This window comes from Elephas maximus, chromosome 23 (genome assembly GCF_024166365.1).
Source record: "Elephas maximus indicus isolate mEleMax1 chromosome 23, mEleMax1 primary haplotype, whole genome shotgun sequence".
Classification (NCBI taxonomy): domain Eukaryota; kingdom Metazoa; phylum Chordata; class Mammalia; order Proboscidea; family Elephantidae; genus Elephas; species Elephas maximus.
In genome coordinates this window covers 67,701,006-67,822,901 of record NC_064841.1, presented here as the reverse complement: position 1 = coordinate 67,822,901, position 121,896 = coordinate 67,701,006, and the positions used below count along the sequence as shown (strand labels likewise).

The window sequence follows — 121,896 nt, the reverse complement described above, 5'->3', positions numbered from 1 at the left end:
ATTCAGTGATCATATATATCAAGACTTATAAAATTTGAGCATGGTCAATACGCAGTCTGCATAAACTCATCCTCCTTTCCTCGGTGTTACCCTATTTTTTTTACTTTGAATTACACTTGTTTCCTTTCCTCTTGGCTCTTCCTGCTTACTTCTCTGAAATACTCAGTTGAACTATATGAGATTGCTGATATCCGACCATATGTCTGACCTACAAAAATGGCATCTTCATTTGATTCGAGCTAATACAAGAATTACATGTTCTATTTCCTATTGTAAAGTATTAGAGAAATCTAAAATTATAATCATCATTTCGTTGACTATTGTTTCACTGATATAAAAGAGGTAACAGGGTGGTTTCTTATAACACATTACTCAAGCAGAATTTGCAAATTACTATGCACTTCAAACAAAATCTTAAGGGTACTCTCTGCCCAAAACAAAGGTTCAAAAACATTCACATGAATAAAAGTAGAAAACAAAACTTTATTTGGTGAAAACTTTTTAAAAGTCCCAGTATGAAGTAACAAAATCAACAACCTACAAATCTCTTTCAATCCTTTGCATTTCAAGCAAAATATTCTCTTCAGAAAAATGACCACTTCATAGTACGTGACCCTTTCTGTAGGCTCAGCACATGTGAGTGGATAAATGGATACAAAATTCAAAAGACAAAAAACTGAAAATATTTTAAAAATAAGATCTGGACCCTTTCTTTGAGGTGTATTGCAATATGGTTACCAACATATTCAGCACCTTGTAGCAATCAAGTTACCGATTGGAGTCCTGGAACAAGACATCCTGGTCTTTTGTGAGTCACAGGTTAGCATTGGAAGAAAAATCTACAGCAGGTAGAGAGAACTCAAATACAGGAAATTCACACCTTCTTAAAATGTAACACTCACTTTTAACAGCTCATCGTCTATATGGTTTAAAGAAACAAACAGCTCAGAGTTTGGAAATGGAATATGGACAGCTGTCTTATGAGTGGCTTGAGCATCCCCAGTGCAGCTGTAATGCTTTTGTCACCAAACGACCCCATATCGAAGGGCCAATCAAATACAGCATCTCATTTTGCATGTGACCTTGGGTATAAAAACTTCACATTCCCTTGCTCTTTTACTCTACCCCCTCCACCCCCCCCAAAAAAGTTTTTATTCTGAATTTACAGAAGTCTTCCGAGACCTAAAGCTCTTGTCAATATTTGATGGTAACATACCAAGTCAAGAAAGTCAAGAATATCCTGAATCAATGCGCTAAGTCATTCTCTTGCACCACTAGAAAAGATCAGTTTCTTGAGTCTCTTCTCTTTTGCCTTTTAATTGAGAATCCTGAGAAAGTTAACCAGCAAATCAAATGAGTCAGGCAAGATACTGCTACAAGCAAAAGAACTACCAGACTCACTAAATAATTTTAAATGAGCGTTTACTGTAAGAGAAAAAACTAGAAATTGACGGCCCCAACTTTTTTTTAAAAGGGCAGATGGTCCCTTAACTTCTTGATCTTAGGATAAAACTGTCTAAGGAATGAAATCATTTCATGCTTGAGTATTTCATGTCTCGATACTACTATGTGAATTTGTGTTTGACTTTTTTTAGATAGCAGTCATAATTTAATTGGATTTTGTGAAACTTTTTATTCTGGTTGTCCATATTACTCTTAACTTTAAAAGGACAATAATCTAGGTTTATCTGCTCATATATCTGAGGTTATCCATCGTAATCATATACAAGCTTATTTACTGGAGAACTACAAGATTATGTTTGTACCACAAAATCTATTCATATGTACTGCAGATTAATAAAATCTCCTACTGTCTTAACACAGCTGTAGATACCAGTTGGATACACCAACTAGTTGGATACACCAGTTGTTCAGAAGCCAGCACAGTCAATCATTCCCTTCATAATCACTGTAACCCTGGTAGCCACTGTTCCTTCTCTCATGGACACTAGACACCTTTTTCCACGAGGAGTCCTGATGGAAACTGGCACTGAAAGACCGGCCCAGCCGCCCATGCTGCTTCTTGGAGATGTTGTCTTCACTCTCGGATTTGGCGATTCCCTGGGCATGCGGTGGAGGTTGTGATTCTTGTCTAATGGTCCCGAATGGAAAGCTCCAAAGGCCAAATCTTTGCCAGTGAAGTCTCTGGAATGCTATGATGCAATGCAGATTTCCCCCAACCTGAGAGGAAAAAAGAGTCGGGTGAAGAAAATGAAGGGGAATTACTTGTACTAACGCTTCACCTGCCTCAGAATAGTACTTTACCCTTCAGACATCATCAGTGTGCATTCTCCTGCATTGTTCCTGACCAGCTGCCTTCATGAAATATAACAATGCCCACAGGAGCCCTGGTGGCGCAGTGGTTAAGCCTTAAGCTGCTAACCAAAGGTCAGCAGTTCAAATCCACCAGCCGCTCCTTGGAAACACTATGGGGCAGTTCTACTCTGTCCTACAGGGTTGCCAGGAGTCAGAATCGACTTGACAGCAACAGGTACAGGAGCCAAAGCAGCTTCCCCCACATGCCTTTACCCTTCACACACATCTCCCCACCTGCCTAATTTAAATACCAAGACAGTTCCTCATAATCTTTTATATATTCTCTATATATTAGTAGGGTTATATCCATGGAATGTCTACTCAACTCACAGTATCTACCTTTCTCTGACAACTGCCCCCAGCAGCCTTATTTGTACCACATGACTCTGTCTCATGGCCATAGTTAATATGGATCAGAAGTAAACACTCAACCCAAGCTAAGCGAATCTTTTCATTCCTTCTCAGGACTATAAAATTAGCCTTGAGGCAGGCCAGTCCCAGTATGGACTGTTCACCTGAAAAGGAGACATAAATTGAAAGAGGATGATCTTCAGAAAGTAAACAATCAGACAAAAAGAGACAGGAATAACATATACCCCAAAAACGAGTGAGGCTGACTAGCTGCTTGGTCCATCGTTCCAATATCTGGTAACAACCTGTTAATGGATTATGTCCCCCAAAATGCCTCTTATCTTGGCTAGGCCATGATTCCCTGTACTGTGTGGCTGTCCATCATTTTGTGACCTAATGTGATTATCCTATATGTTGTAAATCCTAACTTCTCTGATGTTCATGAGGCAGGATTAGAGGCAATTATGTTTATGAGGCAGGATTCAATCTATAGGATTAGGTTGTATCTTGAGTCAATCTCTTACAAGAGACAAAAGGAGAAGCAAGATAAGGACATCATGCCACCAAGAAAGAAGCACTGGGAGTGGGTGGCAACCTTTGGACCTGGGGCCCCTGTGCTAAGAAGCTCCTAGACCCAGGGAAGACTGATGATGAGACCTTTCCCCAGAACTGAAAGAGAGAGAAAACATTCCCAAGGCATTGGCATCCTTAATTCAGACTCCTAGCCTTTGAGACTGTGAGAGAATAAATTTCTGTTTGTTAAAGCCATCCACTTGCGGTATTTCTGTTATAACAGCACTAGATAACTAAGACAACCCCTTATGAGTCCAGGCTATACTCCTTACCCTTGGGATTTAAAGATACACCTCTGCCCTTAATTTTCCCGTTTGTATTTAAGATGGTCTGAACTCGGTTTGTGTTGCTTACAGCCTAAAGAGCACTGAGCAAAATAATTTATTTTCGGTCAACTGGGAAATAAGCTCAGGTGCAATGGTGTTCTTACCTTCTTTGTTTTTCGATACTGCAGTCCTCTCTCTAAGTGCCGGATATCTAGATATTCTGGATTTTGAGTGTTTAGATCAGTAACAATATCTGCCCATCTAGAGTTAAAAGGAAAGGATAAAGCACAGGTTTAAGTCCAAAATACCACTGTAACGGAACTTTTCACATGAGCTAATCCCTACAATATTATCATGGAAATAATTGACAATAATTTTCTTATCTCGGGATTGTTCCATCTAATAAATTTTAGTAAATTCTTGTTTTTAAGACAAATCTGTTTTTTTCGACTAATGCTAAGGTTTTCAGTTTTAAAATGGTAGATTTCCTATGAAATAAATATATATCAACATGTTACAGGGCATTCTGCAGGCTAAAGGAGAAATATTCCATATTTCCTTTTTAACCAGAGTCAAGTAAATTTTTAAAAGATTTAAGGTTAACATATCTTTATTCACAGACATCATGATTGTGTAGAAAATCTAAAGGAATTACAAAACAATTACTATGATTAATATGTGAATTTGGTAAAGATGCAAGATTCAAAGTCAATATAGAAAAATTAACTGTAATTTTTGCACTATCGGCAAAATGAATAAGGGCAATGAATAAGGAACACCAAAGAAGAGTTGACGCCTTTGAATTATGTGTTGACGAAGAATATTGAATATACCGTGAACTGCCAAAAGAACGAACAAATCTGTGTCGGAAGAAGTACAGCTGGAATGCTCCTCGGAAGCAAGGGTAATGAGACTTGTCTCACAGACTTTGGACATGTTGTCAGGAAGGACCAGTCCCTGGTGAAGGACATCATGCTTGGAAAAGTAGAGGGTCAGCAAAAAAGAGGAAGACCCTTAAGGCGATGGAGTGACACAGTGGCTGCAATAATGGGCTCATGCATAGCAACAACTGTGAAGATGGTACAGAACTGGGCAGTGTTTTGTTCTGTTGTACAGGGGGTCATTATGAGTTGGAAGCAACTTGACGGCACCTAACAACAACATCAGCAAATATTTTTTTTTTCAAATCCATTTACAATAGCCTCAAAAAAAAAAATACTGAGGAAAAGTTTTAACAAAAGACATACACGACTCTATACTTGTGTGTCTTTTGTTAAAAATATAAAACCTTGCTAAGAGAAACCAAAGACCCAAACAAATGGAACTATATACATAATGAAAGATTGGAAGACTTAAGATGTTAACGTTCCTTGAACTAACCTATGAATTCTATGGATTATACCCTAATCAAAATCCCAACAGGCTTTTTAACAGAAATTGACAAGTTGATTCTAAAATTTACATGGAAAAGCAGAAGTCCTAGGATAGCCAAAACAATCTTGAAGAAACAGCAGCAAAATTCATAGGCCTCATACTACCTAATTTCAGGACTTAGTATAAGCTATAGCAATTGAAACTATGGTATTGGTGAAAAGATGGACAAAAAGATCAGTGGAACAGAGAGAATTCAGAAATAGACCATAGATACAGTCAATTTTCAGCAAAGGCACCCACAAATTAAACAGGAGAAAAAAAATCTTATAAATAAATGATGCTGGAATAACTGGATAAAAACTGGGGAAAAAAGTGAAAGTTGATGTTTACGCCTCATACCACAAATAAAAATTAACTAAAATGGCCCATAAATCTAAACATAAAAGTGAAAATTACAAAGCTTCTAAAAGACAGAAGATTATCCTTGTGACGATGGGATAGGCAAAAATTTCTAAAAGAGGCCCAAAAATGCACTAAACGTAAAAGAGCAAAATAACTAAAATGGCCTTAGTAAAAATTAAGAACTTCTGTTCATCAGAAGACATCACTAAAGGAAAAAGCAAGTCACAGACTGGCAAAAAATACTGACAAAACATATGTCGAATAAATACTAACAAAAAGACAACCCAGTTACAAATAAAATAGGCCAAACACTTGAACAAACACTTCACAAAAGAAGATGTAGAAATGACCAGTAAGAGCATGAAAAGATGTTCACAGTCATTAGAGAAATGCAAATTAAGAGCACAGTGAGATTCGATTTTACACCCACTTTGTTGTTAGCTGCCACAGAGTTGGTTCTGACTTAGAGGAACCATATATACACTAACCCACTGCTGTCAAGTCGATTCTGACTCATAGCGACCCTATGAGACAGAGTAGAACTGCCCCAAAGGGTTTCCAAGGAGCAGCTGATGGATTCGAACTGCAATCTTTTGGTTAGCAGCAAAGCTCTTAACCACTGTGCCACCAGGGCTCCCTAGGTACACTAGAACAGATTTTCACCAGTATTAAATGTCATTCTTTTTGAATTTAGCCCTATGGACACTCCCACCCAGAAACCTGCTAATCTCAAAAAGAATGACATCAAATATTGGTGAAAATCTGAAGAGCACCTGGAACTCTCACATATCGCTCGTGGGAGTATAAAAGAGTACAATCACTTTGGAGAACTCTCTTCATCACTCCTATAAATCAGCAATTCCACTCCTAGGTGCTTAAAAAAGAGAAACAAAACATACATCCTCTGAAAGGCCTGTGCAACAAAATGCGATATATTCGTGTAATACAACGGAAAATTACTCGGGAGTATAACGGAATGAAACTCTGAGACAGGCTACAATACAGATGAACCCTGAAAATACGGTAAGTGAAAGAAGCCAGTCCCCGAGGACCACATATTGTATGATTCCATATATATGAAATGTCTAGAACAGGCAAATCCATAAAGATAGAAACTAGATTTAGTGGCTGCCAGGCCCTGGGGAGGCTGGGAATGACTACTGCTGGGCGTGGAGTTTCTTCTGAGGGTGCTGAAAATGTTCTGGAGTTAGACAGTGGTGACTGACGCACAATTCTGTGAGGAAATAAAAACTATTGAAGTGTACATTTTGAAACGGTGAACGTTATGGTATGTGAATTATCTCTTGATAAAGTTGTTATTAAGTTTTAATAAAAGCCTTGTACATGAATGTTCCCAACAGTTTTATTCATAATAACCCCAAACTGAAAAGAGTTTAAAGGTCCATCAACAGCAGAATGGATAAACAAACTGTGCCGTATTCATACAACAGGATGCTACTCAGCAATAAAAAGAGAATAAACTACTGATATGCATGACAAAATGAATGAATCTCAAAAGCATCATTTAAGTGAAAAAAGCCAGACACAAAAAAGTAATATATGATTTTATTTACATGAAATTCAAGAACAGGCAAAGGTAAAGTGATGGAAATCAGAACAAAGGCTGTCCATGGGTATTGATAGGGATGGATAAGGAGGGAACTTTCTACAGTAATGACAACAACAACAACGTTCCATATCTCAACTGGAGTGGTGATTACACAGGTGTATATGTTTATCAAAACTCACCTAATTATATAATTAAGATCTGTGCATTTAACCATACGTAAATCTTTACCTCAATTAAAGAAAAAAAAGGAAGTTTACATACTTTTTACAGTGAATGGCAGGATGTTTTCTACTTGATTCTCCAATTAAGATCCAATACTCTACTTCATGTGTTGAAAGGGGGCCCCTGCTAAATATAAAATACATTCACAGTATACTTAATGAAGGTCACTGGCTCCCTCGAGAATACTGCTTCAGCTATATTTCAATAAAAGATACATTAAAGTTTATTCAAAGATGGCATTCATTAAAGCTAGAATAGATATTAGAGTTTAGGTTTGGGCAAACTTCTGAAGACCATGAAAGAGAAAAATTAAATTTAGGTCTTAGTCCCCTATTACAAAATCTAGAGCAAAAAAGTTGAAATAGTCTACATCTCAGATCCTAGGAGGGGGAAAAAAAAAAAACTTCTAGCACAATTAGCTAAATGCAATTCTGCAAAAAAAAAAAAAAAAAACACTAAAATGTTTAAAGAATGTATGGTTTCAGCAGTCTGACCTGATGTAAGGAAATCAAATCATCAAGTCTCCTCAATTTTAAGGACTAAATATTTCTTAAAAGCAGTCAATAATACACTTCCTGGTGAACTATCGACAAACAATACTCAAGGGCTTACCTGAATGCTTTATTAGCTTTGACAGGCGTTGCTTCAAAGCCAATTGGACAAAAATAATGGTTTTGGCAATGATAGATGTAAGCCAGTGACTCATCTTTCAATCCATGGGTTAACTTTGACAAGGCCCCTGAAGCTAAAAACAAAAATGAACAAAATTGAGGAACCTAAAGCAATATCTATGCTTTACACGAAGGCCTAGTTAAGGATTTAAAGATATTACTTGGAATACGCTGACATTATACGTTGCCGTCGACTTGATTACGATTCATAGCGACCCTACTGGACAAAGTAGAACTGCACGTAGGATTTCCAAGGCTGTAAATCTTTACGGAAGCAAACTGCCACATCTTTCTCCCGGAGAGTGGCTGGTAACCACTGTGCCACCAGGGCTCCTTCACATTGACATTACTGGGGCAAAAATGAGAAGCTATTGAAAGGTAATAAAATATTTTAATAAGTTGATTTTCAGTTTTACTGTTTAGACAAGTTCAGATAGACTAAACAGCAAACTAAGGAACTGATATACTTGCTTACCAAGACCTTCAAGTAACACACATACTTGTCTATAAAATTTAATTATCGTATAAAACCTAGTACCTATTTTCTGGTGTACATAATGGTCCCTAAAAGTTTTTGAATAAGTACCCCAATATATTTATTTGTTTATAAATGATATACACATACTATTATACAAACGGAAACCCTGGTGGCATAGTGGTTAAGTGCTATGGCTGCTAACCAAAAGGTCAGCAGTTCGAATCCACCAGGCGCTTCTTGGAAACCCTATGGGGCAGTTCTACTCTGTCCTATAGGGTTGCTATGAGTCAGAATTGGTTGTTTGTTTGTTTGTTTTTTATATACGAATACGTCCTTATAAAAGACATTTTAAAAGCAGGAATTTTTTTAATTAGATTAAAATAAAGACAATATTTTCTTCTCATGCACAGTGATTATCTTGCACAGCCTCTGTGGTGCACACACCCCAATCTGAAGACCATGGATGTATATGGATAAATATAAACTCCAAATAAGAGACAAGTTCCAAAAATGCAAACCTTTGCACTAATACTTTAACCTTTCTACAGAAGGTCCACAAACTAGAGGGGCAGCTTTCATGAACCAAGCAATGAGAACATCTCTACAGAAATACACTGGAGTGCCACAACAACCCCTTAGAAGCTCTCCTTGTATATAGTTCTCATGACCATATTCACTGTCAGGAGCCCTGGTGGTGCAGTGGTTAAGAGCTCGGCCGCTCCGATGGTTAAGATTATGTGTCAACTTGGCTGGGCCATGATTCTAAGTGTTTATATGTAATCACTCCCAGGATGGAACCTGCCCTGAGTAGACAATCAGTTGAAAGGGAGTTTCCTTGGGGGTGTGGCCTGCATCCAAATACAAGCAGATCTTCTGGCTTTTCTGCTCACTCTGGATCCTGCCCTGCCTCCTGCTCATCTGACCTCTGGCTCTTGGGACTTGAGCAGTCAACTAATCTGCAGAACTTGAAATTTTTAGATCTTCATAGCCAGAGAGCAGGAGCCCAGCTCCTGCCAATCTTGAGTCCACCAGCCCCTGTGGCTACAGGAATTGAGAGAAGCCTCTATCCTGATACACGAACTCAGGATGTTTCAGCCTCTACAATCACGTGAGCCATTTCCTTGATATAAATCTCTCTCTGTATATATATTTATATGCTTGACTGGTTTTGCTTCTCTAGAGAACCCAGCCTAAGGCAGCCACTAACCAAAAGGTTTGCAGTTCAAGTCCACCAGCCAGTCCCTGGAAACCCTATGGGGCAGTCCTACTGTGTCCTCTAGGGTCACTATGAGTCAGAATCCACTGAATGGCAATGAGTTTTTATATTAGTTGTAAAGTAATTCAGAAGTATTACCATAAGACACAAGTTTTACCAGCTCTCAGTACTTAAAGCCATTAACTGAGGTTTCATTAACTTGCATCTGCTGGAAGAAAGTAAATTATTCATTAACGAATAGCCCATTAAAGCTGGAAATTCTAATAATAGGTGAAGTAGATAAAAGCTTGCAAATCACACTTCTAATAATTGACTCTCTGGACACTGAAATAGCTGAAGACCTAAGAACAGCATGCTTAATAGATGTAGCAGCGAGCCAAGGAGACAAAAGTCCCCATAATCCCGCCACACACACCTCCAATACACACACAGGCACAGCTTGTGATCCGCATCGAGAAAGTAACTGGCCTAAACTCTTTCTTCAAGGTTTCCACTACACTGTTCCCATGGACTTTTACTCTATGACCTACCACCAGGGCTTCACTGTACCGCAAGGGGATCTTTTCTGCTACAATCTCCCTTTCATAATGACAAAAGAAAAATAAGTCTTTCTGCATTTTGTGGTTGAATTCCCAAGTTAATTTAAACTCAGACACCCAAAACCAAAAAAAAAAAATTGACTTCGAGTCAATTCTGCCTCATAGTGACCCTATAAGACAGAATAGACTTGCCCCCATAGGGTTTCCACAGAGCAGCTGGTGGATTCAAACCGCCAACCATTTGGTTAGCAGCCAAACTCTTAACCACTGTGCCACCAGGGCCCCTGACACCCAAGGGCAGCTCTAAATGAAGAATTCTAAGAACTAAAATTTAAGAGTTGCTATTTCATTTTCCATACTGAGAGTGATTGCTAATAGGTTCTAGGAGCACGAACAAATATAAATGTATGGATTTAAACTCCTTATAAATTCAATCATTACAAAAAGATGTTTATACAAATAATTGGCTTAGACAAATTCTTGAAATCATTTCAAAATGGTGAAAATGTCAAATGGAGATTTTTCTCAAGTAACTTAAGCTTTTAATAAAAGAACTTTTACTGTAATTTTCTAATGGAAATCTTTAGTTATTTCACACTTTCTTCCTTTCTTAAGTCAAATGTAATACAACAGCTGACTTCTTGATTGTGACTATGAATAGTTGTAATTACTTTAACGTCCTGGAATAATTCAGGATTTCAGAGACAAATGAGATAGGGAAGAAAGTTTGCCCCCATTAAATATCCGCATCATTTTGTCTGTTGCGAATACTCTTCACCACATCCTGGTCTTCTAGAAGGCATGAAGGAGGTTTTTCTTCTACGGAGGAAAATTTATGGGCTTAATAGAGTTAAAGCCCATTGCCTTGGAGTTGATTCCAACCTATAGCGACCCTAGAGGACAGGGCAGAACTGCCCCATGGGGTTTCCAAAGAGCAGCTGGTGGATCTGAACTGCCAACCTTTTGGTTAGCAGCTGTATCACTTAACGACTGCACCACCAGGGTTAGCTGCTGCTGAGAGATGTTTTGCTCTAACTTCAAGGCATAAAATAACAACCTGACTGATTTAGATAGAGATCAGCAAACTTTTTCTTAAAGGGTCAGATAGTAAACATTTTAGGTTTGTAGGTCACAGGCACTATTCAACTCTGCCATTGTAGCACAAAAGTAGCCACCAAAAACCAAAACCCACTGCTGCTGAGTTGATTCTGACTCATAGCGACCCTATAGGACAGAGTAGAACTGCCCCATAGGATTTCCAAGGAGTGCCTGGTGGATTCAAGCTGCTGACATTTTGGGTTAGCAGCTGTAACTCTTAACCACTATTCCAGCAGCTGTAACTCTTAACCACTATTCCACCAAAGTTTCCTAAAAGTAGCCACAGATCCTGCTAACTCAGAACTGAAGCCACTCCTGAAGTCCACGTATCAGCCAAAGATTGGACAGGCCTTTATAAAGCAAACAACACACGTAAGGAACATGCGTCTTAGTTCAGTCAAGTATACGAGAGCAAATGGGCAACACCTGCCCAAGAGCAAAGCCAAGAAGGCAAGAAGGGACAGGAAAACTGGACGAATGGACACAGCGAACCCTGGGTGGAAAGGGGGAGAGTGCTGACACATTGTGGGGATTGCAACCAATGTCACAAAAGAATCTGTTCATAAATTTTTGAATGAGAAGTTAATTTGAACTGTAAGCTTTCACTTGAAGCACACACACACAAAAGTAGCCATAGAGAAAAGCAGCAACAGGCAATAGGTAAGCTAATGGGTCTGGTGGTATTCCAATAAAATTTTATTTAAAACAGGAGGCTAGTCCATGGGCTGTAGTTTGCCAACCTCTAATTTAAATCAATACTCTTCAAGCTTTTTTTTTTTTTTAACATGAAACTCCTTCTGCAATGAAAACATACAAGGCAGGCTAGTCCATAAAAAGGAGCAAAGCAGAGCTGCTGTGGTCAAAAAGGAGGTAGAGAATCTTGGTGTTCAACCTTCTCCCTGACCGGCCCCTGTGGTACCTCCACAGGATTCCTAGGGCTCAGCTGAGCAAATTTGAAAAATCACTGAATTTCCCATCACCAGAAGAACAAACTCTTGATAAGTAAGATGAGAATAGTTCTCAAACTTGACCATGGAGGGCTTGTTAAGACAACAGACTGCTGGTACCCACCCTGAGAGTGTCCGATCCAGGAGATCTGGGGGGAGGAGGGGGAACCAAGAATTTGTATTTCAAACAAGTTACAAGATGATGCTGATGCTGGTCCACGGACCATACTTTGAGAGCTACTGGTCTGAGGTAACAGGAAATTTTAATTTAAATCAATAAGTGATTTTTGAGCATCTACGAACTATATGGTGCCCTGGTGATACAGCGGTTAAGAGCCACAGCAAGCTTCGGCTGCTAACCAAAAGGTCGGCAATTCGAATCCACCAGCTGCTCCTTGGAAACCCTATGAGGTAGTTCTACTCTGTCCTATAGGGTCGCTATGAGTCAGCATCGACTCGATGGCAACGAGTTTACTAACTATATAGGTACTACAGTCAGAAGACAAGTAATACACAGTACCTCAAGCTACTCTAGTAAATAATTTTAATATAAGGTGGAATAAGATGGTGGCATAAAAGAGGTACAGAATTCAAAGGAGAAAGAGCACATCTGGTTTGAGGAATCAAGAAGGGGCGACATTCAAGATGGAACTTGAAGTAGTAGTAGGATTTCAACAATCCAGACAGGGGAAAGAGCAGGAGAAGAGAACAAACCCACCGGGGGCGGGGGGGCGGGGGGCAGGATATAATTAGGGAAGAGCAAGCAGTCTAGTTGCGAACAGAGTAGGGGGAATGACAGTATAGAGAAGCCTACCGTAGGGCACCCCCAGAATTTCAGGACAAGGTCAGAAAAGGTCACCCTCTGAAATAAAAAACAGTAAATACAAAATTTACTACAGTAAGGTGGTTATCCAAGACGTAATTCTGTATATGTTTATTCAGTCCAAAAGCAGGTATATCTAAAAAATCTGAAACTTAAGTCACAAGGCAACCACTACCAAATGCGGAGCTATGATCTCATTGGTGTAAAGAAAGGGGAAGAAAATAATGAGAAATTAGGTGGTCTACTAATGGTATAAAATCTTAAAGTTGGAAGGAACATTTGGATGAAAATCTTTTAAAATTCCAGAATACCCGTTGCCTTCGAGTCGGCTCCAATTCATAAAAAAAACTAAACCTGTTGCCTCTGAGGCAATTCCGACAGACAGGGACCCTCTAGGACAGAGTAGAAATGTGCCATATGGTTTCCAAGGAGCGCCTGGTGGATTCGAACTGCTGACATTTTGGTTAACAGCCATAGCTCTTAATCGCTATACCACCAGGGTTTCCCTCCGATTCACAGCAACCCTAAGTTTCAGAATTTAAAAAAAAAAAGCTCTCTCCAGGGTTCTTGTAGTATTTTATTATATTCCATTAACAAATAAATTTTATTACTTTTGGAATTTGAGTGAATTTGTATATCTGATGTTTCTTCTATACTCAGAGTTTCCTTGATATCAGCTTTTCTTTCATATCGTAATTTCTCCAGGATTTATTGCTTCCCCTGATTTAATTTTACTGATCCTTCTCTTCATAGATCCTCCCACTCCATCTAGACACCCGTGATGCCAACACAACAAAAGCCAGAAACTACTCCAATGAAATCCTTCATGATCAGAAGGCAATAAGGTGAGCAAGTAAAAGGAATTATGAGTGTTGCACTGTCTAGGATGTAGTCTCCCAGGGTCCTACTCATAACGCAGTCTCAGGACACGAACGTCAAAACGGTATAGCAGTCTTCCGTTGCAATGCGTGGTTAATCACCTCCATTGATTCTCTACCTCCAGGCATATAATTTGGTCTAAAAATCCACACTCCATTAAAATTGATAAAAAGAAATTCCTACAAATCAGTAAAAAATTATCCTGAAAAGTTCTTAATCATTTGCTGAACACTTATAATGTAGAGGAAACCCTGGTGGCGTAGTGGTTAAGTGCTACAGCTATTAACCAAAAGGTCAGCAGTATGAATCCACCAGGTGCTCCCTGGAAACTCTATGGGGCAGTTCTACCCTGTCCTATAGGGTTGCTATGAGTCGGAATTGACTCAATGGCAAGAGGCATAATGTAGAAGACAATGTTCAAGGTGCTAATAACATAGAGACAACGATTCACTTCCTATCCTTAGGAACAAGTTAAAGCAAAACCAAACCCGTGGCCGTCGAGTTGATTCCAACTCATAGTGACCCTATAGGACTGGGTAGAACTGCCCCATAGGGTTTCCAAGGAGTGGCCAGCGGATTCCAGCCGCTGACCTTTTGGCTAGCAGCCAAGCTCTTAACCACTATGCCACCAGGGCTCCAATTAACATCTAGAACAAGTTGACATCTAGAAATTTGAAAAATGGCTCAAAGACTCCAGGAGATGGCCCAGGACACCACGCACTGTGATGAAAAGCGGTGACTGGGCTAATTAATACACAAGCGACAATGATATATTTTTAGGGTATGGGTAAGGAGAGAGCAGGCACTAGCCAGATGAAAAGACAAGCTAAAGAAAGGGGGATTTTTCTATATCTTTAGAAAGGGCACTCCAAAAGAAGACAGCCAATTTGGGGATGGAGAAAACAAAATTCTCTTTTAGAAGTTTCCTAATCTGAATTTCCTAAATTCCTGTCTCATTCCTCAAACAAGGATTCATTAAATTAATTTTTGAACACCTAAATACCAGGCACTGTGATGCATAAATGAATAAGAACTTGGGCCCAGTCCTCAAGGACGGGAGCTTGGGTTTTTCTGGAAGAAATCATCAGGTATACAAAGAATTACCTAGCAATGAAATAAAAGCTCTACTAGACACACACAAAGTGCTGTGAGAAACCAGAGGAGGGAGGGACTTAATTCTGCCTGGCAAGCAGAAGAAAAATTCTGCCTTCCATTTAAGTTCAAGACTGACAGATGAATAGGAATTCACCATGGTTAAGAAAGACGAAATACATTCTACAGCATTAGCAGGGCATAAAGGCCTGAAGATGAGCTGCTGTATGTTGTAAAGAAGAGGGTAACACAAAGGAGCCTAATGTGGCTAGACTAGAGACTGGGAAGAAGGCTGGAAAGGTATTCCGAAGCCAGAGACTGGCTTGGACTTCAACCCCAGGCCAGGGGTTGGTGAACAACTGCCTACATGCCATCTGGCTTGCAACCTGTATCTCAATGGCCAGTGAGCTAAGAATGATTTTTACATTTTCAAATATCTAAAGAAGAAGATCTTGTGACACGTGAAACTTACATGAAATGCAAACTTTGTGTCCTTAAATCAAGTTCTACTGGAATACAGCCATGTCCACGCACTTACATACTGTCTGGCTGCTTTCAGGATCCAAGAGCAGGACATCCTCTGGTCCGTGAAACCAAAAATATTTACTGTCAGGCCCACTGCTCTAGGTTAATGATTTTCAATGTGGACACACCCAAGTGGTTGCACAAGATGATCCCTTAGGGGCTAGGAACAAAATATTAGAACACTTAATTATATTTATTATCATATTTTAAAAAATCAGGCTTTACTAATGTTTATTATGTGGATTGGCCCTGGCATTCACATTCAACACCAAAAGGTCAGTGCCGTGTCACACACAGAGTATCCTGAAGGAAATTGCAGGAGTACCACAATGATGGTGCTAGCTTAAATTACCAATTACTATAACAATCTTGGATGCACAATTCACGCCCATGGAAGCAGCAATCAAGAAATCAAATGACACGTTGCACTGGGCAAAACTGCTGCAAAAGACCTCTTTCAAGAGTTAAAAAGCAAAGACGTCACTTTGAGGACTAAGGTGCGCCTGACCCAAGCCGTGGTATTTTTACAGTCACCTTATATGTATTCAAAAGCTGGACAATGAATAAGGAAGATCCAAGAAGAATGGATGGCCTTTGAATTATGGTGTTGCAGAGCCCTGGTGGCACAGTGGTTAAAAGTTAAAAGCTCAGCTGCTAGCCAAAATGCTGGCAGTTCGAATCTACCAGCTGCTCTTTGGACACCCAATTGGGCAGTTCTACTCTGTCCTATAAGGTAGCTATGAGTATGAATCAACTTGACAGCAAAGGGCTTGGTTTTTTTTTTTGAAGCATACTGAATATACCATGGACTGCCAGAAGAACGAACAAATTTGTCTTCAAAGAAATATTGCCAGAATGCTCCTTGGAAGCAAGGATGGCGAGACTTCATCTCACGTCTTCAGTCCCTGGAGAAGGACATCATGCTTGGTAAAGTAGATGGTCAGGGAAAAGAGGAAGACCCTCAATGAGATGGGCTGACACAGTGGCTGCAACAATGGGCTCAAGCATAATAAAGGCTGTAAGGATGGCACAGGACTGGCCAGTGTTTTGTTCCATTGTACACAAGGTTCACTATGAGTTAGAACTGACTCGACGACACCTAACAACAACAACGTGACAACCTTGCTTTCAGTGAACTTCTTGGTAGTCAATTTACAGAATACAAACTGTCATAGGTGTATATTTTATAATATCTTTAATAAATATAATCATTATAATAATTGGAGAATGACCAGAAAAGAGGTTGCAAAGATAGAGATGAATCATGCATTCTTCTTGAACTTGACTTTTTGAGCTTAAAAAAAGTCATGTATCCCGGACATGCCAACTGGATGATAGTGGCTGCCAGTAACATTCATCCTAGCAGACACTTAAAAAAAGTAAACTAAAAATAAAACAACCACAATAAAATTTATGCTAAGGAGAGACAGAGCATTTTGGGTAAAAAAAAAATGTTTAGAAATGATGTTTCTATTAGTACATAATTTTTTTGTTGAAAATGATGTGCGTTAAGTCTACAAAAAAAAAAAAAAAAAAGCTCTAAAATGCACTGAGTAACACTGCCAGGGAAATAACAAGATACTGGATAAAATGTAAAAAGACCTGTTAAGATACATATGGAAGAGGCCCCAGAGATTAACAAAGGAATGAAACTAGAGATCCTTGGAGCTAAGTGAGCTTTAAAGCTGGTTTTTGTTCTGAAAGTCTCTGCCAAACCCCAGAAAATATAGCTTTACTTTAATAACTCCATAAAGTATGCAATACAGAAACTAACGTCTAGGGATTATCCGAGATGGAGTCTAACAGAGAATGTCATGAAAAGCTGGGACGCCATAAAGCAACATACCTTCAGTGTAAAAGTAAAGGAGAAATAAGCTGACCGCACAGAAGAGAGAGTAAAGAAATCTTCCCCCTTTGAGTTTTGGTATGGAAGAGGCAGAAAAGCTTTCCCTGAGAATTCATAACCATAAGCCAGTAAAACTCATGCTACTTATGTGGTACAAAAAAGTCCTCGAGAAGAGAAACAAAAACACTTCCGGATTGATAGTAAGTATTCCAGGAAACAGGCAAAATTAAATGGAAATCTCTGGAGACTTTTATGACTCTTAAATTCAATCCAGGCCTCAAAGACGTCTTACAGAAAAAGACCCAGTAAAATAGATTACAGTTTAAAACAATTAAACAGGGAAGGGGAAAAGGCACCTCAAGTGAGATCCAACAGACTCGAGACAGCAGAATCAGATACATAAAAATTTCAGATATTAGATCAAACAGAAAAAAAATAAAAAAGGCATGAAAACAGGAGTAAGGAACATGAGACTATTTTTAAAAAAGAAGTAGAGATTTCTAAAAATGAAAAATATTCAATTTTTTTTTTTTAACTCAAACTCAAGGAACAATTTAAAAAGCAAACTAGACAGGGCTGAAGAGAAAAATTAGCAACCTGGAAAACATATCCTTTCTCAGTTTTTAACTGCCTGATCAGTTACGAGAGGTGTGTCAGCAGTCTCACCAGAAACAGAAAAAAATACTAATATGTCATTTAAAGCTGCCCTTTCCACAGGGACAGGCCCAGTGCAAATGTACAGAATTCAGTCAGTAAGAATATCGAACATTTGTTGTTGAGTCCTTACTGTGTGTCAAACATGGCGCTAACTACATTACAAATATATATCCTTTTACCATCACAGCAACCCTATGGAATGGCTGCAAATATGGAAACCCAAGGTCCACACTGGGGCTCAGCAAGTGAGGGGCTAAGTGACTTGTTCAAGGTCACAAAACTAGTACATGTAGGAACCAAGATGTAAATTTCAAGTTTGCCTAGCTCTTAATCAATGTAATACACCAGCTATAAAAACCTGTTGCCACTGAGTTGATTCCAACTCATAGTGACCCTACAGGACAGAGGAGAATTGCCCCACAGGGTTTCCAAGGACTGGTTGGCCAGCTATAAAAAACCCAGAACCAAACCCAATGCCATCGAGTCGATTCCAACTCCTAGAGACCCTATAGGACAGAGTAGAACTGCCCCATAGAGTTTCCAAGGAGCACGTGGCAGATTCAAACTGCCAACCCTTTGGTTAGCAGCCATAGCACTTAACCACTATGCCACCAGGGTTTCCTGGGCAGGTATAGGTTATCAAAAATACATCCTACTCTATGTTCAATCCTAAACCTTAGTAAACATATACCCTCTCTGTAGTACAATTTTCAGATTTATAAAATCAAAAGATTGTGCCAGTTTAAAAAATGGAAATTTTCAAATAAATATGCTAATGAAATAAAACAATCCTTAGAAACCCTTGTGGTGTAGTGGCTAAGAGCTACGGCTGCCAAGTATAAGGTCGGCAGTTCGAATCCACAGGCACTCCTTGGAAAGCATATGGGGCAGTTCTACTCTGTCCTATAAGTTCACTATAAGCCAGAATCGACTTGACAGCAACGGGTAAGTAAAACAATCCTTAAAATCAACTCCATAAATCTCTGTTATTATATAACAGATCATTATAAACCTGTTTCCATAAAGCTCAGATTATTATATAGCAGAACTCGGTCACTTTCACAGTCCATTATCCTGTTTGTATGTTATTACACGAGAACTTGGCTGCTAACCCAAAGGTCTGCAGTTCGAGTCCACCAGCCACTCCTTGGAAACCCTATGGGGCAGTTCTACTCGGTCCTGTAGGGTCCCTATGAGATGGAATTCACTTGATGGCAATGGGTTTGGTTTTTGGTTTACCAACAAATATTCTAAAATCCTTCCATTCCTTTACAGGGAATTCCATGCTGCTTCCTGAACATTCTACACATGCACACACATGTGTTAAAACGAAACAACACTGTGTTAGAGTAGTGCTTATGACATGTCTTAAAGTCCTAAAAGTTCTGCATGCAAAGATGAGAAGAGGTAAAATTGTTAAACTATACATTGAAAAGTTCCCTGCAGATTACAGATTTCTCCCTTACATAAAGTGAGAGAAAAGTAACAGACTATGTTTAGGGGTTACATATTATCCCTTGACGGCCAATCTTTGAGATATATCCTAAAGCATATATGTATGTACATATTTTTTTTTATGGATGGGGGGACTTGAGTATGGGTATTAAATCTTCCCTATGTTTACCTACCGGTTTCTCCAGCTGTCTTATTCTTCCCATGAGGTTTATACAGAACATAAGAACATCCTTTTACATGGAAGTGGTCATTAATTTGTCGAAACCATCTGAAAATAAGAAGAAGATTTGCTTATAGCAACAGTTCTATAACGAAGATGGCACTATTCTAATTCTAGAGAAATTTAGGCATAGTCCAAGTTTGGCATGTCTACTAGAGGTTGGGGCCCCAGTAGCTAGATACATGGTGTATTATGTAACATATATCTAGAGTATTACTTCTTTATAGACCCAGAAATAAGGTATTGCCTCTAAGTCGGGGCTTCCTACCTCATAAGTGTTGTATTTCCAGTGAAGGGGCCAAACCTAATATCTTCAAATGGGGGTTGAAAGCCCAAAATGTGTAAAGCCTCTTCTTGGGTAATAGGTGGAAGACTACAAAAGAAACATTGCCTTTCATTTTACAATTCCAACCACACACAACTTGAATGTCTGTCTGATATGCAAACAACTTCAGTAATATTTTTAATTAAATTTTATTTCATCAAAAATAATACATGCATGTATTTTAGGATAAAAGGCTTATTAAAAAGTACAGCAGTTGTTTCTTAATTTATAAAAATCTATTCTTAAAAATCTTGCATTATAAAAAAGCAACACCAAATTACTTCTGAATTTGAAATTGGGGGATACCAGTAAATGGACATACTTACTTTCCAGCTCCCATTGTGCTATATAAGAAATTCCAACAAGAAATTAATGAGGAGATACCACAAGAAGTCTTATATTGTGGCCGGCTTATGCAGTACCTGAGAAAATAAAAGGCTGTTTTCTTCACTTGAATGATTATAAGTTACACATAATCGAAATATCTAAACCTCATGATAATGAAAAGTGTTAGCATAATTACAACTTTGATCATGTTAACCAATGTACAATCTTTATTCAGTTAAAATACTTTCATATTTATTAAATACCAGTCATACATGCATAACAATAAATAATGCATTTTAATAACAATGGCTGTTTGACCAAATCCTAGTTAAAGTTGATGTTATAATTAAAAACTACAGTTTAAAAAATTAATTCTATGCAACTTTAGACACCAACTATTTAAATTTTTATGTAAACTCCTAGTTGAGCTACATGCACAACTATCTGAAACACCAACAATATTAGAGAAAACAAAACTCACTCCCCCCATGTACCAGCTTTTCAGAGAGATTAAACTCAAAAAATTCATTTATTATCTACTTTTATGTCCATTTTGCTATGAGTTGGAATAGACTCGACAGCAATGGGTTTGTGTGTGTGTGTGTGTGTGTGTGTGTGTGTGTGTGTGTGTCCATTTAGGGGCCCTGGTGGCTCAGGGGTTAAATGCTGGGCTGCTAACCAAAAGGTCAGCAGTTCGAATCCACCAGACGCTCCTTGGAAACCCTGTGAGGCAGTTCTACTCTGTCCTATAGGGTCACTATGAGTTGAAAAATTATATATTTATAAAATATATGCATATATATTTATGTATATGCATATATAACATTCATATTGATATATACACAAATCAACAATGACATATCTTATCCATACACTGATCATTAAGAACCTGAGATACAAAAGATAATAATCGCCATTTAACATAAGATACAAATAACCACGTAGTAAAGAGTACAAACTGGTTTATAGCCACGGAAGAAAAAAGACAACGTTGCAAAGAATGGGAATTCCAGAACACTTAATTGTGTTCATGAGGAACCTGTACATAGATCAAGAGGCAGTTATTTGGACAGAACAAAGGGATACTGAGTGCTTTAAAATCAGGAAAGGTGTGTGTCAGGGCTGTATCCTTGCACCATACCTATTCAATCTGTATGCTGAGAAGCTGGACTATATGAAGCACAGGGCATCAAGATTGGAGGAAGACTCAATAACAACTTGCGTTATGCAGATGACACAACCTTGCTTGCTGAAAGTGAAGAGGACTTGAAGCACTTACTAAAGAAGATCAAAGACCACAGCCTTCAGTATGGATTACACCTCAACATAAAGAAAACAAAAATCCTCACAATGGACCAATAAGCAACATGATGATAAACAGAGAAAAGATGAAAGTTAAGGATTTCATTTTCCTTGGATCCACAACACCCATGGAAGCAGCAGTCAAGAAATCAAAAGACACGTTGCACTGGGTGAATCTGCTGCAAAGGACCTCTTTAAATGTTCAAAAGCAAAGATGTCACCCTGAAGACTAAGGTGTGCCTGACCCAAGCCATGGTATTTTCAATCATATCATATGCATGTGAAAGCTGGAAAATAAATAAGGAAGACGGAAGAATTCACGTCTTTGAATTGTGGTGTTGGTGAAGAATGTTGAATATACATACCATGGACCGCAAAAGAACAAACAAGTCTGTCTTGGAGGAAGTACAACCAGAAAGCTCCTTGGAAGCAAGAATGGCGAGGCTGTATCTTACATACTTTGGACACATTGTCAGGAGGGATCAGGCCCTGAAGAAGGGTATCATGCTTGGTAAAGTACAGGGTCAGCAGAAAAGAGGGAGTCTCTCAATGAGATGGATTGACACAGTGCCTGCGACAACGGGCTCAAGCATAAGAACAATTGTTAAGGATGCCACGGGACCACACAGTTTCGTTGTTGTACATAGGGTGGCTATGAGTCAGAACCGACTCGATGGCACCTAACAACAACAGTAGCACACTTTTGAGTAATTTTGTTTATATCTATTTGCAAGGCTCTTTAAATAAGAATTCTTACTCACAGAAATGACCCTGGCTTTAAAGTGTTTGATTATGTAGTTCTCATATTTCAGACTGAGAAGCTAACTTCTGTAAGTGCTCATATATTCACCGTTCTAACAAACATTCTGTTGTATAACCAAAATTCCTACACATGGATTTGGTGCTCATCATCGAATGTTTTCCATGGCTTTTCCATTCTTGATATTTTTTTATTTTCCAATATCTGGGTTGGTTTAGATTCCTTGTTGAGTAATTAAGAGCTTGTAAGCGGTGCATTCCCTGAATTCTTGTATGATTACAAGTCTGTAACTTTAACACTCTAATAATAATCTGAAAATAAAACTATTGAATAACTGTTTCTCTCCCTGAGAAATTTAACTCCACTGTAGCCAGGCAGCTTGTGCTGCCATGGTCAAGACGGAGGCCAAAGGGGTATTTTCTTTCTGCGTGATTTATTTTTCTACCTGGATATCCGTAACTATTTATGGTTGAAGTTCAGTAACTCCACCAGAATACGCCTTAGTGAAGAGTCTGTATCAATTTTCCTTTCCTTGACACAAGCTGCCCTTTCAATTTGTAGACCTGCCTTACTTCAGGAATATTTTTTCAGTGTGTCTTTTACGTATTTTCTTCTATTTGTTCTGATCTCCTCCTCAGGGATACCAGTTATTCATACTTGGATCTTTCGTCTGTTATCCATATTTATCTATTCTAGAATCATTTTTATATCTTTATTTTATACCATTTGGTGATTTCATCACACCTGCCCACCACAGACTTATGTTTTTCACTTTTGCTTTTTTTCTTTTTGTTTCTAATGTGGCTTTCATCATTGTAATGTCTTTCTTTTGCTTCTGACATGATTTTCTTATCTGTAATACTTTTCTTTTTCTCGCCTACATTTCTTTCCAAGATGTATGAGTGAGTCGTTTTTGTTTATAATTTTTATACACAGGTATGAAGTGGCTTCCTGAGTATCACTCATCCTTACACAGAACTAATTATTATGGAAGAATGTTTGGAGAACAGACCTGAAAATGGGATCTGAGACAGCCTGAACTTTATTTCAGGTTTGTTGTCTTCAACACCAATGCTGTCACGTCCTTTCTTAGTTTTAACTCTGAAGAGGGTAGAGGTGTTCTCACACCAAAAATACAGGCAGCCTGTTTCGCTGTCAACACCTTCCACCCAATTCACGAGAGGCAGTATCCTCAGCTGGGAAGGTAGGTGGTAAGAATAAAGTGGCCATGAGCACGGTGCCTTCTTCTGCAATTTGTCCCTGCATTTCTGCTGTGCTGAACTAGATGCGTACAGAAAACTCCCCTGCTTCTGCCTGGATGTGACTGCTCACACCCTAAATGTAGTCACTCTATCCTACGGGTCACTGAATGGGCCTTTCAGGACCCTGAAAGGTACTTCTAAGGAACCCTGCATCGTTGGAGGCTGTGGCAGTCTGTGCACTCTTAGCAAGTTCTCTTAGTCCAGGGTGCCCAGATGGGATAAACATGTTTTGGAGCCTATGGTTTGGAGACATTGCTCTTCGTTTCAACGAGGATGGAATTCTCCCTGTTTTTCATTTTGTTGGTAGCGTTCTTTTCATGGGTTTGAGAGAAGGAATAACAAATACTCTTATCCTGCCATATTTAAATTCCCTCCTTACATTTTAAACACCTCACATATCCTTGGGATCAACCCTAGATACCCTATTAAAGCTAGTTTTTCCCCCAATTATGTTTTATCCTTTTAAGATTCAAGGTGGTGACTAATCCATCAGGATACTCCTCAGTGTTTTAGTGAGAACAAAAAGGCCACCAGGAAACTGATGGGCAATTTACTTGTGACCTTATTCAAGTAACCTCCTGCTTTAGTTGTTTAAATATAAGTGTGACGTACCTAAGAGATTTTCGTGACAGGTAGTTAGTTATTACATGCTGTATGGTCTCGGCTGCTAACCAAAAGGTCGGCAATACAAATTCACCAACTGCTCCTTGGAAACCCTATGGGGCAGTTCCACTCTGTCCTACAGGGTCGCTAGGAGTCAGAATCGACTCAGTCGCAATGGGTTTTGATGGTCCACCCTAATGAAGGACAATTAATTCATTTACTTACTCTTTTTTTCTGCTGTGAACATATTTGCCAGAGTTCAATCTTTAGGACTGTTTTACAAGTCCATTACTATATAGTATTTTATGTGTTACAAAAATAACAGTATTATGTGCACACATATATTCTTTCTTATAACATTAAATCTGGTCTTAAAGTTAAAAAAAAGAGGAGGCTTCCTTCAAGAATTTTTATACTTCTTCATCAAACCAGACTTGTTTACTGATATTATTCATACCAGCTTTAAACTTTTACTGACATTCTACTACCTTCTATGGCTCTTTCCATTCCCATCCTAATCCTATATTCTAATTCTCAATGGGGAATAAGCTTGTTATCTTGGTGATCTTCCCCTCACGTTATTTTTCCCATCTGTCCTTCCTAGTCTAAACTCTTACTATGTTACATGTTACACTATTAAAATATAATTATTCATATGTGTTGTCAAAACAAATCTTAAATCCAAGAGACAAGAAGCAAAAATGGGCAAAGTTTTTCTCAAAAGAAATTAACATTTATGTTGCTGACTCTGGTGTCTCTTCTCCAATATCCCCTACATACTACTACCAATTTACCCTTATAAAATACCCTTTTGCTAAGAAATCTTCCATGGTTGCCATCTACCTCAGAAAAAAATCTAAATCCTTAGCCTAATAGCCAAGAAATAGATCATGATGTGTTACCAAAAAAAAAAAAAAAAAAGAGAGAGAAAGAAGGAAAAGACTTGCGAGTTTGACTCTCTTTAGTTTCAATATCTGCCATGGGATGTTGGGCAAGTTTCTTAGCTTCTTCTCTGAGCCTCATTTCAGATAAGCTGGTCTACTCACTATTATCAGCTTGCCATATAATTTCCTACCATCTGTTCATAGACCTTTTGATTCTCCCTCCCCTCACAGGAGTTCTATTTGATCCCTTAAGACCCAGCTCCTTAGTAAAGCCTTCTGGCAATCATTAACTCCTGTTATGATTGAATTGCATCCCCCAAAAATGTGTATCAACTTGGGTAGGCTATGATTCCCAGTATTGTATGGTTGTCCTCCATTTTGTGATCTGATGTGATTATCCTATGTATTATAAATCCTAACCTCTATGATGTTAATAAGGCAGGATTAAGGGCAGTTATATTCACGAGGCAGGACTCAACCTGTAGGATTAGGCTGTATCTTGCATCGATCTCTTTTGAGATATAAAAGAGAGGAGCAGGACCTCATGCCACCAAGAAAGAAAAGTTGGGAGCAGAGCACGTCCTTTGGACCTGGGGTCCCTGCACTGAGAAGTTCCTAGACTGGGAAAAGATTGAGGACAATGACCTTCCCCCAGAACCAACAGACAGAGAAAGCCTTCCCCTGAAGCTGGTGCACTGAATTCAGACTTCTAGCCTCCCAGACTGTAAGAGGACAAATTGCTGCTCGTTAAAACCACCCACTTGTGGTATTTCTGCTATGGCAACACCAGATGACTAAGACAACTCCTCTCATGCTGATTATTTATTCATACCAATCAACTGGGAAATGATCAAAAATATTTTTCTCTCCTTGGTCCCATCTTCTCAACTAGATTTTAAACCTTGGGAGAACAAAGGCCATACTTTGTGTATCTCTGTATTCTCTGCCCACAAAAAAGGGTTCAAGCTAATATTTCTAAAACCTCATACAAAAGAGTTAAAGAAAAAAAAAAAAAACTCAGATCAAGAGGTTACTAATATTTACAAGCTATCATGAACAAAGCATTTACTCTCTAGAATAAAAGCTATATCCAGTTGACAAGCTCTTCTTATCAGAAGAATGCTAACTAATAAAGGTAGAAGGAAAGACAAAATTCTGAAAGATCACCATTTTGTAGTAAAGATTCAAGCAAGGATCATCGCTGAATTTTGCTAAAAAAAAATTAGGCAAAAAGTTGATGGGGAAGAGATAATTAGCACAATGCCACTCTATCACCCCACTGATTACATGATGGTAGAAAAAGGAAAAAAAAATATACGGGATAATGTAGGAAATATGGGATAGGCTATCTGTCACCATGTTAATCTCATAATCACTCTAAGAATCTCTAATGCTGAATGACAAGACATGAAGTGCCTCCTGCTGCAATACTATATGAGGTACACAGCATCACCCAGGCAGTGTTCTTGCCTTAAGCAGAATCTAATCAAGCCTTTGTATCTACTTTCCTGTTTATAGGAGGCTGGATGAATAATTTAGAAAACTAAACGGAAAAAAATCAGACGAATCCCAAAGGTAGGACATTCTACAAGACATCAGCCCAAATCTCTTCAACAAGTCAATCTCCTGAAAACAAAACAAAATAGTGGGGGGTTGGGAAGTAATGGGAGCTGTTCTAGACTAAGAGACTTGTGGATTACAACAAGCAATATAATGTATGGCTCATGGCTGAGTCCCACTTTGAACAACCAAGTGTGAAGACATTTTTAGTACAATCTGGGAAATCTGAATATAGCCTGGAAATGAGATATGAAGTGAATAGTGTTCATTTTATTAGGTATGACAATAGCATTGTGGCTAACTGTTTTAAAAATTCATGTTTTAGAGATGCATTCTTAGGTAATTTCAGGTAAATGTGTTATCTGTACCTTACTTTAAAATTCTTCAGCCAAAAAAAAAAAAAAGACACATAACTATAAAAATTTTTACAAATATTAAGTGCAGAAAACAGATACGTGGAATAAACATACGATTCTTATGATTAGGAAAGTCTGGACAACAACAGCATAGCTCAATATATTTATCTACTTTAGTCATCTGTGGTACGCTTTGAATACTTAGAAATCCTAGAAACAATGTTAGAACTAAAAACATTTATTATGTATTACTGTTACACAGCAAAATTATTGCCAAAATATATACTTTATCCATATTTTAAAAATAAAAAACTGTCATAACAACACTACCATCGTCTGAGGTCTAATACTTTCCGCTGTTTAATATCTTCAAGAGGAAAATGCTGAGGACATTCTCTCTGATGTCTTCCTTTTTTATCTGAAGTCTTTTTCTTAGAAATTTGTTTCTTTACATTGCCTAGAAAACAACAGCATAAGATAAGCAAAATGTTTAAAACAAAGTAAACTGCCATAACAAAATCAGTTATGTACCAGAATTTACAACTATCACTAGTTTCAAAATATTTGCCAACACATTTGACACATGTACCTTCAAGAATACTCCCCCTAAAAGATGAGTCCAAAGGACTAATGGACCACATCTACCATGGCCTCCACCAGACAGAGTCCAGTATAACTAGATGGTGCCAGCGACCACCACTAACTGTTCTGACAGGGATCACAATAGAGGGTCCCAGACAGAGCTGGAGAAAAATGGAGAACAAAATTCTAACTCAAAAAGAAAGACCAGACTTGCTGGCCTGACAGAGACTAGACAAACCCCAAGAGTATGGCCCCTGGACACTCTTTCAGCTCAGTGATGAGGTCATTCCTAAGGTTCACCTTTCAGCCAAAAGACTGAACAGGCCCATGGAACAAAACAAGACTAAAGGGGCACTCCAGCTTTGGGCAGGGACTGGAAGGTAGGAGGGAACAGGAAAGCTGGTAATAGAGAACCCAGGGTTCAGAAGGGAGAGTGCTGACATGTCGTGGGGTTGTTAACCAATGTCTTAAAACAGTGTGTGTACTGTTTGATGAGAAACTAGTGTGTTCTGTAAACCTTAATCTAAAGTTCGATTAAAAAAAAAAAGATACTCCCCCTACCTAAAAGAGAGAGAACAAAAATAAATTTAAACAACCATCAATATTATTTCCTATGGAATGCATATATTCCCATTCCAGAGCTAGTCACTAAGCCGGTAAAGGAATCCATAACAAAATCGTTTAAGTTATATCTAGAAAATCGAGTTGCCAACAGTAAAATAGTTAACTAGAGCAATTTCCAGCAAATGAATGCTTTCTGTAAAACAATAAAACCACATTAGTGCAACTCGGTTAAGGAAGTAAAAGCACTGGATCCAATAATTAGATGATGTCATGCTTTAAAAATATGTCCAGGCCCACAGAGACCACAAAATGGATGACGAATGATGCTCCCGTGTACACTGTTAAAATGCAACTTCAGCTCCAGGAACTAGAAAGGAAAAAAGTCCACCTCCTTTGTGTGTGTCTGTGTGTGTGTCTCCAAAAGAAAAAACACACAAGACAAACGACAGTTGTTACCTATGGGTGAGGGTTGGGGTGGGAGCTGGACAGAAGGGAGACAGGAGTGAAGGTGAGACTTTACACTGTTTGGTGTTTGTGCTTTTTATTTTTGAACCATACTAATGGATTACCCAGTCAAAAATTATATAAATTTTTTAAAAAATGAATAAAAATCCAAGCTTCATTTCACTAAAATATTATTAACATTTCAGGTAGTTATTATGATCCAGTGGCATCACCAAGGGGTGTTTGGGACACCGGGTGAACCTGTCAAAGTCAGAGGGGGCGACACCAAAATGACTGTCTATAAAATTCTTGTGCAGTGTTTCCGCAGAAAGTTATTATTTTTTATAAAAACATCCCTGTAGTTAGTTATAACAAAAAAAAATTTCGGAAGCCCAGCTTACATATATCAATATACCCACAAGGCGAAACTCACTGCTGTCGAGTCAATTCCAACTCACAGCAACCCTGTAAGACAGAGTCTAACTGCCCCACAGGGTTTCCAAGGCTGAAATCTTTATGGGGAAACCCTGGTGGCATAGTGGTTAAGTGCTACGGCTGCTAACCAAAGGATCAGCAGTTCAAATCTGCCAGGCGCTCCTTGGAAACTCTGTGGGGCAGTTCTACCCTGTCCTATAGGGTCACTGTGAGTCAGAATTGATTCGACGCCACTGGGTTTGGAATCTTTACGGAAGCAGGCTACCCCAACTTTCTCCCACGGAGTTGCTGGTGGGTTCGAACCACTGACCCTTTGGTTAGCAGCCAAGCACTTAAACACCGTACCACCAAGGCTCCTAATATACTTTCTGAACCTTCTAATGCACTCCGGTCAGAGCTGTAATTATTACCCAATTAACAATGATGCTTCGAATTGTGTGGTTTCGTCTTCATGTGCTATAAGCATGCACTGTTGTTTTCACTATTTTTATAGTCCCTGATTTTGTCAAATTTTCTGGTGTTTTAGCTACAGTATTAAGGTTATTGGCATTATTAGCATGGGGGAGTAATACCATGAGTTACCGCACTGGGTGTCACCAACCTTAGTGATACCACTGCTGTGCTCAAATGTTTTAATCTTCTGTACATATTCTACTTTAAATAATATAACCGAGTTTGTCATAAAAATTAACAAAATTTTTGTAAAATTTTATTTTTACAAGTCATTTTTAAATTTTAAAATACAGATATTATAGACAGACCCCTAGAAAATAAAAGTGGGAAACTGTCCATTTTATATTTTATTCACTCAAGAATAGATGCTCCATCATGAAACCATTTGGCAGCCCAAAACTAGCTGGAACTCAAGAACTATCATTACACAAGGGTTTGCCATAGTTTTTGTAAAATGTCATAATAATAAAAACTATAAAATCAAGAAACGAGGGTTTTTTGGTTTATTTTTCCTTCACTTTATTCTTTCTAAGACTTTTACAAAGGGTACATGTTCCCAGAGCTGAACAACCCCTGGTCAACATTAGCAAAACCTCATTCTGCCAAATTTCCTTCATTGATGAAATAAATCCTAGGGTCAGAAGACAGAAAAACTACTTTTGACCATTTCTTAAGATGGTCTCACTGCCCAATCACAACTTAATTCCCTAAGTAGTTTTCCCAGCTATTTAAAATTTTAGAGGCAAATAAAGCATCCTTTGCCCCAACCGATATCTGCTACTTCAAGTGAGGCCACAACGGTCTGTACTCATACTTTATGGTTTATGTCAGCTTTCCCTGTATTCTCTTCTAGTTTACCCCTATGATTCCCCTGAGATAAATGGGCTTACATGTTCCAAATGAACATACTTCTTCATGAAATCTGAACACTCCACAGAGAACTGATCCCATAGGCAAAGTTCCATTCAGTGTGAGGGAAGGAAGCTAGGTCAAAGTGGAACCTAAGTTTGAGATAGGAATATAAAAGAACAAGGCCTAAACATTTCTGTCCCCTCATCATATTAATTTCCAGTACCCTTTGTCCTTTGCTCCTTATCATTGTTATACTCCTTCCTCCATTCCTCACCCTACCCACGACACCAAAAATACATATACACCTCTACCCACCACACTGGCTTTTAGAGAAAGGTATGAAGATAATGGACAAGAAGTAGAAAACCTACAGTCTTACTGATGAAGAACCACAGGAAAGAGTTCGGGGCAACCGCAGTCACTGGAAAGTGTGGTGAGGGGTCCCAGTAAAGAGAGTGAAAAGAACGGGGAGCCTTGAATTGTGTGTATAAATTTGGTCCAAATCTCAGGTTGAACCCCGGACCAGGCATGTACAGAATAGACCCCAGGCAGCACAACTAAGGCTAAAAGAATGGAAATGAGATCTGAGCTGCTACCCAAGAAACAATTTACAGTTTTAAGTCAAAACCTATTCAGTCTGTATGCTGAGCAGATAACCCAGGAAGCTGGACTATATGAAGAAGAAAAGGACAACAGGATTGGAGGAAGACTCATTAACAACGTGCGTTATGCAGATGACACAACCTTGCTTGCTTAAAGTGAAGAGGACTTGAGGCACTTACCGATAAAGATCAAAGACCACAGCCTTCAGTATGGATTACACCTCAACATAAAGAAATCAAAAATCCTCACAATTGGACCAATAAGCAACATCATGATGAGCTGAAAAAAGACTGAAGTTGTCAAGGATTTCATTTTACTTGGATCCACAACACCCATGGAAGCAGCAGTCAAGAAATCAAAAGATGCATTGTATTGGGTAAATCTGCCAGAAAGGACCTCTTTAAAGTGTTGAAAGCAAAGATGTCACCTTGAAGGCTAAGGTGTGCCCAACCCAAGCCATGGTATTTTCAATCATATCATATGCATGTGAAAGCTGGACAATGAATAAGGAAGACAGAAAAAGAATTGACACCTTTGAATTGTGGTGTTGGCAAAGAATACTGAATATACCACGGACTGCCAAAAGAACGAACAAATCTGTCTCGGAAGAAGTACAACCAGAATGCTCCTTAGAAGCAAGGATGGTGAAACTCCGTCTCACATACTTTGGACATGTTGTCAGGAGGGATCAGTCCCTGGAGAAGGACATCATGCTTGGTAAAGTAGAGGGTCAGCGGAAAAGAGGAAGACCCTCAAGGAGATGGATTGACACGGTGGCTGCAACAATGGGCTCAAGCATAACAATGATTGTAAGGATGGTGCAGGACCAGGCAGTGTTTCGTTCTGTGGTACATGGGGTCACTATGAGTCAGAACTGACTCGACAGCACCTAACAACAACAACAAAACCAAAAAATAATAAAACCAACATTCTCTGGTGGAATATATCAGAATCTAGAGTCTCCACACCAATATCTAGGACACAACCCAAAATTATTGAACGTGTAAGAAAACAGAAAAATGTGACACATTCTCAAGAGAAAGGATAATAAAGACCAATTTTGAAATGACCACGCTGCTGAAATTTGCTGATAAGAATTTTCACGTAGGTAACACACGGGGTCACCATGAGTTGAGGCTGACTCCACGGCAGCTAAGGACATTAGAACTCTCTGTATGAATTAGATCAATTACTCTTGTAATAAATGAAAAGATGGCAAATATCAGAAGAGAAACAGAAACTATAAAAAAGAACCAAATGAAAATTCTAAAACTACAATAAACAATATCTGAAATAAGCAATTCACTGGAGAGATTTAACAGCTGTGTCCAAGAAATGCACTTTAAATATAAAGTCACAGATAGGTTGAAAATAAATGGATGGAAAAAGTTACACCATGCAGACACTAATCAAAAACGAAGTTGGAATGGCTTTATTAATATCAAATAAAGCAGATTTCTGAACAACAAATAATGCCAGGGCTAAAGAGGGGCATTTCATAATTATAAAAGGGCCAATTTATGAAGAAGACATAAAAATGATAAATATACCCACTAATAACAAAGCTTCAAACTACATGAAAACAAAAAGTGACAGAATTAAATGGAGAACAGACAACTCCACAATCATGGTTGGAGATTTTTAAAACCCCTCTTTTGGCAATTGATAGAACTAGACAACACTCGGTAAAGACTCAGAAGAGCTGAAAACACTACCAACTACCTTGGCCTAATGAATGTTAATAGAACACTACACCTAAGGTTTTTTTTTTTTTTTTTTTACACCTAAGGCCTACAGAAAGCACATTCTTTTCAAGTGCACGGGGCACCTTCACCAACGCAGACCATATGCTGGGCCAGAAAACAAGGCACAAAAGGACTGAAATCATGTGGTCGGTTTACGATGGAGTTAAATTAGAAATCAAGAACAATCTTTAGAAAAATCCCCCAAATCTGAAAATTAACAGCACACTTCCAAATAACACATATGTCGAAGGAGAAATCACCAGGAAAAATGGAAAATACTTTAACTTAGATAAGATTATGCATTGTAACCAAATTTGTGGGCTCCCACTAAAGCAATACTCAGAAAATAATATGGAGCATTAAGCGTTTATATCAGAAAAGTCTCAAACCAATGATCTAAGTGTCCATCTTAAGAAGCTAGAAAATGAAGAACAAAGTAAACTCAAAGGAAGGAAATAACAAAGAGCAAAAACCAATGAAACAGAAAACAAGTGAGAAAATTAGCAAAGCTAAACATTGGTAATTTGAAACCAGGAAGAAAACTGATAAACCCTAGCAAGACTAATCAAGAATTTTTAAAAAAGGGACAGAGAGAACATAAATTCCAGTATCAGGAATGAAAGTGGCATTATCACTAAAAACCCTACAGATAGTAAGAGAAATAAAAAGGAAATACTGCAAACAACTTTATGCCAACAAATCTGACAACTTAGATGAAATGGAAAAACTAAAATTTGCCAGAATTAACAGGATACAGACCATTTCATAATCACAGTCAGATTTTAATACCCCTCACTCACCATTTGAGAGAACAATTCAACAGATTTTTGCAAACTGACACATGATGGGATGGAAAATCAAACTAGTTCTATAACTACTTTAAAAATTTTGAATTCATTATCAAAAACCTTTCTACAAAGAAAACTCCAGACCTTGACAGTTATACTGATGAAATCTATTATACACTTCAGAAAAATCACACCCATCTTACACAAACTCTTTCCAAAAACAAGAGAGAACAATTCCCAACTTGTTTTAGGAGAGCTAATTCCAAAACCTGAAAAGGACATGACAAGAAAAGAAAATTACAGACCAATATCCCTCAAACAGACACAAAGTGAAATCCCCTCACACTCCTAAAAATTACAAATTTACATAACATTCTGTGAAACAAGTTGTTTTGAAAATGAGTAAGTAGAGGTATGGAGGTTTTACAAAATGATCTGAGATGCCTAAAAGTAAAATACAAATCCTAGTTCTACACCCTCCTAACTGTACAGTTTTGGGCAATTTACATAACCCCTCTAAGTCTTAATTTCTTCACCTATAAAATGGGGATAACAGTACCTGCCTCATAAAATTCTTCTATACTGTGAGTTCAAAAGATAAAGAATGCAAAGCGTCAGTATCTGCCACAGGCCCATCGCACTGCAACTGTGACGGCTGCACTGCACCGTAGGTGAACAGCATTCTCTTAAATTGTGCAGTACACAACCTACTCAGCCATACATGGAGGCCTTGCTAATTGCTGAAAAAAATAAAAAACCAGTGTCATATGGTAAAAAACAAAACTTGATTTTTAATCATGAAATATGAATTCTTTTTCCTACAAAACTGTAAAATAGTAGTATGCTGTTCTAGCCATGTCATTAACTTCTTCTAAGCTACAGCACACTTCTGTATTTTACAGCATTCTTAGATTTTCAAAGCTCTCAAAATGCAAATGTTATGCTTGACGACATTTCCAGGGGCAACACGTTAACAAGCTAAATGCCAAATGTTCAAGTTTTTTTTTTTTTTTTTTCCTAACTGTAATGATAAGACAAGATGACAACAATGTTCCTGGCTCAGTATTAGAAAAGGAAAACACATTTAATGAAACATTTAAAAAAATAAACTGTTTGCTATATTATTTTCACATGTGAACATCACCACTCCTTCCTCACCTGATTTGTGTTTCAAATTCGTAGTCATCCCATCAAATTCAGATTTATCAATTTCCCACGCAAGAGGCAGCTTGCCCAGGCTGCTGGATACGTTTTCCAAGCTATTTTCTTCACTATAGATTCTTTCCGATGCACTAGTCGGGATGCCAGTATACCTTGAAGAATTATTTCCAGCAGCTAAAGAGCTGTTATCAGGGAGGCAAGAAGAGCGGGCTGGATTCGGAGTTGTGTAGATTGAGGCTGCCTGGTTGAGAAAAGCAAAGTCTGAGCAGATGGCATAAATTTTTTCCCGAGTATGAGTCACCGGACAACTCCATGGATAATGACCATCTCCTTTAGGACCCAAGGGTGCTGGTGAGGCACTTGTGCAGAAAGATTTTATAGCACCTGGTAGGTTCTCTTCCGGAGACTTTCTCTCAGGTTTGTGCTCATCATTTCCGGAATCACTTGACCTTTCTGTTTCCGCAACGTTAGGCATTGAATGAAAGTACAGAAGTTCTGCTATTAGAAAGAAGTTGCAACTCTTCGTTTCTCGAAGAATAACTTTGACAACTGTTTACAGCATTCTACAAAAATGGGAAAGCTGCAAAGTGGGCTCCTAAGAAGAGAGGGAGGAGAAAGAAAGATCAACAATCTACTGGACACACGAACAGCACTAAAAAGCATATCAAATGTTACTAACATGCCTTCATCCAATAAATATTTTACAAGTACTATACCCACATGGGGAGCCCTGGTGGCACAGTGGTTAAGAGCACAGGTTGCTAACCAAAAGGTCAGCAGTTCAAAACCACCAGCTGCTCTGCAGGAGAAGGACGTAGCAGTCTGCTTCCATAAAGATTTACAGCCTTGAAAACCGTATGGGGCAGTTCTCCTCTGTCCTATGCAGTCGTCCTGAGTCGAAATCGACTTGATGGCAACCACTTTATACCCATATGGGGTCACCGTGAGTCGGAATCTACTCAACAGCAGCCAACAACAACGTACCTACGGTGGTCCCTGGGTGGTACAAACCATCTGTGCTCACCTGGAAACCCTTGTGGCGTAGGGGTTAAGACCTAAAGCTGCTAACCAAAAGGTAAGCAGTTTGAATCCACCAGGTGCTTCATGGAAACCCTGTGGGGCAGTTCTACTCTGCCCTATACGGTTGCTATGAGTCAGAATCGACTGGACGGCAATGGGTTCGGTTTTTTTTTGGTTTGGCTAACCTTTGGTTGGCAGGTCAAACCCACCCGGCAGTGCTGCAGAAGAAAGACCTGGCAATCAGCTTCTGTAAAGATTACAACCAAGAAAACCGTATGGAGCAGTTCTGCTCTGTAACACACAGGGTCGCCATAAGTTGGAATCGGCTGGACAAGCAACACGTTTTTTGGTTTATACCTTCAGCCATATTCCTGACCATCTGTCTTATTAAGAAAAAAAAAAAGGTCTTTATTATGAAATAAAATAAGACATATTATTTTTAAAATGTATAAAGGATACATAATGAATGATGACCATATGCTTAAATCATCAAATAATATAGAATTTAAAATTTTCAAATATCCATCACCTGACAAAAAACAGGTAGGCTTCAATCTAGGTAGTCACTAACTTCTGAAGAGTCTCAGAGGAAAAATCGCTTTTCAAGTCTAAGCCGATTTTTTCTTTTATTATTAAAACAGAGAAAAGTTTAAATAGCAACTGAGGGCATTCAAGGAAGCCAAAGACTGATATAAAAGGAAGTTCCTGGTCAATGAAATCATTACAGGTAATCTGGGAGGCAACCTGACGCAGGTGTCAGGGCAGAGTGTGCCCCTGGGAAAGAAGCTCCATCTCACAGGCTCTAGGCCCAGAGCAGCACTTCTAGAAATTAAACCCACTCTGGGGGCACAGTGGTTACCCACTCGGCTGCTAACCGAAAGGTCAGCAGTTCAAACCCACCAGCCACTCCTCACAATAAAGATGGGGCAGTTTGCCTCCATAAAGATTGCAGCCTCAGGAGCACTCTAGGGCAGCTCTACTCTGTGCTATAGGGTCATTACGAGTCGGAATCGACTCCTAGGCAAAGGGGTTTTTTTTGGTTTATATGATCAGGTATTTTTATTAATAAAGATCTCTGCCCATTTGCTTACTTAAAAATCATAAATAAAAATCACTTTCATAGGTTATAGATACATGATTATATAAAAATCATCACATACATACTGAATAACAAAAACCTATGACTACCAAGGAGCCCTGGTGGTGCAGTGGTTAAGAGCTCAGCTGCTAACCAAAAAGTCAGAAATTCAAACCCTCCTTGGAAACCCTTTGGGGCAGTTCTACTCTGTCCTACAGGGTCACTATGAGTTGGAATCGACTCAACATCAAAGGATATAGGACTACCAAAAAAGGTTACGTTGGCAGGGTTTTTTTTTTTTTTTTTTGGTAGTCATAGGTTTTTGTTATTCAGTACGTATATATGGTTTTTATATAATCATATTTCTATAACCTATGAAGTGATTTTTATTTATGATTTTTAAGTAAGCAAATGGGCAGAGCTATTTACTGATAAAAAAATACCTGATCATATAAGCCAAAAAACCAAACCCATTGCCATGGAATCGATGCCAACTCCTAGTGACCCTATAGGACAGAGTAGAACCGCCCCATAGGGCTCCTAAGGCTAAATCTTTACAGAAGCAGACTGCCCATCTTTCTGTAAGAAATAATGGACAGAAAGAATTCACTCAAAAGCCTCTTGGTTATCCTGAGTCTGTGAGGAGAAAAGTCACAAGGTTCTGTAACTGAAATAAACATAGCTCCATACAAGAAGGGTTCTACATAGCATAAAAAAAAAACCTGCATAGCATAAACAAGGTTCAATTTCCCTTATTTTTACAGGATGTTTTCTCTCCATTTAAAGCCGTCAGGAAGCGGTTTGGTTGTTGCTGTTTCTTTAAGAATCTGTGCACACTGGACTAATTCAAAAGCTAAGAAGTTTCCTGAATACAACCAAACACTTCGAGGGACAGAGTAGCAGGGGCAGGGGTCTGGGGACCACGGTTTCAGCGGACATCTAGGTCAACTGGCATAACAAAGTTGACTAAGAAAACATTCTGATTCTCACTTTGGTGAGTGGTGTCTGGGGTCTTAAAAGCTAGCAAGTGGCCATCTATGATGCATCAATTGGTCCCAGCCCACCTGGAAGAAAGGAGAATGAGGAACACCAAAGACACAAGGAAAAGATTAACCCAAGAGACAGAAAGGACCACATAAACCAGAGACTCCATCAGCCTGAGACCAGAAGAATTAGATGGTGCCCAGCTACCACCACCAACTGCCCTGACAGAGAACACAACAGAGTCCCTGATGGAGCAGGAGAAAAGTGGGGTACAGAACTCAAATTCTAGTAAAAAGATCAGATGTAATGGTCTGACTGAGGCTGGAGGACCCCCGGAAGACATGGCCCCCAGACTCTCTGTTAATCCAGAACTAAAATCATTCCCGAAGCCAACTCCAGACAAGGATTAGACAGGACTATAAGATATAAAATGATACCCGTGAAGAGGTACTTCTTAGCTCAAGTAGATACACGAGACTGAATGGGCAGCTCCTGTCCAGAGGTGAGATGAGAAGGCAGAGGGGGATTGGAGCTGGCTGAATGAACACAGAAAATCCGGGAAGGAAAGGGGAGAGTGCGCTGTCACATTATACAGAGAGCAACTAGGGTCACGTAACAATGTGTGTATAAATTTTTGTATGAGAAACTAACTTAAGCTGTAAACTTTCACTTAAAGCACAATTCAAAAAAAAAAAAAGAATCATCTGTGCAGAGATCACAGTTATCTGCAGGAGAGACGTTTCTCAGTCACCACCAGAGACGGAACCTCCAATAGTTTCAGTTTAGAAACTTCTTTTTTTGATAAAGGAATTCTAGGAGCAGGTATAGTGGCACAGTGGTTAAGAGCTCGGCTGCTAACCAAAAGGTTGGCAGTTCAAATCCACCTTGGAAACCCTATGGGGGCAGTTCTACTCTGTCCTATAGGATCACTAGGAGGCAGGATCGACTCAATGGCAACGAGCTTGGGTTTGGTGTTTTACAGCACGGCTCTAGACTAGTAGCTTTTATGTTTTCTCCTTCTTACTCAACTCATGGTACAACTGTGATATGTAGAAAAGGCAAAGGGAAACTCAGCACCTAAGGTGGTACAGACCAAAGTCTGGTCTTTTTTTTTTGAGGATTCGGTTTCTCTGCTTCTTAGCAGATGTCCTAGAGTAGCATTTCCTGCTTCTTAGCTGTTATCCTCCTACCTTGCTTCTTAGCAGATGTCCTGGAGTAGCATTTCCTGCTTCTTAGCTGTTATCCTCCTACCTTTCTTTCTCTAAAAGCCAGCTGGTGGATAGAGGTATTTGTGGTGTTGGGGCTGTGTGGGTGGGTTGTGGGTAGGATGAGGAATGAAAGACAGCATACAGCAATAATGAAGGGCAATGGGCAAAGGCTAGTGGGACTTAGATTCGGGGGCTGGGGGAGGGAGGAAACAAATGTTCCAGGCACTGCCTTTTTATGTTTTAAATTCCCATCTCAATTTAACTTTCACACTGACATAGCTTCCTTCCTCAAACTAAATGGAAATCTGTCTGTGGGACCAGCTCTCTGTGTGGCAGTGTGGGGATTTTATGACTTATGCTCACTTTGGAACATACATAGGGGAAGAGTCTTATCAAAAGCATAGACTATGGAAAATTACTGCATTTGAGCACAAAAGTCGGGGCTGAGCTTCCTGAAAGCTAAAGACAAAAGAAAACACAGCATTTGTTTAACAAAAAGTATAACCATCTAGTTTTGTTTATGTTTAGGTTTGTCTTAACAGTCACTGAACAAAATAATCTCGTTTGCAATTTTACCAAAAAAACGTGCTCATCAACATAAGGACCTATTTCCTATTGACTGTCAATGAAAACCAACAGTAAACTTACAGTGATAGGTAGCTTAACTTTCTCATTTGAACCTTTTTTTTTTTTGTTCTTTAAGTGAAAGTTGACAAATCATCAATCTCTCATACAAAACTGTATATACACCTTACTTTATATTCCTGGTTGCTCTCCCCCTAATGAGACAGCACATTCCTTCTCTCCACCCTGTATTCCCATGTCCATTCAGCCAGCTTCTGACCCCCTCTACCCTCTCATCTCCCCTCTAGACAGGAGCTCCCCACATAGTCTCGTGTGTCCACTTGATCCAAGAAGCCCACTCCTTACCAGTATCATTTTCTGTTTTATAGTCCAGTCCAATCCCCATCTGAAGTGTTGGTTTCAGGAATAGTCTGGTCTTGGGCTAACAGAAGGTCTGGGGGCCATGCCCTCCGAGGTCCCTCCAGTCTCAGTCTGGTCTTTTTACAAGAATTTGGGGTCTGCATCCCACTGCTCTCCTGCTCCTTCAGGGATTCTCTGTTATGTTCCCTGTCATGGCAGCCATCGGTTGTAGCCAGGCACCATCTAGTTCTTCTGGTCTCAGGCTGTTGTAGTCTCTGGTTTATGTGGCCCTGTCTCTTGGGGTCATATTTACCTTGTGACTTTGGTGGTCTTCATCCTCCTTTGCTCCAGGTGAGTTGAGACCAATTGTTGCACCTTAGATGGCCGCTTGCTAGCTTTTAAGACCCCAGACATGACTCTCCAAAATGGGATGCAGAATGTTTTAATAGATTTTATTATGCCAATTGACCTAGATGTCCCCTGAAACCATGGTCCCTAAACCCCCGCCCCTGCTACGCTGGCCTCCGAAGCGTCATTTGAACTATTTTTGATGGAGAGTTGTCTTTGAAGATTTGTGTAATATTTATAGATCTTATAATTAAAATATACTAGAGAAAAACTGTCAAGTACTAAAAGATATTAGGCAGAAAATAAAAATTACCCAAAATCCCATTACCCAAACACTGCTACTGTTATTTTCTTTCTATGTTGAGTGTCTGATTTGTGTCTATCCTTCCCACTACAATTTAAGGTCCATGAGGTCAGGGACCAAGTACGCTTTGCTCAGATTCCGGATTTCTTGAAGTGAACTAAGCATAATTTATTATTAATAACAAAATCATGAGATACTATTACACTGTAATTATAGGCTCAGGAAATAAGGAGGTAAAGAGGGGCAGTTTACCCCTCCAATAAACAGCCTGCAGCTTGCAGTTTTGTCACATTTTGTATCTCCTTCTGTCCCTATTTTTATAAACCATTTACAAGTCCATTCCCACTCCAAACTCTCCCCTTCCACCCTCATGGTCTGCCATTTCTAATCTGCCTTCTGCATACACATTAGAAAACAATACTACATTTTTTGATCAGGTAACTCGCCTGCCTACAACCCTAGCTGGTCCCCCTTCTACTTTGAGAACAAAATTCTGATACCTTGTCTAGCCCCATGATCTATCATTTCAGTTCCACCTCACTGTCTCCCCTTCCTCTGGATTCAGCCACACTGACCTCCTTCAGGTTCTTTGAATGCTCCCTCTGCCTCCCCCCACCCACTCACTCACCTTTACTTGGTTAATTCCCACTCGTCCTTCAGATCTCAGGTCACATGTCCCCTTAGAGGGAGAGGGGGAGCCGTTGCTCTTCAAGCAAGGCAAGGTCTCCCTGTATATACTCAGGTATCTTTCCTTCACAAGTCTTAACCCAGTGCCGTAAGTCAATTCTAGCTCATAGCCACACTATAGGACAGTACAGAACTGCCCCCATAGGGTTTCCAAGGCTGTAAATCTATACTGGAGCAGACTGCCACATCTTCCTCCCTTGGAGCAGCTGCTGAGTTCGAACTCCTGACCTTCAGATTAGCAGCCAACTGCTTAACCACTGCACCACCAGGGCTCCTCTCCCAAGTCTTACCAGGGTGCAGTTTTACATTTATGCTGATTATATGATGAACAGCTACCTCCTGCAAGTCTGGTTTTGGTGACTATTGTGCGCCAGGAGAAACTCTGGTGGTGCAGTGGTTAAGCACTTCGCTGCTAATGGAAAGGTCAGTGGTTCGAACCCACTGGCTGCTCTGCAGGGAGAGAGATAGGGCAATCTGCCTCCATTTAAAGATTACAGCCTTGGAAACCCTAATGCTCTGTCCGACAGGGTCACTATGAGTCAGAATCAATCAAGGACAGTGGGTTTGGTTTTGGTTTGGCTGTATCTCCAAGACCTAGTATCTGAACACGTTTCAGTCAACGAGTATTTTTTAAGTGCCTACACCATGCCAGGCACTACTGTAAACAATGATTAGGAGTCTAAATTTTGGTTACTCAGGAATCCTTCCTGATTTTCATCTGTGAGAACTGAGATTCCCCAATCCAGGTTAATGAGGTGTTTCTATATTAAAATTTATCGATAAGAATTATTTAAGGACTTAAGTCTCAACTCGATTTATTCATAAAATGTCACTAGCAACAGAAATATTTTTTAATCAAGTTTGTGTGTAAAGCAAAGTTTTATAAAATGGCAAGCTTTAATTGCCCCACAGGAGTAACCATCTTCTAAAGAAGCCCTTGGAATGAATTATTCTGTAAAATAAATGTCCCATTTTTAAAGTCAACAAGCATCACTTAGGCTGTATTTTAAGTCCATATTTCTAAGTATCTTGGAGAGGTAAACATTTTTAAAAATCTGCCTTCCACCTATGACAACTATGATGAGCTATATTCTTGTACAGAAAACCCCTCGGGCACACGGGCAGTTAAGTGACTAAGGGCGAACACCCACCAAGGACAGGACTAGAAGAACCGATGGGATCCCCCCCCCACGCCCCGGTCTTTCCTCCATTCTTTCCGACCAACCCCCACCCTCGCCCTCAAGACCCCTGTTTCTTCACGGACAGACCAAAGCCTCCCTCCCGAGAGCAGAGGCCGCCGGCCTAGAAAGGATACCGAGGTGGCTCTTGCACGCGACGCCAGGATCGAGCCCAGCTTTCTGGAGAGGCGAGGAGAACTCTGCGCCTCGGAGATGCTCCGGCACGGACGCGGCGGGGCCGGGCTCCGAGGCCGCCGGGGCACGGAGGCGAGAGGCGGCGCAGGCCCGGGCTGCCGAGCCGGGGTGTGCGGAGGCGGCGCAGCGCAGAGAGGCGGGAGCCGGCGGCGCCCCCGCCGCGCGCCCCTCCCCGGGGCGGCGCAGCGCTGGGAGACGCGGTGCCGAGGAGCCCAAGTGTGGGCGCCCTCGCTGCGCCGCGCCCGTTCCTCTCTTCCTGAGAGGCGGCCGCTGAGGCCTCCTTCCTTGCTGGGCCAGAAGATGGAGCTCGCGGCGACAGCGAGGAGACGGAGGCCCGAGTGGGGAGGCTGGAGGCAGGACTGCCTCGAACCTGCCCCGGCTCCGCTCCCTGGTACCAAAGGAGCCTGGGCGGGAGTGAAGAGGGCAGAGTCATTGCACCAGGGTGCAGAGGGACGCCCCCGATTCAGGCTTTTTAATAAACGATTTGCTATCATTAATAAGGATGACTGCAACAATTACAAAATTAAAGCTCTGCCTCGGTTTCCGGTCAGGCCCGCTTTGGATCACGGAGCCGGCTGCACAGCCCGTCGAGGTTTTCAGGCAGCTGACCCGGTCGACAGAGGGCGAGGGAGACGGCGGCTCCGGGTCCGACTCCAGAGCTGACCGGGAGGGCTCTGGCGGCCGCCCGCTCCGCAACCCTTGCTAGCGACTCCCCTGGCCCGAAGCGGGCGTGCGGGGGCGAGGGGACGGCCACCGTGCGCTTGCTCGGTGCCAGAGCCCCTGTCGGGTCTGGGCTGAAGACGAGCGCGTGGACAGGAGCCCCCACTATTTACGAGATTGATCCGGGCTCCTCCAAGTCGAGCTGTGTTCACAAGCGGACTCGTCCTTTCTCTTCCTACCAGTTCTCCACCTTGCGGCCCAGGCTCTGGAGATCTAAACTCGGCGTTTCGCCTCCTTCCCGGGGAGAAAAGACACAGATGCAATGGCCCTCCATTCGGACGGACACAGGGCACGGTACAAGAAGTGACCCCTGGACAGCCCAGGCGGGGTTGGAGGCGCCTAACAAGGAAGGCGGCACCCGGCACGGCCAGCATGCGCCCGGGGTTGCCCTGCGCGTCGGGGACGCAGAGTGCGCTCCAGCTGGCCGCGGCCTCGGACCCTGCCCACAGCCCAGGGGTACCTCTGCTGCCTGTCCGGCGGGGTGGGTCGCTGCGGCCGCGGCCGAGCCGAGCACGGTCCCGGCACTGCAGCCTCCAGCGTGCTGACAGCCCGCCCGCGACGCGCCCTGCGGTTACCCAAACGAGCCAGGGACGCGCCGGGGCTGGCCGTGCCCCACGATCAGTCGACGGAGCACATTCTACAAAACCTTTTTTTTCCCATCATGTTTTCTACCTGCCCTCTGCACGTGCGGAAGCTATGATGACCAAAAATAAAATCTTAGCAGTGCCTTCAGACCTGCGTGCCTCTCTTTCCGGCATCTGTAGTATTTATCCGTTCCCCGAAACCGGTGAGCGAAAAGTAAACAAATCAGTGAGAGCTGGGTAAAAGCCGGCAGGATTTCCGCCAGCCCAGCCGCGAACTACAAATCCCAAGAAGCGCGCGGCGCCCCGGACGCGTGTCCACTCCGCCATCCACTTGGAGAAGGCCTTACTAAGCCTGGCCGCGACAGTCAGGCCAATCGCCTTGGCTTTCACCTTGGTCTGGATCCTGGGAGGGATTCGTCCCCAAAAGATGCTCCAGTTGCAGAACTAACAGAAGTTTATCTTTGTCCCACGAAAGAGGAATAGCGTGGTTCTTGTCCGTTTCAGCAGAACGACTGCCATCCTTAACCTGAACATGCCAACCCTCCGGTTGTGATTTTCGGGGAGGTCTGCACGCCTGCTTTGCGCATTAAGCCGACACCTTTTTGAGCCGTGTTTGCTGCGGTGATTGACAAGGGTGACCCTGTCGAAGCCGCGGTTGGGTCCTGCCTACATCTTACTTTTCTTTCTTTATCCGTGAATCATCTCGACAGTCCGTGTTGTAAATGTTTAACATTTTGCTGCTTTACTGCTTCTTTCTGGGAACAGTTCCAGCACTTGCCGAAACCGGCGGAGAGAGGCGACTGAGCCCCGAGAAGAGCGAAATATGGGGACCCGGACTAAAAGCAGATGTCGTTCTTCCTGCCCGCTATTTCTATATTCAGGCGGTGGATACATCAGGGAATAAGTAAGTGGAGAAACGGCGCCCTAATCATTTTGGATTGCAGTAAAAAGTGGCTATTTTTTTCTTCTCAGAAACTCCTTTCTACACAGTAGTTTAATTATGGAATATTCGGGTGCTGTCCCCTTCTGGTTGTGTCAGTGTCCCGCATCCGGATCAAATTTTCAAGATAGCTTTAGACATAATTCCGAGATGGCTCTTCTCTTAGCTATTTTGATAGAGATTCTCACATTACCGGGGGAAGACAGAGCCCCTCGTCTTTGCTGAAAGTACCATTTCTAATTACTGTTTGCATACACTGTTAGAAGAAATTTAAATGCAATGATTAGAGACACGGTTGGTCACCTGACTCAGGTGCTACCCACTCTTTTCAGGTAGACATCTGCAGGTAAGCGTGTTTTGAAACTCAGAAAGAAAAATGAAACTTTAGAACTTAGAGGGAAACTAACAAAGTGTGAATCCCCTACTTATTTATAACGGAGGTTTCTTTCATCCTAATAAGTTCGATATGTTAAAATTATACTTAAAACTCATTTTTTTAAGTCACATACTTCTGAAATGGTTGCCCTTTTATTGGTGAATATTGACCATGTATATTTGGTATGAAAGGAATCTTAGGAATGTTAAGTTTCTAAAGCAAAGGCAGTTTATAAATTTTGTCACTTGGCTATAAATAGAATACACTCGGGGAAACTAAATACCACATTAACAGGAAGGGTACTCACACTAGCAAAACATTTATGCAGGGTCACTAGGGTAACAATCTACCTAAGCTGCCCTTTTCCAAAGCTGAGCATGATTGATGATGTTTTTAAGATTCATTGAGCTAAATTTTTCAAAAGAAGGTCATTTTCTTTGGAGACACTATTTGGTCACAGACTTTTAAATCTGATGGGCAGGAAATAAAAAGTAGGTTGATAAGAATATTTTAATATATGGAAAGCATAAATATGTTTTATGTGTATATAGATTAGTAGGCTCACATATTCCCTCGTGATATTCTAATAAAACTTTATGTCATGTTGACAATTGTCATCCTTTTTTTTTTTTAAATCTTCTACGATCCATCATATGCATTCTGATATTGAAAGCATAAGAGAGAAGACACAAGCATATGGTCGGAGGAGAGTAAAAAGGTTCTCAGACTGGAGAGCATAATTTTTGTGAATTTGGTTCTTGATATAACATTTGTATTTTATCACTTCCCATCACAGGTTCACATCTTCTCCAGGTGAAAAGGTGTTCCACGTGAAAATATCAGCACCAGATGAGCAGTTCACTAGAGTTGGAGTCCAGGTTTTAGACCGAAAGGATGGATCCTTCATAGTAAGATACAGAATGTATGCAAGCTACAAAAATATGAAGGTGGAAGTTAAATTTCAAGGTCAACATGTGGCCAAATCTCCATATATTTTAAAAGGTAAATTGGAACATAATTTTAAAACAACAATATTTGAATATAATAACAGATACTATTCCATCAACAAAAATACCTTAGGTTTTTTTTTTTTTTTTCTCTCTCATTGAAAGAAAAACATAGAAGTTGTTTATTTGAAAGCTAAATTAAGAGTCCTGGTAAAAGAGAGGAATTCAAGATTTGAACAGAAAGTGTAATTGTCTAAAGAGGAAACAAAACCCAGGCCAAACCGTTTGCCTGATTCTGACTCATATTGACCCTTTAGGACAGAGTAGAACTGCCCCATAGGGTTTCCAAGGAGCAGCTTGTGGATTTGAACGGCCAACCTTTTGGTTAGCAATCAAGCTCTTAAGCACCGCATCACCCGGGCTCCCAAAAGAGGAAAGAACGTATCGATAGAGAATTTTTTCCCTTTAGGAAAAACATTAGTGAGAATTATCAAGCTATGTATATGGCCATGTGTGCAAATGTGCGCCTTGAGTAACCAGTGTTGTTGGAATTTGGTCGATCACTGGAGGAAGGGAGAGGGCTTGAAGCAGAGTGGGTGAAAAGTTGCCTGTTGTTTTCATCTCCGTTACAATGTCATCTTTCCAGAGAATTCTCTCTTATGTAGCGTGAGAGTATAGCTTTATTACCTAGAACCATATCCTCCCCTGTAACAGGAAACCAAACACCAAACCAAACCTGTTGCTTTCGATTCAATTCCAACTCATAGCGACCCTATAGGACAGAGTAGAACTACCCCATAGGATTTCCAGGGATCAACTGGTGGATTCCAATTGCTGACCCTTTGGTTAGCAGGGAAGCTCTTAACCACTGCACCACCAGGGCCCCCTAAGAGGAAACAATACCCCAAAAGAGTGGAGACATAGTGTTTATAGAGAGGCACAAACCTTCCTCATCTGCTCGAGAAAAGTAAATATTTTTTAAAGTGTCTGGATTCCTTTTTCCTACATCCCACCAGGATCACATGGTACAGTGTAACCTGCTAAACCTTAAAAAGATGCCATTTTCAACTGCTGCCTAGGTCAGGTGGATATCTGAGACTTCTAGAACGTAATGACAGTAAAATCTCAATCCAGATTGTCCTGTTATATATTACTGTTATTACTATAAACATAGAATGAATTCATTAGAATAATAATGAAATGGACTGTTCTGAGGGTTACCTGTCTTCTTTATAACTCTTTTAAAAAAAAAAACAGTACCAAGCAAGTATTTGTTACGTATTTCAAAGTAATGGATTTACCCTCTTGAGAAAAGCACCTTAGACACCTTTGAAGGCTCTTTGTATAATAGACCATTCAAATACTAATTTCCTATCATTTTTGTCTTTTCATTAAAACAGGTCTACTCCTCTGACATCCTTTTACCAATGCTTGGTTATTCCTAAGTACTTAAAATATTTGAATTAATAATATAATATCCACTGAAGAACAAAAATGAATACCTATTGGCTTACTTTTTTTTTTTCTCTCCTTTACCTTTTTTTTTTTTTTGTGGTGAAAATATGCATAACGAAACATATGCCATCTCAGCAATTTCTACTTGACAATTCAGTGGCATTGATTACATTCTCCAACTATTCTATCCTTTTCTGTATCATTCTGCCGCCATTGACATAAACTCAATGCCCCCACCCAAGCAAAACCTCCGTTCCTTTATCTTTAGGGTTTTGTTTTTTTTTCTGAAACATTTTCTTGTCCTTTAGGTGAAAATTTACAGATCCTATTAGTTTCCGATTCAAAAAATTTACACAAATTGTTTTGTGATATTGGTTGCAATCCCTGCAATGTGTCCCTATTGGCTTTCTTTAAAGTTCATGCCAAGTGGGCCCAGTGATGAAAATATTGTAAGACTTCACTGTGAGGATCTATTAGAATAGAGAGCTGACTTATTAGCAAAGCCTGAGTGTAATAGAATTTTTTTTTTTTTTAGTATTTTCTCAATCAAAATACTCTTCCTATCTGATTGGGCAAAATCTGTGAATCTCTATTACAGAGATTTGTTATGTGTTTCAATTGCTTGGCGAAATTCTTACTGTTACACTTCATTACTTGTGTGTGATTAGGGCCGGTTTACCATGAGAATTGCGACTGCCCTTTAGAAGACAGTGCAGCCTGGCTACAGGAGATGAACTGCCCAGAAACCATTACTCAGATTCAGAGAGATCTGGCCCATTTTCCTACCGTTGATCTGGAGAAGATTGCAGCAGAAATCCCCAAAAGATTTGGGCAAAGACAGAGCTTGTGTCACTACACTTTGAAGGATAACAAGGTACAGTACATGGCTGAGGTTACTTGTTTGTCTCAGGTGGTTTTTGAACCATTTGGATCCAACCAGCTAAATAGTTCTGTTAAAAACCCTTCTAATGGTGATCATTATGACGAGCTTTTCTTCAGCAAGGCCTGGCAGTACTTTTAGACTAAATATAAATGTAAATCCTCTCTTAGGTTTACATCAAGACTCATGGTGAACATGTAGGTTTTCGAATTTTCATGGATGCCATACTGCTTTCTTTGACTAGAAAGGTAAGTATATATATTTTCTTTTACGTATAATGTACAGTTTCAGCCCGTTTTACGATACAATTTGTCAAAATAACAATAACAACAGTATAAATGGTTTTCTATTCTGGAAGCTTATTGTATTACTATTTTGAAGTTTTGTGTCATGTAGGATACCTTATAAAGGAAAATAATTAATAGTAAAATTATTTTGGTACCAAACTTATTTTGAGTCCAAAGAAGACTTACACTGAACCTTGTTTCTTGGTAAAATGTACTTTAGCAGTTCTGATGGAATACTTATACAGTAATTTTAAAATGATATGAAAAACTATACCAGTATTCTTACCAATTATCCGATAGCTATTTATTGAATAATCGGTGTACACATCTTGATTGAATTACCCGTAGAAAATAATAGTTTCTTCCCAAGCTTGCAAGGCATTTCAGTCAGTGAATTCGGAATGTAGGCAGCTATAGAGCATCAGTTATTATATCTCCTTGAAGCTGAAATACCAAAGTGCTGGCAATTTTTCTTGCTCATCTGTGTCTATGAAAAACAAAAATGATCTTCAAGACTCTGGTTTCTCAAGAGGCTCCAAAGACTGACCAATATAGTTCTTGGCCTAAAACATAAATCTCTCGTTTAACGAATACTCCAAGCATTTTTCATGGCTAAATAAAACAAGTTCTTTCAACATACTCATGTCATTTGTCAGTAGAGACAGCATACCTTGGAAATTAATAGCGCTGGCTTTGGTGTTGAGCTTCCTGCGGTCAAACCCTGGCCCCACCATCTACCAGGTGCACATTTTTGAAATGGAGGCATCATTAGCAAAACACTAGGATTAGAGTCCCAAGTGTTATTTTTTGTAATTATTTCCTTTCTCTCTTTGCCTGACCATTTTAGCGTCTCTTGGCAGTATTAGAATAGAGATTACCTTTGCCATTTCATCTCTTTGGCAGCAAATATACTGGCCACTTGGGTACTGTATTCTGAAAAGTTGCCCACTAGTCAAACTGAGGCAATTATCATTACCTGAAGCTTGTAAGGTTGGCCTGCCATTTGGTGCTAATTTCTAATTTTAATTGATCAATCCAAAGTAGTCTGCATTGAAAAAAATGTGAATGAACTCTTCTTTTTCCTAGGTGAAGATGCCAGATGTTGAGTTTTTTGTTAATTTGGGAGACTGGCCTTTGGAAAAAAAGAAGTCCAATTCAAACATCCATCCCATCTTTTCCTGGTGTGGCTCCACAGATTCCAGAGATATCGTGATGCCTACCTACGACTTGACTGACTCTGTTCTAGAAACCATGGGCCGGTGAGAGACAGGTTACAGTTGACCCAGAGCATTGGTTTTCTTTCCTTGGTGAGTTCTTTTCTAACAACATTTGTGATGTGAAGGTTTGGGAGGCAAATCTGTTGGACTTTCTGTCTTGTAGAGTAAGCCTGGATATGATGTCTGTGCAAGCTAACACGGGTCCTCCTTGGGAAAGCAAAAACTCCACAGCTGTCTGGAGAGGACGGGATAGCCGCAAAGAGAGACTTGAGCTGGTGAAGCTCAGTAGGAAACACCCAGAACTCATAGACGCTGCATTCACCAACTTTTTCTTCTTTAAGCACGATGAGAGCCTGTATGGTCCCATTGTGAAACACATTTCATTTTTTGATTTCTTCAAGGTATGACATCACCGGTGGCCAGTCGTTTTTTGTATATCCGGATACCTTCGTTTATGTATAAATAGCATTTTTCAGGGAGGGAAATCGAAGCCTATAAACTCTAGGGAGTGCATAAGGGAAGCACAAAACTTGATGAATATCAAGGCATGGGGATCCCTGGGATTGTTTGGCAACCTGGCACTATCATCTGTCCCCAGCGCTGATGTTAAATACACATGGAGGGCACCTAGGACCTGGGTAGCGCAATAATTTTTTTCCAACTAATTCTCAAGATAAACAAATTTCAGTTCCTAATACTCTTCAATTAACAAGTACCTGTAAGGTATTTTACAACCACGTTTCCAACACAACAGATTAAAGAAGATATAAACCAAGTATCTCTTAGCAGGCCTTCTGGTGGAGGAATAAATTGAAACCCAACCACATGTTTTGCCTGGGGATTCTGGAGATAAGGGATAGCTTTCTGTGTCTAGAATGTGGATTGCTCGTGTTCTAGGGAGCACTCTTTTTCTAACAACTCCCTTTTTCAAGCAGCGAGACATTGCCCTGCTCACTAGACCACTGAGTGGTGGAGAGAAAGACGGGCAAAAGGTAGTTCTCTGCCCTCAGTATGTTAGAATCCAGTGTTCAGTGACCTCTGTCTGCTCTGCAGATGCTCAGGTTTTCTTTTGATGGATTATATGGCAATAAACCCATTGCCATCGAGTCAATTCCGATGCATAAGATCCTATAGGACAAAGTAGAACTGCCCCTGTAGGGCTTCCAAGATGCAGCTGGTGGATTCGAACTGCCCATCTTTTGGTTAGCACCCAAAGCTCTTAATCCATGGGCTCCTGTATGGCAATGTATGGACCTAAATAATGCCATAAATTGTCAGTATTTTTTCTGCGTGCATTATTTCAAAGATTTTTGAAAGAAATGATTACAACCAAAGAGAGCTGATGTTGACCACACCTTCTCTGAGGTGTGTTGCACTACATGCTTTCTTTGCTTTTGTCCAACCTGTTGAATTTTCTACAACTAAAAAAAAAAAAAAAAACTTTTTTTTTTTAAAGGTTACTGTGTATCACAGTTCTGTGAATGTTTATATTCACAGATGTTCTGGCCCCAGAGCTTGCTAATTTCCTTAAGACATATGTGTAGCCATCTGGTGTTGAAAAGATATGGTTATCATGGCAGAGAATATGACATCATTAGGTTCACAAGTGCATTCCATAGAGTAGTAGAGGAATTACAAACTCAGGAGTAAATACATCTTTCCATATGTTGTAGCCTTAGGAGAACAGTTTATTATTTTATTGCCTACTTCAATGTTTGAGGAAACCCTGGTGGCGTAGTGGTTAAGAGCTACGACGCTAATCAAAAGGTCAGCAGTTCAAATCCACTAGGCGCTCCTTGAAAATCCTATGGGGCAATTCTGCTCTGTCCTATAGGGTCACTATGAGTCGGAATTGACTCAATGGCAACGGGTTTTTGGTCAGTGTTAGAACCGTTGCCTCCTTTGTGGTATTTAGGGAGCATCGAAACGAGTATTTAGCTTTTGGATCGCATGTTATACAATCGCATTTATAAACACAAAGGCAGAGAGCAAAATCTGGCCAGTTTGTATCTAGGGATGGTGAGGGTTCATGCATGGTAAGGGGAGGAGGAAGAGAGTGGAATAAAGGAAATTTAACTGAAGTTCTTGTACCTTACTGCTTGTCTTGCAGCATAAGTATCAAATCAATGTTGATGGCACCGTGGCAGCATATCGCCTGCCGTATCTACTGGTCGGCGACAGTGTTGTGCTGAAGCAGGACTCCATCTACTATGAACATTTTTACAATGAGCTGCAGCCCTGGAAACACTATATTCCAGTTAAAAGCAACCTGAGTGATCTCCTAGAAAAACTTCAGTGGGCAAAAGATCACGATGAGGAGGTAAGATCAGTCTCCCTGGTTCATTACACTCACACCCATTGCCATTAAGTAGATTCCGACTCAAAGCAACCCTTTAGTACAGAGTAGAACTGCTCCATAGGGTTTCCAAGGCTGTATGGAAGCAGACTCCTACATCCTTCCCCCACAGAGCAGCTGGTGGGTTTGAACCGCTGACTTTTCAGTTAGCAGCGGAGAACTTAACCACTGCACTACCAGGGTTCCTTCTATATTCCACTAGTACCCTAATATCAGGGGTTCATTTTAAAAGTCTTGCACTGGGAAGCTTTCACCATCCTCAAATATAGAATCTTACCTGTAAATGGGAAGCCGCCCTTCCGTGGAATAAAAATCACATCAGCTCTCTTCAGAGTGAACACAGGGCAATTGGTCTTAATTAACTGTCCACTCTGCGTGTGAAACAAAAGCTAAAGCTTGACCTTGATATGTTGTTTCTCTTTCAGTCAGGTTGCTCTGAGCCTCAAGCACCACCTTTAATTGCAAATATGAAAATTACGATGACCAGTCTGTCAGGAAAAGTATTTCTTATGCTAGAGGTTGTAATAAGGGATTGTGTGAAACTAATCCTCAAGCTAGGCATCTGTGGGAAATTGTCAGGGCAGAGAATTAAGCATCATCCTGCATTTATGTTACTTCACTTAGTGTGTACCTTCTCTCTCCAAGCCAGGCTTAGTTCTACAGGGTTTTTGATTCACTTCTGTTCTACTGTCCACTATGACTTTCTAAACTTGCCAGCCTTAAAAACCTCCCTTTGGTTGGGACAAATATACTGTATTCAGTGTTCCCTTGACTCCATAAGACTGCCCCCAAAGATATCTTTTCCATTCTTGTCCCATTTATATTTATATATATATATACACATATATATACGCTTACGTTTGTATATAAAATAAAGATGTAGAGTTATTAAATTGTAAAAGTGTATTTTGTATATGGTGTTTATTTACTCAGGGGATCAGTTTGCATATGTCTGTATGTTATGTCCTAGTGCCGCCAAATTACCACAAACTGGGTAGCTTAAAACAACAGAAATTTATTCTCTCACAGTTCTGGAGACTAGAAGTCCAAATTCAGGGTGTCGTCAGGGCCGTGCTCTCTTTGAAGACTCTAGGTGAAGATTCTTCCTTGTTTCTACCAGCTTCTAGTAGTCCCAGGCATTCCTTGGTTTATGACAACATCACTCCAGCCTCTGCCTCCATGGTCCTGGCATCCTTCCCTGTGTGTCTTTTCTCCTCTTCTTATAAAGCCACCTGTTAAACCCATTGCTGTCGACTTGCTTCTGACTCCTAGCGACACTATAAGACAGTAGAACTGCCCATAGGGTTTCCAAGGAGTGTCTGATGGATTCAAACTGCCGACGTTTTTGGTTAGCAGCCTGAGCTCTTAATCACAGCGCCACACCACCAGTCATATTGAATTAGAACCACCCCCCCCCCACACACACTCCAGTATGACCTCACGTTAACAGTAATTATTTGCAACTGTAAAGACCCTAGTTCCAAATAAGGTCACATGGAAACATATTAGGGTTAGGACTTCAGTGGGTCTTTTTGGCGGGTACAATTCAACCTTGGTCTCCATGGGAAAAATTATGTTTCATTAAAGAATTTTTTTTTCCCCTGTAGGCAAAGAATATAGCAAAAGCCGGACAAGAATTTGCAAGAAATAATCTCATGGGTGATGACATATTCTGTTATTATTTTAAACTTTTTGAGGTGAGTATTTTCCCAGAAAATAACATCTAACTTGTAATTGGACATGTCCTTAGGAGCAAATAATATTTCACTTAATTTCTAAAAGTATATTAATTTGAGGAGATATATATGCATCTCTGTGAATGAAAATCAGAGACAAATATTGAATAGTAATAAATTATTGTAAAGCAAAGATTAGCTAATGGAGAAAGCTACAACATCAAGTGAAAAGTATTATTATTAGAACTATGGGGTATATAGGAGCCCTGGTGGTGCAGTGGTTAAGCGCTTAGCTGTTAACCAAAAGTTCAGTGATTTGAACCTACCTGCCACTCCGTGGGAGAAAGACATGGCAGTTCGCTTCCAAAAAGGTGTACAGCCTTGGAAAGTATATGGGGCAGGCAGTCCTACCCTGTTGATATGAGTCGGAATCGACTCAACAGAAACAGGTTTGGTCCTTGGTTTATGTGGTATATGGTTAGAAAATTGATATCTGATCCGCAGAGTTACTGTGCACAGGTTCATATTTTTTCTCTTAACAGTATTGTTCCTGTCCTACCATTTGTTTGTCTGAACAGAGCAGATATGTTTGGACCTGTCGTGCTGACCCCATATGAACCATGATTTATCCTGGATATTGCTTTCCTGGACCTAACCATGTCGGGATTGTAATCGAAGCATATCTGACAGTTTAAAAGACTTTAAGATAGAATTCAGTAGTTAAAAAAGTAATTTGCTAATAACAGTACCAGATCTAGATTAAGATTTTTATCTCGGAATTGCAGGTATTGAACCTCATAGCTTAGGCTCTGCTATAGAACAAAATTGGTTTATTTATAATTTACATTGGGCTCCCAATTTTTTAACCTTCCCTAAGGGTTTTTTTTTTAAGGGATGATAAGGAGCCCTGTTCATGCAGTGGCTAAGAGCTGGGCTGCTAACCAGAAAGTTGGCAGTTCGAATCCACCAGGCAATTCTTGGAAACTCTATGGGGCCGTTCTACTCTGTGCCATAGAGGGTCGCTATGAGTCAGAATCGACTTGACAGCAATAGGTAAGGGATGATAAAGGTGTAGAGAGTGAACTGTGTAAACTGAATAAACTAGGAGGAATCATCTGAATTTCTAAAGACCCACAGGATAACGCTCATTCATTAAACTAATATTTACTTGAACGTAGCACAGTTCCTGATACAAGGTAAACACGTAATAAATGAAGGTAGTGATGTTTGTGCAAGCCATGGTGGAGGGTAAGGTAGAAATAGTCTCTGTCCTCAAATTCTCAGTGTGGTAGGGATGATCAGGAAGATTGCGTACGCAGTTATTTTCATTGCAAGTCAGAAGGTAGTAAAAACCACGTGAGTCATATAAATTCAGGATGGAATAGGAAAATCGCGTCAGGAATAGGCAGCCAGTGTTCAAAGGTGAACTGCCTCTCAGAAGCTCTGTATCTAGAGGGAAGTGGAGAATTTTACATATCACAGACTTGACATATATAAATAAGTTAGCTGAACCATACCAAACCAAAAGACCAAACCCGGTGCCGTTGAGTCGATTCCGACTCATAGCAACCCTATAGGACAGAGTAGAACTGCCCCATATGGTTTCAAGGAGCGCCTGGCGGATTCAAACTGCCAACCCTTTGGTTAGCAGCCATAGCACTTAACCGCTACACCACCAGGGTTTCCGAGCTGAACCATATGCTAGCAAATTTCAGTGTATCTAATTTGGTACAGACGTCGTAAAGCACCGTATACATAAGTAACGCTGTGGTGGTGTTGCTTACACAGGAGTATGCCAGTTTACAAGTGAGTGAGCCCAAAATCCGAGAGGGCATGAAGAGGGTGGAGCCGCAGAATGAGGACGACCTCTTTCCTTGCACTTGCCATAGACAACAGGTAACCAGATTTGACCTGCTGGTCAACGTCCAAGTAGGAACAAGCATTGATCTGAAAGCATATTCCTTCCTTCCATCATTCAGTCACTCAAGAAATGTTTGAGTTTCCCCTGGGGCCTCCAAGGAGTTCAGTCTACCAGAGAGGCAGGTGGAATAGACAGATAAACACAGTGCAAAAGAAAGGGCGCTAAAATGCAGCTAAGTGAGAAGACAAGCTAGCTCTTGGCAAAGGTGAAGAAACCCTTTCTTAATGTGAAAATTCAGATCTCATGGCATTTGTATTCTGATATCCTCATCGCCCTCTGAGGTGGGCTTGGCAGATTTCATTATCCCGATTTAGAGATGAATAAAGAGGTAACCATGATTATCCCTTTTATCAGATTATTCATTTAAAAGCAATCTCTGTGAATGCCACTACATTATAGTTTCATTTGCAAAAGTCAGATTCACATATGCACTTGTAAGGCTGAAAAGGACCCAAGAGATCATCTACTAAAGGCTTTCATTTTACACTGAGCCCACTGAAGAATTTAGCTCAAAATCACCTAGTTGGATTATAGCAAAACAGGAACTAAAAACTAGCATCTTGGCATCAGATGGTGTGTATGTTTGTATATAAAGACACAGTGTGGCAGGGAAGGGTTGTTTTGATTGTAGTTCTTTGTTTGAAGGAACATTACATGAACTGTGGTATATGTATATTATATATATGTATTATATATAATGCTCTGGCTTGACATTATTTTAGGCAACATCATTACATTTATGAATGGACAAACTCAAAACTGTGGTATCGTAACCAAAGACAAGAAGGCCAATTTGACAGTTATTGTGTCTACCTCTGATGGAGGCTTCAAGGGAGTAAAGTAACCACTAGCCCCAGTGGTGTGATGGATCCAACTAGTACACACTCACCAATTATTAAATATTCAGGAATTTTGCACAGTAGTTAAGTTTTTGGTAGCTTGCAGTCAGCTGAGTGGGAGTATTTACACCATCGTTATCAGCAGAGCTGCAAATCAGGATGGGATGTATGTGTGTGTGCGTATGGAAAGCTGGTTTACTACTAACTAGCTAGCCTTCAGAGATAGTACATCACTGTTAACCCCTGTCAATGCCGAAAGGCCATAAAACCTGATAAAATCAATAACAAAATAGGAATTACCAAAATTGAAAGGTACTCCGTCACCAAGTTAGTATTTGGTATCAGAACATCTGTGTTGGCTCCAAGGAGACTGGACAGCTTCCGTTCTCCTGCGTTTTATTTTTTATCTTTGTCTAAGTGATTTTGAGGAGGTACCACGTCAGTACCTTCCACCCTGATTAGTAGAAGTTAGGGTCCTGGATGATAGCTTTGTTTTAGTCATTGCCCACTCTAGCCCTTCACTGCTACTATTCCTAACACAAAGCTCTTTACAATAGTATAGGCCCTTAGATGTTTAAGTTTCCCATCAGCCCTTTGAAACACAATGTGATTTTACCCTTGGGTGATTTCAATCCTTTAGAAATAGTCCTAAGTTGTAAAAGTCTCTAGCAGTAACTTGGCTTGTTTCCCCATTTCATCTATATAGGAAAATAGTAAACAGATTAATGAAGTAGTCATAAAAGACTTCTGGATGATTCTAAATATTTTGCTTCTTAATTGCAGACCAAAGATGAACTCTAAAATGGAAAATACCTTCCATTCAAATCATGGTGCTCTGAAGACTCTTCTTAACTGAAAAGAAGAATGTTTTTTAAATGTTAATTCCACAGACAATATAAAATCTACTATGTTTGTTTGGATTTCGAAGATATGTATTCTTATTATGCAATATTCCTATGACTGTCCTTGAAGTACACATTTAGAATTTTATAATAAAACCACCTTTATTTTAAAGCCCTATGTTTTGCTCATTATTAGCTGTGTTTGGACTGTAACCCATTGCCGTTGAGGTGGTCCCAACTCAAAGTGATCCTGTAGGACATAGTAGAACTGCCCCATAGGGTTTCCAAAGCTGTAAATCTTTACAGAAGCAGACGGCCACATCCTTCTCCCATGGAGGTACTAGTGGGTTCAAACTGCCAACCTTTCGGTTAGCAGCTGAGCACTTAACCACTGCACCACCAGGGCTCTTGTTTGGACCATACCAGCCTAACCAACCCATTGCCATCAAGTTGATTCCAACTCATAGTGACCCTGTAGGACAGAGTAGAACTGCCCTGTAGGGTTTCCTAGGAGTTGCTGGAGAATTCAAACTGCTGACCTTTTGGCTTGCAGCTGAGCTCTTAACCACTATGCCACCAGGGACCACAGAGCAATAAAAAGAGGCAAAGTCTGGGTCCTGAATTGTGCGAACACCACTGCAGCCTCAAGCCACCTCCCCAGACTTGTTTTATAGGACAAAGCAATATACTCTGTCTCATTTGTTGTTGTTAGTTGCCATCAAGTCAACTTACATATAACAGAACAAAATGTTGCCCAGTCCTGTGCCATCCTCACCTTTGTTTAGGCGTTTTGTTAGTTGTTTAGGCCCCTATTATTTTGGATATTCGGTAACTCAGCCAAACTTGATTCTAACTAAATATGTCATATAAGGCTTTTCATAACCTGGCCTCTGCTTGCATCTTTAGTCACCTTTTCCTAATATATACCCTATACTCCAGCAAAACCAATCTTCTTATCTGTTACCCCATTGCCATCCAGTTGATTCTAACTCATAACGACCTTATAGGACAGAGTAGAACTGCCCCATAAGGTGTCCAAGGAGTGGCTGGAGGATTTGAACTGCCAACCTTTTGGTGAGCAGCCAAAGGCTTAACCACTAAGCCTCCAGGGCTCCAATCTTACAGTTCTTTAAAATGCCATGTTTTCTTACCTTCCTTGTATGAGTTTTTCCTTTGGTCTGGAATGTCTTGTCCCTCTCTTCTTAGTCTTGCTTAGACATCCTTCAATACTCATTTCAGGAATTCTCTCTTCTCACTTTCTCTGTATCTTCGTGTCACTGTATTTACCATGGTATGTGGTAGTTATAGATTTGGTTGTCTGTCTCCCTGACCTGATTTTATGTGACTTGGCTGCAAGAATTACGCTTTTCTACTATGTAGTCCTAAGGTCTAATAGGGTGCCTAGAACTACTAAACACTCAATAAATAGTGGATGGATGGATGAATGACTGAATGAAAATCACTTCCAAATGTAATTAAAAGAATTAAAAAGGAACTAGAAAGTCTAACACTGAGCTATAATATAAAAAAAATAATAATATAATGTCTTCCAAATTCCATTGAGGCGTTGGTGGAATTCTCACCTTCCATGCCGGAAACTCAGGTTTGACTCCCACTCAGTGCTCTTCATGCCCAGCCACCACCCCATCTGTCAGTGAGGGTTGGCATGTAGTATAGGGTCGTCATGAGTCGGAATCGACTCAAAGGCACTGGGTCTGAGTGATGCCAAACAGGTTTCACCAGGGTTCCCAAACTAAGATGGACTAGGAAGAAAGGCTTGGTGGCAGCTATCAACAACAAATTCCTTTATATAACAGTTCTTCCTTCCATCCCACCTTCCAGTTAAATTGCAATTTTACTAGATAATGTTAACTGAGTTTTCAAATTTATTTTCCCAGTTTTCACTTCTTCTAGTGGTATACAAGATTTCTGGTTGCTTCACTTATTGACAGGCTTTTAAATTTTTTACCCATCTAATTGATATGAAATGGTAACTCATTTATAACTTTCTGTTTACTAAAGGAGGCTGACCATCTTTTCATACAGTTATGAGCTAATGGTGGGCTTTTTTATTCTTTTAGTTGCATTTGTATAACATTTTTATTCCTTTTTTCTCATTTTTCTATTAAGTTTAATTTTCTAGTGGATTCATAGAAGTCCTTAATGTATGTTGGAACTGGTGCTTCGTGTTGTATATACTGCAAGAATCTCTTGATTTTTAGCACGTCTTAAATTCATTGGTATCTTTTAATGTTCAAAAGATTATGATTTTAACGTCAATGAGTTTGTCAGTATTTTCTTGTTAATGCTTTTTGTGTCTTGTTTAAGAAATTCTTTTCTATCTCAAGGTCACTAAGACAATCTTCTATATTCCAAAACCATTCCCTTTGATATTATAAACAACATAAGAATTCCTGCCATCATGGAAATAAAGTGATAGAGGTCTAAGCTAGAAGTAAGATTAAAAAAAGAAATAAAAAGTATAAGAATTGAAAAATGAAAAATAAAATTGTCATTAAAAAGCAGATAATATGCTTCACTATGCAGAAAATCTGCTCAGTTACTAATCAAAAGGTTAGTAGTTCAAATCCACCCAGAGGCTTTTCAGAAGAAATGTCTGGCAATCTTATCTACTTCCAAAATATCAGCCATTGAAAACCTTATGGAGCGCAGTTCTACTCAAAAACATGTGGTGTCACCATGAGTCAGAACTGACTTGATGGCAACTGGAAACACAGAAAAATTCAAATAAATCCATAGATAAATTATTAGAATTAACAGGAAAATTTAGCAAGATTGCTAGTTAGAAAATCAGTGCATAAAATTCAACTGTATTTCAATATACAGGTATACAGCAATTATAAATGTTCATTATGCAGAATTAATAGAAAACAAAATTAAAATGTTCACAATACCACTTACAATAGCTTCAAAAACTGTGAAGTACTTATCTGAAGAATGAAATCTAACACAAGAGGGCGATGTCTTTACAGAGAAAATTAGAAGTTTTTTCAGAGAAACTAAAGAAAACCTAATATAATTGTGAGACATTACAAGTTCATGGACTGGCAAGATCAGTATCATGAAGATGTCAGTTCTCTCCTAATGAGATTTACAGATTCGATGTAATCCCCATCAAAATACAGCCCTCCTCCACCTTTTTTGTGGAACTTTACAAACTTTTTCTAAAAAAATTATGAACCAGCAAAGTTATCAAGAATAGTCATTCTTGAAGAAGGATGAGTTGGGCAGGCTTTCCCTACTGTATATCAATACTTTTTACAAAGCTATAGTTATTTTGGTTTTGATACTGGGGCAGGGATAGAAAAAAATAGAATGCCAGAATAGTGGTGCATAAACAGGGAAAAGGCAAAACATTTGTGAGTAGCAAGAGGCCATCTCTGCATTAAAGTTGTAGTATGTTTCTCATTGTACAGTTCTTTCTTCTTCATCCTGCGAATGATATCACGTCAGTTCATCCCAGTAGCACTGACAAATGGCTGGTGTATTCCCTGGACCTCAAGTGACGCAGTAGCATAGCAGGAATTCCTCGAATGGGCATTGCCTTTTGTGGTGAGAGTAAATGAAAATGAGTGCTGACAGAATGGAATTCATAATCTATCCCCGTCACCCAAGTATTGATGAAAAGAAGTGGTGCATCCTAGGTTCCCTTTCTTGGGCTCGGCCCCTGACACGAAGAACCTTCCCAAAGGAATTGGCGGGAACTCTAAATCTGGCGGGCAAAGCCAAGGCGCGTCAGAAAACTCCCACTCCCAGCATGCCCCGCGGCCCCCTTCGCGCTCCTGGGGGCGGAGCCCGGCCGCGCGTGCGCTGTAGCGGAACGCGCTGGCCGGTGCGGCGAGGCGGTCGCTTCGAGCTCGGTAGTTTGCTCCCTGAAGGGAGTGAGGGCGGTTAGGTGCTCCCGGCCACTTTTCCCTCCCCTGGTAAGTGCGGCGGTGGCGGTTGGGGCAGCTCGGTTGGGGAATGGCTTCCTGAGGGAGCGGTGGCGCTCCTGCCGGCCCCGCCTTGAGGCGTTTCGGGCTGGCGTTCCTCGCCCCTCAGGGGCTGTTGGTCCGGATCCCTGAGGCGTTTTGTGTAAGTTTGGTGGCGGTGGTCTTCTTTGCGAATAAGAGGGCGGAGTGTGGGGAGGAGTCTGGACTCGGAGAGCCGAGCGGGTTCACGGTTCGTCCCATTATCCGGTTCCCCGCTGGCTGGATCGACGCAGCCCCCTGGCTCTGAGGGGGACGATCTCGGGCGGCCCGGCATCTACGCACTTGTTTCTAGAATAGAAGCGTGAATAAATAGGATTCGCAAGTGCCATTTAATCACCAACTTCTGCGAGACAAGTTTTTGAAAATTTACCTTTCACCGTTTGCTGTTTGTGGTTTACCCGACCAGATTGTAGATTCCCTGGAAGACACGAACTCGCCTCTTTTATTTGCCCCGTGACATCCAGCGGAGTGGGGTGACACGTAGTCGATGATACACAAGAATTTTTCCTTGAAAGTTGAAGTGAATATTGGCAGTTTGATTGTTTAGCAGAAGATGTCATCGCCTATTCTGTTCCGAGCATTAAAAGTATAATAAAAATTAAAACTTGAACGCTCACAATGTGTGGACACTGTAGGAAATACAGCACATAGATAATCATGTCTTTATCACAGAGTCTGTGTAAGGTTAGTGTTTTTATCTCCATTTGCAGTTCAGGACATTGAGGCTGAGCCAGGTATCTCTGAATGAAAGGTAGAGATTACAACCTGTGTTTATAGACCAGGTTGCTTTGGAATTGTCTGAGGGAACAATTTCAGTGTTTCTGAAGTAGCCCAGACCGTGTTTACCAGCTTTGAAGAAGCAGCTGGTCATCGTGAAGTCCAGAGGGGAATAGTTTTCCTGGAAAAAAAAAAAAATCAAAACCCATGTTGTTGTGTAGTAGAATATTGAAGGTCAAAATAGCGAATTGAATACATGTGTCTAATTTTTCTCTGTTTTTGAATTCTCACTAAAATTACAGTAAAGGGTTTTTTTTTTTTTTTTTTTAAAGCCTAAACCCACAAAAAACACAAGGGTGTAGAAAATGGACAGCACTGAAATATCAGGCTCCAGAAAGCAAATGTCTTCGTAAACCTTAGCTTAATTCTAAATGAGCAGTGAGGGATGCTGCGGAACAATTTTATATAAACTACAGAATCTTCAAAACACCCAGAAACTGACAACACCGGACACCTCTGGGACTAAGAATGGAAGGTAGTGGTGCTGAGCCCTGGTGGCCCAGTGGTGAAGAGATTAGCTGCTAACCAAAAGGTTGCCAGTTTGAATCCACCAACCGCTCCTTGGAAACCTTATGGGGGCAGTTCTGTTCTGTCCTATAGGGTCGCAGAGTCAGAGTTGACAGTAGTCGGGTATGGATAGGTGAAAACTGTGTTTGAGAAACAATTAGATACCTAGATTCCCTTCCCCATTTCACACTTTTGGATGACTGCCTTTCCCCCGTTAGAAGACTGGATGCTTATTCTCTTGAGAAGGCAAGAACTGGGGAACTCCAGGCACAATTAATTGTGGGGCTGTGCTTATGAAAACAGAGATTATGTTCACTGAAGGCTCATTTCCTTCATCTCCCTTCTCCCACTCCCAGAACTTTTGCAGCCAGGCTATTACCCTTTAGTCTCAAATAAGAGACTTCTACACACACACACACACACACACACACACACAGAGTAAATTCTCATTAATCTTTGTTATGTTCTGTAAAATTGGGAAAACTGAATTGGCAATCATGGAAATCATGGAAACTTTGCTCCTATGGGAAATCCAGGATTGGGTTCCTGCAAGCCTTTGGTCACATTTTCGTCACCTGATGATCACAACCTTGTTTTATGTGTGTTATTGTTTAAAGACACTTTATTTAATATATATTATTGATTCGTTAGCATTGAACTCAAGGCCAACAGCACTATAACTCATACCTGACTATAACTGATGCCCGAGTGAAGCTCGCCCAGCATATTTTCTCTGTAAGAGACGTCACAGCTTTCTTGTGCTTAGGAACGCTACACAGCACTTCACAATGCTTGGGGGCCATTTTAAATAGTAAAATTACCATTGAAAATGTAAAAAGCATGGCAGTAAGTATGCAGCAAAAAGAAGCCTTGTTTATTGTGTGAGAGCTGAAACAAGAAGGCAAAACATTCAGCCTTAGCTGGGAATATGTATGTAGGGCAACTCCAATTTTTTGCTGCTCTGTGCATGTTCTTAAATTATCTCAGAAGCACCACAGCTATTGGTTTGGGGGTTATAAATAAATTTAGAAAGTAACTAAATTCACAAACATGGAATCTGCAAATAATAAGGATCTACTATATATGAAATAATACATAATAGGCTAGTGCCAATGGTTGCTTCTGGGGAGGGAGAGGAACTTGGTGGGTAGGGGGAAAGAGTGTAAGGAGCTTTTCCCACTATTTACACTTTTAGTTCTTTTAAAATTTTGTACCATATACATATATTAGCTATTCAAAAATGAAATGTATTCCTTAAAAAATTAATTGCAAATGGATATACCCTTGAACACAATTCCTCTTGCAGGGATTTATCTTACAGATACACACGTGTGAAATAATGTAAGTACAGTGCCACTTGTTGCAATAGTATGATAGCAAAATATTGGAAACAGTCTCAGTGTTCATTAGGTTGATGAAATAAATTATGTACAGCCCTTCCATGGAATACTCTGCAATCATAAAAAGGAATGAAAGAAGCTCATTGTATAAAGATAGGAGGCAGTCTCCAAGATATACAAGTGGGGGAAAGAAGCCTCAGAAAAATACACCAATTCGTAAAAATGAAAATATATAAATATATACTTATTTACTTATATATATAAAAATGTAAATGAAAAATACATATGTAAGTAATTGTATATGTATAGAATGTCTCAGGAAGAATACACAAGAAGTAGGTGGTTTGAAGAGGGGATCTGGGTCGCAAAGCAAAGTGGAATGAGGGGGACTTCACTTTGTATTAACTTGGTATTTTTTGAACTAAATCACTGTTACCTATCTAATAAATATTAACAGCAGAAGAAAATGGGTGAGTATTTGGGATCATGATATTGATAATATCCTTTACAATAAGGTTGCTGGCAGTGAGAAGAAATGTTACTCAGGTTTCTGCCCTAATGCTGCGTGACAAACCCAAATTTTCGGTGACTTGCAGCATTTCATGCTTGTGATTCTTCAGGTCAGCTGTGGTTTAACTGATCTTGACTAGGCTGGACTCTAGGCTTTAGCTTTGGGTTCAGATCTGCTCCGTGTATCTCCATTTCTGGGACCCAGCATGAAAAAGCAAAGCTACCTGGGGCATGCTTTTCTCGTGGCACAGAGTGAGTGTTCTAGAGGGTTAGTGGAAATTTGCCATCTCAGAAGTGGCACATAGAAACACCCACCTATACTCCATTGGTGAAAGTAAGTCACATAACAAAGTCCAGAACCTCAATACCCCACAGATGTATATGTACTTTGCCTACTGGGAGGCACTACAAAGTTGCATGACAAAAAGTATGGAGATTTATATTGCAGAGAGGGGCAAAGAGTTTGGAGCAATAATGGTGATGATAATGGATTAATACAAAGATACCATGAAATTGAAGATAGTTGAGAAAATGCTTAAAAAAATATTTATTGCCAAAATAATAGCATTCTACTTTGATATAAATTATCTTAAGGCTTCCATGTCAAGGTATCACATTTGTTTATCTTATGTATAACATCTCATCGTCATCCTAGACCTAGAACCAATTCTAGTGCTCATAGGAACCTTGAAAATAATAATTAATTAATTTATATGTAAAAAAAAAAAATGTAAATGCCCCAGTTTTTAGAGAAATAGTTCTAAATGTGTTTATTTCAGCTGCTGAAAGTGTTCATTCATAGTTTTTGTGTCATATCCATATCTGCCAACCCACCTTTCACCACAGAATCTTCTTTTCAGGGAGATGTCCTTTGCTTCTCAGATGTAATGCACTTTAAGTTTGTTACTCAACAGTGAAAATGAGTCATACAGAGGTAATATTTTCGTATGTTCTGCACCTTCAGGGTCCTCCCCCCGCCTTTGTTTTTGGAGTAACCATATGGCTCCAGAGTAATTTTCGTATTTTTAACTTGAACTGTGAGAAGCAGTATAGCATTAGTGTTTAAGGACTCTGGAGCCGATAGCCTGAGTTTCTAGTAGTTATATAACCTACTTAACATGTTTGCCTCAGCTTTCCCATCTAAAATGGGGATACTAATAGTACTTGCCTCATAGGAGTATTAGGAAAGCTAGCTGAGTTAATACATAGAAAAGCACTTCTCGAAGAATAGCTGTTATTAATAGTTTTTTTTATTTAGAGGCTATGACTTCAGTCATAAAGCTTGCAGAGCAAACTAGTTATTTGAGTAGACAAGGAAGTAATTATTGATCATTGATCCGTTTATTCTCTTGAATTCCAGGTTAAATTAAAAATACCTTTTGGAAATAAATTACTAGATGCTGTTTGTTTGGTACCTAACAAGAGCTTAACATATGGAGTAATTCTTACCCATGGAGCATCAGGAGATATGAATCTTCCTCATTTGATGTCACTGGCATCCCATCTTGCATCTCATGGTTTTTTTTGCCTGAGATTTACCTGTAAAGGCCTTAATATTGTACATAGAATTAAGGCATATAAATCAGTTTTGGTAAGAAAATTTCCTTATATTTTCTTATGACAGGATTCTGTTTAAATTCTCAATAAATTTAAGTTTATTTAGCAGTTACTTGGTTTAATTTAAAAATTCTTTAATGAGTGTCTAGAAAATCAACAGCACATGAAGGCTGATTAGTAGTCAGATTCCTCTTTTTTGCCATCAGTTGGTTTCCATGGAGATAGATGCTAACATCATAAATGCCCCTCCATGATACTGCCAAGTAAGCTACTCGTGATACAGTTGTCTTACTGGTATAATATGACTTTAATAGTTTGGCATTTTAGAGTATTTTGTCTACGGTACTATCCATGTACAAATGTGGCTTTTTTTTTTTTTTCTGTATATGTTATTTAGATACATAAAATCCCTGGATAAAAGCTGAAATTTAGCCTAAATTCTTTAAAGCTTGCTAAGTTTTTCAGAGCTCTTACTAATACTTTTACTAAGTAGATGTTACATTAGGAGCCCTGGTGGTACAGTGGTTAAGTGCTTGGCTGCTAACCGAAAGGTCAGTGGTTCGAACCCACCAGTGGCTCCTTGGGAGAAAAGACCTGGCAGTCTGCTTCCATAAAGATTACAGCCTAGAAAACTTTATGGGCCAGTTCTACTCTGTCATACTGGGTTGCTGTGAGTGAGAATGGACTGAAAAGCACACAATAACAAGTATATTAATTTTACTAATTAGACATCAGTAACATTAGTTGGAAGCCTTTGCTATCCTTCAGTTATGTATATATATGCATGTGTGTATATATATGTATAGTTTGTACTTTAAAAATAGTTTAGGACTTGAATATTTTTAGAAGTATTCCTCACACATTTACCTGTATGACCCAACATAGAACTGCGTCTCTCTCAAAAGAATTAGTTTGGGGGGGCAGGGTGGTTACAATAAGGACTCCCTTAAGATTTTATGGATATCTTTGCGTAGGTTTTCATACACCAGTAATGATAAGCAATAATATATCTTAGTTTTCCAGTGGAATAGTTTAAGGGAGAAGCATTGATCATTTTTTGGTTGATTTTTCTAGAATTACCTAAAGACCTCAGGAGAATACAAACTTGCAGGTGTTTTTCTTGGAGGTAAGTTGCAATACTTAAGAACACTTGTTTTAAAATCTAGCCATTTTAATATAGGAATAGATAATTGAGAATTAAAATTAATTGATAACAAGAAGCTAATTTGAGGATTATTTTTGTTTTTGTAGATTACCTCCTTGGTGTTAAAATACTTCATGTATTTAAAGCAAATTTAAACCTCATATATATTTGCTGAAACCTAAGAATCTACTTTCATTTATATCCCTGATTACCCTCTTAAGTGATTCCTTTACAAGGCTTGTCCTTAATCCTTTAAGTATTCTTCAGAAAAATAATCGCTGTTGTTATTTTGACTTCTTATCAGGTTTTAGCTCTTTATGAGGCAATAGATGTCCATTGTGGGTATTGCAGCTTGTTAATTGCCACATTTTTGGAGTTAAATGATTTGTTGATATATAAATATGGCAGATGAACATGAAATAAAATTAGACTTGCCACACCATCACCATTATTTTATATGAATGTTTATATTTCAAATTCAACTTAATTTTAATTGATTTTAGGTCGTTCAATGGGCTCAAGAGCAGCTGCTTCTGTAATGTGTCATATTGAGCCAGATGATGCTGATGACTTTGTTCGAGGTCTCATTTGTATTTCTTATCCCCTGCACCATCCAAAGCAGCAGCATAAACTCAGAGATGAAGACCTCTTTCGTATAAAAGATCCTGTACTGTTTGTGTCAGGCTCAGCAGATGAAATGTGTGAAAAGGTGAATTACAGTTCAGTGTCTGTGTGAATGAGAAAGAGAATGAGAGAGAGATCTTGGGAGCAAGATATTACGCACAACATCCAGTCTCTTTAAAAAGGTGTAATTAATGCTAGTTTTGTACCTTAGTTGGAGAACTTAAAAATATAAGCACACTGACTAAATTCACCTCCCTGGAAAGAGAGTTGGCAAATGGATTAACCCCTATTTGGGAAATGAAAGATGAATATTTGAATTCTTATTTGGGAATTTCTAGGGTTTTTCATTTCAATATTCCCACAAATTATTCAATTCATTATAAAATTGAATCTTTAGAAAGACTAGTACACATTACTAAATATTAGCTCAGTATTATGAGACACCTGCATATTTGCCAGAGCATCTATTTTCCTTGGAAAAAGTACTTTTTTGGAAGATTTTTTTTGTTCCAGTTTACTGAACTTCTTGTCATCAATAATAATCTGTTCTGTGGAATTACTCTCTCTGAGAGAAGTAGACAATCACTTTTGTGGACGTTTCTTTGCACATTCCATTGCCTAGAAAATTGTCTGTAGAGTAGGTATGTAATAAATACGTGGTGAATGAATGCCAGCACAGGTAAGGGAGGGAGGATCTTCTATTAAACACCAATAAAGCATTAGTCTAGTACCCTGTTGTTTTTTTCTTTAGAACTTGTTGGAGAGAGTGGCGCAGAAAATGCAAGCTCCTAATAAAATCCACTGGATTGAGAAGGCAAATCATTCCATGGCAGTGAAAGGACGGTCAACCAATGATGTTTTCAAAGAAATAAATACACAGATTTTGTTTTGGATCCAAGAAATCACTGAAGTGGACAAGAAATAATTGTCATTAGTTAAGAGCCATGTTATTTTGAATACAAATACAGTTAATTTGATAAATAACAGCGTAACTCTCAGCGTTATGAGATATAGTTCAGACTCAATGTTTTCTAACGTTTCCCTTGTTTTCTAAATACGTTTCAATTGTGAAATTAATGTCTTTTACACAATTTCTTTTGAAAGCACTGTTATAGTTGTATAAAGATGATGTACAAATACTGAAGGTGGTCTAAATATAATTTATTTCATTAGTATAGTTAAGTTTTGAAAACTATTAAAGTTTTGGATTTTGCTATGGTTGCGTTTTTGTTTTATTGCAACTCAGAAAGTATTCTTATCTGGAACAGTAACTGGAAAAAAGAAAAACAAAACTTACTATTTTAAAATTAGTCAATCAGTTTTATGGCGTGTATACATTTATTCCCTGGTGGCCTAGTGGTTAAGGGCTAAAGCTGCAAACCAAAGGATTCGCGGTTCGAATCCACCGGGCACCCTTTGGAAACTCTGTGGGGCAGTTCTACTCTGCCCTATAGGGTCGCTATGATTCGGAATTGACTCGATGGCAGTGGGTATATAATGGGTATACATTTATTTGCCTAATCTTTTAATAAATCACAGTTGAGGAACAGAAATGGAGATATGCAAATATGGGGCTCCTAAGTTGTTTTTAGAAAGAAGTAACAACTTTTACTTGAGAAATGTTTGCTGAAAGCCTGTTAGAGACAAGGCCACATTGGGTTTGCAAAGACAAACACCTCCTGGAGGCTATAGTATACTTAACTGGTGGAGGTAGATGTGTGGACCACTCTAAGGGAAGAATGAAATAAGGACTAAAGAGTAGGATTCGTACCTGTGCTGTAAGTAGGCAAGAGTTGGGGTACTTAATTTTTCCTTGGGAAATTCAGATACCACCAGAACTGGACCTTGAATAGTATTCAGTTATATATAAAAAGTATAGTTTCTGTATTTCACATAAAGTGCACGAAATATGAGGCTGGTATTATATAGAGGTTTATAGTGAGGAGTGGTTTTCTATGGTAAGAAATTAACTCCTTTTCCTGGCTTCTCTACTGCTCTTACAGTAGGCTTTCTAGACAGCTTCAATGTGGCCTGGGCAGCTTGCAGATTTTTGAGGTCCTCATTTGTCCTGTCCTTGGGGAGTCAATGGATTTTCATTATTTTTTGTATATTTTCCTAAATATCATTACATAAAAAACTAAAAGCTAGATAACAATATCCAAATCATTCATATTATTATGATAGGGTGAAGTTGTATGTAACTGCAAATTCAAAACTCCTGTACCACTCAATATACAATAATTTTTGCCTACATCATGTCCTGAACAAGACCTAAATTAAAAAAAAAAAAAATGTATAACTAAAACCAAGAAAAACCAGTTTCCATCAAATCAGTTTCAACTCAGTGGCAACCAGTGTGTGTCAGAGTAGAACTGTGCTCCAAGAGTTCGCAGTGGCTGTTTTCTCAGACATATCTCTAGGCCTTTCTTCTGAAGATCCTCTGGGTAGACTCGAACTTCCAACCTTTCAGTTAGCAGGTGTGTTAAACATTTGCAGCACTCAAGGACTCTGATGTATAATTAAACAATAGCTATTTTAAATAAATCTGGTATCAAAAGATAAAATCCAGGGCTAATAAAAATGTAATCACTGGTCTATTAAATATAAATAGATTGGGAAATTGTTAATATTGTGAACCAGAAATAAAACCAATGGAAGAAAAAAAAAGATAACTTATTACAAAGCAGATCACAATATAAATATAAAACTATAATGAAATAGATTTTAAGGGTTATTAACCAGGATATGCAGTTACAGGGTAACTATGAGTCAGAATTGACGGCAGTGGGTAAGGTAAGGTATGCAGTTAACAGGAAACCCTGGTGGGATAGTGGTTACAGTACAATATTCAAATTGCATTTACAATATTCAAGCTTGTAAAGTTAAGCTATAGACATAATTGGAGCCCTGGTGGCGCAGTGGTTAAGAGCTATGGCTTATAGCCCAAAGATCAGCAGTTTGAATCTACCAGCTGCTCCTTGGAAACTCTTAATGGGCTGTTCAACTCTGTCCTATAAGGTCGCTATGAGTTGGAATCGATTTGACAGCATTGGGTTTGTTTTTTTTTTTGGTATAGACATAATATGGTTTTCTGAGAAACTGCTGTTCCTTATTGATGAGCTGGCTTACCCCTTGTAAGGCCTGTCTACCTAACTTTGGTTGGGGAACATGTTAACTCCTACAGAAAGACGTGGTATGTCTACAAATGAAATGAACATTTGTGAAAAGATCTCATCTGCTCTCCTGCACAAATTTGGCATGTCTTGCCAAAAAATGTGCAGCCCCCTTAAGTTTGAGATCGTGGTTGAATAGCAATTTGGCACCTCCTCTGGCCCAAACTCCGCTGAGTCAATTCCAACTCAGCGACCTTAACATGTTAACAGGGCTGTGTAATTGCAATAGCCTAATTGATTTTCCTGTTGTTTCCTTTCTCCAGTACTCCATTGACACCACGAACATAAAAACTGTTGATGGATCTCCAGAGATGACACTATTAAGGCCAAAATCCTTTGTTCAAGGCCCTCCACAACAGAGCTCTATCAACATAATTTTTAGCTTTATCTTTACCCAGACTCAGAATCTGCTCACAGTACTACAGTTAACCTGGGCTACATGTGTTTTGTAAACAGGGACAAATTTTTCTCCCTTTATCTTCCTGAAACTTTGTTAGTATTTGCTTGTAAAAAATCCTACTCATCTTTTAAGACCTTTAAAAAATCCCCTTTCCCTCTTTACAGCTTTCTTTGAACTACCCCAAACAGGCTGTCTTTCCATTGAAACCCCATACTATCTTCCCATTGTTAATCCACTCTGCCTTCTCATTAGGTTATATGTTTGCTCACCCCACTTATATTAAACAAACTCCCTCAAATCTGAGAATAGTTTTTACTCATCTTAAAACACTTTTTGATTCCTTATTCAGTGCCTTACATATTATTCAATAAATATATGTGATATGGAACTAAGATGTTTACAGGAGATTTCCAAACAATATTGAACAATTCCTGGTTTCATTTTGCTATTCTATACATCTATTATTGGGACTTTTTTCCCTGTTACATAAAGAAGAAACCCTAGTTTGTAGTCGTTGGGTGCCAACGAGTTGATTCCAACTCATTGCCGTGCGACAGAGTGGACGGCCCCACAGGGTTCCCTAGGCTGTGATCTTCATAGTTGATTCCAACTCATTGCAGTCCCATGCAACAGAGTGGACGGCCCCACAGGGTTCCCTAGGCTGTGATCTTCATAGTTGATTCCAACTCATTGCAGTCCCATGCGACAGAGTGGACGGCCCCACAGGGTTCCCTAGGCTGTGATCTTCATAGTTGATTCCAACTCATTGCAGTCCCATGTGACACAGTGGACGGCCCCGCAGGGTTCCCTAGGCTGTGATCTTTATAGTTGATTCCAACTCATTGCAGTCCCATGCGACAGAGTGGACGGCCCCACAGGGTTCCCTAGGCTGTGATCTTCATAGTTGATTCCAACTCATTGCAGTCCCATGTGACACAGTGGACGGCCCCGCAGGGTTCCCTAGGCTGTGATCTTTATAGTTGATTCCAACTCATTGCAGTCCCATGCGACACGGTGGACGGCCCCGCAGGGTTCCCTAGGCTGTGATCTTCATAGTTGATTCCAACTCATTGCAGTCCCATGTGACAGAGTGGACGGCCCTGCAGGGTTCCCTAGACTGTGATCTTCATAGTTGATTCCAACTCATTGCAGTCCCATGCGACAGAGTGGACGGCCCCGCAGGGTTCCCTAGGCTGTGATCTTCATAGTTGATTCCAACTCATTGCAGTCCCATGTGACACAGTGGACGGCCCCGCAGGGTTCCCTAGACTGTGATCTTCATAGTTGATTCCAACTCATTGCAGTCCCGTGCGACAGAGTGGACGGCCCCGCAGGGTTCCCTAGGCTGTGATCTTTATAGGGGCAGATCGCCAGGTCTTTCTCCTGCAGAGCCACTGGGTGGATTCAAACTGCCAGCTTTTCAGTTAGCAGCCAAGTGCTTAACCGTTGTGCCACCAGGGCTCCTTAAACCTAGCTCACAATGTCCAAATAGTCGCAAAGAATATGACACTGGTAAATAGATTTAAAAAAAAAAAAAAACTTTGATAGAATTTTTTTTTTCTGGATATGTTCTATTAGTGTCTATTATTACTGTTAGGAAGGGCTTTCTCTGATGTTTATTGTCTTTGTTTAAAATGAATCTAGCTTAGCATTTACTTTTTATTCTGCTCGCTTGAGACTGACCTAAGAGGTTCCTAGCGCAAGGGACAGAAGCATGTACGCTGGAGAATAGGTAATTATTCTTGTATCGGTAGGCAAGTACTTAAATAACATGACAGAGCTCTAGAGGGGGGTCTGTTTACCTCTGTGTAAACATAAGCATAGGGCGGGGAGTGATACACAGAAGTTCCTGTTCAGCTTTTATAAGAGCTATTCAGTGTTCAGTGGTGTACTACTTAGGGATTCAGTGCCACAAATATTTTAAGAATCTAAGGGACTAGAGAGTGAAGTGTTAAAATGGTGAATCACTTTTGAGATAATTAACAAATGAATTAGAGAAAGTCTGTTATCAGACAAGAGAAATTGAGTTATTTTACCAGCTGCATAAAATTTTATAGACTAGCCCTGCAGAATAAAATCACCTCTCTCTCAGGGGAGGGCAGATGGAAGGGGGTGTACTTTACCATAAGACCAAGCCAAACCCATTGCCATCAGAGTCATTCCAACTCAGTAGAACTGCCCCATGGGGTTTCCTAGGAGCGGCTGGTGGATTCCGACTGCTGACCTTTCTGTTAGCAGACGAACTCTTAACCACTATGCCACCAGGGCTCGGTGGTGCTATGTAAATCCAGATGGAATTGAAGCTTCTTCCAGAGCTAATGAATGGCTACCACACATTCTGGAGGGCTATACCCTTCGTGGAAACAAACCCCAAGATCAGTCAAACCCAAATAAAGATTACAAGTACCTGTACTGGAAGACTGTAAAATCTGATGTTAGGATGTGTCATTTAACTCACCTGCAATACTTGGGGAGAGTAAGAGCTCAAAAAAATCTTTGTTGCGCTCAGTTAAACTGATGTAATGGAAGAGGACTGAACAATGACCTACTTTGGTGTAACAAATACCTCTTTCCTCAACCCACCTTGAATAAGAAAAGATGAAGGAAGTATTAATTACATCTTCAAAGGAAAAATAGTCTAAATCCAAGTTAGTGCTAACATTTTTCACCAATTACACAGACTATCCTGACTACCCGTGATTAAAATTGTTTTTGCTCAGTGAGCTTACAGGCTGACACTCTAGACCGAAAGCAAGAGAGCAGTACTTAGGCCTTCCCCTGCCCCACCCTTAATTCTGACCTCAGGAAGGACATCACAAGTAGCTGCTCCTTTCAGTCACCATACTCAAAACCAACCCATTGCCATCGAGTTCATTCTGACTCATAGTTATGGGACAAAGTAGAACTGCCTCATAGGATTTGCGAGGAGCCCCTGGTGGATTCAAACTGCTGACTTTTTGATTAGCAGCTGAATGTTTAAACCGCTGTGCCACCCAGGCTCCTCGAGTCACCACAGAAATGGTGAAAAGCACATCAACTGGGAAGCCGTTCCAAAGTCTAACACTGGTTTTTAGCGTGTCAGTAGATTGTTGAAGAGGAACGTTACCAACAGACATCCCAACAAAAAGAAAAGAAAAAATGAGTTCCATTTTACGGAACAAAAAAAGCAAGTCAATAAGAGGCAGGTGATGATAACATTTTAAAATTTTATATTTATCTGAAATTCAAATTTAACTAGGCATTGAGCTTTTCTTCGCTAAAACTGGCAACCCTACATTCCTTCTAAGAAAGGACCATATATTTTCCTGACCACCAAGAAGCACAAAATACGTTGTTCCTGGCGGTAACGTAAAATTTGGCTATGCCAAATATTTTTTGCCAATTCAAAGTTGTTATATATATGTATATAGGTATGTATGTATGTGTGTATACATACACACGCACATAAATCCTTTGCCATCGAGTCGATTCCGACTCATAACAACCCTAAAGGACAGAGTAGAACTGCCCCACAGGGTTTCCAAGGAGCACCTGGTGGATTCGAACTGCCGATCTTTTGATTAGCAACCATAGCACTTAATCACTGCATCACCAGGGTTTCCCTATATACACATACATATATATATATAATATATGTACATATATGGAAACCCCAGTGGCATAGTGGTTAAGTGCTACAGCTGCTAACCAGAGGGTCAGCAGTTCGAATCCGCCAGGTGCTCCTTGGAAACTCTATGGGGCAGTTCTACTCTGTCCTATAGGGTCTCTATGAGTCGGAATCGACTCGATGGCACTGGGTTTCGTTTTTTTGGTATGTACATATATATACATATACACACACGTTATATATATATATGTTTTTAGTATGTATATATATTTTATATATATATATATACCACTGGTTTTTTTTTTATATAAATACACACACATATATATATATATATAATTTTATATATATACCACTGGTTTTTTTTTTATATAAATACACACACACATATATATATATATATATAATTTTTTTTAATAGGGGGCCGTGATAACCCAACTATGCTACTGGGTTGTTTATAGAATTATATTTCTTATTATAAAGTTAATAAAAGGTTATTTTCTAAATTTTAATTAAGCTACTTATAGCACTACACACGTGTGACCAGTGAACTTTGCTTATTGCTGAGGTAGGCTGATGTGAGCTCAGTTAAATACCCACTATGACACGTACCCCACTTTACCTTACCCAGAGCAATCACTGTTGCACTTGATAAGACACTGAGCAGCACTGGAAGTTTTTTTCTGGCAGAGCATTACACATGGTTATGAGATGGGCATGCCAACTTTTTGTGTTTGGGGGCATCCCAAATCAAGGACTTACAAATGAGACAACAGCCTGTTTCACATATTAAAATGCCGAAGCAATATCATTTCTTTAAAAAGGGGGTGAGGGGTGGATTGGAAGATAATTCATTTTTCATGTTATGGGACCTTCTGGAGTCCTGGATTTTTCAAAATGATTGGACAACAATCTTCTTTATAATTTTTCTAGGAATTATTTTTGAGATTGTACTCGTAAAATTTTGTACGTCCTTTCACAAGAAGCCTACATTTCCAGAAAAGGATAGCTCAGATACCCAAGAGGTAAGAACCACAGTTGATTCCTTCTTCCCTGTATTTCTGAATCACACATTAAATTGTGGAACTTTGAGACTTCGCTTGCTCCTCTAACTTTTTCTTTCTCTTGAAACAGGAGAATGAAGACACATGCCTGGAAAGCGTGAAATTTGGTAAAGATCATGTAATTTATATTTTAATATAGTATTTGTTCAGCCTGAGCTTCTCCCACTGATACTCTTTTTTTTATTCCCTTCTAGCAAGAGATAATTTGTTAGTTACTTGTTTATCTTCAAAAGAAAGGTGAGTGATATATTTTGAAATTAAATAGGTTAGTTATGTTCAAAATTAAGATTTACTTCTAAATTTCAGAAAAAGGTTTCCTGTATGTACAGAAGATCACAGCTTTTAATCTCATAATTCTAACTTTTTTTTTAAATGGCTACTATGTGCCAAGCCCTGTGTTGAAGGCTTTTCATAGATTATTGAAATTATTCCCTATAACAATCTTTTGAGGTAGGTAGTATTACCACTCTTATTACCGATGAGAAAAATAAAGCTTGGATGGCTTAAACCACTTGCTTCTCTACTCTACCCTCCCTCCCCAATACACACGAAGAAGTAATAACCACCCATTCTTATAATTCAGTTGGAAAAAATACCCATTTAGCACTTCCTGTGGATCAAGAGGCACCTGAGAAAAAAGGCCTGATAGTCTGCCTCCATAAAGATCACAGCCAAGAAACCTTATGGAGCAGCTCTACTCTGTAACACGCGGGGTCGCCATGAGTCAGAATCGCCTTGGTGGCAACAGGGTTAGTTTTATTTTGGTGGACAAAGTAAACACTGAGCTGGGTGCTGTAAGAGTGACATGTAAGGGTTTATAAAATCAGAATTTGTCAGCATCCTAAAGATCTATCACCGCTAGGGATTCATCCTGACATCCTCACTGCTCTTGTTTTTAATATTTTACTTGTTTTAATCAAAACCCATTCAGTAGTCATTAGCTATCTTCTATGTAATGAGCACTGTGTTTGGTACTGGGATGCAAGAGTCAGATAGTCTCTGTTCTCAAGAAGCTTATATTCTTATGGGGGAGACATATGTAAAGGATACTACCATGTGGGGTAGTAACATTGCTGTAATGAACCCCCTTTGATTTTTGCCTCTAAATCTTCATTAAAGTCAGCTCAGCCACATTTATGGGTAATTTGTATATGTGAATTTTTCCCTTTCATTGAAATTGAGGAAAAGGTTGGATTATATGTCTGGGTTAGCTTGTTGTAGATGAGAGTTGGCAATCAGGAGCCTAGAGGGGAAGATGACCATTCAGATTCCTACCTTAAGTTTTAATGTGTGGTGGGGGGAGTCGAGTAGTAAAAATAATGTAATAAATAATATATGATATACAGTTATTTAGGAGCCCTGGTGGTGCAGTGGTTAAAGCGATTGCTAACTGACAGGTCAGCAGTTAGAAACCACCATCGATCCCAAGGGAGAAAGACATGCCAGTCTGTTTCTGTAGAGATTTACAGCCTTGGAAACCTTATGGGGTTGCTATGAATCAGAATCAACTTGATGGGAGTGGGTCTTGTTTGTATAGTTATTATATAATATCTCTAAAGGTGATAAGTTTTACAGTAAAACAAAAGAAAGAATAAGGTAAGGGGATTGGAGGTACCAGAAGTATAGGAGGAGAGGTAGGCCACCATATCAAATATGGCAGGATTTCAACAAAGCCTTAAAAGGATGAAGGAGTTAAACAGATATGGTAAAAGAGTAGTCCAAGCAGGGCCAAGAGCAAAGGCCCTAAGTGGGGGTGTGCCTATTGTTTGAGGAGCAATAAGACCAGTGTGGCAGAAGCCAGGAAAGAGAGGAGATGGCCTATGGGGATGAGGTCAGAGAAGTAATAGGTATCCAGGTCATGGGAAGGCCTCATAGGCCATGTTAAGGACAGTGGTTTGTACTCTAATTGAAAATGGGGCTTCATTGTAGAGTTTTGAGCAGGAGAATGGTAAGTTCTAATTTATATTTTAAAAGGATTGTTCTGCCTGCTGTGTTGAGAATACACTGTAGTAGGTCAAGGGTTGAAGCACTCAATATCTGAAATCAGGTAGACTCATACAAACTGCTGATCTTACATAGGATTTTGGACAATGGTTTTTTTCAGGACTGTGTGAGTTACACAGGCAAGAGTGAGTTGACCTTGGAAGTGTATTCATAGGAGTTAGTCTGCCACCAATTACTTAACTTTCAAAACCTGAAGTATCACTGACTGGTTGGAAAGCAGTTGGGAGACTATTATGAATAATCCAAGTGAGAGATAATGGTGGCTCAAACCAGGGTTAGCAGTGCAAGTGGTGAGAAGAGGTTGGTTTCAGAGTCAGAATCAACTCAAGGTAAAAGTAAAAAGTAAAGTAAAGATTACATACAGCCTTGGAAACCCTATGGAGTAGTTCTACTCTGTCCTGTAGGGTCGCCATGAGTCAGAAATCAACTCCATGGCAACCGGTTTGGTTTTTGTTTTTTTAAGGGCTAGCTTGAGGTGTGCTGTCATGAAGGGTCTGCATATTTTTCCCCTCTTCTTCATTCCCACTACTTCCTTATTTTAATAGGATCAGGTCATGGGGTTTGAATTCTTTGCTTGTTTTAATCTTTAAAAATGTAAACATTTTTGAGGGCCTTATAAAAACAGACTGGGAGCCATATTTGTCCTGTGGGCCATAGCTTGTGAACCCCTGCTCCTAGATATGAGGACTTAGGTCAAATTACAACCTACTGCCTACTTTTATAAATAAAGCTTTATTGGAATACAGTCATGCCCATTTGTTTATATATTGTCTGTGGTTGCTTTATGCTACAGTGACAGAATTGAATAGTTGCAACAAAGACCATATGACCCACAAAGCCTAAAATATTTACTGTCTGGCCTTTTGTAGACTGAGTGTGCTGACTCTTGCTCTAGATTTAACATCCATTGCTGATTCTTGCCTAAATCAAATTTTACTATAATGATTTTCTAACTCCATCATCTCTTCTGTATCTGTTAGTTGGCATTTTACTATAAGAAAACTTTCCTTCTCTCTGTTTTTTTCTCTCTTATCAGTATAGACTTCATGCATCCCTATTTCCTATTTAATGGATCATAATTATTACTATGTTGTTGTGTGCCATCGAGTCAATTCTGACTCACAGCAACCCTGTAGGACAGAGTAGAACTGCCCCATTAGGATTTCCAAGGCTATATAAGCTTTAGGGAAGCAGACTGCCACATCTTCCTCCCGGGGAGCAGCTGGTGGGTTCGAACCACCAACCTTTCTGTTAGCAGCCGAGCACTTTAACTGTTGCACCACCAGGGCTCCTGATATGCATGTGAAAGCTGGACAGTGAATAAGGAATATTGAAGAAGAATCAATGCCTTTGAATTGTGATGTTGGTGAAGAATATTCAATATACCACGGACTGCCAGAAGAATGAACAAATCTGTCTTGGAAAAAGTACAACCAGAATGCTCTTTAGAAGCAAGAATGGCAAGACTTTGTCTGACATACTTGGGACACGTTATCAGGAAGGACCAGTCCCTGGAGAAGGAAGTGATGCTTGCTGAGGTAGATGGTCAGTGAAAAAGAAGAGGACCCTCGATGGGATGGATTGACACAGTGGCTACTACAACAGTGGGCTCAAGTATACCAACAATTGTGAGGATGGCGTAGGACGAGCAGTGTTTCATTCAGTTGTACACAGGGGTTGCTGAGTCGGAGCCGACTCTATGGCGCCTAACAACAACGAATTATTACTCTACTATCCTTAACTTATTTTAGTGTTCAAAGCATCCTGGATTTGGCCAACGAAAGCCCCTTCAAGATAGCTACTCTGTCTGTTTTTACGTATCCTGCATTTGTCATCGCTCCCTATGAGTTGGATTGAACTCAACAGCAATGGGTTTAGTTCTGGTTTGGTACTTTCTGGTACAACATTTTCTAGGCCCATCTTGTACCTTCCCTGACCTAGACCTAGGATCTGCCACTTCCCCAATGAGCCCCTAGTTCCTTTTAGTGAGGAATGGCGTTTAGAAACTCAGATCAGGGCCCTAGGTGTGCTCATTGCTACTGGATATCATTGCTGTTTGGCCCTTTCAGTGGTCAAGCTAAGGGAGAAATAGACCACGTCAATTCCAGTTCTGAAGAGAATGGTAGACAAGGATTCACAGGGTGGCTTAACTCTTTATATTTACCTGAATATCCCATTTCAGTAGTGTCTTCTTTTCTTTTAGTGATTATTGATCATATAGGGACCAAATTCTGATTAAAGGAAATATCTGCACAACTTCTCATGAATGCTGTGTTCTTCAACTTCACAAATGGAGTCACAGCCATAACTGTGCTTGTAGCAGCCTGAGGTTGTTTGTATGTTATCTTCATTTTAGCTAGAACAGATAAAAGCAACCAAGGCTTCATATTCTTGGCTGACTTCCCCTCGGTTCACAAATCTTGTGTTAAGCATTTAGCTATCTTCCCTGGCCTGAATCCAGGAACTCAAGGTCTGACTGATACAGTGGACACAGTTCTTGTTCCTCACCCCAGGGATGGCCAGGAAGCCAACCTGGCAACCACAGTGATTCCTCCCCCACCCCACTCTTCATCTTTCATTCTCACAAACAATCCCTTAGCCATTATTATTCAGATTATAGTTAGGGTTTGTTTCTAATATCCCATCCTCCTCTTAAGTGCAAATATTTAATAAGTTCAGGTATTTGAAAGGTCTAATCAGACTTCACAGAGAATACTCATGTAAGACTTTTTATTTAAAATGCAGTGCAGCAAGAGAAAGAGCAGGCAAGCATTAGGGATCTGAGAGACATCTCTTGCACAAACTCCTCAAGGTCCTTGTTCCATATGGATCGTGCTGTCTCTAGATTGAACCACCAAGATCTGTGCTAGGGCTCTTGGCTTCAGGAGAGCTCAAAGCAGAAGTTCTCAGTGGGGTTTTTGTGTCCTTTTGGTCAAGTAGTCAAGCCATGCTGACTAACTGGTTTTGCCAGTTGAAAACCTTCGGTAAACAAACTGACTGTGGAGGTTACCCAGGAGAGTCTCAGACTTTCAACAGCATATCATAATCCCCATTGCAAAGCCAGACATCCAGGCATCCCCAGAGATAAAGATGGATCTGTTCTAGTCCAGGTATAAATTAACTCTCTCCTACGTGCACACACACACACACACACACACACACACATACACACGCACACACGGACTCATGAGTTTATACTGAAACCTCCATGATACTTCCATTTCTACTCTAACTCCATAGGTTTTTATTTGTTTTTTTCCCCCCTGTTCTTGGCATTTGAACTTATGGTTCAAGGTTTTTTTGTTTTTCATAACTCCAAACATTAGTTTGAGAGTATTTAATCCGGTGTGGAGTACTGTGTTCCGTTTTCTTTGGCATTATGTTTGCTTTGTGGGGGTGAATTTTCATTAACTGAAACCTTTTATCCTCATTTTCTGTTGTCTTCTTACATTAGTTTTATAAGGCAAGGAGCCTGCTTTTTTCTTAGTCATTGCCTGGGGACTTTGGTTGTTTTTCAAGATTGCCAGTTCAAAAGTACCCTTTTCTGTCAGTATAATGAAGTGCGCTTTCCTTAACGGATGGCCTTTTTGTTCAAGAAGGGTTGATGTATCTTGGGGCTCAATTTTGTTTCTTCTTTTTCCTCATCATCATGCCTCCAAAATCACACAACCATCTTAATTGATGCAAAAAAAGCACCTGACATCCAACACTCTTTTATGATAAAAAAAAATACTCAGGAATAGAAGGGAACTTCTTCACCCAGATAAAGGGCATTTATGAAAAACCCACAGCTAACATACTCAATGGTGAAAAACTGAAAGCTTTCCCCCTAAGATCAGGAACAAGACATGGACACTTGCTTTTGCCACTTCTTATCAACATTTATTCAACATTGTACCTGAAGCTTTAGCCACAGAAACTAGGCAAGAAAAATAAATCTATTTTGTATGGCATCCAAACTGGGAAGCAAGAAAGTGACTTCTCAAGTGAACATTTGCTTCTTTGGTCATTTTATCCTCTATTATTTTATTTTTAAAATCACAATATTACCTCATTGCATTTCGGCTTTCCTCTAAGATGTTTTTCCTTCAGCTTACAAAAATCAATTCTTTATCTTATGTTTTTATTTTTGTTCCACTTTCCTAAATGGATAATCATATCTCTGTCCTGATTATGCCTGGACACTGCTATAACTGGTTGAAGTCACGTGATTCCCCAGAATGCTTATACATCTCACCTGTATCAGAATATTTTTATTCTCAAGAAACAGAAAAATGTGATTCAAACTGGTGTAATAATAAAAGAATTTATGATATAGGAAATCCACAGGTAAAATGGACTAAAGAATTGGTTGATACAGTAGCTCATCATTTTCATTAAAGTTTAAGTTCTTTTCATCTCTCCATTCTGCCTTCCTTGGCATTGGTTTATCTTGAAGTGGATAGAAAGATGGCCACAGAGTTCTACAATAAGAACAGCAAGTCCAGAGGAGGAAAAAGGCCATTTCTTTCTGTACCTGTTTTTTACAAATGAGACAACTTTTCCCAAAATTCTCTGAAAGAGAAATTTATCCTCGCATAGCCTAGTAGGCTAGAAGTCCAAATTCAGGGCATCAGCTCCAGGGCAAGGCCATCTCTCTGTTGGCTCTGGAGGAAGGTTCTTGTCATCACTCTTTCTGGAGACTAGGAGCTTCTCCACGCAAGAACCCTGGGTCCAAAGGATGCACTGTGTTCCCTGGTGCTGCTTTCTTGGTGGTATGAGGTCCCCGTATCTCTGCTGGCTTCGCTCTTTTATATCTCAAAAGAGATTGGCTTAAAACAATATCTAATCCTGTAGATCTCATCAATATAACTGCAACAGAGCCATCTCATTAACATCATAGTGATAGGATTTACAACACATAGGGGAATCACATCAGATGACAACATGGTAGACAGTCATACAATACTGGGAATCATGGCCTAACGAAGTTGACACATATTTTGGTGGGACACAATTCAATCCATTATGTTAGTATTAGATGGTACCCATTCCTAAACTAATCATTGGTAAATGGGATTACCATGTGTATTGGTTTCCGAGGGCTACTGTAAATTATCACAAACTAGTTTTTTAGAGGAAATTAAAAAACCAAATCTGTCTCAGAAGCAGTACAGCCAGAGTGCTCACTAGAAGCAAGGATGGTGAGACCTCATCTCATGTAATTTGGACTCATTATCAGGAGGCAACAGTCCCTGGAAAAGGACATCCTGCTTGGTATAGTAGAGAGAGAAAAAGAGAAAGACCTTCAACGAGATGGATTGTCACAGTGGCTACAACAGTGGGCTCCAGCATAACAACGATCCTGAGGGTGGCCCAGGACCAGGCAGTGTTTCGTTCTGTTGTACATGGGGTCACTATGAGCTGAAACCAACTCGATGGCACCTAACAACAACAACAGGGCAAATTATCACAAACTTAAAACAACAGAAATTTATTTTTCACAGTTCTGGATAAGTTCAAAACTGAGATGTCAGCAGGGCCATGCTCCCTCCAAAGACTCTAGGAAATAATCCTTCCTTGCTTCTTCTAGCCCTGGGTGGTTGCCAGCGATCTTTGGTATTCCTTGGCCTGTGGCAGCATAACCAGTCTCTGCCTCTATCTTTCTCCTGTGTCTTGTTTGTCTGTCTCCAAATCTCCCCCTCCTTAGAGGAATACCTGTTATTGAGTTTAGAGTCCACCCTAATCCAGTATGAGCTCATCTCAACTTGATTATATCTGCAGAGACCCTATTTTCAAATAAGGTCACATTCACAGGTTCCAGGTAGACATGAATTTTGGGGGACACTGTTCCACCTAGAGCTTGGCTGCTAACCAAAATATTAGCAGTTCGAACCTACCAGCCTCTCCCTGGAAACCCTAGGGGGCAGTTCTATTCTGTCCTATAGGGTTACTATGAGTCAGAATCGGCTCAGTGGCAATGGGCTTGGTATTCCACTTAGTATACAGTGTTACATTTAGCCTAATCATTTGAGGTAGAAAGGATTTTGGGGAGTCCACTTCCATGATTATTACTCCAACCCAAAATTTGCCTTAGTAATAAGGACAGACCTTGCTACCAAAGGTAATATGATACTAACCAAACCAAACCACCAAACCCGTTGCCATTGAGTCAGTTCTCATAGTGACCCTTTAGGACAGAGTAGAACTGCCCCATCGGGTTTCCAAGGAGTGCCTGGTGCATTCAAACTGCCAGTGTTTTGGTTAACAGTTACAGCTCTTAACCACTATGCCACCAGGGTTTCCAACGTGACACTAAAGTTAAGTAAAAAGGCTAACTAGGACTAGGTGACAAAGATGTGTATACGGCCTATGTATTAAATGTTAATAGATACTCTAACAATTGAGGGAACTTTAAACTATTTGCTACACTTTAAATAATCACCTAATATTTTTGAGGTGACTATGAAAAAAGGTAACCTTATTAGTGTAGCCTAAAATACTCTAAATTCTAATTAGCAGAATCCAAATTGATATTTTTCCCTGTAAGTAAACATTTAGAACAAATAATTTTTATGATTGAGTAGGTCACGATGATTTCACAATATTGCCTTCACTACTTGTTTATGATTGGGGGTTATTTAAAAGTTAGGGTCACTCTTCTAGTAAAGTATAAGATAATCAGTGTTCCCCAAACAGGCAGCTACTAGTTATATGAGCTAGTTTACAGGAATTTCAGTTTATGGTTTTAGGCTTGCCCTTCTGTAAAACAGACATTGTTAAAGTTTATCATGCATCAGAATCTGGAGTGTCTGATATAGTAGGTTTAGGATGAGATCTGAAAATTTTCATTTCTAACAAGTTCCGATGTGATGCTGATGGCCTTGGTCTGGGGACCACGCTTTGAGAAGCACTGCACTAACGTGTAGCCTTTTCTGCTGATCAAAAACAAACCGCTTGTTAAAATGGTCTGGATGTTCCTCTAGAAAGTTGCATTCTATAGGTTGGAAATTTTTCTGTCGTACCTATTAAATTTCTATAGGAATATTTTCATTCTTTTCAACACTTTCACGTATTAAACAGAAACAAGATAATATTTCCTATTAAAGACTATAATCTTAAATGATAACTTTGATTCATTACTGTCAAAAATACACTTTTAGAGAGTTTTAAGGTAGAAAGTACCTCATTCTCTTGAGACACGTAAATAGTTCACTTTGTCAGTTTATTGATTTATTAAATGAAAGGAACTGGGTAATGCATCCCTTTGTAATGTGGATACTGGGTTTCTGATTTATACTGGATCTTCTTAAGTCTAGAAGAGATCTTTTGTAACCCATATGTTCTAAATGATAATCCATTTGCACTCTGTTCTTTTGTATTTCAGAGTTGATGCTTCTTCAGAAAGAACAATTACTTCATCACTTGTATCTGAAGAAAATGAAGGTAACTTTGAAGATACAGTTTCTTCGTCAAATGAAATCATACGTGCAGGTAATACTGAAAGTGGATATCAAGTAAGTCACTTAAGTGAAAGTGATATGCCATTGTCACTTGGGACTGTCTCATCTTTGTCGTTATTTCATTCGGAAGTAAAGGAATATTTTCAAAGTCATAGAAAATATCTAGAAAATGAATATGGAACAATACAATTTTCATCAAAGAAATTATTTTCAATAATGAAAGCCCACAAAAATAAAAACTTAAGGTATTCTTCTGATCTCAACTTTTCAAGAACTCCTAGATTAACTGTAGAAAATGAAGATCTAGATGTGGCCCCGTGCCCTCCTGCCCACTTATATCTTTCCAGAGAACAAGTGAGGCTTCTGGAAGAAAATGTGAGAAGTCAAATTCCTTTAAAATCAAAAGCTATATTAGAGAGTAAATCTACTTATCTATATTCAAGATCTCAAGAGTCCTTGATTCAGAATCAACATTCTGTTAGAATGGGTATTTCTGCCCAGGCACAAGATTCTTTTTTAGGACAAAATGCTATACAGAATCAAGCACAGCAACTTGTTCAGAACCAAGAATCAATAAACAGCCAGCCCACTATCCAGGTCACATACTTTGCTCAGCCTCAAGATTTGATGAGGAAACCATTTTTCAGCAGCACACAAGACTTCTTCCAGAGCCAAGGCATGGTGAGGAGCCAACATTTGGTTAAAGTCCCATATTCTGTTGCGATTCAAGATTCAGTCAAGGGCCTAGAGTCTGATGAAAAGCATTTAGAGGAGGCTCAATATTCTGTGTGGTTTGAAGATTCAAACAAGAATAAATACTTAATCCACGGGCAAAATACCATTCTTGAGAATGCTAAATTTCTGGTTTTAACTCTAACTACAAATTCAGTAGCTGATGGGTTCCCACAACTAAACAGTGTAAAGCCAAAGGAGCAGCAGCGAGTTGCTTCATCAGAGTCAAAGCCGGATTCTGTATATAGCTCAGTGCCTCTTTCACCTACCATAAAAAGGCCGAAAAACAGGAGAAAAACATCAAAAAGAAAAAGTAAGCTCAGTCACAAAGTTCCATCTCTAAAGGCAAAGAAAACACCAATTTCATGGGTATTTCAAATCACAGCATGTCACCCTTCAAAAAGTAGCAAGGAGTTAGGAAGCAGCAGTCACAGTGAGATGAAGGAATCACATCAAACTGAAGGTATATCAGATACAGCTCTGCATCTTATTTGTGTTCCCAAGCGTGTTCCTCCTTACATTAAAAAGTGTTTCGGAAAAAAACCAGTGAAAGTCGTGCCAGATTTAACAAAATGTAGACATTTTCCCTGGAAGCAAAATAAGTCACCAGATACAGAGAAAATAAATTATGAAGGATCTTTTGAGGACAGAGAAATCTCAGGCAATATTAAAAACGTAAAGCAGCATGGCAAAGAAAATAAAGGACTGAAAAATATTTCACTAGAAATTCTACCTCAGCTCAAACAATCTTTCAAGAGCAACACTTACCAATTAAAAGCACCTTCGTATTCATTACTAGAAACAAGCTCAAAGAATAAAGAGTCTCCGAAAGACCCAAGTGATGTTGCACAGTTTCATGCCCCAAATATGAAGACAACAATTGACCTGCATATTCCAAAGTACGAGACACCTTTGGAAAAAGCTATATCTGAACCTATGCAGAAATTTGTTTCCTCTCCCAAAATGGAGTCAAGCAGAAGCAAGAAAATATGTGAGGACCTAAAAAATATAGGTAATTCCCTTGCTCAGATTTCAAAAGAAGAGACTTTACTAACTAGTACATTAGAAACGCAAAGGAGCCTTCCTAAGGAAAATACACAAGAGCAAAAAGATCTTCTAGAAATTGTTGTGGAGACTTCAGATGTCAATTTGCGCATTTCAGTAGGAACCAAAAAGCATAAGAGCAGTGACAAATTAGCAGGCGTAAAAATTGAAGTGAGTAGAGAAGGTATAATTCTGAAGGAAAAGAAACCATCAGTACTTAACATTACAGACCACGATAACCTGAGTTCAGGTGAGGAACTGGAATGCAGCACTACTAGAAGCAACATAAAAAATGTGCATCAAGAGAAAATGCCAGAAACATTTCAGAGTGCTGCTTGTGCTACCATTTCTGAACCATCTGATTTGGAAATGCACAGCAGAATAAAGTCTGAGAAAGATACATCAAGAAGAATAAAGCTCAGTCATTCAGCAGTAGAGCAAGAGAGGTCACCGGGCGAAGAGAAAGTATGTAATACAAAATACATTGATAAGGAATATACTCGAAACATTTATAAAAATTCACATCTCTGTGACAGAGAGGAAGAACAAGAAGGTTTACAAGAAGCAGCTCTACAACTGACAAAAGATGTCAAGACAAGCACACATCTAAAGCAGCAACCCGAAAATGCCAGATTTGAAATGGAACAGAGCTGTTCAGGAAGTAGAAAAATCCCAAGTAAAGAGCAAGCAGGACAACCACAGACACTTTTTACAGGAACTATTTTGGAGACTACTCCATGCCTCACAGCAGATCCGTTTCAAGTTGAGAGGCTGAAGCAAAGCACAAACAGACATACAGGCGGAGAATATACTGTAGACCCACAGAATCCACTTACGTTGCCAGAGAATTTATCAATTGGGCAACTTTTAAGTGAAACAACAGAGTGTGATGTCCCACTTGGTGGAAACCTTAGAATGTCACCAGAGAGTCATGTTGCCGAAAAAAGGGGAAACTTAAAAAGAGTTTTACCCGAAGTTGCTCTGAGGTCTTTTAATATCCACGTGCTTATGTTATCATGTTTTAAAAGGCCAAACATCAGAAAAAAATTATCAGGAAGAAAAAATGTACCCAGTCACAAATATGTAATTATGAAAGCAAAGAAGCCAGCCATCTCATTGATGCCATACATCAGTGAACAGGGTACTCCAAGTCATAGAAACAAATTGGGATACAATTTAAAAAATATAATTAAACAAATTCTACAAGGCAAAACTGTGGCATATGTGCTTCCTGACATGGCTATTTTGCCTAATAGTAGAATGTATAGCAGATTAAGTGCAGAGAATCATAGTCATACCAAGCTAAAGCAAGAGGAATTACAAGTTGAAAGGGAAGAAAGGTGTTCAGATTCTACCAATAAAGGAGGTACCTCTAGAGACACACTAGAAACTAAATTACAAAATGAAGTGAACAAAGAAGCTCCACCAAAAGTAATTTCTCGCGATAGCTGCCATCTCAGATTTGATGCATATCCAGTGAAGGACCTTAAAACAGAAAAAGAAATGCAGCAAAAAATCCCATTCACAGAAACCACTATGGAGTCCGTTTACTCCCCCATAATGGATCCATCTCCTGTTGAGAAGATGCAGAGAAGCTTAACACCACCACCGGACATAAAACGTACTGAAGGTTCAAAGATATCTCCTCCAACATCAGGAAAATCACTGACTGGAGACCCTGTAAACCAAACAAGAGAAAGTGATGCTGCAGATACTAGAAGTTATACAAGGGAAATAGGTTACAATATTGCAGAAAAAACAGAATTACCAAAAGATTTACTAGCATCGTTCCCAGAGACTTTTATTTTCTGCATGCCTGCCGTACCTCGTTCTAAAGGACAGAAAAACAGAAAAAGATTAGCACGCTTGAAAAGTACAGTGAGGCCCAAGTATGTACCTATGAAGGCAATGAGGCCATCAATTTCACAAATATTTGTTATCATAGCATCTCGTAACTTTGGTCATAGAAAGCCATTGGGATTCCACTTTAAGACCAAAGTTAAAAAGATAAACCAAGATAAAGGCCTGGTAGATGAACTTCCAAATACCATTTGCTGTCCCATGCATGGCAGATTAGAAGCAGAGACAAACAGGTGCAGTCACGCTCAGTTAAAACAAAGAGAACTAGCAGATAAAGAGAGATCAGAGTATGCCGATTCCTCTGATCAGAGGAGCGTATCCTACGACAGAGAAGAAGAAGTGCACGGTGGAGAGGAAGAAGAACAGAAAGCTTCACCGGAAGCAGCTCCGCAGCATACCCAGCACCCCAGATCTGATGCACATCAAATTCAGGAGATCCACTCAGCACTGAACTGTTTATCACAGAAGCTGCCTGTCGATGGGCAAGGCGTTCAGCACCAAGCACGTCTTCTACAAACTGTTTTGGAGGCTAGCCCCATAGTGGGTCCTAAAGAAACTGAAAAACTACAGAAAGCCAACAAACCAGAGAGTGACATAAAAGTCCCTGCGGCTCCAGAGATCCCACCTCCAAAAGCAGGGGATTCACCACTCGATAAACTTTTGAACACGACAACAGAGCATGGTTTACCATCTGGTGGAAATCCTAAAAGGGAATTGGATTCTTATTTTGTGGAAGAAAATTCAGAGTTACCAAAAGATTTGCAACTGACACCCTTGCAGTCTTCTGATTCCTTTAAATCTTTGGTTTCTGAATCTAAAAGACAGGAAAACACATTAGCAAGCAAGCAAAGAGCAATGAGTTGCAAATGTACAACTATGAAGGCAAAAAAGCCCCCAATTTCACGTATTCTTAATGGAAGATACAGCAAGCAATGCCACGTTTACACGAAGACGAAAGATCCACCGCAAAGTAAAAATGTACATGATGTCAGTCACTCCAAAGTGCCTGTTTTGCCCAATATCAAAACGAGTACCAGCTTAAATGAGACAGATATGCAAATGAGACAGATAACAAGACTTGGTCATAAGCAGCCAATCCAGGATAAATCACCAAATGGAAGAAAAATATGGTTCCCAGATTCTATTGATATGAGTAGTATATCCAGCAGCGTGAAATGTGAAAAGGAAGAGGAAGGAAAACACAACGCTTTACCAGCTCCAGAGAATAACCAACACTCCAGGTTCAGTGCATATGAGAAGAAGCATCCTGACCTTGTCAAATCAGACGAGGAACCAGGCCAGCTAGAAAGTGCCGATATTCAGATACAACCACAATCGTGCATTACACAAACTATTTTCGATTCTACTTCATACCCTATGGTAAGTCAGTTTCCATTTGAAAAGCTAGCGAAACGTGCTAGTATTTCACCTCCAAAGTCAGGGGAGTCAAAGGTGGATGAGATCATACTTTCTGCAGGAGAATGTGGTATCCCATCTGATGGAAACCATCAAAAGGAACAGGGTGGTGGCGTTAAACGGAAAAAGACGGTGACTTTTGATGTCTGTATGCCTGCTTTATCTCCGTTCATGGGGGAGAAAAACTTCAAAAAATTTTCAGACATAAAAACTTCGGTGTATTCCAAATACAGCATTATGAGGGCAAAGAAACCATCAAATTCGCACATGCTCAGTATCAAGGGTGATGCTAGCTCAGACCCTAGAAAAGAACTGGAATGTAACTTGGCAACCAAAATTACAGCAATAAATGAAGGTAAAAAAGTGGTGGATAAAACGTACCCTTTTATAGCTATTACACCTGACATTAATATGTATAGCAAAATAGAAACAGAAAAAGACATGTTAGGAGGAAAAACACTCAGTTCTGCACAAGTAAAGCGAGAGATACCATCACATGAAGGAAATATTACTTCAGATGACACCAAAGAAACCAATCTTCGAGATGGAGAAGAAAGTGAACAGGAGGCATTATTAAAAGTAATTCCACAATTCAGTCAACATTTCATATTCTCCTCAGGTCAGGCAAAAGGGCTTGACCTTGACGAATCAGAAAAGCAAGGAAGTAGGGGAGTTTTGTTTGTTACAGAAATAGATGTACCACAGCAGGTGCAGCCCCCAGATCCAATTCCGTTTGAAGAGCCAAAGAAAAGCCTCCAGAAACAAAATGGCACAAAGTGTACAATGAGTTCAAAGCATCCTCCTCTAGAGTCAGAGGAATCCCTAAAAACTGGCGACGTATTAATTGGTGCGATAAAATGGGGTGCCCCAACAGATAGAAGCCACACAGGGGAGTTGCACAGCCCTGACAAAGAAGAAAAGGCAGAATTAACTAATCTACAAGCAACTGTCCTAGAGCCTTTGGATTTTGCTACACCCGATCTATCTGAATCTAAAAGGCAAAGAAAGACAATTAAATATAGAGCCTTCAAAAACAAAAAAAGTCTCAAATGTGCAATTATGAAGGCAAAGGAGACGCCCATTTCACAGATATTTAACATCCCAGGGTGTGGTTATCGAAAAAATCTACCTTTGAAGACCCAGAAATCACACGTTGTTGAACTTTTAATTCATATAAGAGACTCTGGGGTCCCATCTGATGAATTTCAGAGGAGGGTTCTGGAAGATCTAACTGCAGAAAAAAAGGAAGGACTAGCGTCAGAATTACTGGCAACAATTCTGAAGTCTTTTGATTTCTCCATGCTTGCTTTGCCTGTATCTAAAAGAGAAAGAAACTATTTAAAACTTACAGACAAGAAAAATAAAATGAGTCCCAAATGTGCTACTTTGAAGGCAAAGAAGACACCAATTTCCCAGGCATTTAATGTCACAGGATGTGGCACACCAAGCAACAGAAGGCAATTACAACTCAACTTCAAAACCATGATGAGACAAGGTAAGCTTGTGGCAGATATATTCCAAAATGTCAGATCCTCTCCTGTACCTATTTCACTTGGCATTAAAATGCATAATAAAATAAAGGTAGAGACAAACATGCTGTGTAAAACAGGAATCAGGCATGAATTGCAACAACAAGAGCCATCACCCAATGAAGAGAGAACCTGGTGTGTAGATTCTAGTGATAAGAAAGGCAGTATATCAAATGGCACTAAAGAAGTCAAAGACCTAGGTAGGGAGGAAGAGAATGCTGAAGGCTTACTGGGAGCAGTCCCGCTGAATTCCCAACACTTCAGTTTCAATATTCACGAAATGAAGGAGTCTAACATCGTGAAATCAGACCTAGGAATGAAAACTTCACAAAGTGAAAAAATCCCAGAACCAATTACTACGGCTCAAGAACTACAGCTACAAACACCTGCCACGCGAAAACTATTAAAGACTATTTCTTATTCTATTTTGGATTCATTTCCACTTGAGATGCTACAAAAAAGAATAAAAACACAAAAAAGCTTTAAAAATACGGGGAGTCCGAAGATTTCATATTCAATGTCAGAGAAATCAATTAGTGAGTTTTTACATGTTACGACAAACAGCGACATCCCCTTTGAAACAGGCCCTAGAAAGGAATCTGCTAGTTCTATTCCAGAGGAAAAGATGAGGTTACAAAAAGATTTACAAGTGAGAACTCTACAGATTTTTGATTTTCCCATGCCTGTATTATCAGAATCTAAAGGACAGAAAAACACGGCACAGTTATCAGACAGAAGAAAAAGTACAGTGAGTACCAAATGTGTAACTTTGAATCCACTAAAGCCACCAGTTGCACAAATGCTTAGTGTCACTACAAGTGTCAACCCAAACCAAGGAAAAAAAGAGAAATGCAACTTTGAAGTCAAAATGAAAGAGATGCAGCAAGGGAAAAGTGTGCCAGATGCCTTTTTAAGTACTCATATCGCTTCTGTACCAGTTTCACCTGACATTAAAACTTATGATAACATAGAAATAGAGACAGACAGGCTAAGAAAAACAAGATCCAGTCAGGTACCACGTACCTATTCCATCGATAAGGGCTGTACCTTAAATGACAGAGAAGCGAAAGTGCAGGAAGAGAAAGAGGACAAAGCTTTACTGGAAACTTTTCCATACTGCACCCAACAAGCCATGTCCTCTGAGTATCCAAAGAAAGAGCCAGGCCTTGTTAGACTGGATGCAGATTTGAACAGTTCAGAAAGTAGAAAAAATCAAGAACTGTTTGCTGCAGAGCAAGAGATGCCACGACAAACAGCTTTCCCGGAAACAAATTTAGAGACTATATCTCGCATTCTAAGGGATGTGTTTCAAGTCAAGACATCAGAAAAAAACATCACAACACAAAAAGGTATAACATATGCAGTAGATCCAAACGTTTCACCTCAAACTTTAGGGGAATCAGCAATTGATGTACTTTCACACAAGAAAATAGATAAACCGTGTGAGGGAAGCCGTGGATGGGAACTTGATGGTCATATCGTTGAAGGAAAGGCAAGCATACCAGTCTTCAAGTCTTTTGATTTCTCTAGGCCTGCTTTATCTGAATTTCAAGGGCAGAGAAATACAGCGCAAATCTCTAAGTGTGTACCTGGGAAAGCAGAGATGCCATCAATTTTAGAGACAATTAATATCACTAGGTGTGGTGCCCTGAGCTATAAAAAGAAACCAGAATGCAAGTTTAAAAACATGGTCAAAGAAATATCTCAAGGCGTATCGAATATATTCATGAATTCCTATCTTTCTGTCACACCTGTTTCGACTGATATAAATGTCGATGTTGAAACACATAGCAGATCAAGAGAAGAGACAGAGGAAGCAAGAGTAAAAATATACAATTCTACTCACCCAGAATTAGAGCAGTCATCACGTGATGGGGAAGCGTGGAGGGCCAATTTGACTGATAAGAAAAGCAGATCAAGCAACACAAGGAAAATGAATATGCAATATGAAAAGGAAGAGAAAAACCTTACAAAAGTGTTAGCAGAATCAGTTTCACACCTCAATGTCAGTGCACATCAAATGAAAGATACTGGGAAACCAGAATCTGAACTGAATAGTTCAGAAGGCAGGAAGACACAGGATTTGCTTTGTACAGTGCAAAAGATGAAGCAAGAAACAGGCTGTAGAAAAACTGGATTGAAGCCTGTTTCTGGACACGTGATGAATTTTCTTCAAGTTGAACCAGTGAAAGAAGGTCTCCATACACCAGAAGAAATAAAATATATGGTAGATCTAAAGACTCCGTTTCCAAATGCAGAGAAATCAGAGATTGGTTTAATGCTATATGATACTCCCTGGGATGCAGTTCCTAGAAAGAAATGGGGTAGTCCTACTTCTGAGAAAAGGGCATTAAATCAAAAAGACTCACTAACAACGGTCTTAAAACCTTTAGGTTTCATTGCCCTCATTTCATCTGAACCTAAAAGCCAGAGCTACACAGATTTTGTAGGCAAGAAAAGTATAATGAGTCCCAAGCATGTAACGTTGAAGGCAAAGAAACTACCAATTTCACAGTTAGTTAGTATCCCAGTGTTTCACACAGGAGGTCATAAAAAGAAAAAGCAGCACAACTTTAAGTACAAGATGAAAAAGAGGCAACAGAATGCAAGTGTGGGGGAAGCATTACACAGCACCACTCATCCTCTCATGTCTGCGTCACCTGATGTGAAAATAATTAACGTATCAACAGCACTCCCAGACATTCCTAGAGTAGACATATTCAGTGATCATCAGCTAAAGGAAAATAAACTGTCAGATGAAGGTGAAGCTTGCTCTAAAGATTCTATTGAGAAGAAATGCAAGCCAAGAATCACAACGGAAGCAAACCTGCAAGATAAAAAGGAAGACCAAAAGGACAAAGAAGCATTAGTGCATCGGAGTCCAGTTTCATTACAAATACAGATTGTGAAGGAGAGCATAAAAGCACAAAAGCTCATAAAATGTAGAGAAAGCCCAAAGAGTTCACCTCCAAAACCAGAGAAATCAGTGATTGAAGAAGTGTCTGCGGGCACAACAGAGAATGGTGCTTCTTGTGATGAAAGCCCTGGGAGGAATATGGGTGGTCAGATTATAGAAGAAAAGGCAGGGTTTCCAAAAGGTTTGCCAGAAATTGTCCGGGAGCTTTTTGATTTATCGGTGCCTGTTTTATCTGAAAGTAAAAACCAGAGAAGTACAGTACAGCTACGAGACATGAAAAGAACTATGAATTACAAATATTTAACTACGAAGGCAAAGAAGCTGCCAATTCCACAGTTATTTTATGACACAGGATGTAGTTCTCCAAGCCAAAGGGAGGACCTAAAAAGTAGGCATAAATACAACATGAAACTGACCTTACAAGAGAAACACGAAGCAGGTGCATTTCTGAATAGCAGTCGTTCTCCCATGCCTGCTCCATCTGACATCAAAGTGGATAAGAAATTAAAAGCAGAGGTAGACATGTCAAGACAAACAATCAATCTCACACAAATAAAGCAAGAAAAATCAGATGACAGGAAAGCATGGGATACATATCCTAGTGATAAAAGAAGGCCCTCAAGAGATACAATCAAAGAAACAGTGGAAGAGAGACAGTGCCAAGAAATTGTACCAAAAGAAGTCTCACCTTATATACAATCATTCAAGTCTGACACATACCAGATAAAAAAGCCTGACCAGGTCAAATCAACAAATGAAAGGTATAGTCCAGGAAGAAGAAGAGTTTGGGATTGTCTCGTGAGAGAACAAGATGTGCAGCAACAAATGTCATTTCCAGACATTGTTTTGGATTCCCCGCCCTGCCACATAGTGAAGGAAAGCCATCAAATACCAAAAGGAATACCAGTTGCTGACCCTGCTAAGATTCCACCACCCAAATTAGTGATTGATAAACTCTCATTTGATACAACAGAGAGGGTTACTGAGTCTAATGGAGCACGTCCAAAAAATCTGAGGAGTTATATTGCAGAGGAAAAGAGAGAGTTACCACAACATTTAGGAACAACTTTATTGGAGCCTTTAGATTTCCTCATGCCTGTTTTATATGACTGTAAAAGCCAGATAAACCCAGTACAGATATCAGAAAAGAAAATTATAATGAATCCCAAATGTCTAAGTAGGAAGGAAAAGAAGTCACCAATTTCACAGATACTTAAAATCAATGGACAGCTCCTTACAAAACAGAAGAAGAAGCTGGAATCCGATTTTAAAACCAAAATGAAAGAGAGGTTTAGAGGAAAAAATGCGGTTGGTACATTTCCAAATACCATTTACTTCACACCAGATACCTCTGCCATTAAAAAGCAAAGAAGATCCAAAACAGGGACAGACACAACAAGAGTATCAAAGTTCAGCCGTCTACAGCTGCCACAAGCAGAAGCACCAGTTGAAGGGACAGCAAGGCATTCACAGTCCACTGGGAAGGGAAGTGCTTCAAACATTTTAAAGGAACCAAAACTACATGATGGAGAGAGTGAGGAAGAAAAGCAAGAACACCTAATAGAAACAGGTCCAGTGTATACCAAAACCTTCATGGTAAATTCATATCTCATAATGGAATCTGATCCTGGCAAATCACAAGATGCCATTTTAGGTGAATCTTTTTCCCCTAGAAGTCAGAGCTACAAAGGGAACCCAGAAGAAAAATTAGAAATAAAAAAAAATATGATAGGGAGTCTCAAGATTGCACTCCCCAAAATGGAAAAGTCAGAAATTTGTGAAGGACTGAGTAAGCCGACAGGTGCCCCTACATCCAGTCAATCTGGTAAAAAGATAATTGGAAATTCCGCTGTAAAAGAAAGAGCTCAATACAGCAGTTTAGCAGGAATTGTCCTAGATTCTGTTGGCAGACATTTGCCTGCTTCAGAAAAAATTAAAAGACAGAATGGTAGCCTAAGAATAGCTGGCATGTCTAGTGCAAGTCCCAAAGGTATACCTTTGAAGGTAAAGCAGTCACTTAATACCACAGGCCATTCAACTGGAAGCATTAATAAAAAACAGGAACAGAACTTTAAAGCCCAGACGAGGGAAAGAGAGAAAGACAAAGCTGTCTTCAATGCAGAGTTAAATTTTATATGCCCGTCCATGCCTATTTCACCACACGTAGAAATGGAGCAGTCACCTAGTATGTGGGATATATATGCAGGACCTTCTGATACGAGAAGTGTCCCAAATAAAGCAAAACCGAGAGAGAAAGGAGAGTATGGGCAACGGCTTTTGTTTGCAACAGCTTCACAGTCTACCCAGCCTTCTGGGTTTGGGGCAGATCAAATGAGAGAGCCTGGTCCTTTCAAATTGGAAGTACCCTTCGTCAATACGCGATGCCCCAAGGACATCACTCCTCAGAAAACAGAAACTGGTTTAATAGAACAAGAGACAAAGATGGCAGTTGTAGAAGAGATTAGTCCAGAGTCTGGTTTTTTCTCTAAATTATGCCAGCCTCACACTGAAAAGCAGAAGATAGAATTTAAAACTGCAAACTGGAAAACAATAACAAATCCAAAGGTAGTGGGTCCAAAGGCAGAGAAATCATTAATTGATGCACGTTTTATTGATACAATAGAGTGTGGCGATTCATTACAGCACAGAGAAGGAAAAGAAGCAGAAAGACGAGGCCATCTTGTCCTGCACGGGAAACAGCAAGAGTCAAGCATCTCAGGAAATCTCTGGGATTCTGTTTATGCTGACACACCTACATATCCTGAAATTACAAAACATAAAAGTAAGGCAAAAATAGCAAATGTGAAAAATACTATGTGTATCAAACAAGTAAAACTGAAGACAAAGAAAGCACCAGTTTCCCAGGGGCTCAACACTCTTAGGAATGGTGCTAGAAACAATAAAAAATTGCGATGTAACATTAGACAGGAAAAGCCATCCCAGCAGAGTGAAAATGTAGTAGATCTAGTTCCGAAAGCTGTTTATGAGTCTGTACACTTGACTTCTCACGTTCAAAAGCTCACAGAAGAAATAAATATGGAGGAAGACAAGCCTAAAGAGGACGTACTCATTTTTCCACAGCTAAAGCTAGAGAAACCACTCAATGGAAGGCAGATGTTATCTTCGGGGTCTGTTAATAGGTCCAGCAACATTAAAAACCTCAAACAATACATGAGAGAACAAAAAGGCCAGAGCATCTTAGTAGATGTGCCCCAACCATGTATGGAACGGGTAAGGATTAGGTCACAACAAATGAAGAGGCGTCATGTCAAATTCGAAGTAGATTTGCAGAGAAAGGTGTGCTCTGAGCCAACGTCACAGGTAGAAGAACCTAATTACATTGCACCAAGAAGTAGAAGAGGAGAAGTCTTCATTCAAGGGCAAGAGGCCCAGGAACAGAATTCTCTTCTGAAGCAAGAAATGCAGAAACTAGAAATGATTCCTGAGACCAGCCTGGAATCTCTTCCTTGCCCCATGAAGGAATCTCTTCATTTAGAAAAGACAATAGGAGTTAAAACAAAACAAGACTTAACATTCTCAATTCCACAGAAGAAAAAAGGATTGACGTTAACTAAGGGCCTATCGAGTTCAAAAGCAGAATTTCTTATCCCAGAGGTAAAAGCCCAGCAACAGAAGCCTTTCACAGGAATTATTCCAGAGCCCATGTCCTCTTGCATACTGGATCAGCTTCACACTGAAACGCCAAAGGAAGATGTAAAAATAAGAGATATAATTTTAAACGTTTCAGGTCAAGAGGTAAAGAAGATATCAAACAATGCAAATATTTCAAGTACGGATCATATGTCCAGAAGTACAGAAGAAGTACTTTTGCTTATTAAAGAACAGGAGAAGAGGAGGAAAAAAATTGGGAAGAAGAAAGAATTTAAAATAGCAGCAGACATGAAAGCAAAAGTAGGTTTCAGTCCAGTTCTAGAATATTCACCAGGTGGAGCACAGCTTATTAACACAACAGAGCATCTTGGCACATTCAAACAAAGAGATGGAAAGGAATTGAACAGGAACTTGGCCACACAAGGGGGACAGCACAGGTTGTGCGGTCCAGGGATTATCTTGGATTCTGTTTATACAAAGGTCCACATTTCTCCTGAAGCTATATGCCACAGAGATAAAAGAACAGATATCATGAAAAGCACCATATATCCCAAAAGGAAAAATATGAAGGCAAAGAAAACACTTGTTTTCCAGCTACTTAATATTACAGGATCTGGAGCCCAAAGCAGTAAAAAGGAACTAAGATGTAACATTAAGAAACAGAAGAAGGAATTCCAGCAAGGCGAAAATGTAGCCAATTTAGTTCTGAAAACTACTTGTGACTCTGGATATATTCCATCTCACTTTAAAGGGTTCATAGAAGAAAAAAGGGAAAAAGACAAGAAAAGAAAGCCGATCCCCATTCCTCCACAGCTAAAGCTGAAGAAATCAGTAAATGAAAGAAAAACGTCAGCCTCAGAGTCCATTTATAAGAGTGATTTGTCAAGAAATGTTAAAAAAACAAAGCACTGTATTAGAAAGCAAAGAGAGAGGCACCAAACTGTTTTATTAGACATTCTCCCACAACATAGAAATCAGTTAGTGATTAGCAAACTGAAGAAGGAGCCCAACCAGCTCAAGTTAAAAGTAGATTTGGAAAGAGAAACATATCCTGATCTCTCTTCACAAAAAACGGAAATCAATTACACTTGGTTTGACATCCCAAGAATTAGAACAAATACGGAATTTGAAGTTCTTATTAAGCAAAAATTAAAGGAAGGTGATGCAGACATTGCCAAACATTTATTTTCAATTCCAAGGCCAGAGAAAACTGATACTTCATTAAGTTCAAAAGTACAAAATACGCTTTTTACAGAGATGGATACATCTCAACAGAAGGCTTACAAGCAGCAAGAACTGCTGAAACAAGAAAGTATTTCAGCAACAAATCTGAGTTCTGTTACTTGCCCCCTTATGGACCCTCTTTCTTTGGAAAACACCAGAGAGTTGACTAAGGAAGAAGATGTGTATGTTAACAGAAGAAACATTTTGCATCCATTGGAAAGAACAAGATTAACGGACACTGACATTTTGCGAGGTTCAGAAGGACAGAAATTTCTTTGTACAAATCTGGACTTCCAGCAAGAAATATCTGGAGTACAGGAAGGAGATGCGAAACCAGACCACAGTCCTAAAAGTATTTTGAATTCTCTGTCTTTCCCCGATAGGGAACCTCTTCATTTAAAACGGGCAGTAAATAGAAAAAGGAAAGTAAATGTTAGCATCTCTATAAATTTAAATGTAAATCCATGGGGAAAAGAAGAATTAAAGCTAACAAATATTCCATTGAAATCAAACAGACAGAGAATGAACTTTTCAAAAATGTTGGAAGCAAAGCAACCAAACCTTCCTAAAGAAAACATTCTAGAATCAATTTCCTCTTGTATATTACATCAGTTTCATACTGAAAAGCTAGAGGAAGAAGTATCGGCAAAGGAAATGAGTTCAAAAGTTTCGAGTCCAATGGTAGAGAAATTACCAAACAAATTAGAAAGCCCAGTGAATCAGCCTCCAAATTCAGGAAGAATTAATTTGCATAACAGAGGAAGCGAAGACCATCAACAAGAAAGTACCTGCAAGACTAGTCCAATGTTTGTTTCTCCCTCTTCAATGGATATACTTCAGATTAAAACAGCACAGGTAACGAAATCATTAAAGGCAGGAGATAACCCATTGTGTCATACCTCAAATACGGAAGGAATCAGCTTACTTATTGCTGGAAATGAAGAAGAGCAAGCAGAAAGTATACACCAGACTTTTCCAAAGCCAGCTTCTAACTCTTTAATGGCTGTACTTCAAAATCAGACACCATGTGTAAAGAAAGCATCAAAAGAAGTAATCAGTGCCATGGATCACATTCTGAATGAGGAAGAAATTGGCTTGCATATTGCAGAAAAAGAACAACAACCAGAAAGTATACACCAGACTATTCCAAAGCTGGCTTCTTACTCTTCGATGGATCTACTTCAAAGTAAGATCCTCTGTGTAAAAGAAGCACCAGAAGAAGTAGTTCGCATCATGGATCACACTCTGAGTACAGAAGGAATTGGATTGCTTATTACAGGAGACGTAGAAAAGAAAACAGAAGGTATACACCAGACTGTTCTAAAGCCAGCTTCTCATTCTTCAATGTATATACTTCAAAGTCAGATACCATGTGTAAAGAAGGCATCAGAAGAAGTAGTTAACGTCATAGATCACACTTTGAATGCAGAAGAAATTGGCTCAGTTCTTACAGGGAAAGAACCACCAGAAGGCATGTGCCAAACTATTCCAAAGCCAACTTTTCCCTCTTCAATGGATGTCATTCAGAGTCAGACACCATGTGTAAAGAAGGCATCAGAAGAGGTAGTTAGTGTTGTGGATCACACTCCAAATGCAAAAGAAATTCGCCTACTTATTACAGGAAAGAAAGAACAGCATGAAAAATATACATATAAGCCTCTTCCGAAGCCTGCATCTCACTCCAAAATAGATCTACAGGAAGTTAATATCCCAAATCAACCAGTAACATTAGACAACACGAATATTAGGGATTTTGCATATGCAACTTCACAGGCCAAAGAAACGTTGGAACAAATGGACGACATAGGTGTGTATACTCAAAAGAGTAAAACAAGACAAGAGCAAAAGCAGCAGCGCCTGTCAGGTTTAGGAGAGAATTTTCAGGAGCATATGCCTTACCTTAAAAATGATCCCTGTCTCCTTGGATATTTAATGCTCCAGGAAAAGGAAGCATTGTCGGAAGTAGGTACCCTGTCAAGCAGGGCAGAAGGATTAGGCTTGTTTTGTAAAGATCAACTAAATGCCGTATGTGAGTATGGACCAGAGTACAGAATGCCCTCGATTATTCCAAGGCAAATTAAAAAACCAAACAAAATGTTGCCTTTAGAATCATGCAATAAAACTGTAAAATATCTGAATGCTTCACTTCCAGGAGGAAAGAAATTACCCGAAGGGGCACAAGTAATGAGTTCGATATCAAATAGTAGTAGTTCACCCAAGCTAAGAGTTAGAAAGAAGGTGAAATCACATAATGCAATTCAAAAGGTACAAAATGAAGCATGTCTACGTGGAACTTCTCCACATTTTCTGTATGTTTGTATGCCTATTTTGCCTGAAAGTAAAAGACAGAAGGATAGTATAAAAAAAGGATATAAAGACATAGCCTGGCCTGAAAGAAGAGCTTTAAAGTCAAAGAAATCAGTATTTACACATATACTTAATACTACTGACCTTGGTACCCCAAGCAACAGACCAGAACTGCAGTGGAACATAAAAGAGAAAATGGCAAATATAAAACATAGAAACGGTGAGTCCGATGTGGTTGTGAGAAAAATATATGATTCCATATCTTCTTCACCTTACCTCAAATGGAATAAAAAGACAATTGACGGAGTTATCTCAAGTACTGTAAGAAGAGAAAAACAATATATATTGAAGAAAGAGGAGATGGGTGGAGTAAAAGCAGTTGATATGAAAGGAATAATGGACCCCAAGGTTGTAATATTGAAAGTAAGGGAATCACCCCTGTCACATATACTCAATGAAAGAGACTTGTTGTTGCAGTTGAGCATTAAAAAGCAAGGCAGCAAACTGCAGAAAGATAAAGGCAAATCAGGTATAAAACCAACAAGCTTATGTGCTTCTTTACCATCTCCATCACATTTTAATTTGAAGTCAAGAATAAAAGTAGAGAAAGATAAACCAGAAATACTAAGAAGCTGCCTTTCATCACTAAAGCCCCAGGCATCATCAGATATCAGGGAAATGTCATATGCCGAGTCAAATAGAGATTTTTTAAGCAATGGAGCAAAATTAGAACATCTGCCACAGAAAAAGGAAGAGAGAGGAAATGTGTTATATGTAAAAGATTTAATGGGCCTCAAATGTATCCCTTTGAAAGCAAATAAAACACTTTTCAAATATATATGTTATGGAGAGGAACCACAGTGGAGCATTAAAGAACAAGAAAAAATGATGCAGGAAGGTAAAGGTCATCTAGATGCAGTTCTGAGTAAACCCTGTGCTTCCATTCTTTCTCCACCTCACCTGAAACGGGATACTAGGATAAAAGAAGAGGAAGGCATGCAAGGAATAACAAGGTTTGGTTGTTCACCACCAACACTCCAGGAATTACCCGATACAGTGAAAACACATGAAGAGCCAATTGATGATCTTTTAAGCCAAATTAGAAAAGCAAAACATATGCCACAGAAAGATGAAGGTAGAGGGGAAATGGCTTTGGAAGAAACAACACATCCCAAAGGAATAGCTTTGAAAGCCAAGAAACCTTCAATTTCAGAGAAACTGCCTGTGAACACCAAAGAAAAAGAGGAAAAGATGCAGGAAGATAGAGATAAACAATTTGGCATTCAGAATAAATCTTACGCTTCCACCCCTCTTCCACCTTACTCTGAATTAGACACAGGAATAAAAGGAGAGGAAGACATACAAGGAATAACAAGATTTCGTTGTTCACCACTAACACTCCAGGCATTATCAGATACAATGAAAATACTTGAAGAGTCAAATGATGATCTTTTAAGCCAAATTAGAAAAGCGAAACATACTGCACAGAAAGATGAAGGTAAAGGGAAAATGGCTTTGGAAGAAATAACGCATCCCAAAGGAGTAGCTTTGAAAACCAAGAAACCTTCAATTTCAGAGAAACTGCCACTGAACATCAAAGAAAAAGAGGAAAAGACGCAGGAAGACAAAGATAAACAAGTTGGCATTCAGAATAAATCTTACACTTCCATCCCTCTTCCACCTTACCCTGAATTAGGCACAGGAATAAAAGGAGAGGAAGACCTACAAGGAATAACAAGATTTTGTTGTTCACCACTAACACTCCAGGAATTATCAGATACAATGAAAATACTTGAAGAGTCAAATGATGATCTTTTAAGCCAAATTAGAAAAGTGAAACATATGCCACAGAAAGATGAAGGTAAAGGGAAAATGGCTTTGGAAGAAATAATGCATCCCAAAGGAGTAGCTTTGAAAGCCAAGAAGCCTTCAATTTCAGAGAAACTGCCACTGGACGTCAAAGAAAAAGAGGAAAAGATGCAGGAAGACAAAGATAAACAAGTTGGCATTCAGAATAAATCTTACGCTTCCGTCCCTCTTCCACCTTACCCTGAATTAGACACAGGAATAAAAGGAGAGGAAGACATGCAAGGAATAACAAGATTTCGTTGTCCACCACTAACACTCCAGGCATTATCAGAAACGATGAAAATACTTGAAGAGTCAAATGATGATCTTTTAAGCCAAATTATAAAAGCGAAACATATGGCACGGAAAGATAAAGGTAGAGGGGAAATGGCTCTGGATGAAATAACGCATCCCAAAGGAGCAGCTTTGAAAGCCAAGAAACCTTCAATTTCAGAGAAATTGCCACTGACCATCAAAGAGAAAAAAATGCAGGAAGACAAAGATAAACGAGTTGGAATTCAGAGTAAATCTTGTGCTTCTATCCCTCTTCCACCTTACCCTGAATTAGACACAGGAATAAAAGGAGAGGAAGGCATGCAAAGAATAACAGGATTTCGTTGTTCACCACTAACACTCAAGGAATTATCAGATACAATGAAAATATATGAGGAGCCAACTGATGATCTTTTAAGCCAAATTAGAAAAGCGAAACATATGCCACAGAAAGATAAAGGTAGAGGGGAAATGGCTTTGGAAGAAACAACACATCCCAAAGGAGTAGCTTCGAAAGCCAAGAAACCTTCAATTTCAGAGAAACTGCCACTGAACGTCAAAGAAAAAGAGGAAAAGATGCAGGAAGACAAAGATAAACAAGTTGGGATTCAGAGTAAATCTTACGCTTCCATCCCTCTTCCACCTTACCCTGAATTAGACACAGGAATAAAAGGAGAGGAAGACATGCAAGGAATAACAAGATTTCGTTGTCCACCACTAACACTCCAGGAATTATCAGACACAATGAAAATACTTGAAGAGTCAAATGATGATCTTTTAAGCCAAATTATAAAAGCGAAACATATGGCACGGAAAGATAGAGGGGAAATGGCTCTGGAAGAAACAACGCATCCCAAAGGAGTAGCTTTGAAAGCCAAGAAACCTTCAATTTCAGAGAAATTGCCACTGACCATCAAAGAGAAAAAAATGCAGGAAGACAAAGATAAACAAGTTGGAATTCAGAGTAAATCTTATGCTTCTATCCCTCTTCCACCTTACCCTGAATTAGACACAGGAATAAAAGGAGAGGAAGGCATGCAAGGAATAACAAGATTTCGTTGTCCACCACTAACACTCCAGGAAACATCAGATACAATGAAAATACTTGAAGAGTCAAATGATGATCTTTTGAGCCAAATTAGAAAAGCCAAACATATAGCACAGAAAGATAAAGGTAGAGGGGAAATGGCTTTGGAAGAAATAACACACCCCAGAGGAGTAGCTTTGAAAGCCAAGACACCTTCGATTTCAGAGAAACTGCCAGTGAACATCAAAGAAAAAGAGAAAAAGATTCAGGAAGATAAAAAACAAACCGGGATTCAGAGTAAATCTTATGCTTCCATCTCTCTTCCACCTTACTCTGAATTGAACACAAGAATAAAAGGAGAGGAAGACATGCTAATAAAAACAAGATCTTTTCCACAACTAAATCTTCAGGAGCCACCATATACAAAGAAAATAGCATATAAAAGGTCTATTTGTGGTGACATTTCAAACAGTGTAAAAAAAGCCAAAGAACATATGATGCAGGAAGAAGAGAAAGTAAAAGTGGCTAAAGTTATACCTTTGAAGAAAATGAAATCATTGGTTTCACAGGAATTTCAGTTGGACATCAAACAGCAAGAGAAGAAGGTACAAAAAGCTAAAGGTAAACCAAGTAAAGTTCTGTCTAATACCAGCACTTCCATACCACCCCCATCTCATCTAAAATTAGATACAGGAATGAAAATAGAGGAAAATATAATGGAAATAAAACGAAACTCTCTTTCAGAACTGTCACACCAGAAATCATCCGATGCAGTGAAAACAGCTAGTAAAGAGTCCATTGGGGGTGATATTATTAGTGATGCACAAAAAGCAGAAAAATGTATGCTACAGAAAGAAGAGGATAAAGTACAGACATCAGCCACAGGAGAAATAATACATCCAAGAGGTAAAGATTTGAAAGTAAAGAAAGCATTTCCACAGGACCTATCATTGAACCTTAAGGAAGGTAAATGTGAAAAGGAAGCATCCTTGACCACAAATTGGGCTCATGAATCTTTTCTAACTCACCATGAGTTGGACAAAAGAATAGAAAGAGAAAAAGATACACGAGAAACAACAAGATCCGCTATTTTACAACTACAGCCCCAGAAATCATTTGATTCCGGGAAAATAGCACATACGAAGTCAATTGGGAATGATATCCCAAATGATGTAAAAACAGTACAGGAGTACAAGCCAGAGATAGGAGAGGAGAGAGGAAAAACATTAAATGCGAGATACATAACGCACCCCAAAGGCACAGCCTCCAAGGCAAAGAAATTACCACTTTCACATGTGTGCAGTATCACTAGAGGTAGTGGACCCAAAACTAGAGAAGTACAGATGAATATAAAAGAGAAAACGGGATATCTACAGGAAAGAAAAGGTAAACGAGCAGAGGTGCTGACAATACCGTCTCAATGTCACTTTAAATTAGACACAGGTGCAGAAAGCAAGAAAGACAAACTAAGAGTAGCAAGATCTTTTCTTCCACCGCCATGTCACATGGAACCATCAGTTGCAGGTAAACAAAAATATGCAATGTCGACTTTGAATGATATCTTAAGTGATTTACAAAGAACAAAATACATGAGACAAAGAGAGGACGAAGTAAACATTGCTGTTGAGAAGGGTATAATGCATCCTAAGTACCTGGCTTTGAAGGCAAAGAAATCACCCCTTTCCCAAATACTCAATACAAATGAACTTCGGTTGACCATTAAAGAGCAAGAAAAAAGGGGGCAGGAAGGTAAAGGTAAAACAGTTGTGATCCTGAGCAAAACTTGTACTTTTGCAACTTCTTCAACTCACCTTAAATTAGACACAATAAAAGAAGAGGGTGAGCTAGGAATAATAAGAGACTATGTGCCACATCTTGAGCTCTGGGAATCATTGGCTTCTGGGCAAATAGCATCTGCAGAGTCAATGGAGAGTAACATTTTGAGCCCTACAAAGAAACGAAAACGACATCTACAACAGAAAGAAGACTTAGTAAAAACAGCCACGAATGGGTTGATGCACCCCAAAGACACAGTTTTCAAAGCAAAAACATCACCACTTCCATTTATGTTCAGCATCACTGAGGATGGTTCTCTGACCAAGAGAAAGGAACCACAGTGGAGCATTAAAAGGAAAGTAGAACTGGAGCTGGAAAGAAAAGGAGAACCTGATGTAATTCTGACAAAAACTCATACTTCCATGCCTTCTGCATCTCACCATAGATTGGATACAAGAATCAAAGTAGACAAAGACTCACTTAAAATTGCGAGATGCTCTCTTTCACAATTAAAGACTCATGTACCATCAGATGCAGGGAAAATCAGATGTGCAGAGTCAAATAGCTCATATAATGTAATAAAAACAAATCGGCATATGCCACATACAGAGGCAAAATACGGGAAAAAAATGGAAGATAGGAAAGGTATAACACTCCCCAAATTAATAACTTTGAAATCAAAGCCATCCCCACATCTATCCAATAGAAAGAAACTACCTTTGAATATTAAAGAGCGAGGAGATAAAGCTCAGGAAGGCAAAGGTAAACCAGGAATGGTTCTCAGAAAAACTTCTGCTTCCGTACCTTCTCCATACCTTAAACGGAACACTAGAATGAATGAAAAAGAAGGCAAACTAGGAATAACACAATCCTGTTTTCCATCACCAAAGAGTCAAGATCCATCAGATTCCTTCAAAAAAGCATATAATGAGTCAATTGATGATTATATGTTATGCAGCGGAAAAGGATCAGTACGGTCTATAACACAGAAGGAAGAGGAAGATAGACTCAAAATAGATATGAAAGGCAAAATGCTCCCAACAAATACGGATTTGAAGGCAAATAACTTACAGTGGGAAATTGAAGAGCAAGAGAGAGCGTTGCAGGAAGACAAAAATGAACTCGTTCTAGGTCTGAAAACCATTTGTGTCTCTTTACTTACTCTACCACATCTTAAATATGATACCGCAGAAGGAGAGGGATACATGGTAAGAATTACAAAATTGCCTCTTCCACAACTAAAGTCCAAGGAATCATCGGATGCAGAGAAAATAGCATATCCTGAAACGATTGCTGGAAAACTCTCAAGTGATGTAAAAGAATTAAGAGAACAGATGCTACAGCGAGAAGAGGATAGAGAAAAAACCATGGATATGAATGATATAGTGGCTCCCAATGATATGTATTTAAAGGCAAAGAAACCACCTAATTTACATACACACAACCTAAGTGACGTGAAAACTAAAGAGCAAGAGGAAAAGGTCCAAGGAGATAAAGGCGATCCAGATAGAATGCTGACTAAAACTTGTGCTTCTAGATCTTCCCCACCTCTCCTTCAAATGAATAACAGAATCCAGGAAGAAGGCATGCCAATATTAACAAGATCCTCCTTTTCACAAGTCAACGTCCAAGAATCATCAGATTCTGGGGAAGTAGTATATGCAAAGCCAATGACTAGTGATGTCTTAATCAGCCTGAAAAAAGGAAGACAACATATGCCAGAACAAAAGGAAGAGGATGGAGCGGAAATAGCAAACATCGTAATGCTCCCTAAACATCAAGAAGAGAAGGTACAGGAGTGCAGCCATGAACCTGGTGTGCTTCTGACTCAACCTTCTACTTCATTGCCATCTCTGTCTCACCTCAAATTGGATAAAGAAATACAAGTGGATGAGGAAATGCTAGGAAGTACAGGCTCCATTTTGCAGACAATGGCAAATGCAAGGGAAATCATACTTAGAGAATCAATTGATGGTGATATCACAAAAGATATCAAACACAGAAAACAACTTATGCTTCGGAAAGAAGAGAGGGACAGAGAAAAAACAGTAGCTGAAAGAGACACAATGCAACCCACAGCTGTAACTCTGAAGACAAAGAAATTACCTCCTTCAAATGGGCTCCACAGAACAGAACTGCATCTGAACATTAGAAGTCAAGCACAAAACGGACAGGAAAGTCAGGCTAAACCACCACACGTGGTTCTAAGAAAAATTTATACTTCTGAACCTTCTCCATCTGACCTTCAACTGGATAAAGGTACACAAGTAGATGAAGAAATGTTAGAAATTAGAAAATCCTCTCTGTGCCCACTGCAGCTTTCAGCAGCATCAGATGCAAAGAGAATAGAGGCAATTGATGGTGACGTAAGGACGGCAAAACAACATATGTCACAGAAAGAAGAAAGGTACAAGGTGAAAACAGTAGACAGGAAGATGGAGATGCATGGCAAAGGTGCAAAGAGTTCACCCATTTCACATATGCTTAATACAAGGAAACTGGTGTTAAATATTAGAGAACCAGAGGGAAAAAGGCCTGAAGGTAAAGATGAACCATGTGTGGTGCTGACAAAGACTTTTCTTCCCATACCATCTGCACCTTCCCTTTTTATGGATTCAGGAATCAAAATGGACACAGACACACCAGAAATCACCGGACCCTCTCTTCCACAACAAAATCACCAGGAATCATCAGATACCCAGAAGCTTGCAAACAGAACGTCCACTGATGATGATAATGAAAACAGTTTTAAAAGAACGGAGCACCATCTGCCACAGGAAGCGACGGCGCAACCGTATACCTTAAACTTTCTGATCAGTGTACGGCACAGTGAGGAACCTCCGCGAGTGAAATCAGAAGGAGATCTGAATCGCTCAGTCTTAAATTCACAGGAAGAGGACATTTATTTCACAGGAGTCGGTACTATAAGCAGTAGGAAAAGGCTGGAATGGCTCTTTACAGGGCAAAAGGCTCAGCCAGAAAAATACAAAACAGAAACACTTAGCACATTTAGTCCAACTAAAATTAGAAAAATGCGTCCTAAGGTTTCAGTTCCACTGTCAAGGAAAGTATCCAAGGAAAACTCTGTCACATTTGGCACTCCTGCAGGTTCAAAAGGACCAGAATTGTCTGTTTCAGAGCAAGATGCCCTGCAACGAGACATTTCATCAAAAGCATCTCTAGAATCTATGGATTCATGTAAATTTGTTAAGCCAGGAAAAGGTGTACAGAGTAACAGCAGAATAAGCCAAGTGCTTTCTCCCCAGGCGTTAGTACCCCAGACAAAAAAATCATCAGAGAAAATGAATGTCACAGAGTTGAATACCTCCCAAAGTGTGGAAGAACAAGAAACGTTCACGAAAAAGCAAATGGTGCAGCAGTCTGCGAGTAAACATGAGAGCATGTCCAACTCTATCTTTTCTCTTAAGTTTTCACTTCAAAATGGAGAGCAGAAGACAGTACTGGAAATAGATGTGAACAAGAAAACTACAGTGTCCCCTAGAGTACTACCAGAAATACAGGATATTACACAGCTTGACGACACAAGAGGAAAAAAAGTGCCAGCAATCCTTGTTTCCGAACTGGTGGGATGTATTCTAGAATCACTTCAGAAATCTCTTGTTCCCCAGTTGGGTTTTCTACTTCACTCTAGAGATCTGGAGGGAAAAAATGAAAATGACACAAGCACTATTCTAAATCTGGAACAGAAAAAATTAGAAATGAACAATAACAGTACCATGAATCAGGAAGAAGAGAAATTAAACATAGATACAAGCAAAACTGTACAACCAAAAGAGGAGAAAATAGAAACACCCAAGAACAGTACTGTGAATCTGGAGAAGGACAGAATGAAAATGGACTCAAGCCCTACTGTAAATATGGATGACCCATCTGTAAAGGCAGAGGAATCTCAAATTAAGACTCAGGCAATCGCTCATAGCATGGACGACTGCTCAGTCGAGCAAAAACATAAAGAAGAACCGGAAGTGTCAAGTGCAAAGCAAAACACTCAGCCACGGAAACTTTCTCAAAGAACTGTTCTGGATTCATTTTACGCCTATATTCCTCTTTCTTCCAAATTTGAAGGCCGGAAAGGTAGATTAACAATAACAGATTTGAAAAGAGAATTGAGCCCCAACTATTTAACTATGAAAGCTCCAACTCACCCAATTTCACAGATACTTAGGATCACAGGACATGGTACTCCAAACAACAGAAAGAAATTAGAGTATAACTTCGACAAACAAAAGAAAGTGGATTTGTGGAATAAAGGTGCCTCAGGAATATTTATCAGAAGCCTCTCTGTTTCTACCATGAGTCCACCTCACACTGAAGAAGCAGTAGAATCTGAGACAAACTCAGAAAGGGAACGGAGAAGCTGTCATTCGAAATTCCGGAAGAAATCACCAAGTGCGAGGGCAGTTGCTCAGCGGGCTTCCTCAAGCACTGTAAAAGAAGGGAAAGAGAATTTTACAAAAGCAGTCCCAGAAGATTCCCAGCCATTCGGGGTTGATGAACAACAAATGAAGAAACTTCTTAGTGTCCAGGCGAACCTTAGTGGTGAAATAAGTAAAACAAATTTAACTCCACAAACAGAAGAGGTTGTTCCAGGGCATGGTGCCTCAAAAAGTATAAAAGAACCTGGTTTGCAGATTATTGATCAAGAAGAAAATATAACCGAACTCATTCTGGAACCCACAAAGTGCCCAGTGGTACTTAAAGATCCAAAGGAAAATGTAGATACACATAGGGAAAGTCCCATAAGTATGAATGTTCCACCTCTAGGGGTGGAGAAATCACAATGTGGGATACAACTCTCTGGTACCACGGAGTGTGCTTCACCACCCAAGCAAAAGGATTCGAACGAACCAGTATGGGACACAACCATACAAAAGATGCAACAACAAAAAGCTTTACCAGGATCTGTTTATTCCCCCGTGCCCGTACCACCCCAAACTGAAAGGAATGAAATGAAAATAGTGGCAGATGGTACAAGTACAGAAAGTTCACTTCCTGTTAGTGAAGAAATTAAAGATGTCCTTGAATCCCAGGGAAAAAATATGATGGCTGAGAGGAATCAAAAGTTTGGCAACCAAAGAGACGAGTCTTTAGAGGAACAATCACTCGCTTCCGTCAAGTTCAAAGACAGAGTTCCTGCTGATAAACTGGAGAAAGTGCAAGACCATGAACCCGATGACTTGAAGTCGTCAACAACAGCATATCCCAAATTGCAACCAACACCCTTTTTTGATTTTACTACTGAAGGAAGAAATAAACTCATTAACCCCTTAGATTCAAAAGCCCTTGAAATAAAACTGAGTCTGATACCAGAAATAGCAGATAAATCCTTCCAGAAGTTGGACACTCATCCAAAACAAGCTCTTTCAGAAGAAGATAGCAGTTGGGGGCCGTATCCAAGATATAAAACAGCGTGTGTTATGTCTCTAGAAGGGATTGATACTTTGGAACTTAATTTAAGACAAAAAGAATCACCTGTCCGCTGTATGAAGCCACTGATTGTTAATGTTTCAAGTGGCAATGAGGAGATGATTACAAAGTTAAAGAGTGCTCATAAACTGGTATTCGGTGGAAAATCCTCCATGACCCCTGCTGGTAATGAGATGCCATCGCCTCATGTTCTCAATAACTGCTCAGTAGAAGAAAAAGATAAACTTCTCATGCACTTTTCTATGAAAACATTGGAGATTCAGATGAAAGCATTTCCCAAAATTGTAAGAGAATCCTATGCAGCGGCCAGTGTTCAGGGCAGAAGGAAACCTTTATCGAAATGTATTCATTCTGCTGTCAAAGTTCCAAAACGAAGAAACAAAGTTTTGTTATTGTTTGAGGAGAAATCTCTTCATAAAATAGATCTTGATTTACAATACAAATACCTTTGTTTTCACCTGGGCCTTACTGCTGAGAGTACATCCCCTCAAACAAATGCACTTCCCCAACGTGAATTAAATACAAGTACGATATGTAAAAAAGTAGACGATGTTGGAGAAAGTCTTGATCTGCCAGTTGATAAAAAACCGTTAGAACCACGTATCTCTTTCAGAAACCCAAGTCCTCCTGAAAGCTCATCACCGATCGGAAAATTTCCAGAGCCGACTCAGGTGGGTGCTTCTGCCTCTGATCTGCACAGCACAGTGCTAAAAGAGACTCACGTTTCAGAATCAAAACCTCCGGCAACTCCAGAAAAAGATAAAGAATATCACGTCTGGTTTCAAAAAACAGATACATACAAATCTTTGGACTTTAAATCTCAGGGAAATGTGAGTTTCACTGATACACATTCAACTGAGATTTCTGAAGGCATTACTGATGTTCAGACAAATATGGAGAGCTCAGCTAACGTAGAGAAATGTCCGTCTCTCGAAGTATATGAGAGTGAGGAATACATATTTTTAGAAGCCAGCCCTTATTTAAGTCAGGAACCACGAAGTATTCCATTTGAATTACAAGGAGTCATTCCTCTGGAAAATATCAAAACTGATTTGAAACAATTCTACAGTGAAGATTCACGTTCCCATAGTATTAGAGGCTGTAAAAAACACACCTTAATTATGCCACCACGTTCTTATAAACCCCACAAAAAGAAGAAATATAGATCATCTTCCAAAATGCAATCTCCTGGTTGGTTTTGCCATAGTTCCTTAAATACTGCAAAAATTCAGTCCATGTCATCTGTATCGTTCAGCGAAGAGAAACTCTCATGGACTACAACAAGCAAAACAAGCTACTCTGTTGTTCCCTTAACTCAATCAAACATCAAATTACATCTTGCAGAAAATCAAGGCAAACCTCACACACATCTAGAAAGCACAGAAAAAAAGAAGCCAAAATTTGACTTATTTAGAAAGAACAACATTCACTTGGACTGTGATTATGGTTACACACTAAGTAAAGAGAAAAGGCCAAGAAAAAAGAAAGTGGGTAATTATGAATCAGAATTTTCAGAATGGTATTTCCAAAGCAGACATAAGTCAGCGCCAAAACCTCAACAAGAATATATCAACCACCATGCTGCAACAAACCAAAGCAAGCCATTTTTTTATGCCTGTATACCAGCAGACTCGATGGAGGTCATTCCCAGAACCATCCGCTGGACAGTTCCTACCAAAACCTTAAGGAAGAGAAACTTCAGAATTCCCCTGGTGGCAAAGATGTCAAATTCCTGGAATATATGGAGTTCATCCAAAAAGTTGTTGGGGTCATTCTCAGGGTCCTTTAGCTCAAGTCCAGTTCATCAAAAGTGATATTACAATATCTACATTTCTCTTAAGTGGAAAGCTGGTTGCTGTTGGGGTATTCTGTAAGAAATAAAACAGATGCTTTCTTCATGAAGTGTTGTCTAAGGTGATGTATTTTATTTCTACATTAGCCTTGTACAGTTGTTTCAGGGGGTTAGAATGGGAAGCCACCTGACTGGGTTTGTTCCTACCATGCACGAGCTCTCCCTTTAATTTATGCTGCCTTCTCATAATTCTAAGAGAGAAGCCCTCACTTCATCCTACACCAACGATTGAAGGGTGAGTCAGAGGAACTGCAGCCCGTGAGCCCGAGAGCGAATGGCTAGAGAGGTAGGAAGGCAGGGACATAGAAACTAAAAGAGGGAGAATTTCAAGTAAGCATGAAGGCTCAACAATGTCAAATGATACACAGCTCTGAGCTAAGTACTGAATTATGCCTATCGGGCTTGACAACCAGACTGAATATTTTAGTATTTCTTATTGCAGAGAATTTTTAATATACACAAAAAGACTCCAGATAGTGTGATGGACCTCTCTGTACCCATCATCCAGTCCCCAAACTTTCGACCCATAGCCAGACCTGCCTTATCCACTTTCCATCTACTTCTGCGTTAGTATTTTGAAGCAAATCCCAGGTATGTATCATTTTGTCTGTAAATGTTCTATTATGTATCTGCAAGAACTATTTTTAACAAAATCATAATACCATGATTAATGTCATCAAATATTCAAATATCTTATAAATGTAGTAATTTTTAAACAGTGAATTGGGATATGAAGAAAGTAAGTCTCTTTTAATCTATAGGTTTCCTGGGCCATTGCTTTGGGTTTTTTTTTTTTCCTCGCAATTTTTCAAATTGAAGAAACCAGGTTGTTTGTTCTATAGCAATCAGCATTTTACTGATAATATCCCCACGGCAGATTGATATTTAATTTAATTTTGGATTCCTAATTGCTCCTATAAAATGCTGTAAAATAGATTACACAGTGTCGCAGCATTTAAAACAGGATCTGTTGTTCCGGAAGATTGCCTGTCACACCAGGCGGCGTAAATTAGAGCTGTTAGAAATAGCCAAGTTTCTCACCCTAAATGATAGGGAGGGATTGTGGGCCTCATTCTTGTATTGTGAAAGAACTATCAATGAGGCATCAGATGTCTATTTATCAAAAGTGGCTTAATTCCAGTTCTGTGTAATTAAGTGAAAGCAAAATGGAAACCGTGGTTGCCACCAACCAGGAATAGCTGACAGACCTTGATATTCTTTAATATTCCCCAAGTTATTTTGCCACTCCTAAAGCCCTAAAGAGGTCACTGTCATAAATAAAGATTATGAGAAGCAGAGAGGCATTGTTTTATGCATAACTGACAATGGCCAAAAGTGATCCAGGTGAACATACAGACTCAGAATGTGAAGACGGGGAGCGCTCGTGCTATGATTATTATAATGAAAAAGGTGGCACGTAACTATGTTAATATTTATTTTTAAATATTGTACACTTTTTTCCTGAAAAGCTGTTAAATTGGTACATCCTACATCTCTGAAAGCTCAAAATCAATCAAATCTGTTAATTAAATTCTTGACCATTTGCTTAGGATGGATTCCAAAATGTGGCTTTCTATGCAAAAGGGTATGAGCTTTCTAAAAAGTACTTGCACGCCGGCGTCATACTATTGCTTTCTGGAAAGGTTATCCAGAGTTCCTGTCTCTATGTAGAACCACCAGCTTTAGACACCTTTTTAAATTTGGTGTGTTTTTGCTGGGTAAATAGATACATGTCATTCTTTAACTAACTAATGAGGGTTTCAGTAGCTTATTACCTTTTCTTCTGTCCATTAATAAAGGTATAACTTCAAAACAAAAATGCACAGTTCTATGAGTTATGACAAACGCATATAGTCACGTAATCGCCGCCATAGTCAAGACATAGAACATTTCCATCGCTGCAAAAAATTGTCCCGTGCCTTTTGCAATCAGGCCTCCCCCGGCCTCTAACTAATAACCACGGTTTTCTTTCTCTATAGTTTTGCCTTTTCCACAGCTCTGTATAAATAGAACCGCACAGGATGTGGTCTTTTGAGTCTGACTTCTTTCACTTGGCAAAATACTTTCGAGGTTCCTCCCTGTCATCTGTATCAGTTGTGTGTTCCTTTTTATCGCTGAGTAGTAGTCCATTGTATGAATAGGTACCAAGTGTCCATTCACCAACTGAAGACCATGTGGGTTGGTTCCAGTTTTTGGCAAGAATGAATGAGGTCGCTATAAACATTTGCGTTCAGGTTTTTGAGTTGTCAACATCTTCCAACCAAAGACCACCAGGAATACAACCGTGATTGAACAAGTTCGTTTCATTACTCCACACTGATTTTTGTGCAGTACTTGCTTTTATTTCGACAGTGACTGAAAACTTAAAAATTAAAATTACATAATAAAATTATGTAATTGAAAGGAATGTAGCACGATCTGACATTGAAACTGTGAATTGTTTCGAGCTAGTTGTTCACACAATGTCCAACAGATGTCACTGTGTTTCTCTCAAAATTTTAAAATAGTCCATGTCGCCACAGGACACGGGTTTGGAATGCTCGCCTTAAGTTTAGCGCAATACTCTATTTTCTGTAGTTTGTTCAAGAGCAGGTCTTCAAGAACAATAGGACGGGAAGGGGTGGCAAGAGTGGGGGGAAAGGAACATCTGACAGTGGTAAGAGACCAGAGCTGAATTTATTGAATTCTGCCATCAGATTACCTACATTCCCACAACCATTCTAACTGGAATCATTTTAAATTTGTGACAATAAAGCTCTGATAGGCCTGAAAACATTTTCCTGGTCCACTTATGTCCCAGCTCTCCTAGATGACTGTGGCTTACCTTCACTTGTCTCCTTACACCTCAGACACAACCTACCCCATCCTCACCAGCGGGTGGCTTCCTGCTTCGCTGAGAAGTGAAGAGACTTTCAGACCCCCTCCACCACGTCTACACCGATGCACTCTACCTCCTTCCAGGACCACAGAAAAACAATCTTTGTTGCTATCTCAAGCCAGGAGCTGCATTTGTGCAGTGGATGCCAACCCTTCTCATCCACTCAGATAATCGCTTTAATATTTCTCCTCTCTCTGCACTACGGTGTCATTTTTTCACTGTATGGACTCTTTCCCAACAGCATACATGTTATGTCCTACATACAAACCAGCTAGGTACTTTAGGACTGAAGGAAAGACATTGCAATGAGTTTCTTGTTTTATTTTTTCACCTGTATATCCTGGCCTGGGAACTGGAGAACACCAGAGCCTGGAAATACCAACAAAAGGAGCAGACAATTTTTAAAAAGCCAAAGGACTGGGAAAAGGGAAGTTGAGCAGGACGGAACCCCTTTGATATAACTTGCCCTACTCCAAACAAAAAGCAAAAAACCCATTGCCGTCGAGTCTATTCCAACCCATAGCAACGCTACAGGACAGAGTAGAACTACTCCATAGAGTTTCCAAGGAGCAGCTGGTGGATTTGAACTGCCAGCCTTTTAGTTAGCAGCCATATCACTTAACCACTGCCCTACTCTAAACACCACATACACACAAAAAGAAAACCACACACTTCCCTCTCTCCCCTGGGTTCTGTGCCCAGCATTGGTAATGTGGGAGGAGCTTTAACTTCCGTCCCTGTCCTCAAGTAATGACACACCTCCCCCTCCTTATCAGGCCATGTACTAGGAGTCCACAGAGACTGTGGGTGGACCTCAGACTTGCATCCCCACCCTGCAGTAACAGGCAGTGCTTCTAAACGCTCGAGTAGAGAGTGAAGAGAGAATTACAAAGAGGATAAAGAAGACAGCTAGAGAAAAGAATTCTTTATATGTATACAAAGTTCTGGGGAGTCTCCCAGGTGACCTACCCAAAAAAAAAAAAAAAATTTTTTTTTTTTTTTTTTTTTTAAAGAAAGTGAACTACAGGGTGGAATGCCACCAGGATTCAGATTGGCTCTCGGTAGCTCTTTACACATTGGTTTTTACACATTTGTTTTTGTAAGCTCTAGGTAGCTCACACATGGGACAGAGCAGAATAGTATGGCAAAGGCCTTGAAAACTAAAATGACTTCTGAACATCAAAGCAAAAGTGAGCCAGGATGTGTGTTTTAAACCTAAATGAGGTTACTACCTGAAAAACTAGAAGATTTAAATAGGAACAAGATTCTCATAACAACACTCAAAATGTCCAGACACAATCAAATATTACTCATCATACCAAGAACCAGGGAAATCTCACCTCAAATGAGAAAACACAACCAAAAGATGCTAACACCAAAAAAAAAGCCCAAACCAAACCCAGTGCCATTGAGTCGATTCCGACTCATAGCGACCCTATAGGACAGAGTAGAACTGCCCCATAGAGTTTCCAAGGAGCGCCTGGCGGATTCAAACTGCCAACCCTTTGGTTAGCAGCCGTAGCACTAAACCACTACGCCACCAGGGTTTCCCTAACACCAAAATGATACAGATATTAGAAGTATCTGACAAGAACTTCAAGGCTGTTGTCACAAAAATGTTCTGATGAACTATCTTAAAACAAATGAAGAAAAGTCTTATAAAACAAATAGAAGACATAAAGAAGTATCTAATGGGAATTTTAAAACCGAAAAAGTAGTTTTTTTTTTAAGTAAATAATCAAAAACTCACTGTATGAGCTCAATAGCAGAGCTATTTTCTAACAGGTTGTTGTTTTCTGACAGGTCAAATTTAATAAAATACAAAATATAAGGCTGATGTTAATTTCTAGAAAATTCCAGAATGTATGGTTAAACAAATGGATTTTAGCTGTCTAAAAACAAATGGATTATTATGAGGATTAGATAAATAATAAGCATGAGACTACTGACAGTAACTGTCAAATCAATGTTAGTTTCATTTATTCCTGCTTTCCCCATCGTTCTCCCCTTTTCCTCATCAGAAATTTACCTTGTTTTCTAAAGAAAATATTTCTTTTTGCAAAATATTTACAGACTAATTGACAGATATCTAGAATACTTGTTGTTAGTTGCCCTTGAGTCAATTCCAACTTATGACGACCCCCTGTATGTAGAGTAGAACTGCTCCATTAGGGCTTTCAAGGCTGTGACCTTCTGGAAGCAGACTGCCAGGCCTGTCTTCCAAGAAGCCTCTGGGTGGGTTCTAACTGCCAACTTTTCAGCTAGTAATCAAGAGCTTAATTGTTTGTGCCACCCAAACCCAAAAAAAAACAAACCCACAAAAAAACAAACCCACTGCCATCAAGTCGATTCCTACTCGTAGCAACCCAACAGGACAAGGTAGAACTGCCCCACTGAGTTTCCAAGACCGTAACCTTAGGAAAGCCGCCTGCTACATCCTTCTCCTGTGAACAGCTAGTGCGTTGATGCCACCGACCTTCCGGTTAGTAGCCCAGCGCTTAAACCACTATAGCACCAGGGCTTCTTCTGTGCTGCCTAGATAAATTAAAGAAAATTTAAACCACTCATATTCCTAATAATCAAAGATAATCAGGTTAACAATGTATGTGTATCTCTCTGATTTTTCCTTCTAAAAATTACATACAGTACTTTTTAAAAATTATATCACTAATTATTAAAATATGACATGCATACAGGAAAGGGCATAGATCAGTGACTTTTCACAGTGAGCACACCTGATTTCACTACTTTTTGACCCGCTTTTAGACTTAACCATGCATCATGTCCATGACAACAGTATGGCAGAGTGCTGGAGCCGGGCTCTGCAGCCAGACTGCCTGAGATCGAGTCCTGCTTCGCACCTTCCTAGCGATGGGATCTGGGGACAGTTATTTAACGTTTCTGGGTCTCAGTTACCTCATCTGTTAAATAGTTCCCCCTCTTATGAAGATGGAATTCAAATAAACCCTTTGCCATTGAGTCGATTCCGACTTATAGCAACCCTATAGGACAGAACAGAACTGCCCCCTAGGGTTTCCAAGGAGTGGCTTGGTGGACTGAAACTGCTGACCTTTTGGTTAGCAGCCAAACGCTTAACCGCTTTGCCAGTGTTACAGTCTGGGACCCATGGACCCCAAAAGTGAGTCCTTGTCTTGCCCACTCGGGGAGACTTCGCTGACTTTTGAAAGGAAAGCCTTTATTAGAAAATGAAAGCACTGCGCAGTGGGGCAGCAGCTGAGTGCATAGCGCTCTAGCAGGCTACTCCAGCGCACAAGACTTTGTCTCAAGCTTTTATTCGCTTAAAAAAGGCAAGTGGGGTAATTGCGAATCAGCAGCTAGGATTTCAGATGATACCTTAATTCCAAGCACTCCGCCCGTAAGATGGGGCACGTGACAAAGGCTTCTGGGAAGGCTGGCAGCACTTAGTATGGGGTGTTGCACCTGCGCAGTCTCTCCTGTAGTGCAGCTTCGATTCCTGTCTGGGGTACTTGCGTCAGGTAGAAGTCATTCGTCGGTCACCTTGCGGATGTCAGCGCATGCTCCGGGGACCAGGTCGGGCTAGTCCTTCTGAAAACCATCTTACAAGGGAGTACATTGTTCTTTCCTGATCGCACGTTCCAGGATGAGGGTTTTATGTCATTAGCCAAACACAGAGTATCGTCAGTTAAGTTGCAAGTTGCAGGGCTCCTTGCCTAAGGGCTCAGTCCCTGTTTCTTCCCTATCCCACCACCAGAGCGCCAAAGATAGAATTAGTTAATGTAGATAACACGCTTAGAATGATGTAAGACACACAGCTAACACAAGAACACCAATAAAACCGAAAAGTACCCGTTGCAGTCCAGTCAATTCCAACTCGTAGTGACCCTATAGGACAGAGCAGAACTGGCCCGTCGAGCTTCCAAGGAGCAGCTGGTGCATTCCAGCTGCCAACCTTTTGGTTAGCAGCAGAGCTCTTAACCACTGTGTCACTGAGGCTTCTACACCAATAAAGGTAGTTATTGTAATTGTGCAATATTCGGAGAGCCTTTTCTCTCACAGTACTTAAACTTTCTGCTGTGTGCATGACAGTCATTTTTTCCCCTTTTAGGAATTAGTTTAGCTTCTTTAAGATTTTTTTTCAATTTCCTCACATGCAGTTACCTAAATGGAAAATTATTTTCCTAATAAGTCACATGCTTCCATTCCAAGTCAGACGCCTTCACCTGGTACCAAGACTACAAAGCACCCCAAATATCCCCTAACCTATTGCGCTCCTTGGAAACTCTATGGGGCAGTTCTACTCTGTCATACAGGGTCGCGATGAGTTGGAATCAATTTGACGGCAGTGGGTTTGGTTTTGGTTATCTTTCTAAACATAAATCTTTCTGTTTTCTGTAAACACTCCTAAATCGAGCTGTACTTACTCACCTGTAAACATGTCTTGTTCTTTTCTGTATCTGGCTTTGGGCTTACATCTTCCTGCCCTTTTGAAATGCCTTTTCTCTCAAGCTTTGGAAATTTTGCACATTCCACTATGTTGA

At 39.6% G+C, this 121,896-nt stretch overlaps 4 protein-coding genes across 11 annotated transcripts; 3 read left to right on the top strand and 1 right to left on the bottom strand.

The window, feature by feature from the left end:
- Positions 1-492: 492 nt before the first annotated feature.
- Positions 493-44,011, bottom strand: BIVM (basic, immunoglobulin-like variable motif containing). 6 transcript variants are annotated; one of them, XM_049867673.1, is made up of 11 exons: positions 43,908-44,011; positions 35,756-35,925; positions 34,524-35,121; positions 27,230-27,356; positions 20,172-20,267; positions 19,789-19,893; positions 19,474-19,568; positions 7,687-7,819; positions 7,114-7,200; positions 3,671-3,767; positions 493-2,181 (listed from the first exon to the last, which is right to left on the bottom strand). In XM_049867673.1, exons 3-11 carry the CDS (start codon positions 34,999-35,001, stop codon positions 1,888-1,890), a joined length of 1,512 nt encoding a protein of 503 aa, XP_049723630.1. In that variant the 5' UTR covers positions 35,002-35,121; positions 35,756-35,925; positions 43,908-44,011; the 3' UTR covers positions 493-1,887. The 6 variants fall into 6 exon arrangements, with proteins under 6 accessions (XP_049723630.1, XP_049723627.1, XP_049723631.1 ...); XM_049867670.1 differs by lacking the exon at positions 43,908-44,011 and adding an exon at positions 42,395-42,461 and having other exon boundaries at positions 35,756-35,929; XM_049867674.1 differs by lacking the exon at positions 35,756-35,925 and having other exon boundaries at positions 43,845-44,011.
- A 148-nt stretch (positions 44,012-44,159) lies between these two features.
- POGLUT2 (protein O-glucosyltransferase 2) lies at positions 44,160-57,647 on the top strand. Its single transcript, XM_049867676.1, has 10 exons — positions 44,160-44,660; positions 45,869-46,074; positions 48,143-48,348; positions 48,525-48,602; positions 49,728-49,900; positions 50,022-50,259; positions 51,969-52,178; positions 53,822-53,911; positions 55,679-55,786; positions 57,434-57,647. The coding sequence occupies exons 1-10, from the start codon at positions 44,479-44,481 to the stop codon at positions 57,449-57,451; spliced, it is 1,509 nt and encodes a 502-aa protein (XP_049723633.1). The 5' UTR covers positions 44,160-44,478; the 3' UTR covers positions 57,452-57,647.
- Positions 57,648-61,313: 3,666 nt separating this feature from the next.
- On the top strand, positions 61,314-69,115 carry TEX30 (testis expressed 30). 3 transcript variants are annotated; one of them, XM_049867679.1, is made up of 6 exons: positions 61,314-61,436; positions 65,479-65,552; positions 65,979-66,209; positions 67,250-67,301; positions 67,823-68,028; positions 68,695-69,115. In XM_049867679.1, exons 2-6 carry the CDS (start codon positions 65,538-65,540, stop codon positions 68,866-68,868), a joined length of 678 nt encoding a protein of 225 aa, XP_049723636.1. In that variant the 5' UTR covers positions 61,314-61,436; positions 65,479-65,537; the 3' UTR covers positions 68,869-69,115. The 3 variants fall into 3 exon arrangements, with proteins under 3 accessions (XP_049723636.1, XP_049723637.1, XP_049723638.1); XM_049867680.1 differs by lacking the exon at positions 65,479-65,552; XM_049867681.1 differs by lacking the exon at positions 67,823-68,028 and having other exon boundaries at positions 68,695-68,829.
- A 6,491-nt stretch (positions 69,116-75,606) lies between these two features.
- On the top strand, positions 75,607-114,846 carry CCDC168 (coiled-coil domain containing 168). Its single transcript, XM_049867663.1, has 4 exons — positions 75,607-76,148; positions 76,258-76,294; positions 76,382-76,424; positions 85,558-114,846. The coding sequence occupies exons 1-4, from the start codon at positions 75,888-75,890 to the stop codon at positions 114,458-114,460; spliced, it is 29,244 nt and encodes a 9,747-aa protein (XP_049723620.1). The 5' UTR covers positions 75,607-75,887; the 3' UTR covers positions 114,461-114,846.
- Positions 114,847-121,896: the final 7,050 nt, after the last annotated feature.

Excerpts from the sequence above, each read along its gene's own strand:
- BIVM (XM_049867674.1), bottom strand. The coding sequence starts at position 35,001 with ATGCCTAACGTTGCGGAAACAGAAAGGTCAAGTGATTCCGGAAATGAT. Across the intron at positions 7,820-19,473 it reads TAAGACAGCTGGAGAAACCG|CTTCAGGGGCCTTGTCAAAG; the intron begins GTAGGTAAACAT and ends TTTTGTTTTTAG. Across the intron at positions 7,201-7,686 it reads AAAGCTAATAAAGCATTCAG|CAGGGGCCCCCTTTCAACAC; the intron begins GTAAGCCCTTGA and ends TTTTATATTTAG.
- POGLUT2 (XM_049867676.1), top strand. The coding sequence starts at position 44,479 with ATGTTTAACATTTTGCTGCTTTACTGCTTCTTTCTGGGAACAGTTCCA. Across the intron at positions 46,075-48,142 it reads ATCTCCATATATTTTAAAAG|GGCCGGTTTACCATGAGAAT; the intron begins GTAAATTGGAAC and ends GTGTGTGATTAG. Across the intron at positions 50,260-51,968 it reads CATTTTTTGATTTCTTCAAG|CATAAGTATCAAATCAATGT; the intron begins GTATGACATCAC and ends CTTGTCTTGCAG.
- TEX30 (XM_049867679.1), top strand. Across the intron at positions 67,302-67,822 it reads TGCAGGTGTTTTTCTTGGAG|GTCGTTCAATGGGCTCAAGA; the intron begins GTAAGTTGCAAT and ends AATTGATTTTAG. Across the intron at positions 68,029-68,694 it reads CAGATGAAATGTGTGAAAAG|AACTTGTTGGAGAGAGTGGC; the intron begins GTGAATTACAGT and ends TTTTTTCTTTAG.
- CCDC168 (XM_049867663.1), top strand. The coding sequence starts at position 75,888 with ATGAGACAACAGCCTGTTTCACATATTAAAATGCCGAAGCAATATCAT. Across the intron at positions 76,149-76,257 it reads ATAGCTCAGATACCCAAGAG|GAGAATGAAGACACATGCCT; the intron begins GTAAGAACCACA and ends CTCTTGAAACAG. Across the intron at positions 76,425-85,557 it reads TGTTTATCTTCAAAAGAAAG|AGTTGATGCTTCTTCAGAAA; the intron begins GTGAGTGATATA and ends TTTGTATTTCAG.